Source organism: Somniosus microcephalus, chromosome 18 (assembly GCF_052327205.1).
Source record: "Somniosus microcephalus isolate GS21.2 chromosome 18, FLI_Smic_1.0, whole genome shotgun sequence".
Taxonomy (NCBI): domain Eukaryota; kingdom Metazoa; phylum Chordata; class Chondrichthyes; order Squaliformes; family Somniosidae; genus Somniosus; species Somniosus microcephalus.
This window is the reverse complement of record NC_141004.1, coordinates 26,701,410-26,832,786: the sequence shown is the minus strand read 5'-3', so window position 1 is coordinate 26,832,786 and position 131,377 is coordinate 26,701,410. Positions and strand designations below refer to the sequence as shown.

At 44.4% G+C, this 131,377-nt stretch overlaps 5 protein-coding genes across 5 annotated transcripts; 2 read left to right on the top strand and 3 right to left on the bottom strand.

Annotated features, from left to right (window-relative positions):
- Window positions 1–16,697: 16,697 nt before the first annotated feature.
- Window positions 16,698–39,605, bottom strand: wdr77 (WD repeat domain 77). The gene is made up of 10 exons (XM_086011250.1): window positions 39,425–39,605; window positions 26,494–26,679; window positions 26,043–26,184; window positions 25,409–25,458; window positions 24,080–24,150; window positions 21,481–21,535; window positions 20,291–20,362; window positions 19,147–19,258; window positions 18,351–18,419; window positions 16,698–18,218 (listed from the first exon to the last, which is right to left on the bottom strand). Exons 1-10 carry the CDS (start codon window positions 39,501–39,503, stop codon window positions 18,077–18,079), a joined length of 978 nt encoding a protein of 325 aa, XP_085867376.1. The 5' UTR covers window positions 39,504–39,605; the 3' UTR covers window positions 16,698–18,076.
- Window positions 39,606–39,656: 51 nt separating this feature from the next.
- Window positions 39,657–50,460, top strand: atp5pb (ATP synthase peripheral stalk-membrane subunit b). The gene is made up of 7 exons (XM_086011251.1): window positions 39,657–39,813; window positions 41,776–41,812; window positions 42,258–42,403; window positions 43,039–43,202; window positions 43,577–43,702; window positions 45,943–46,122; window positions 50,232–50,460. The coding sequence occupies exons 1-7, from the start codon at window positions 39,786–39,788 to the stop codon at window positions 50,301–50,303; spliced, it is 753 nt and encodes a 250-aa protein (XP_085867377.1). The 5' UTR covers window positions 39,657–39,785; the 3' UTR covers window positions 50,304–50,460.
- Window positions 50,461–61,528: 11,068 nt separating this feature from the next.
- On the top strand, window positions 61,529–73,256 carry LOC147105157 (CMRF35-like molecule 8). Its single transcript, XM_086011754.1, has 5 exons — window positions 61,529–61,568; window positions 62,075–62,407; window positions 66,457–66,505; window positions 72,658–72,776; window positions 73,234–73,256. The coding sequence occupies exons 1-5, from the start codon at window positions 61,529–61,531 to the stop codon at window positions 73,254–73,256; spliced, it is 564 nt and encodes a 187-aa protein (XP_085867880.1).
- A 30,307-nt stretch (window positions 73,257–103,563) lies between these two features.
- Window positions 103,564–105,700, bottom strand: LOC147105156 (interleukin-20-like). The gene is made up of 5 exons (XM_086011788.1): window positions 105,656–105,700; window positions 105,474–105,536; window positions 104,545–104,697; window positions 104,270–104,389; window positions 103,564–103,647 (listed from the first exon to the last, which is right to left on the bottom strand). Exons 1-5 carry the CDS (start codon window positions 105,698–105,700, stop codon window positions 103,564–103,566), a joined length of 465 nt encoding a protein of 154 aa, XP_085867914.1.
- A 21,400-nt stretch (window positions 105,701–127,100) lies between these two features.
- On the bottom strand, window positions 127,101–131,086 carry LOC147105155 (interleukin-20-like). Its single transcript, XM_086011753.1, has 5 exons — window positions 130,928–131,086; window positions 130,767–130,829; window positions 129,722–129,874; window positions 127,680–127,754; window positions 127,101–127,184 (listed from the first exon to the last, which is right to left on the bottom strand). Exons 1-5 carry the CDS (start codon window positions 131,084–131,086, stop codon window positions 127,101–127,103), a joined length of 534 nt encoding a protein of 177 aa, XP_085867879.1.
- Window positions 131,087–131,377: the final 291 nt, after the last annotated feature.

Genomic DNA, 131,377 nt, shown 5'->3' with positions numbered 1-131,377 from the left:
GCTGATCTTGGGCTCAAAGCCACTTCCCCGCCCGCTCCCCATAACCCTTCACTCCCTTATCTTGCAAAAATCTGTCTATCTCCACCTTTAAATGTATTTAATGACCCAGCCTCCATGGCTCTCTGGAGCAGAGAATTACACAGATTTACGACCCTCTGAGAGAAGAAATTCCTCCTCATCTCCGTTCTAAAAGGGCGACCCTTTATTCTGAAACTATACCCCCGAGTTCTAGATTTCCCCACTTCAAGGCCATATATTTCGTCATGGATATAATTTTGAAGATGTATATTCCACTAATCTGGAGGAAAACCATCTCCTAGCATATGATGACAGGTAACCAATTCTTGTCAGGTAATGTCATTCATTACCTGCTTTATTACTCTGCTTTCCCGCATCATGCTACCTCTACCACGCCCATGACAAGTGTATGTAAACAATATGACTGGATAAGTTAATAGTGTTCGAGCTTTACGCTGTTAGTTCATATGAATTAGATTTTTACGTGTAGTGGTAGCAATTTTTCTGGACCCATTTTGTGACATAAGATGTCTTTGTTAATATAACTTTTACTTCTCTAACGCACAGTGAAAATCATGCCCACAGACTCTTTGAAAGCTGGAATTACATTCCCTGCTGGAGATTACATCAACTTCCACTGGCACTCCTACAAAACTACAGAAGGATCAAAAAGATGACTAGCCCCAAGTTACTCATTTTCTATGTTCCCGGAGATGGCCGTGTAATCCAATCCGTGAAGCACAAGGCTCCCTGTAGATTGTATAAACAAATGCCCTGTTTCTGTTACTTGGCTGTTGCGGCTGATACTGTTTTCACAGCCGCTGCTTTTTTTCGCTGCATTTCAACGTTGCTCACTCTGTCATAGTATTGGTCTGGCTGTGTTTTAATGCTACACCGCTTCATGCTGTGGTTCAATATGACTGCAAAATGCTGCCTTTACCCACCCCATGAACACTTGGCATGTTTGAGCTCACTGTCTAGGAAGACGACCAAACGGCATGTCACGTCCAGCACAGCTGTGCTTTATTAATATTATTATGTCATTGCTGTTTGATTTCCATAGTTCAGTAACTTGCAATTTTTAACTTGTTCCTGCCATCTGATATGCAAGAGGGAGCCTTCTGGTAGTGCAGGTGAAACTAGTTGAGCTTGCAACCAAATTAATAACGTGCACCCGAAATCTTTGGCTTGCACTTTTAACCAGAGTGTAAAACGAAATCCCAGGACTGTCTCCTGACCCAGCTGCTGATAACTCACTTCTTCTAAACTCAATCCTCAAGCACATCAATAACTGCTCCCTCTCAGGCATTGTTCCTCCTTGCCTGCAAAACAGCTCTCTTCATCTCTTTTTTAAAAAGACCTCGAACCTCTTCATAATCTCCAAATGCTGACCCATTTCTAACCTCTCTAAGGTCCTTGAATGTGTGATCACCATCTCTCTTTCTTCAAATACCTTTAATCTGATTTCCATCTTGCCCATAATACCTGGTCAAAGTCAACGATATCCTATGTAGCTTCAATCATAACATATTATCTCTCCTGCTCTGACTTTTGATAGTCAACCACTCCATCTCCTTCACTCCGATTCCTCCATGGCCGAACCCTGTAAGCCCACCTTTTCAGGGTTCCATTCCTACCTATCTCAATGTAGCCTGCACGTCGCCTACAATGGATTTTTCTCCCATGCTCATTTCTGGTGTGCCCAAGGTTCCAACCTTGATTTCTTCCTGTTCCTTGTATACATGCTGCCTTTGAGAAACATTATCCATAAGCGTGTATAATGACACCGCTTTACTTTGCCCACACCACAACTGCTCCCGTGCTGTCAAACTGGTTATTTGACATCAATTTTGTGGATGTGTCATAGCTTCAAACTAAACATTGACAAGACCAAAGCCTTCCTGTTTGGTTCTTACCAGAAACTCCCCTAACCTTGCTACTCACTCAGGCTAAATCAGATGAAGATGACAACAAAAACAACTATGGCCAAGGAGACCAATTTTAAGGAGAGTCTTAAAGCAGGAGGGAGAGGTGGAGGGATTTAGAGAGGAAATTGAAGAGCCTGGGCCAGAAGAGGTGGGCAGCAGTCAGGACAGGCAAATTGGGTGAGAGCAAGTTGTAGCACTGGAGGAAGTTACAGAGATAGGGTGGGGCAAGGCCACAGGAGGATTAAAACACAAGGGTGGGAATTTTGAATTAGAGGACCATGAATTCATAGCAGATTCACATGCATACCCTTCAGAAAGATTCTGTTGAAGCGTATACATCCAAAATGCCATAACGTGCCTTTTCTCTACAGATGCAGAGGGATCGAAAGGTCTATTTGTAAATAAAATACAGGAATTTTCCCAATAAGGAAAAAAGCATTGACTACAGTATTTTTGATTTAGAATTAAATTAAATTTTTCACATGGGTACTTTGTAATTAATGCCATCTTCTTTAGACAAACAGAACATTCCTATGCTAAGAGGAATTTATGTAAAGCACTGTTATGTTACTTTTGCTACAGGTAGTCCATGCAAAAGCCAGTTTTGGACAGAGCTCAACTACTATAGTTCGAAAGTCTATGTAAAACACCTTCCAATGGCAAATGAGTTTAGCACCCCCTGTTCATTTGCCATAGTCTTATATCAAATTTAATATTTTTGGTGCCAAAGTCTATTTAGGGTTTGCATCTGATGTTACGTAACAACAGCGACTACACTTCAAAAGTACTTCATTGGCTGGAAACCACTTTGGAACATCCTGAGGTCGTTAAAGGCGCTTTATAAATGCAAATCTTTTTATGGGTTTTCAGCGTTACAACTTAACATTTGTTTACCACCGTAGAAAATAGGATTTGGTCTGAGAACAAAATGCTGTATGGCTTTTATTTAATTATTAAGGTTATCTTAATATCCATTTATAATGTTTTGTCATGGTTCAAAACATATTTATCATAAACTTAAAAAAAAAGACCTTTACTGGTTTAAATTTCCTGAAACCTACACCTACTTCAGCTTTCTTCCAGTGGCTTGTTGAACACATGTCTGCACAATGTGACAAAACAATCTCAATAATTCTGCCATTTTTCTTGACGTGAAATTATTTTTTTGATACATTTACAAATAATAGCAGCATTATTCTGCACTGATGACATTTCAATGTCTCAATCTTCAATCAAGGTACATAAGAATTAGGAGCAGGAGTAGGCCATACGGCCCCTTGAGCCTGCTTCGCCATTCAATAACATCATGGCTGATCATTCACCTCAACTCCACTTTCCCGCCCTATCCCCATATCCCTTGATTCCCTTAGTGCCCAAAAATATATCTATCTCAGCCTTGAATATACTCAATGACTGAACATCCACAGTCCTCTGGGGTAGATCATTTCAAAGATTCACAACCCTCTGAATGAAGAACTTTCTCCTCATCTCAATCATAAATAGCCACCCCCTTATTCTGAAACTATAACCCCTAGTTCTAGACTCTCCAGCCAGGGGAAACAGCCTCTCAGCATCTACCCTGTCAAGCCCTCTAAGAATTTTAAACATTTCAATGAGATCACCTCTAATTTTTCCAAAATTCAGAGAATAGAAGCTCATTCTACTCAATCTCTCTTCATAGGACAGTCCTCTCATCCCAGGAATCAGTCTAGTGAACCTTTGTTGCACCTCCTCTAAGGCAAGTATATCCTTCCTTAGGTAAGGAGACCTGTATACAGTACTCCAGGTGTGGTCTCACCAAAGCCCTATATGATTGCAGCATACTATTTGCCTTCCTACTTGCTTGCTGTACCTGTATGCAAACTTTCTGTGATTCGTGTACAAGGACACCTGAATACCAACATTTTCTAGTCTCTCACCTTTTAAAAAAATATTCTGCTTTTCCATTCTTCCTACCAAAGTGGATAATTTCACACTTCCCCACATTATACTCCATCTGCCACCTTCTTGCCCAATCACTTAACCGATCTATATCCCTTTGCAGCCTCTTTACAGCTTACTTTCCCACCTAGCCTTGTATCATCAGCAAACTTGGATATATTATACTCGGTCCCTTCATCTAAGTCATTGATATTGATTGTAAATCGCTGAGGCCCAAGCACTGCAGCACTCCATTAGTTATACCCTGCCATCCCAAAAATTACCCATTTATTCCTACTCTCTGTCCATTAACTAATCCTCAATCCATGCTAATAAATCTCATGGGCCCTAATCTTGTGTAACCTCTTGTGTGGAACCTTATCAAATACCTTCTGAAAATCCAAATATACTACATCCACTGGTTCCCCCTTATCCACCCTGCTAGTTACACCCTCAAAAATGAATAGATTTGTCAAACACGATTTCCCTTTCATAAAACCGTGTTGACTTTGCCTAATCATATTATGATTTTCTAAGTGCCCTGTTACCACGTCCGTAATAATAGTTTCTAGCATTTTCCCTACTACTGAAGTCAGGCTAATTGGTCTGTAGTTCCCTGTTTTCTCTCTCCCTCCTTTCTTGAACAGCGGGATTACATTTGCTGCCTTCCAATCCACGGAGACCATGCTAGAATCTAGGGAATTCTGGAAGATCAAAACCAATGCATCCACCAAGGTAAGTTTAGCAATATTAATTATAATTAAGTTTCAATTATTGAGCCTATAATATTTATCCCAAACAATAATTTTGGGAGTTCAGAATATATCCCTACACCATTCAATCTTTGCTCTTGTTTATATCATCCTAGCCTCCTGCCTATATTTAGTCATATGGACCCCAAGCACACATATACATTGCCTAAATGATCTTAAACAGTAGAATTTGTCCTTCATTTACTTCCACTTGGAGAATGCTTTGTCTAAACTCCCTCCTATGCTGAAGAACAGTCAGTTTTGGTGTGAAGCTTGAAGTCACGAGAAGGTAGTCTTAAAGCAGAGGCAGTGAGCAAGGACTATTCTAGTTAAAAGTTGCAGGCGCGCCGGTCACCTTGTTCAATGCCTGCAAGGTCAGCAGTTGCAAGTTAGTGAGAGGATTCGGTAAAGGAGTGGGCACGTGTTATTATTAGGTTGTGACCTTTACAATGTCTGTTCAGGTTTGTCATGGGCTGATCGAGATTTCTTTTGTGGAGCTGCTGTGCTGCAGAAGCAATTTATTTTTGCGCTGCTGGTTCTCCACAATGCTTATGGTCAGGCTGTTGCCACAGTTACAGCTGGCATTCACTGATGGTGAGAGTGAGCACACAGCTGTTTGGTTTATTTTTAAACTGCAGGTCACTTGCAGTTGGTCTACTGTCACATGCATGAAGTGAACTCCATATATTCCACATACACAATGTAAACTTGCATTAATATGTTGTGTACAGGGGATTTTTTTTCCCTTTAAGAAGTCTGTGCTGATGACGCAACAGCTCCCTCACGATGCCATAAATAAATCCAACTGCCTTTACATATTCATGACTTAAACACAGTGGGGGAGAAATTGGGTATAGCCCCGCTTGGGGCGCTAGAATTGGCGGAGCGCAAATTGTATCGCCAGGCGCAACTTATCGCCACCTCCAGCGATATTGGGTTTCATCGCCCCTGAAGGAGATTGCGGCGTAAAATCAGGCACTGCACGGGACTCCTAAGACGCTAACTTGGCGGCACTACTCAATATCTGGGCGGACGTGCGCAGCGCAGGTGCTGTCAATAATCGATGACCACGAGACATGCTGGCGCCGGCCAGCTCTTAAAGGGGCGGGTCATTTAGGTTCAGCAGCCACACTCATCGCCCTGTAGGCCTCAAAATCGGCGCTGTGCATTCTGAGGCGTTACAAACTTTGACCAGATGGAGAGGGTGAGGCAGAGAGCGGAGCGCTTTACCGAGAGGGCATTGGATGCTTTGGTTGGTGCAGTGGAGCGCCGGCGAGCAGTGCTGTACCCTGACAATGGCAGGAGGCCTCATCAGAACGAGTACCGCAGAGCTTGGAGGGAAGTTTGTCAAAGAGTCAACTCCAGCAGCGTGGCACCCAGGACTCCTGTGCAATGCAGGAAGAAGTTCAACGATCTCACTCGGGTCGTTAGGGTGAGTGGCTTGTTGGCAATCTTCTTCATCCCTCCATCTGCACCTGACTTTATGGCCAGAGGGTGCGCGATGCCCCAATGGCCATCTGTCAGCCAGCACCCATGGCCCTTTCTGGGAACGCACACGCACATTCAACTCAGGGCATAATGTAAGGGCTGATCCACCATGGGGGGGCATGAGATGACAACTCAGGGCAGCATGTTTCATAACTTCCCGTCCTTTCTCCTGCAGGGCAAGCTGGCCAGGAACCGGAGGGAACAGATTCGTACTGGAGGGGGCCCTCCTCAGCTGCAGGAACTCACGGACCTGGAGGAAAGAGTCCACCAGATTGTTGGAGGCCGGATGAGTGGTCCTGTCACCACTGGAGCTGCCGACCCCATTGTGCACAGCGATGGTAAGGTCATCACCTTTTTGAACTCTCTCCTTCCACTTGTTCCCCCCACCAGCATGCTTTTTCAGTCTGGACCCATGTCAGAGCATTGCAGCACTCTTGCATCCCTTGCTGCCACCCTGTCCTTTCGTTAAAGCCACTCTTCAACCTCCCTGCTTTCAGATGCTGCATCACCAGCTCGGGAGCCGGGCCATCAAGCTGCCAGGGACACTGACTCCGGAGGCGACGAGCAGGAGGAAGCCGGACCATCCGTCCCACCCTCAGGTGAGCCAGCCCATCTGCAGACTGGGGATAGTGCTTCCCTGGAAGGGAGCGGAGGGGATGGCTCTGAGGAGGAACCAGTTGCAGGAACCAGCGGCCTCCAGCAGCGCAAGGGGGGGTAGGGAAGTTCGGGAGCCGTCTCCCCGGAGGGCGCGTCAGGCCACGATGACTGCTGCACAGAGCGCAGAAGAGGTGCGTTCCCTCACAGAAATGAGCGCCCAGGCTCGACTCAGGCACACTAAGCTGATGGCTGCAGTTGCAAGGATGCCTGAATCCATCGAGACACTGGCAAGGAGTGTGCAAGACTTCGGGGCAGCACAGGAAAGGAGTGCCCAGGGCTTCGGGGCAGCCCTGGAAAGGAGTGCCCAGGGCGTCGGTACATCACTGGAAAGGACTGTCCAGGGCGTCGCTACATCACTGGAAAGGACTGTCCAGGGCTTCACCGAAGCACTGGCACCTGCCACGCAAGTGCTGAGTGCTGCCATGCAGTCCCTCGCTGGCCTCATGCAGAGGCAGATTGAGGCCACACAAGCACTGACTGCTGCCACCCTCGATGGATCAGGCAGGATTACCCGGGGCCCTTGCAGCACCACAGCAGGCCAGCAATCTGTGGACCAGCCGATTGGTCCGCATGCTGCGGTGCTGCCCCGTCAGAGTGCCAGTGTGTCAGCCGACCACGGAGCAGGTGTCCGCTCTCAGGATGTCAGCATTCCTGATGCCAACGTTGGCACGTCTCCACTGCAGCTGCTATCACCTGCAGGACAGACTGCTTCCACCCATGCCCATTTGGAGCAGTCAGCATCCGGCCCCTCCAAACCCAGAGTCCGTCCAGGCCGTCCCTCAGGAGCATCTGCACTTTCGGACAGTCAGCAGGCGTCCCCCAGCCTTCATGCAGCCACTGGGGTCCCATTACGGAGGAGCTGCAGAGAGGGAAGGGGCCGTTCTCGCAAGAGAAGTAGATCACCATCAAAGGGGAAAGAGTAGAAGGTGCTGCTGAAACGTCCTATTTCTAGAAATCAAGGCCGTGGATGCTGGTCTGAATGTTAGTCATGTTTTGGATAGTCTCCCGGGTGTGCGAGTCACTTATGTGTTAGTTTGTTAGTTAAGCTTTCAGTTGCCATTGCTTTGTCATGTTGGAAGGAAGCACAGTTTTCAAAATAAACAAAATTTTTTATTGTCATTGGCCATGTCTGCTATTTACAATCATTGTGGCCTTCATAGGCTTTGGGTTATCCGAATGGTTCCATTCCTGGTCTTCGAATGGCACCAAGCAGTCCATGAGAGGGGCCTAGAACCAACTCCTTATCAGCCTCAGACGGACGGCCCTTCCAGTTTCTCGGACCCTCCCGTCTTGGTCCTCCTCCTTCTCCTCCTGCTCCTCCTCCTCCTCTGCTGGTCCTTCAATGTCTGCTGGCATTGGCTGGGTGCGCAGGGTGGCGAGGTTATGGAGCATGCAGCAGACAACGACGAAGTGGGAGACTCTCTCTGGTGAGTACTGCAAGACTCCTCCCAAATGGTCCAAACAGCGGAGCCGCTGCTTCAGCACGCCGATTGTGTGCTCCACAATGTTCCTCGTTGCCTGATGGCTGACGTTGTAGTGCTCTTCTGCAGGGGTGCTGGGCGTACGGAGTGGGGTCATCAGCCATGGGCACAGTGGATAGCCCTTGTCGCCGAGAAGCCAGCCTTCTGGGTGAGCCGGGGCCTCGAAAAGGTCAGCGACTGAAGTCTGGCGCAGGATGAATGCGTCGTGGCTGCTGCCTGGGAACTGTGCATTGACTGCCAGGATCAGCTGCCGGTGGTCACAGACCAGCTGCACATTCAAGGAGTGGAACCCCTTGTGGTTGCGGAACTCCTCAGGATTCTGTACAGGCGCCCGCAAAGCCATGTGCATGCAGTCAATGGCGCCCTGCACCACGGGGAAGTCCGCTATTGCCGCGAAGCCCTCTGCGTGCTCCCGCTGCTTCTCCGATGTCACATTGAAGGATATGTACTGACGCCGCCTTTTAAACAGGGCATCTGTAACCTGCTGGATGCAGCTATGCACCGCAAACTGGGATATGTTGGCAATGTCCCCAGTTGCTGACTGGAAGGAGCCGGTCGCATAGAAATTCAATGCCACTGTTATCTTCACAGCCACCGACAGAGAGGTCCTGCACCTTATCTGCGGCTGCAGATCTTCCTGAAGCAGCTGGCACAGCTCAGTCACCACATCCTTTTGGAATCGCAGCCTCCTAACACACTGCTCCTCCGACATGTTGAGGTAAGAGAACTGCTGCCTGAATACCCTGGCAGCGTAAGATCTGGTGTGGTGATGTCTGTTGGCCCTCCTCCGTCTGGCCATTCCTGGCCCTCTCTCCCTCCGTCCCTGTGCCCTTTCCAGATGGTCGAGCAGCAGGACGTTCCCCTCCAAAGCAGCCCCCATAATAATAGGTCAGCAGAAATTAAATAGGGTGTAAATGCTCACCAGCAGCAGGGTGATGGTATGAAGGCTGAAGGTCCTCTGGCAGCGCTGGGTCACTAGTGAAATGGCTCAGAGTTCAACTTTGCAACTCTGTGTAAATCTCAAATAAGTTGTGCTCCCAAAATAACTGCCGCTTTTATACCAGTGCAGTCCCCTTTAAAGAGAGCCCCCCTAACCCCGAGAGCGACTGGGGAACGTTCCAGGAAGCTGTCCTTATTAGCGCCGGTCGGAACAGAGGGGGGCGCCACTGAATTTCCGGTCCGGGGCGCCAAAAAGGTGTTGCGCACTGAAATGATGTCATGATCTGCCTGCGCCCGCAAGCGGGCGCTAAGATTTAGCGCCGGCGCTAAAAGCCCACTCAATATGGCAAGAGGCGCTGGGTTCACTGCGCCCGCCCGAAAATTGGGTAATGCCCCAATTCTCGGCCTCTTTAGGCGCTAATCGCTGGCGCTAACAACCAAACTTCTCCCCCAGTGACTCTTAAATCATTTTACCATTAAGCTTGTCTAAATGTGGTCTTCTGCAATAGAAGAGAATTGGTATTAAACGGTTTCCCACTTTAGCAATCAACTTTATACAAAGTTAGTCCAATTTTCAGTTACAGCACATCCTTTTCACGTTGTATAATTAATAATTCAGAAAGATCAATATGCCTTTTAAAATTTTAAACCACTTATTCTCAACTTTCAGTAATATGATTTACATAAACATTTCTAGTCTTCAAACAGAGATCTAATAATACCAATAGCCCAAAGTTCTCAAAATTGTCAGTTTTGTCTTGATAATAGCATTCCTGCTTGGCCAGAGGTAGCAAATAACTAACGTAATGGCCAGCAGTTCAGTAATTAAACTTGGTATTAAATCCTTTGAAATATTACCTGCCACAGCAAAGTTTCTTTACAACATGATGAGTCACCTGAATGATTAATTCAGATGGTCATTTGTTGAATTTCATTATAACATTTTGTCCAATATTGTTTCACTGTAGCAGATAATCTTCAACACTGCAATCATGATCGTTATATTATCAGTGACATATACATTTATTTTTGCATATTTGAATTATAATTACTTTTTTTTCTCTGGTATCCCACATAGAATCATAGAAAGTTACAGCACAGAAGGAGGCCGTTTCGGCCCACTGTGTCCGCACCGGCCAACAAAGAGCTATCCAGCCTAATCCCACTTCTCAGCTCTTGGTCCGTAGCCCTGCAGGTTAGAGCATCCCAAGTGCACATCCAAGTACTTTTTTAATGTGGTTAAGGTTCCTGCCTCCACCACCCTTTCAGGCAGTGAGTTCCAGACCCCCACAATAAATTTTCCCTCAAATCCCCTCTAAACCTTCCACCAATTACTTTAAATCCGTGCCCCCTGGTTTTTGACCCCTCTGCTAAGGGAAATAGCTCCTTTCTATCCACTTTATCTATGCCCCTCATAATTTTATACACCTCAATAAGGTCTCCCCTCAGCCTCCTCTGTTCCAAGGAAAACAGACCCAGCCTATCCAGTCTTTCCTCACAGCTAAGATTCTCTACTCCCGGCAACATCCTTGTAAATCTCCTCTGTACCCTCTCTAGTGCAATCACATCTTTCCTGTAATGTGGTGACCAGAACTGCACGCAGTACTCCAGCTGAGTCCTAACTAGTGTTTTATACAGTTGAAGCATAACCCCCCTGCTCTTGTATTCTATGCCATGGCTAATAAAGGCAAGCATTCTGTATGCCTTCTTAACCACCTTATCTACCTGGCCTGCTACCCTCAGGGATCTGTGGACATGCACTCCAAGGTCCCTTTGTTCCTCTACTCAGTATTGTAGATACAAGTCAGTAAAACAATATGGAGGTCATGATTAAATACAGTGTGTGTGAGATTTGTTTATTGCACCAGATTCTGAAAGCAGAATATGTATCATGCACTGAAAATGTTCTATTATGAGGCTGGGTGACTAAGATGGCACTGTTCAATAGCGCCATCTTATGGTCCTCTGCAGTCTTACCCAACAGCAATATTTTAAAAAGCACATCAGCTAGTCTCTGTACACATAGTATGATTCACAAAGAATGCAAATAAGGCAGAAATAAAATATTGAATCAGCACAGGAGGCTCTCTCATAACTCCTAGCAGCTGGATTTAAAGCTAGCTTCATTGTCAGAGCAGCAATCTCACCTCTTGAGTCCGAAGGTTGTGAGTTCATACCCTGCTCCACAGACTTAAGAAACTCATCTAGGCTGACACTTGAGGGAGTGCTGCAATGATGGACGTGTTGCCTTTTCGATGAAATGTTAAACCAATGCCCCTTTTGCCTGCTCTAGTGGACATAAAAGATCTCATGGCTCTATTCAAAGAGCAGGGGCGTTCTCCTGCTGTCCAAGACAACATTCTATCCCTCAACCAACACCACTAAAACAGATCAACTGGTCATCTGCTGTTTGTGGGACCTTGGGGTGTACAAAATTGGCTGTGACCATACTTCAAAAATATCTCATTGGGCGTGAAGCACTTTGCAATGTCCCGAGGACATGAAATCTGGGATATAAGTGCAAGTTAATTCTTCCCCGTCACCCAGAGAATAGTGCATAGGTGGGATAACCCATTACAAATATAACTGCAAAAGGCAAGGTTAGACATAAATTTGATTTTTAAAACCAATGATTCCATTTTACTGTACTTGGAGGTTTCCTATAGATCTGATTTTCTCAGTGCAATGGCCATTAAAAATTATCTAAAAGAGTTGTATGTACTTTGTCATACAGCTTGTAGTTTCCTGTGCAGCAGGGCTATGCCAGGGCTCCGAATGTAAATGAATCCAATGGACTGATACCCGTTATTTACATAAGCACCAGGGATGCTAGGCAATGTTCCCTCTAGTTTTTTTTGGCCTGTGCAGCCCCTTTAACGGGCCATTCAAAATTCTACGTATGCATAGTTTTTCTATTTAAAAGCCGGCTCACTGATACAAGCAGAAGACATTCCATGCAGTTACTTTTACAAATTACTTTAGACTGTAGACTGCAGGAAGATATCAATGGACTGATCAGGTGGGCAGAAAAGTGGCAAATGGAATTCAATCCGGAGAAGTGTGAGGTAATGCATTTGGGGAGGGCTCACAAGGCAAGGGAATACACAATAAATGGTAGGACGCTGAGACGTATAGAGGAACAGAGGGACCTTGGAGTGCATGTCCTTAGATCCTTGAAGATCGCAGGACAGGTAGATAACAACAACTTGTATGTATATAGCGCCTTTAACGTAGTAAAATGTCCCAAGGCGCTTCACAGGAGTATTATAAGACAAAAAATTTGACACCGAGCCACATATTAGGGCAGGTGACCAAAAGCTTGGTCAAAGAGGTAGGTTTTAAGGAGTGTCTTAAAGGAGGAAAGAGAGGCGGAGAGTTTTAGGGAGGGAATTCCAGAGCTTAGGGCCTAGGCAACAGAAGGCATGACCACCAAAGGTTGAGCGATTATAATCAGAGATGCTCAAGAGGGCAGAATTAGAGGAGCGCTGATATCTCAGGGGTTGTGGGGCTGAAGGAGATTAAAGATAGGGAGGGGCGAGGCCATGGAGGGATTTGAAAACAAGGATGAACATTTTGAAATCGAGGTGTTGCTTAACCAGGAGCCAATGTAGGTCAGCGAGCACAGGGGTGATGGGGGAAATGGGTCTTGGTGCGAGTTAGGACACGGGCAGCCGAGTTTTGGATCACCTCAAGTTTACGTAGGGTAGAAAGTGGGAGGCCAGCCAGGAGTGTGTTGGAATAGTCAAGTCTAGAGGTAACAAAGGCATGGGTGAGGGTTTCAGCAGCGGATGAGGTGAGGCAAGGGAGGAGACGGGTGATGTTACGGAAGTGGAAATAGGCGGTCTTTGTTATGCTGCGGATATGTGGTCGGAAGCTCATTTCAGGGTCAAATATGACACCAAGGTTGCAAACAGTGTGGTTCAGCCTCAGGCAGATGTTAGGGAGAGGGATGGAGTCAGTGGCTAGGGAACGGAGTTTGTGGCGGGGACCGAAAACAATGGCTTCGGTCTTCCCAATATTTAATTGGAGAAAATTTCTGCTCATCCAGAACTGGATGTCGGACAAGCAGTCTGACAATTTAGAGACTGTGGAGGGGTCGAGAGAAGTGGTAGTGAGGTAGAGCTCGGTGTCATCAGCGTACATGTGGAAACTGACACTGTGTTTTCAGATGATGTCGCCAAGGGGCAGCATGTAAATGAGAAATAGGAGGGGGCCAAGGATAGATCCTTAGGGGACACCAGCGGTAACGATACGGGAGCAGGAAGAGAAGCCGTTGCAGGTGATTCTCTGGCTACGATTAGATAGATAAGAATGGAACCATCGAGTGCAGTCCCACCTAGCTGGGCGACGATGGAGTGGTCAACCATGTCAAAGGCTGCAGACAAGTCAAGGAGGAGGAGGGATATTTTACCTTTGTCACAGTCACAAAGGATGTCATTTGTGACTTTGAGGAGAGCTGTTTTGGTACTGTGGCAGGGGCTGAAACTGATTTGACGGATTCAAACATTGAGTTCCTGGAAAGATGGGCACGGATTTGGGAGGCGACAACACGTTCAAGGACTTGAGAGGAAAGGGAGTTTGGAGGTGGGGTGGTAGTTTGCAAGGACGGAGGGGTCAAGGGTTGGTTTTTTTGAGAGGGGTGATGACGGCAGATTTGAGGGAGAGGGGCACAGTACCGGAGAACCGTTAACAATGTCAGCTAACACGGGAGACAGGAAAGGAAGTTGGGTGGTCAGCAGTTTAGCGGAAATAGGGTCGAGGGAGCAGGAATTGGGTCTCAGAAAAATTACAACACAGGAGCCATTCGGCCCACCGTGTCCGTGCCGGTCAGAAAGGAGCTACCCAGCCTAATCGCACCTTCCAGCACTAGGTCCGTAACCCTGTAGGTTACGGCTCTTCAAGTGCACATCCAAATACTTTTAAAAATGTGATGAGGGTTTCTGCCTCTACCACCCTTTCGGGCAGTGAGTTCCAGACCCCCACCACCCTCTGGGTGAAATTTTTTTTCAACTCCTCTAATCCTTCTACGAACTACTTTAAATCTATGCCCCCTCGTTCTTGACCCCTCTGCTAAGGGAAATAGGTCCTTCCTATCCACTCTAGACCCCTCATAATTTTATACATCTCAATTAAATATCCCTTCAGCCTCCTCTGTTCCAAGGAAAACGACCCCAGCCTATCCAATCTTTCCTCATAGCTAAAGTTTTCCAGTCCTGGCAACATCCTCGTAAATCTCCTCTGCACTCTCTCTAGTGCAATCACATCCTTCCTGTAATGTGGCAGTACTCAAGCTGTGGCCTAACCAGTGTTGTATACAGTTCTAGCATAACTTCCCTGCTCTTATATTCTATGCCTCGGCTAATAAAGGAAAGCATTCCGTATGCCTTTTTAACTACTTTATCGACCTGTCCTGCTACCGTTAAGGATCTGTGGACATATACTCCAAGGTTCCTCTGTTCCTCCGCACCTCTCAGTATCCTCCCATTATGTATTCCCTTGCCTTGTTGCCCCTCCCCAAATGCATTACCTCACACTTTTCCAGATTGAATTCCATTTGCCACTTTTCTGCCCAACTGATTAGTTCAGTTATCTTCCTGCAGTCTAAAGCTTTCCTCCTTACTGTGAACCACACGGCCAATTTTTGTATCATCTGCAAATTTCCTTATTATGCCCCCTACATTTAAGTCTAAATCGTTAATATATACTACAAAAAGTAAGGAACCGAGTACTGAGCTCTGTGGAACCCCACTGGAAACAGCCTTCCAGTCGCAAAAACTCCCAACCATTACCCTTTGCTTCCTGCCACGGAGCCAATTTTGGATCCAACTTGCCACTCTCCCTTGGATCTCAAGGGCTTTTACTTTTTTGATCAGCCCACCATGTGGGGCCTTGTCAAAAGCCTTGCTAAAGTCCATGTAGACTATATCAAACGCACTGCCCCCAGTTCACAGAATCACAGAAACCCCACAGTGCAGATAGAGGCCATTTCGGCCCATCGAGCCTGCACCGACACATATCCCACCCAATCCCCGTAACCCCTACACCAACACATATCCCACCCTATCCCTGTAACCCCACGTATTTAATCCCCCTAACACTAAGGGTCAATTTATCATAGCCAATCAACCTAACCCACACATCTTTGGACTGTGGGAGGAAACCGGAGCACCCGGAGAAAACCCACGCAAACACGGGGAGAATGTGCAAACTCCACACAGACAGTCACCCGAGGCCGGATTCGAACCCGGGTCCCTGGCGCTGTGAGGCAACAGTGCTAACCACTATGCCACCGTGCTGCTCTTTGAAGAGGTAACAAGGAGGGTCAATCAAGTTAGTCAGACACGACCTTCCCTTAACAAAACCATGCTGACTGTCCTTGATTAATCTGTGTCTTTCTAAATGAAGGTTTATACTGTCCCTCAGAATTGATTCCAGTAATTTGCCCAGCACCGATGTTAAACTGGCCTGTAATTGCTCAGTTTATTCCTTCCTTCCTTTTTAAACATGGACAAGATGAGCGCGGAGAAGTAATGAGGGGAGCTCGGAGAGAAACTGGAGAAAGGTGAGAGTTCAGGGCTAGGGCAGGGGGGGAACCTTAGAGGAAGTTTGCTAGGGGAAGGAAGGGAAGTGGCAGAGACAGCTGAAGTGATGGTCTCAATCTTAGAGACAAAGAAGTCCATGAGCTCCTCGCACTTGTTGTCGGAGGTGAGGGAGGAGGAGACGGGGAGAGGGGCTTAAGAAGATGGTTAGCAGTGAATAGAAGCCAGGGTTTATCTTTGCATTCCAGAATGGTTGTGGAATAGTAAGCAATTTTGGCAGACGAGAGGACCCGATAATGCTTTATGTGGTCCAGCCAGATCTGGCAGTGAATGGCTAAACCAGTTGTCGGCCATATTCGTTCCAAGTTTGCGTTCCTTGGACTTAAGGGAGCGGAGATGAGGGCCATACCAGGGGGGACGGCCAAGGTGAGAGAAATTGTTTTAATAGGGACTAGAGCATCAAAGGTGGCGGTGAGGGTGTGGTTGAGCAGATCAGTAGCTGCAGAAATGTTGTGGTGAATGGAGGGCCAAAGGCTGGACAGTTGAGATTTCATAAATGCAGTTGTAAGAGTTGGGAGTTTTTTCCAGGGGCAGACATAGAAGGAAGTAGGGTTGGGGGGCGGGTGAAAGGGGGATGTTGGTGGAGAGTAATGCGAGGAAGTGGTCAGAGATGGCCTTACTACGATAGGAGTAGCGAGGCCATGAGAGATGGCAAGGTCGAGGGGGTGGCCGTGAATATGGGTTGGGGAGTTTACATGGAGGGAGAGATTAAGAGAGGATAGGAGGCTAGTGAACTCAGAGGAGAGAGCATGATGAATTGAGATGGAGGTTGAAATTATCAAAGATGAGAACTTGTTTGGTGCAGTGGCTGAGGGAGGAAAACAATGAAAAAATCTCAGTAATAACATTTTTTAGTGGTACTTGTGTGGGCAGTAGAGAACAAGAATTTTAAATGAGAGACGATTAATAAGGCGGTTAAGAAGTCATACGGGATACTTTCCTTTATTAGCCAAGGCATAGAATATAAGAGCAGGGAGGTTATGCTTCAACTGTATAAAACACTAGGTTAGGTCACAGTTAGAATACAGTGTACAGTTCTGGTCACCACATTACAGGAAAGATGTGATTGCACTAGAGAGGGTACAGAGGAGATTTACGAGGATGTTGCCAGGACTGGAGAATTTTATCTATGAGGAAATATTGGAAAGGCTGGGGTTGTTTTCTTTGGAACAGAGGAGACCGAGGGGAGACTTGATCGAGGTGTATAAAATTAAGAGGGGCCTAGATAGGTTGGATATGAAGGACCTATTTCCCCTAGCAGGGGGCATAGATTTAAAGTAATTGGTAGAAGGATTAGAGGGGTGTTGATGAGAACTTTTCTCACCCAGAGAGTGGTGGGGTTCTGGAACTCACTGCCTGAAAGGGTGGTAGACACAGAAACGCTCATCGTATTTAAAAAGTACTTGGGATGTGCACTTGATCCGTAGCCTTGTAGGTTACGGTTCCTCAAGAGCTGGAAAGTGGGATTAAGCTGGATAGCTCTTTTTCGGCCGACACGGGCACAATGGGTCGAATGGAATCCTTCTGTGCTGTAAATTCCTATGATTCTACTTCCACTTCATGCCTATGTCTAACAGAGAAGCCTATTTTTAGATTCTGTCACATTGGTGGACCAGTGCTGTTTGATCCACACTGCTGCTTTTGTTAACGATGTGGTTGTACTGCCCAATAAAACTCTTGCACTACAGCAGAATAGTTTCTTAAACAATCAGAGTATACAGAAAATATATAAAAACTGACAAGCTTAGATCATGTTTTTTTAAATGCGTTTTTTAATCCTTTTCTTGCTCGTCCTAAACATAATGGGAAACATAGTAGCTGGGATCAAAATTCACAGTAATCCGGTAGCTCCAGGCTACCAAAATATTTCTCAAGCCATCAAATTATGAATGTCAGAGGTCCAGTTGGCTACCCATCTCTAATGCACAACATTCTACTGAACATTTATTCCCATTTCTAGAAGTTCCCCCCAAAACAATAAAACATCTTGATTATCTTACTAATACTCTGCTCTCTCAGAGTAGAACTAAGTGGGTGCACACGTGTTCTTGGAGCTTGATGGGGGAGGGGTAGACGTTTGGCGAGGTTAGTAACTTTTACCAGCAGAAATTTGGAGTGTTATGAATGATTTCCATGCTCCCCACCCCTTTTCTCTACCATTACTTTGACATTGGGTTTCCCAATGATACGCCTGTGTGATTACTTCTCAACTCGGAGCATAGTTTCAAAGATGTAACATGGTTATAGAAAAGGTACAAAAGAAGGATTCTGAATACTGCATCTTCTTCTTCTCCTCATGCCGTGTCGATGTCCTTATCTGAGCTGAGCGTGTGATGTAGAACCTGGTGGTCCCAGCCCGCTGTACTGAGTGAATCCGAATTCAGAGGTGACCAGCATACACTACGAACGAAGTCCTTGTGCGATTTATCCCTAAACCTAAAAGTAATTTTAAAAAAGGACCAATGTTTATGTTCTACTTCATTTATGGGCAAACACCAGAAGAATGTTGATTTCTGCCAGTTAAAGTAATAGATTTCTGCACAGATTGCAGGTTCTTCAGTCACTTACACTTCTGAGAGGTTAGCATCAACAACTGCTAGCGTACAGTCCTCACTGACTGAAGCCAAAAGGGGAGAGCTGCAAAGTAAAAAGTGAAACATCACTCACTATCAGACGAATGGGTTTCCCCTGTATCTCGCTCTCAGCCATTAGCTGAAGACTAACCCTATATGCATTTAACATCCACTGCAGGTTTTAATACATATTTCTATCAAAGTTCTGGAACAATAATTTTCGGTGGATTTGTAACGTGAAATATTAAATCTGTCTAATGGCACATTGATTATTTTAGCAGGAGAACACTCACTTTTATTCAGGAGGAAAATTGCAGGCTAAAGGGATATTACTATTTTGATGAACTCACACCTTTCTTTTACTTAGATGAGGAAAAATAAAGCCAAGGGCAGAGTTTTCACCATAACTGGTAGTACAGCAAAACGTGGCAGTATGTTCTGACATCTGCTCCCCCCAAATAAATTGAACAAAAATGAATTCAGCTTTGCTCTTGTGCTGAATCACTGAATCGATAAGTCCCATTGTTTGTTGTGACGCTTTTATTATTCGTTAGACGAAAATGGAAAACCACAGATAAGTGAATTATTACCAGTTATTTTAAGAGCCTGTTATCTTCTAGGTGACCCTTTACAACAGGGATTATTCTCTTCCAAAATAAATAACAATCCGCGCCACTAATCAGTTCTCGCCATCCTTTCACTAACACAGCAGAAGTCACGGGGCAGTAATGTTCATTCGTTAGGAATCTTAACGGGCTATCCAATATTTATCAAGGTAGCTTTCAGGTTACCTGTGCGAGGAAAATTGCAGCCCAGAAACAGGCCGTGAATGCACCGTAGATGTCTGAATGGAATCAGCCTGCTTCTGTAAGCTTTTTACAGCAACAATTCCATTTTCAGTTCCTGTTAAATTAAAATAATCTAGCTTTAGAAGAGCAACTAACACAACTACAGTGTTACTTTCTAATTAGTTCCCACCCAGATTTAAATTAGGAAAAAATCACTCAATCTTGATATATATGCAGCTTAAAACTAAAATAGAGGTATTAAAACATATTAGTCAACGTGTACTTTCTTTCTTTTAGTTGTGAAAAAAGCCATGATTTTTTATAATAATAAAACATATATGGGTACATAAACTATTATAAAGCAGAACAACCTATTACTATTAACTTCCTTTACATATTAAATTATGAGTTCTATTAAATATAGAAGCAAAGTGTTTTATATTAATCAAATATAGGACTACATTCTCATGGAAATCAGATAATTTAAGTACGGGATAATGCAGATTAAAAACTCATGTCTAAAACACTAATGAATCAATGAGATTCTGTAATGGCACATTATTGCAGAAAAAATGTCATTTTATGCAACTTAAAAATCACTTTATTATCTAATATTTCCCCAATTAAATCAAGCTTTAAATGTGATTATTCAACTCTGCTGGGAGGTTAGAGAGAGTCAGGGAGTGCAAATTCTGAAAGGTCGTTGGAAACTACAGGCCCGATTGGGCTGAGTGACCATTTTTTGTTTCACATTTTCTCGTATTCTCAAACTACTAGACTTTTAAAAATAGTTCTGAATAAGGATGTTTCTTCTCACAAATGCAAGAAGAATTCATTCAATGAAATAATTTAGTGAATTGCCACACTCTAAAACAAAATTGGTATGTTATGAAGTGACACAGCAATGGAGAATTAAAATATAAAGTTAACAATTTATACAGAAATGCACATATTCATAAGCGAATAGCAATAATGAATTTAACAGCATGTTCCCAGAGTCTAGCACACCAGGATCAGCCTTTCCCTTTTGTCAAGTCTCACACCAAAAGCCAACTTTTCTAATTGCCTAACTGAGTGTCTTAATATTAACACAGGTTGATGTTGAAAAGAAATAAACAAGCACAAACTAGATTCGGAATCACATTACCAAATGCAATGACTTGGTCATTCTGTGGATGCCACGTAACGGTGGTTGGAGAACAGCACAATAATCCCGTTTCTGAAACCAGATTTAACATTTAGAAAAACATGTCAGGAACTGCGATAACAGTTAAACTTAGAATACGACAGAACTCCTCCTCCGTGTTGCAATTAGCCCATCTTATTCATGTTAGCCGTGGCTCAGTGGGTAGCACTCTCGCCTCCGAGTCAGAAGGTTGTGGGTTCAAGTCCCACTCCCGAGCACAAAAATCTAGGCTAGCACTCCAGTGCTGCACTGTCGGAGATGCCGTCTTTTGGATGAGACGTTAAACCAAGGCCCCGTCTGCTCTCTCAGGTGGGCATATAAGATCTCATGGCACGATTTCGAAGAAGAGCAGGGGACTTCTCCCCGGTGTCCTGGCCAATATTTATCCCTCAATCAACATCACTATAAAGCAGATTATCTGGTCATTGCTGTTTGTGGGAGCTTGCTGCATTTCCTACATTACAACAGTGACTACATTTCAAAAACTAAAATCATTGGCTGTAAAGCGCTTTGGGACGTCCGGTGGTCGTGAAAGACTTTCTTTTATTCTTTCTTTCCTTCGAAGGGCATCAGAACTGTGAAACTCCATACCTTTCACTCTTCCTTTACCTTTAAACCCAAGCTTGGCACTGACTAATCAGCACTTCCCAACTTATCCCTCTGCTATTTTAATTTGCACTATGAACACTGGCCTTTCCCCTAGGATTCTCGATAAAATAACCACCTGTAAATCCAAGAACTGCTTAAATTGGTCTCTCTATATTGTATTTACAATCAAGTCTAGTGCTAATCTATTCATGAAGAAAGATGTATGGATATTGACCAACTAGCTCACAATAGTGTAACAAAATCTGTTATAGTCAATCTCCACTTTAGCTGAGGAAAACAGTCCAGCTATCATTTTACCCAACTATGGAATTTTGCAATATTTTGCTGATATTTGCATTTAGGAAGCCGTTAATGCAAATGGTCAGTAACCAGGGATGGGGCGGGGCGGGACACTCCGGTTTCTACATGTATGACCTAGATACTAGAACATCCCATCTTAGCCTTTAGACAATATGAAGTAACATGAAATGCAGATAGCAAGCCTGGAAGTTGAAATTACTACTGATCAAATACAGACATTACTAAATGTACAAGATACGCACCAATCCGCAATGCTGGTTTTGAATTTCTTCTGTCCCATAGTAAAAGTCTCCTGTCCTGAAAGAGGAAAATCAATCGAAAAAGAGGGGTTGTTTTAATTAAAGTACTTGCTGAGTTATATCTCTATTGGCACACATGGTTCAACCAAGGCAGGGGTACACAAATAGCAGACCAGATTCCAAACCTCCAGTGTTACAGGGTTTATTAGGTGGACATCCAAAAGTTTCAATCCATACCTTTGATAGACTAATTTTAACACAACCCTTTTATTTGTATTTATATATTTTTAATTATTTTATTTATTAAGCATAGCTTCAAGTACGAAGAATCATAATGGACTCTTTGCTTGGTGGAATGTTATTAGATGTCATTACTATATTATTCCAATGTGCACTGTCTATGGATCTCAAATAAAATCTCTTGGTATGCAAACAGACAATTTGATTTTTGATACAAATGGTCAAGAGTTGATGTGCAAACTTAAATCAGAAAATAGTCATAATTCCATTTGTATTACCCCTCACTATATTAGAGCAGAATAACATACTTCTGTCCAGCACTTATACTCTTTGCTGTTACCTCTCAAGAGATATGACAGCATACATCACCAAAATACCAATTAAACTATTATAGCCAGATTACAATTCCCATCCAAAAGCAGTTATGATTCAGATTCTCAACTCATGCTCTATGTTTTAAGCACCAAAGCGGGATTTCAGCAAAATTTAAAATGCTCACATAACCACATAAATAAACGACAACTCTTGCCAAACAGTGGCAAAATGTTTCCCCTTTGAACAGGAATACTCTGTCAGAAATTCTTTTCAAAGCCCTGTTTTATGTATTGCCTCAATATACACAAGTTCTCAGTCCCATGATGCTCCTGTGCCTAGAAGTAATGTCGCTGGAAATTTAAAGCGATTAGTTAGCTTCAGAATTAGGCTCAATGGGTCAATATTCCACGTGATGTGTATAGTACGGTGCTTAGCCAGCTTCAAAGATCCCAAATCTACGTCGAGTTACTGATGTCAGCCAAGATAACAGTGAGTTCACTAACATTGGCCTCAGCTTCCCAGGTTGGAGGATGGAGGAGGGAATAATCCAGGATGCTCACTTCCCATTACTACCGAGCAATCCCTGCTGGCGAGAGTGCACTGATTTGATTTCAGTGTCTGTGAGGAAGCAGGAAGGTTGGACAAGGACAGATTCAGCCTCAGATTTGGTACTCATGATTAAATGAGCTGCAAAAACTCAGTCAGCTTACACACAAACAATGGCCACATGCTTGTGACACCAAAACCATACTACAGTAAGAATTACTGCTTTACAAGGGGGAAAAAAAAAGGAACAGGAGTAGGCCTTCAGCCCTTCCAGCCTGTTCCACCACTTGACTGACCAGTACCTCAACTCCATTCACTCACCTTTGCTCCCTGTCCTTTATACCCTTACTAACAAAAATCGATCTATTTCCATCTTGAAAATTTCAATTGATCCCTCATCCACACCCTTTTGGGGACAAGAGTTCTAGATTTTCACTAGTGCTTCCTGATTTCACTCCTAAACAGCCCAGCTCTAATTTTGAGATTATGCCCCTTTGTTCTGGATTCTCCCACCAGAGGAAATGTTTTCTAAATCCCTATCGAATTTAAAAAAAATCATTTTAAAGACCTTGATTGGATCACCACTCCACTGTCTAAACGCAAGGGAATACAAACCAAGTTTATGCAACCGGTCCTCAAAATGTAACCCCCGGTATCATTTGGGCAAATCCGCACTGTACCCCCTCCAAGGCCAATATATCCGGAGATGTGGTGCCCAAAACTGAACACAGTACTCCAGATGGGGTCTGGCCAAAGCGATGTAAAACTGAAGCATAACTTCCTCACTTTTGTATTCCAATCACCGAGTTTGTACAAGCTGTTTCTTTTAGCTCGATATTGTCTCTTACCTTGTTTTTTTGACCACGATTGCTTAATGACACAAGTTGAACTTTTGCCTTTTTGGGGTATGTACTGGTTTTGTACAGGATTGAATAGTTGTTTGAATATGTCCCACTGTTTCGCTGTAGGTTTACCCATCAATAGTTAAGACCAGTTTATTTTTAATCAATTCATCTCTTTAAAAAGTTTGAATTGTTTAAATTTAAAACCCTGGTTTGTGACTTTCACTTCTCCCTCAAGCCTAGTATCAAATTGAATCACATCATCCCACTATTCGCAAGGGGGGGGTCAATACAATTAACTTGACCATGCGCGTTATTTGTCATCAGCACATTGCTGGCTGCAATTCCTTCTAAGCGATGTACGGAAAATATGATTAAATTTTCCCAGCATCCACGATGAAAGAAAGAAAAATCAAATTTCTCTACACAATTGGAGCCTACATGGACATTTAAACTCCCAAATGTGCCCCTGCAATTGCAGAGGGGAAAGAGTTACAAAGTTTGTTGGTTTTTTCATAGGTTTATACATCGCAACAAAATTTGAATGCTCCGAAAGACATTCCATGCTTAATATGTAGTTCTCGTTTTAAGGGAACATTTCTGCATGACCAGTAGGCAGATTGACTTTACAGTTAATACTTAAATACTTTTCATTTTACCTGAGCACAAGAGAGGAAGAGATTCTCATTGCTGGGGCAGCCAGAGACACACGTCACAGACCCTGAATGAGCTGTATTTGGAAAGTCAACAATCAGTTAATAAGCAATTAACAATTCCTGATCTAAGTAGGTATTTATATATAATTTAAAAGCAATCCCCCATGCTCACATCAAAACTCATTCTACTGCAAAATTCTAACGAATTTAAAGTTTATATTATCATTTCTTTTTCTCATATTTGGCTATCCTGTTTTGTACAGACCTGCGATTGAACCTCTGCGAGCATTCCCTCTCCCCCAACCCGCTAAAAGAAAGCTACCATTAGCAAAAAGAAACAGGCAACATGTGAAAACTAAAATTAATATTGGGTAATGCAAACCATAATTGTCAGAGCCGCATCTCAGCACAGAATAATACATTGTGCATTACATGGTATAACACTCCTGTCAATATAAAACATCCGACTTACCATGAACAATGTCACTGAAGATCTGCTAGTTTAAATGTGAAAATAGAAATGTTGACTGCAATTGATGAGCTACACCAGCAAACTGTTGACTACAAAGCTTTTAGAAGTGACCAACAATATGTTTAAATGCCCAAGTGCTCTATGCCTTTTAACTAAGTGCAATAGTGTACTTTAAGGGACAATATTAACTTTACAGTCCATTGGAATTAAACTGATTTGAATAATGAAGCGAGGAACAAAGTTATGATGAGGTAAAGATTAAAAACATGGGTTCTATACATCCTGACCCCCCAGTGTCAATTAATGATGGGAAAACAATCGATCTGTGTGGGAGCTTATGCTCAATGCATGACAATGTGTCATGCTAAAATACCCCAGCAAACCTTTTCACAGGGTTTATACAAGCTGATTTAGAGCCTGTGTATTGTGGCGTCAAGCTAATATAGTCTCCGTTGTTTCCCTTTCAAGAAAATCAGTGAAGATCACTTTCAAATAATATAAGTTCACACATGCCCTGATCTCATTTCAAAGAATAAATAACATTTTACTAAGTCAATGCAGTACTGATCTTACCTAAATCAGGAAATCCTATTGTGTACATTAACCAGCAAATTATGCTTTTATCATGCAATTCTCTAACAGCTATGCATGATTAATATGTCTTTTGACTGATGGGCTTCTCAGTCTTCTGCTATATAAATTAACATACTCACATTTGTTTCATGCCTTTCATTTATAGTGCCACACAGAACTATTACCCATTATAGAGATACCAGCAGTGCACAAGAATTTTACTCAAATTAAAATACAAGTGCGTGACAGGTTCAAGAATTGCTCATGCCATATCTGCTACTGCTCACCTTGGTAAGAATTCAACACGGTCTTCTGTTCGAGGTCCCAAACCTTCACACTAATAAATCAAAGTGCATGGTTATTACAGGTTAAGCTAAATCTTACCCAGTATATCCAGATTATCTTCAGTGTTTACTGTCAGTCATATTCAAATTTTCATGCTTAAACGGCAGAAATAAAACAATTAATTACAGCAAATTATACAAGGGACCTTTTTTAAAACTTACCAGCTTACCTATTATAGTCTTATTGTGTATTGTGAAATAAAGACTAAAATATTGTGCTGCTTCTAACTCTATTGCAGATTTCTGAATCTACACGTTGATTTGTTATGCATGTGCAGTGGCAAGATTCCACAAGTCAATGTCACCAATGCATATTATATTTATATGAAGACTGATTTCTCTTAAGTAATGCAACATGCAAGACTGTTCCATCATCATCATTTGCTCCAAAAGTGTCAATGGATTTAAGCACTTATTTGGGAAAGGAGCTGGGATCAGTGAACATTTCAAGCCCCAATCATTCTTTATTCATTTGAGACCCACAAGCAAAGTGTGATAAGTGAGGGACGTCTGCACCAGCAACACACATATTGAGAAAAGCAAGCTTAGATGGTGCAAAAAGGGTGAGATTACAAACCTGCAATCTAGACTGCCGCTAACCGCCTGCGTTGCACCAGAGAGCACACTCACTTTAGTAACAATGTCATCGTGTTCATATTTACAGAACTTGCTCACCATCAGTGCTTCACTCTCAGCCACCTCCCACAATTCTACAGCACCTGCAGGAAGAGAAAAAAAAATCAGGGGAAATGAGTGAAGGCTAGACTTCTCCCAACAAAAAGTACAAACAACATGATGTTTGGGGTATTAAACATCACGTAATACCCTAAAGTGGCTTTCTATGTTAAACGCAATAGTGTATATACTCAGTATAAGATAATCCTGAAACAAAACATGATAAGAAATGGGATTACGCTGGATAGCACCAGTTGATGATCTACCACTGGTAGAAGCCTTAAGAGCCAAATGGTCTCTCTCCTATGCTGTAATTTCTGTTACTCAATAAAGTACTTAAAATCCAGCCATACCAGAATCAGATGCTACAAGGATTTCTCTGTCAGAAACCCAACATGTATCCACCACTCCTGCCTGTGTCTGGACGCCAACTGTGCAGAACCCTTCATTAGGGGCCTTGAGTGGGTCTTTGAACAACCAGATAGAGCCCAACCAACTGCGCCCAGATAATGTAGATGCTCCAAGTAACAGAGCGCCATCTGCAATCAGAAACAGCAACTTAATTAGGTCTGAGAATCAAAAACATATCTGGCAATTACTCTGCTGCAACAAACAAATGAATAAATAATGAAACAAAGATATTAAGTACTGTAAATACAAAGATTAGTACACATATGCAAAGCGAAAAAGACATTAATATTTGAGGCGCAACACTTGTTCATAACCGAACACTGAGTAGCAGGGCTGGGGGGCGGGGGGAGAGAGAAGAGGAAGAGAACAGGTGCTACAATCACAGTAAGAAAGTAATGGATTGAACGACCTGCAAACTTCTTAATTGGAAACTGTTTGGTGGAATAAAAGATCAGCTCAGTGAGATAATGGAAAGGTATCAAAAGATGCAAATATTGAAGATGTTAAAAAGACCCGAGAGGCCCATACAAATAAAAATGTATTCCCCTTGCCAGATTTGCGTTCTACACTTGAAATGTCAATCTGCGCCATTGGACACTGACAGGCCCATCTCAAGCAACCAGAACCCTAACCAGTAATTAAAAGGCGGGTGGAAAATAGAGTCCGAAATGCTGAAGCCAGTGATCACAAGACAGATTAGACCAGAAGGCTTCAAGATATAGTTCCTGAAGCTTGCATTGAGCCTGGTTGGTACAGTATAGGAGGCCAAAGATGGAGAAATCAGAATGAGGGAGGGGGAGTGAAAGTGGTAGGTCACTGGGAGTCAGCATCACACTTGAAGAAGTAGTCATCTTTAGCACCCCACTGCTAACTCTAAGGTCAGATAACTTAGCAGACAATGAATGAAACCTGGGACTTTTCTGATTTATATCACTCAGTAAGACAGCACAGAACACATTTAATCACTAAGCCAGGATGTGTACAGGAACTGTACATATATTCATATAAAATGTAAATTAAAAACAGAAAATGCTGAAAAACACAACAGGTCAGGCAGCTTCTGTGGAGAGTGAGAGTTCACGTTTCAGGTCGATGACATTTCATCAGCAATAATATAATGCTCTTTTGAGTTCATAAGCTTATAACGAGACGCTAGTGATTGGTCGTTTCACTTCATAGAGTCATAGTCATAGGGCAGGATTTTCATTGGGTCGTGGAGGCGGGATTGGAGGCGTGTGGGGGGTTAAAATCCCGAAATCGGAGGGCATAAACCCATCCCGCCCCCAAGCCAGTTTCAAAGGAGGCGGGTACCCGCCCCGCACTGGGACCCGCCTCCCCGAGGCGGGAAGGGGATTAGTGCCAATTAACTGCCTGTTAAAAGGTAGTTAACAGGCAGTTTTTAGCCTAATCCCTATTTTTATTGTTGAAATGTGGGATTCCCAACGGCTCCAAAACACGCCAAGTTAGCGAGGTGGGCCGTCGGGATGAAGGGCTTGGAGGGGTCGAGATGTCCGGTGTTCAGGTGAGTGATGGGTGCATGAGTGCAGAGGTAAGTGTGCTTGGTCTGTGTAAAGTGTTTAAAGAAGTTCTACTAACCTTTACTTACCTTTACAGCCTTCCTTCTTTCAGGTCTCGGGAGTCCCTCATCTCACCGGCACAGAAAGCAGAGTGGCCGCGATCTGTCAAAAGTTCCAGCATTCAGCTTTCTGTTCCAGGGAGATCTCTAAATCATCTTGAGAGGAAGGAATTAACTTGCAGTACAGATTGTCAAGTGTTTGACAGACCAGGTAAGGCCTCACAGCGTCGGCGGGAATCTCGAGCGGCAGAGCGGGGCTATAAAAGGCCCCAGAGACCAGGTAAGGCCTCACAACGTCGGCGGGAAACTCGAGCGGCAGAGCGGGGCTATAAAAGTCCCAGAGACCAGGTAAGGGCTCACAGCGTCGGCGGGAATCTCGAGCGGCAGAGCAGGGCTATAAAAGTCCCAGAGACCCAGGTAAGGCGTACCAGTCTCCAGTCTGGAAGGAGAGAGGTAAAAAGTAATCCAAGTGTAACGTCACCAGAAAGCGGGTAAGTGATTGGTTGGTAAGTATTTCTCCCTTTTAAGCTTAAATCTCTTTGGTTTATAGTTTCTAAGGTGTGATATTCACCATCTAGAATCGGGGCAGAGGATATTTAAGAATAATATTAATAAATTTAATTAATTACATAGAATGGGAGATCAGGCGATGTGTTGCTGCTGCAATATGTGGGAGCTGGTGAACACCATTGATGCTCACAGTGATCACATTTGCAGTAAGTGTTGGCTGCTCGAGGAACTCCGGCTCCGTGTTGAAGAGCTGGAGTCCGAGCTTCAAACACTGAGACACATCAGGGAGGGGGAGAGTTACCTGGACTCTGTGTATCACGAGGTAGTCACACCAATTAGATTAATTAATTCAGATGTAGTCCGTGGCCAGGGTCAGGATGGTGTGACTAGAAGTGAGGCAGGTACAGGGATCCAGGAGGTAGTGTTGGAGGAGCCGCAGCCCTTGCACTTGTCCAACAGGTTCGAGGCTCTTACTCCCTGTGGGGACAGGAGCAGGGACTGCAGGGAGGATGAGCAACCTGGCCACAGCACTGTGGAGCAGGGGGCCATTCAAGTGGGGGGAGTTAAAAGAAATGTTGTAGTGGTAGGGGATAGTATCGTTAGGGGGATAGATAGAGTTCTTTGCAGCCGAGAGCGAGAGTCCCGAAGGCTGTGTTGCCTGCCCGGTGCCAGGGTTAAGGACATCTCCTCTGGACTGGAGAGAAACTTGGAGTGGGAGGGGGAGGATCCAGTTGTCGTGGTCCATGTTGGTACCAACGACATAGATAGGACAAGGAAGGAGGTTCTGCTGAGGGAGTTTGAGCAGCTAGGGGCCAAATTAAAAAGCAGAACCACAAGGGTAATAATCTCTGGATTATTACCTGAGCCACGAGCGAATTTGGCTAGGACAAATACAATTAGAGAGTTAAATGCGTGGCTCAAAGACTGGTGTGGGAGAAATGGGTTTTGCTTCCTGGGACACTGGCACCAGTACTGGGGCAGGAGGGAGCTGTTCCGTTGGGACGGGCTTCACTTGGCGAGTGCTGGGACTAGAGTCCTGGCGGATCATATAACTAGGGCTGTAGAGAGGGCTTTAAACTAACTAGTGGGGGGGGAGGTTCCTAGAGAGCAAATAATAAAAATGACAACAGAGAAGGTCATAGACTTAGGTAGCAGTGGGGAAATTAAAAACCAGAGCGTGTCAGGAAGGGGCAGAAGGTATGGAGTAAAAGGTAAAGTAATAAAAAGGGCAAAAGCAGGAACTAAGTTGTCACAAAACATCTTTGAAAGTTCTCTATCTGAATGCACGTAGCATTCGTAACAAAATAGACGAGTTAATGGCACAAATAACTACATATGGGTATGATCTTGTGGCCATTACAGAAACATGGCTGCAGGGTGACAATGCCTGGGAATTAAACATACCAGGTTATTTAACGATCAGGAAGGACAGGCAGGAAGGAAGGGGAGGTGGGGTGGCTATGTTAATAAAGGAAGGAATCACTGTAATACAGAGAAATGATATTGGGTCAAAAGATCAGGATAATGAAACAGTTTGGGTGGAGGTAAGGAATAATAAGGGGAAAAAAACACTAGTGGGCGGAGTCTATAGGCCTCCGAACAGTGGCAACTCTGTTGGACGGAGTATCAATCAGGAAATAGTTGAGGCTTGTAATAAGGGAACAGCTATAATTATGGGGGATTTTAACTATCATATTAATTGGACAAATCAAATTGGGCAGGGCTGCCTTGAGGATGAGTTCGTTGAGTGTATTAGGGATGGGTTTCTTGAGCAGTATGTAACTGAACTGACCAGGGGGCAAGCAACCTTAGATCTGGTCCTGTGTAACGAGATGGGATTAATTAAAAATGTCCTAGTAAAGGATCCCCTTGGAATGAGTGACCATAACATGTTTGAATTCCATATTCAATTAGAGGGTGAGAAGGTTGGATCTCAAACAAGCGTGCTAAGCTTGAATAAAGGAGACTATGAAGGTTTGAGAGCGGAATTGAGTAGAGTGGATTGGGAAAATAGATTAAAGGGTAAGACGATACATGATCAGTGGTGTACATTTAAGGAGTTATTTTACAACTTCCAAAAAATATATATTCCACTAAGAAAAGGGTGTAAAAGAAAAGACAGCCATCCGTGGCTAAGTAAAGAAATTAAGGATAGTATTCGACTAAAAACAAGGGCATATAAGGTAGCCAAATCTAGTGGGAGGATAGAGGATTGGGAAAACTTTAAAAGACAGCAAAAAATAACAAAAAGATTAAGAAAGGGAAGATAGATTATGAAAGTAAATTAGCAAAAAATATAAAAACAGATAGTAAGAGTTTTTATAGTTATATAAAAAGAAAAAGGGTGGCTAAAGTAAATGTTGGTCCCTTAGAGGATGAGACCGGGAAATTAATGGTGGGAAATATGGAGATGGCAAAAACACTGAATGAATATTTTGTATCAGTCTTTACAGTAGAGGAAACTACGAATATCCCAACACTGGACAAACAGGGGGCTAAAGGGGGGGGGGGGGGAGGAGCTAAACACGATCAAAATCACTAAGGAAGTGGTACTCGGTAAAATAATGGGACTCAAGGCAGATAAATCCCCTGGACCTGATGGCTTACATCCTAGGGTCTTGAGGGAAGTGGCGGTAGGGATTGTGGATGCATTGGTAATAATTTTCCAAAACTCCCTGGACTCGGCAAAGGTCCCGGCAGACTGGAAAACTGCTAATGTAACACCCTTATTTAAAAAGGGCAGTAGACAGAAGGCTGGAAGCTATAGACCGGTTAGCCTAACATCTGTGGTAGGTAAAATTTTGGAGTCCATTATTAAGGAGACAGTAACAGGACATTTGGATAATCATAATTTAATAGGACAAAGTCAGCATGGTTTTATGAAGGGGAAGTCATGTTTGACAAATTTGCTGGAGTTCCATGAGGAAGTAACATATAGGGTGGATAAAGGGGAACCAGTGGACGTAGTGTATTTAGACTTCCAAAAGGCATTTGACAAGGTGCCACACAAAAGATTATTGCTTAAGATAAAAAATCACGGGATTGGGGGTAATATTCTGGCATGGATAGAGGATTGGCTATCTAACAGAAGGCAGAGAGTTGGGATAAATGGTTCATTCTCAGACTGGCAATCAGTAACTAGTGGTGTTCCGCAGGGGTCAGTGCTGGGTCCCCAACTCTTTACAATCTATATTAACGATTTGGAGGAGGGGACCGAGTGCAACATATCAAAGTTTGCAGATGCTACTAAGATGGGAGGGAAAGTAGTGAGTGAGGAGGACATAAAAAACCTGCAAGGGGACATCGACAGGCTAAGTAAGTGGACAGAGATTTGGCAGATGGAATACAATACTGGAAAGTGTGAGGTTATGCACTTTGGCAGGAAAAATCGTAGAGCAAGTTATTATCTTAATGGCAAGAAACTGGAAAGTACTGAAGTACAAAGGGATCTGGGGGTCCTGGTGCACGAAACTCAAAAGGTTAGTATGCAGGTGCAGCAAGTGATTAAGGCGGCCAATGGAATGTTGGCTTTCATTGCTAGGGGGATAGAATATAAAAATAGGGAGGTATTGCTTCAGTTGTACAAGGTATTGGTGAGACCGCACCTGGAATACTGCATACAGTTTTGGTGTCCATACTTAAGAAAGGACATACTTGCTCTCGAGTCAGTACAAAGAAGGTTCACTCGGTTAATCCCGGGGATGAGGGGATGGACATATGAGGAGAGGTTGAGTAGATTGGGACTCTACTCATTGGAGTTCAGAAGAATGAGAGGTGATCTTATTGAAACATATAAGATTGTGAAGGGGTTGGATCGGGTGGATGCGGGGAAGGTGTTCCCGATGATGGGTGAAACTAGAACTAGGGGGCATAGTCTTAGAATAAGGGGCTGCTCTTTCAAAACTGAGATGAGGAGGAACTACTTCACTCAGAGGGTGGTAGGTCCATGGAAAATGCTGCCCCAAAAAGCTGTAGAAGCTACATCATTACATAAATTTAAAACAAAAATAGACAGTTTCCTAGAAGTAAAGGGAATTAAGGGTTACAGGGAGCGGGCAGGAATTTGGACATGAGTCTAGGTTCGGATCGGTCATGGCCCTGTGGGTAGCGGAGCGGGCCCAGGGGCCGTGTAGCCTGATCCTGCTCCTATTTCGTGTGTCTAATTCTGTTAGATTCAGGAGATGGTTCTGTGATAGTGGATTGGCGGTTAGGATCAGATCAGCCATGATCTTATTGAATGGCGGAGCAGGCTCGAGGGGCCGATTGGCCTACTCCTGCTCCTATTTCTTATCTTCTTATGTTCTTAAACAGCTGTGAAACGCTGATATTTCATCTGTCAAAAGGTCTTGACAGATGAAATATCAATCTGTGACGTCACCTGTTGCCGGGTGGCCCTTAATTGGCCTGTTGCGCGGGCTCAACAAGGTCAATCAAGTCAAAATCGTGTGGGTTGGCTAGAACTCGATGGAGGCAGGACTACAACCCCAAAAGTTGTAGTCTCGTCTCCTCGACCCCCGAATTCAGGATTTTAGCCCCCCCGCACGCCTAAAAGCCCGCCTCACAGCACACTGAAAATTGACCCAAGTGTCTCCACTTCCATCGGCAGCGAATTCTAGGTCCTCACCACTCGCTGCGTAAAAAAGTTTTCCCTCACATCCCCCCTGTATCTCTTGCCCAAAACCTTTTACCATCAACTAGCGGGAACAGCCTTTCCCATCTAGCCTATCCAGCCCTGTCATAATCTTGTACACCTCTATCAAATCACCCCTCAACCGCCTCTTTGCTCTAATGAAAACAAATCCAGCTTTTCCAGCCTGTCCTTGTAGTTAAGATCCCCCACCCCCGGAACCATTCTGGTAAATCTCCTCTGCACCCGCTCAAGGGCCTTCACATCCTTCCTAAAGTGTGGTGCATTGAGTGTTGTTGGAGTTTTGCTAAGTGGGAGAAAAATCATTTAAGTGTATTTTGTGAATTTTAGTGTGTTAAGAAGTCAATTATTTGAAGTAAGTTTAATTTTTTAAGGGTTTTTTAAACTCTTGGGCAGTTTAAACCGGAAGTAGAATCCGGGTATAAAAGGGGAGGGGCTAGTGCGGTGCACGGAGTGCTTTGTGCATTGAGTGCTGTTGGAGTTTTGCTAAGTGGGAGAGTTCGGATAAGCGGAAGGTGAGGGTGTTTTTTGCTCTGTTTTGTTCCCCACTCCCAGGCTTAGACAGCACTGCGGAGGCGGAGCAGCGAGACGAGTCAACCAAACAGGCCTCACAGACAGTATTCAAGGAGGAGGTTGGTGATCAGCTGGTTGGTTGGTTTTCTTCCTTCTCTTCTCTTTTATACCTTTAAGTTGGTAAGTCCTATTGAATAGTGGTGTGATATTATCGTATATATCCGGGCAGGGTCTTCATAACTAATAATAAGAAATTTAATTAATTATATAGAATGGAGCAGGTGATGTGTTACTGTTGCGAGATGTGGGAGCCGGTGACCCCCATTGAGGCTCACAGTGATTACATCTGCGACAAGTGTTTGCTGCTAGAGGAACTCAAGTTCCATGTTATGGAGCTTGAGACCGAGCTTCAGACACTGCGACACATCAGGGAGGGGGAGAAGTTCCTGGACTCTATGTTTCAGGAGATGGTCACACCTATGAAGTTAATTACTGCAGATGTAGTCCGTGGTCAGGGACAGGACAGTGTGACTACGAGTGAGGAAGGTACAGGGATCCAGGATGTAGTGTTGAAGGAGACGCAGCCCTTGTTCTTGTCCAGCAGGATCGAGGTTCTTACTCCCTGTGAGGGCGGGAGCGGGGACTGCAGGGAGGATGAGCAACCTGGCCACAGCACCGTGGTACAGGGGGCCATTCAAGTGGAGGGAGTAAAAAGAAATGTTGTAGTGGTAGGGGATAGTATCATTAGGGGGATAGATAGGGTTCTCTGCAGTCAAGAGCGGGAGTCCCGAAGGCTGTGTTGCCTGCCTGGTGCCAGGGTTAAGGACATCTCTTCTGGGCTGGAAAGAAACTTGGAGTGGGAGGGGGAGGATCCAGTTGTCGTGGTCCATGTTGGTACAAACGACGTAGATAGGACAAGGAAGACGGTTCTGTTAAAGGAGTATGAGCAGCTAGGGGCCAAATTAAAAAACAGAACCTCAAGGGTAATAATCTCTGGGTTATTACCGGAGCCACGAGCGAATTTGGCTAGGATAAATAAAATTAAAGAGTTAAATGCGTGGCTCAAAGACTGGTGTAGGAGAAATGGGTTTTGCTTCTTGGGACACTGGCACCAGTACTGGGACAAGAGGGAGCTGTTCTGTTGGGACGGACTCCACTTGGCCAGTGCTGGGACTAGAGTCCTGGCGAATCATATAACTAGGGCTGTAGAGAGGGCTTTAAACTAATTAGTGGGGGGGAGGTTTCTAGAGAGCAAATAATAGAAATGACAACAGAGAAGGTCATAGACTTAGGTAGCAGTGGGGGAATTAAAAAACAGAATGTGTCAGGAAGGGACAGAAGGTATGGAGTAAAAAGTAAAGTACTAAAAAGGGAAAAACAGGAACTAAGTGTTACAAAACATATTTGAAAGTTCTTTATCTGAATGCACGTAGCATTCGTAACAAAATGAATGAGTTAACGGCACAAATAATGACATATGGGTATGATCTTGTGGCCATTACAGAAACATGGCTGCAGGGTGACCATGACTGGGAATTAAACATACCAGGTTATTTAACAATCAGGAAGGACAGGCAGGAAGGGAGAGGAGGTGGGGTGGCTATGTTAATAAAGGAAGGAATCACTATAATAGAGAAATGATATTGGGTCAAAGGAGCAGGATAGTGAAACAGTTTGGGTGGAGATAAGGAATAATAAGGGGAAAAAAACACTAGTGGGCGTAGTCTATAGGCCTCCGAACAGTTGCAACTCTGTTGGACGGAGTATTAATCAGGAAATAGTTGAGGCTTGTAATAAGGGAACAGCTATAATTATGGGGGATTTTAATTATCATATTAACTGGACAAATCAAATTGGACAGAGCAGCCTTGAGGATGAGTTCATTGAGTGTATTAGGGATGGGTTTCTTGAGCAGTATGTAACTGAACCGACCAGGGGGCAAGCAACCTTAGATTTGGTCCTGTGTAATGAGACAGGATTAATTAAAAATGTCCTAGTAAAGGATCCCCTTGGAATGAGTGACCATAACATGGTTGAGTTCCATATTCAATTAGAGGGTGAGAAGGTTGGATCTCAAACAAGCGTGCTGAGCTTGAATAAAGGAGACTATGAAGGTATGAGAGCGGAATTAATTGGAGTGGACTGGGAAAATAGATTAAAGGGTAAGACAGTACATGATCAGTGGTGTACATTTAAGGAGTTATTTTACAACTTCCAAAAAAATATATTCCACTGAGGAAAAAAGGGTGTAAAAGAAAAGATAGCCATCCGTGGCTAAGTAAAGTAATTAAGGATAGTATCCGACTAAAAACAAGGGCATATAAGGTAGCTAAATCTAGTGGGAGGATGGAAGATTGGGAAGTCTTTAAAAGACAGCAAAAAATAACTAAAAGATTGATTAAGAAAGGGAAGATAGATTATGAAAGTAAATTAGCAAAAAATATAAAAACAGACAGTAAAAGTTTCTATAGTTATATAAAAAGAAAAAGGGTGGCTAAAGTAAACGTTGGTCCCTTAGAGGATGAGACCGGGAAATTAATGGTGGGAAACATGGAGATGGCAAAAACACTGAACAATTATTTTGCATCAGTCTTTACAGTAGAGGACACTAAGAATATCCCAACACTGGACAAACAGGGGGCTCTAGGGGGGGGGAGGAACTAAATACGATTAAAATCACTAAGGAAGTGGTACTTGGTAAAATAATGGGACTCAAGGCGGATAAATCCCCTGGACCCGATGGCTTGCATCCTAGGGTCTTGAGGGAAGTAGCGGTAGGGATTGTGGATGCATTGGTAATAATTTTCCAAAACTCACTGGACTCAGCAAAGGTCCCGGCAGATTGGAAAACTGCTAATGTAACACCCTTATTTAAAAAGGGTAGTAGGCAGAAGGCTGGAAACTATAGACCTGTTAGTCTAACATCTGTGGTTGGTAAAATGTTAGAGTCCATTATTAAGGAGACAGTAACAGGACATTTGGATAAACATAATTTAATAGGACAAACTCAGCATGGTTTCATGAAGGGGAAGTCATGTTTGACAAATTTGCTTGAGTTTTTTGAGGAAGTAACATACAGGGTGGATAAAGGGGAACCAGTGGACGTAGTGTATTTAGACTTCCAAAAGGCATTTGACAAGGTGCCACACAAGATTATTGCTCAAGATAAAAAATCACGGGATTGGGGGTAATATTCTGGCGTGGGTGGAGGATTGGCTCTCTAACAGAAAGCAGAGAGTTGGGATAAATGGTTCGTTCTCAGATTGGCAACCAGTAACTAGTGGTGTTCCGCAGGGGTCAGTGCTGGGTCCCCAACTCTTTACAATCTATATTAACGATTTGGAGGAGGGGACCGAGTGTAACATATGAAAGTTTGCAGATGATACAAAGATGGGACGGAAAGTAGTGAGTGAGGAGGACATAAAAAACCTGCAAAGGGACATAGACAGGCTAAGTAAGTGGGCAGAGATTTGGCAGATGGAATACAATACTGGAAAGTGTGAGGTTATGCACTTTGGCAGGAAAAATCGTAGAGCAAGTTATTATCTTAATGGCAAGAAACTGGAAAGTACTGTAGTACAAAGGGATCTGGGGGTCCTGGTGCACGAAACTCAAAGTTAGTATGCAGGTGCAGCAAGTGATTAAGAAGGCCAATGGAATGTTGGCTTTTATTGCTAGGGGGATGGAATATAAAAACAGGGAGGTATTGCTGCAGTTGTACAAGGTATTGGTGAGACCGCACCTGGAATACTGCATACAGTTTTGGTGTCCATACTTAAGAAAAGACATACTTGCTCTCGAGTCAGTACAAAGAAGGTTCACTCGGTTAATCCCGGGGATGAGGGGGTGGTCATATGAGGAGAGGTTGAGTAGATTGGGACTCTACTCATTGGAGTTCAGAAGAATGAGAGGCGATCTTATTGAAACATATAAGATTGTGAAGGGGCTTGATCGGGTGGATGCGGTGAGGATGTTCCCAATGATGGGTGAAACTAGAACTAGGGGGCATAATCTTAAAATAAGGGGCTGCTCATTCAAAACTGAGATGAGGAGAAACTTCTTCACTCAGAGGGTGGTAGGTTTGTGGAATTTGCTGCCCCAGAAAGCTGTGGAAGCTACATCATTAAATAAATTTAAAACAGAAATAGGTAGTTTCCTATAAGTAAAGGGAATTAAGGGTTATGGGGAGCGGGCAGGAAATTGGACATGAGCCTAGGTTCGGAATGGTCATGGCCCTGTGGGTAGTGGAGTGGGCCCAGGGGCTGTGTAGCCTTGTTCTGCACCTACTGTGTTCTAATTCTGTGTTAGATTTCAGGAGATGGTTTTATTCCTGTTCCTGGCTGGGGTGGAGATTGCCTTTGCAGAAGGTAAGTACTGTAGAAAATATAGCGACAGAGTGATCTCCTGGAAGAATTTCGATCGCCTAGATGGGTCGGAGAGGAATTTCCCAGATTTTTTTCTCCCAAATTGGCCATTGGGTCTTTATCTGGTTTTTCGCCTCTCCCGGGAGATCACATGGGTTCGGGTGGATGCAGAGTGATAGAAGATTTGAGGTTAGGATCAGATCAGCCATGATCTTATTGAATGGTGGAGCAGGCTCGAGGGGCCGATTGGCCTACTCCTGCTCCTATTTCTTATGTTCTTATACTCCAGTTGTGGCCTAACCAGCGCTTTGTAAAGGTTCAGCATAACTTCTCTACTTTTGCACTCAATACCTCCATTTATGAATGTCAAACAATTACAAGCATGGTAAATTCCTTTCATTTATCACTGCATAAATGCTGCATAAATAATATCATAGCTTGTAAAGCAGTTTTAATTAACTTTACTAAGCATTTTTAATGAGTTACCCAATCACTACACATACTCAGCATTTCAAAGGTTAACTTAAATAACACGATGTCAGGAAGTGCATTTAGAAAGAAATCATCACATTCCCTTATTAAACAGGGAATAGGTGGAGGCAATTTCAGATCAGCATCGAGTCAGGGGGAAAAAATAGTGTGTGGGATTTCTGTGCGGTCCCTGAACGTTCACTCGGTTTTCCAGCATCCCAAAATGAATGCTTAGACCCCGGTTAAAACCCGCCATAGAACGTCCAAAAAGCCTATCACTGATGAAGATCACCCTCACTGAGTGCTCCACAAACAAAGCAACCATTTTCTCCACAGACACTGGGGTTGAAACACTTCCATCTGAAGCCGGGCAGCATAAACCCCTGAAATAAGAGCCAGTGAGAGTTTAGCGGGCGCCAAGAAACAAAAGGAATCCAGACGGGGCTGAACGATCTGGGCGCATTTGCAGATTTACAGAAATGCAACTTCAGAGTGAATCACATTTAAATGACCTGAAAAGCGAGGAGTCAAAAAGAGTTTTCACAAAAAAAGTGAAACATTAAAGCTAATAAACGGTATATATATATAGATATATATTTACTGTGGAAAGATGAACAGCCGAGGTTTTAATCTTGGTGCAGGCGAGAGCCGGGAATTTAAAATGAGAACACTCCAGCCACCCCTCCCCCTTGAGGCCGGCGCAGTGGTCGCTTGAAGCTCGCCGCGCTAAATACACTTGGAAACGCGTTTATCGAGGGCTCGGAGCAGCGGCAGTCCCGCTCCCCGGTTACCTTTCCGGTAGTGAAGCGCGTCCAGCTGCCTCTCCATGCAGGCGGGCGCGTTGGGCGGGATGTGCCAGCGATTGTCCATCCTTCCCCTCACCCGGCGGCAAGCGACAGCACTTCTTCCCTCAGTCCGTCCAACGCCGCGCCGTACCAGCCCCGCGTGCTTCCCCTCTGACCCCGCCCGCCTCTCGCGAGATTACGTCCGCGATACCCGGCGCGCTTTGCGCTCTTTCTGGCCGATGGTCGCCATTTTGGGCTAGAGGTCGGCGGCGGAGAGAGACGAACACCGCCGCCGCCGGGGAATCTCTATATTTCCACCGCGTTACACGACCGGACAATTATTTATCTATACACAGGAGCTGCGAACATGCTGTCCCGCGTCGCGCTGGTCTCGGGTAAGGGAGAAAGCTGTGTGTGTGTGTCAGATGCTGCTGGGGACGGACAAGGACGCGGGGAGAGGGCGAGCTCCATCTCTCCCGTTCACTAGCTGCCGGCTCGCCCACCTCTGGCCCGGCTGCTGCAACGCTGGCCGGCATTACCCTGCTTCTTAACCCGGGCGGCTGAAAGGTCCTTCGCGCCGAGGCCTGAGTGCTCATTTCTCCTCCAGGCAAAGTTAGTCGCGTTAATAGTGCAGCGCCGAGCCGGAGGTCACAAGGCGGCCGCCTTCTGCATCAAATACAGTGAAGTGAATAGTTTTTGTACCCGAGTAGAAATCAGGTTGACCACATTTTCAGCACTTAACGAAATAGAATCTCAATTTTACAGCACGGAAGAAAGTGCTAACCACTTAGCATTCCTCTGCCCTTCCCTCATACTCGCTTGAGTTGATTTTTCTTACTATCCAGTTTCCTTTTAAAGTTATTTTCTGGTCAGGCAGTCCATGTGCTAACGATATAAAGATGTCTGGAGGGAATTGCATAGATTAGGGAGTTTGATTGCTTGTTGGTGAGTGTATGCAGGAGCTGGGGAAGTGCTATATGCATCATAGACTTCAAAGGCAAAACAAGGGAGCAAGATTAGATACTTGTCGGATTGTACTCTTGATATTGTATAGTGTCGTTATTGTATGGTAATTAAACAAAATTTCATATACTCGAGGCGACAGTTAGATCCTGAATATAGTATGAAAATAATGGTTAAAAGCCACCCAATCCTACCCGGGAAACCTGGATTTGTGAGATGGAGTCCTGGAATTAGAATAGGGACCCAGAAGCGCAAACAATGTCCGAGTTGAAGTGTATTTTACAGGGAATTCCACTTTACTCAAATGAATAGCAGTTGATAGTAAATGCTTTATTATTTTACTACATTTAGATGTGCTGTTCCATAAAACATAATGGTTGTGATATTTTCTAGAAACACCTCCTGTACTGTGCTGTGATGATTCTAAGTATCTTGCCATCGTTTGGGTTTTAATTGTAAAATCTTTTGTATTCTCCATACTGTCTTGAATATTGTGGAGTATTATGATACATTTAAATACTTTATTATAGTTAAATTTGGATGACAGCTTCAATAGTTTGTGCTTCTGAATACTGAAGTTACTGTCTTTAATTATTTCAGAGGTAGTAACTATTTTGATACTTTTACATAATCTTACAGTGGAAGATAGTGTAGGATAGTCATATGGGATGAGGTCTGGCAACATTTGGAAGTTATTTTGGATATTGAATTGGGGATTAAAAAACGCTTACAGCTTTGAATACATGTTTGGGTTCTAATGTCAAATTATTAAAGGTTTATTCATAATCTCCAATGTCCTCTGAACTCTGCTTATCTTAAGTATTGTAGTGTTTCCATTTTAAATTAGGGACTGGATAGACCATAGGTATGTTTCTGCTACCCTTCCTGAGCAGTACATTTAACCAATGATAAGCCCAAGCACTGAGGAAATATTTTACTGTTTTAAAAAAATAAAAAATACTTGCATTAACATTCTACCTTTGCACTCCTGGGACATGGTCTTGAATCCAGCTTGCACAGGGGTTCGCATCTGCTGACTCTGAGGGTCCCATGTGAAATGAGTTTAGGCAACGTTGGCACAGTTTCTAGTGGGTGCGAGCTCACCAAAAAATCTTCATTTGGTATATTTGAATTGGCGATCTCATTGACTCCACAAGGATAGTTGGTGTGGGAAATGGAAATAGCAGACTGAATCTGTAAGTGTTCTTTAGATTTTGCGAGTACGGGATACTGCCACTGGGTGCCTGAAATGGGGAGGTTGCATTTTCTGATGTCCATCACTTTGAACCATATTAAATGTATCTTTTAACCAAAAAAGTATATCTTCTTTGTTAATGCGTTTACTGACTAATTTGTTCAAGTCTTGTGCAATTATGTATAATTCTTTTCTTCAGCTTCTGCTCTGAAGACATCGGCACCTGTCAGTGCTAGGTTAGTAACAGGAGTTTCTTGTATGTAAATTGTATATTATTGTTGAGGTTTATCAAAATGGCATCGGTTTTAAGAGACAATGCAATCAATTGGACATGACCATGCAAAAAGTTGCAGCACTATAATTGGTGAATTTCCTTGTATTTCTCATTTTAATGTACCAGTTTTCACACTTCTTATTTTACCATCAAAATCCATATTGTGGCAGTACTATTCTAATTTGGAAAACAGATCAAATATTGGGCTTGCTGTTTTTTTCCTGAGGAGCAAGGTTTATATAAATCAAAAGTATTATGTGTCATTGTACCCAGGGAGCTATCTCAATATCTCAGACAAAAAGTGTAAAAGTACAACTGTTATTAAATGTTTCTACACTGTGGTAATTTGCTAATATCTGTTTGAAATCTGCAAACTATTCAACATTGTTGCATGATTCTTTTTCCAGTTTGTTGCCAGTATCCAGGACTTTTCATACTAGCCGGCAAGCTCAGGCACCAGTGCCACCCCTTCCTGAGGAGGGAGGCAAAGTGCGGCATGGTCTGTTTCCAGAAGAATTCTTCCAGTTTTTGTATCCCAAGACTGGGGTAACGGGTCAGTACAAAATATCTTGGCAAATTGTATAGTAAGTTCCTCTGTTTTCAAGATTGCTTTATTTATCCTTTGTATGATGCATTGAAATACAACCTGTTAGTTTCCATTGCTTTGCATTTGTAAAAAAAAAGTCTTTGTGAATATTTTACTCTTAGATCATAACTATAAAATCAGTAGTCTAAAATTATATTATTACATAAATGAGCAACAGAGGTTTTTTAAGTGTGTTAATATAGCAGGTATACTTTCAAATTCAGTAATCACTTGCAGTTTTGACAGAACTTTATCCAAAGTGTAAATTAACACTAAAGTGTTGGCTGTGAAGGTAATATTTAATGTTGTGGATTTGAAAATGTTCCAACTATTATTATTGGTGCAAGCTAGCACTAGATGTGTTTTGGACTTCATGTTTTATGAGCAACTTTGTATAGAAACAGGATTCGTGTACCATTTTAAGCTTCAAACAGGAGTCTGTCAAGCATTCAATCTGAATTAACTTCTACAGATAAATTGTATTCTAGTTATTGTAGAATATTTATGACCAGAAGGAAATTTTCTAACTTTGGTCACTTTTAACATAATGATTTTAGGACAATCTTTGTACATACTCATTTGTTTGTTTTTTCCTCTCATAGGCCCTTATCTGTTCGGTACTGGCATGTTGACTTACCTTCTATCAAAGGAAATTTACGTCATTAACCATGAAACATTTGCCGCTATATCCATTGGCATTGTTATCCTCTATGGTATCAAAAAATTTGGCAAGGACGTGGGAAAATTTGCTGACAAATTGAATGAGGTAAGAAAGAGTAATATAAGAGTTAATGTCTGGGCTTGGTACAAAAGCTGGGTGTCTTTCCAAGGGTGAATTCTGTTCAGTTGTGATGCTTTAATCCAGAAACGCATTTCAAATATATTGTCAGGACATTTTTTTTGTGTTCTGGAATTCTATAAGCGCATTTGCAATAGTGGTTAAAGATAAGCTAGTGACCACTGCAGTCACTGGTTAAATGTTGCTACTTTCAAAATCATTTTCTTGCACATAATCCTTTTCTAAAGTTCTTCTAAGAAATCTGTGCAAATTCCGATCATATGTAATCGTGCACAAGGTACCAGTGATGTATTTATGATTCGGCTGCATTCCATATAGCCTATTTTGTTTGACAATAACAGGACAAAGTTGAAAAAGCACAAGAAGTAAAAGACATAGCCATGAACAGCCTGGCAGAAGCTATTGAAGCGGAGAAAAAAGAACAGTGGAGAATAGAAGGGCGTCAGCACCTTTTTGATGCAAAGCGGGTATGAATGCATTTTCATTTCTGTGGCCCTTTTTCTGCTCCAATTTTAATTATTGGTATTAATTTAATTGGCATAAAGTTCTTATGGTAATAGTCTTGTCACTTGCAGTGGTTTTGAATTTGGTAAATGAATGATATTAATTAGTTCTCCTATTTCACTAAAGTTCTGTCTTCGTTTGTTACGTGAGTCATGCTGCAGGTTAGATCAGCTCTGAAATTGCCAAAATGCATTCTCTGTACTGTAAATCGCTGAACTCAAGGAATCCTGAGAGCAATTTGACAAACTTCCTGCTGTTCTCATCTAATGTAATTTCATACACATGTGAAACCCACTTTAGTTTGTCTGGTAGATGCAGAATAAGTCCAGATACTCGAAACTGGATTTTCTTTTTAGTAACCAAAAGTATCTCCTGCTGGTTCCATTGATCTTCCAGTGCCAGCATTGCTGAAATCTAAATGGAAATAACCGTGACACTCCTCCCCATGAGCACAGATAAGTGGAAACAAACCCCAATTACATGCAATTTCTCTCTCTCTGCCGTCCCTCCCCCAACCCCAATCGCTTCCTTTGAGCAGAAATATAATGATTATCCTCCACCCCTACTGAGCAGTACTTAAATGTTTGGAGCCAACATCCTCCCTCACTGACCATCGCTTTTTGGTGATCGGAGGCTACACACCTCCGAGTACATCTCCCTTCATACTCACCAGCTGACCAACCCTCACCTATTGACCATTGTTTGAGACTGGAGCCCAGCTTCTTGCATATATATTTCCTTCAGCATAAGGTTCCTATTAAGGGTGCTGTTTAAAGCAGTAGAATTAACTGCAAAAGTTATGAACTACTCTGTGATCATAATTCATATGAAGTCTTAGCACCTGAATTTATTACAGAGGTAACATTTCCTGTCAAAATTAATAGTTCTCTTGCTGTGGAATTGAAATGAGTTTTATTTACTTAATCAGGTTCAAATTGTACATGTATCTACAGAATAAATCATCCTAAACATTCCACGCAGTTGAGCCTTGTTCAAGATGGAGGCACAGCATGAAATATGTAAAGCTTATATTGGGGTAATGAGGTGTTTTTATGATGTTTGAGTTACAAGGAAGTGATGACTATTGCAACTGGCTTGTGGTATTTTAGATGAAGGAAATCTTAAAAGTTTTGCTTGGCCTACTGACATAATGCAGAAAAAGGTTGGTGTTATTTTGTCATCGTGGCTCAATTAATATCAGGGCCCCAAGAATTTTGCAGCACGCCAATGCCAGTTTCTGCAGCAAGCACAAGCAACCAAATATAGAATCTGTGGCAAATCTATTATTTTCTAAGACTGTATTAAGAACATTGCTAAACTGATTCCTTCTGTTTACACTGACTGAGCACTTTAAACTGTTTAAATGTAGCATACAGTTTTACCTTCTGAGTATCCATGTTCCATTTACGAGTTTACAGTAATAACTACCGCTTAACAGCCAGCTGTCTCGTCTGCTTGTCCCTTAACCAGGTGAGACAAAAAAGCATTAAAGTGGTAAGTAATCGGTAGCGGATATTCTAAAAATAAAACGACTGGAATGTGAAGAGAAAGGCCATGTGATATTTCAGTTGCGACCCTTTGTAAGAACTACAGCTGCATGTGAAATGCAAGGAGGTTAATGAATTGCAGATGAATAGAAAATTGATGTTAATGGGGCACTATTCTGATTCAGAACACCAAAGTGTTTTGTGCTTCCGTTTATTAACCACCTCCAAAGATATTCCTGCGTTCTGTGTCTCGTAAATGTCTTTCATTTCTTTGACTTCTCTCCTTTTGTCTTGTACTATCAGTTCTGCCATTTAACCATCTCGTGAGTTCCACGTAAGCAGTTTACAGGTTATTCTGTTTTTCCTTCCTACTTCCCTTTTTGCTCTGTAATATCTTCCAGTTATGATGAAGGGTCCACACCTGAAATGTTCTCTTGTCTCAGATGCTGACTGACCTGCTGAGTGTTTACAGCATTTGTTTTTTGTACCAAGTTATCGGTATTGGTGCAACAGACATTCATTCCAATACGAAATAATACAGGAAACTGAGATGAAAAACATAAGGGGCAGGTGGAAAATTCTGTAGTAATTTATGAAGAATGGCGCACTAGGTATATTTCAAATTATGAATTTCTAACGTTGACTGCAGCATTGTTATAAATGTGATAAAAAGGAACATGCCTGCAGGCATTTGAACAGTTTTTGTTTGTTTGTAGAATAATGTTGCAATGATGCTAGAAACCAACTACCGTGAACGTCTGCACATGGTGTACAATGCAGTGAAGAAACGCCTGGATTACCAAGTCGGTCTCCAGCATCTACAGCGAAGGCTTGCACAAGAACATATGGTTAACTGGGTGGAGAAGAGTGTAATCCAGAGCATCACACCACAACAGGTAGGTAGAGAAATGAGATGAAAGAGACACAGGTTTTTGTACAAACCAACTTCTGATAATACGTTAGAATACCATCGTGTTACAAATGTGATCACAAGGAACATGTCTGCAGGCATTTGAACAGTTACAAAATTACCAACTTCACTGTTGGCATTAAAAAACGTGCATTGCTGCAAGTGTACATTTCTACTGGACAACTGTAGAGTCTATGGGAGAGCTGTACATCAATTATAGAGTTGCCAAACCTATCTGAGGTACAAGAGGACTATACATTTTTTTATTCATTCATGGGATTTGGGCGTCGCTGGCAAGGCCAGCATTTATTGCCTATCCCTAGTTGCCCTTAAGAAGGTGGTGGTGAGCTGCCTTCTTGAACCGCTGCAGTCCGTGTGGTGAAGGTACTCCCACAGTGCTGTTAGGGAAAGTGTCCCAGGATTTTGACCCAGCGACGATAAAGGAATGGCGATATGCTTCCGTCCGGACTTGGAGGGGAACTTGGAGGTGGTGGTGTTCCCATGTGCCTGCTGCCCTTGTCCTTCCAGGTGGTAGTGGTCGCGGGTTTGGGAGGTGCTGTCTAAGAAGCCTTGGCGAGCTGCTGCAGTGCGTCTTGTAGATGGTACACACTGTAGACACAGTGTACCAGTGGTGGAGGGAGTGAATGTTTAAGGTGGTGTATGGGGTGCCAATCAAGCGGGCTGCTTTGTCTTGGATGGTGTTGAGCTTCTTGAGTGTTGTTGGAGCTGCACTCATCCAGGCAAGTGGAGAGTATTCCATCACATTCCTGACTTGTGCCTTGTAGATGGTGGAAAGGCTTTGGGGAGTCAGGAGATGAGACACTCATCGCAGAATACCCAGCCTCTGACCTGCTCTTGTTGCCACAGTATTTATGTGGCTGGTCCAGTTAAGTTTCTGGTCAATGGTGATCCCCAGGATATTGATGGTGGGGGATTCGGTGATGGTAATGCCGTTGAATGTTAAGGGGTGGTGGTTAGACGCTCACTTGTTGGAGATAGTCATTGCCTGGCACTTCTGTGGCGCGAATGTTACCTGCCACTTATCAGCCCAAGCCTGAAAGTCGTCCAGGTCTTGTTGCATGCGGGCATGGACTGCTTCATTATCTGTGGAGTTGTGAATAGATGTGAACACTGCAGTCATCAGCGAACATCCCCACTTCTGACCTTATGATGGAGGGAAGGTCATTGATGAAGCAGCTGAAGATGGTCGGGCCTAGGACACTGCCCTGAGGAACTCCTGCAGCAATGTCCTGGGGCTGTGATGATTGACCTCCAACCACCACAACCATCCTCCTTTGTGCTAGGTATGACTCCAGCCAGTGGAGAGCTTTCCCCCCGATTCCCATTTACTTCAGTTTTACTCGGGCTCCTTGATGCCACACTTGGTCAAATGCTGCCTTGATGTCAAGGGCAGTCACTCTTGCATCACCTCTGTAATTCAGCTTTTTTGTCCATGTTTGGACCAAGGCTGTAATGAGGTCTGGAGCCAAACTGGGCATCAGTGAGTAAGTGCCGCTTGATGGCACTGTCTGACACCTTCCATCACTGCTGATGATTGAGAGTAGACTGATGGGGTGGTAATTGGCCGGATTGGATTTATCCTTTTTGTGGACAGGACATACCTGAGCTGTTTTCCACATTGTCGGATAGATGCCAGTGCTATAGCAGTACTGGAACAGCTTGGTTAGAGGCACGGCTAGTTCTGGAGCACAAGTCTTTAGCACAACAGCTGGGATGTTGTCGGGGCCCACAGCCTTTGCTGTATCCTGTGCGCTCAACTGTTTCTTGATACCACGTGGAGTGAATCGAATTGGCTGAAGACTGGCTTCTGTGATGGTGGGGACCTCAGGAGGAGGCCAATGTGGATCATCCACTCGGCACTTCTAGCTGAAGATGGTTGCAAATGCCTCAGCTTTGTCTTTTGCACTCACGTGCTAGGCTCCACCATCATTGAGGATGGGGACATTCATGGAGCCTCCTCCTCCCGTTAGTTGTTTAATGGTCCGCCACCATTCACGACTGGATGTGGCAGGACTGCAGAGCTTTGATCTGATCCATTGATTGTGGGATCACTTAGCCCTGTCTAGAGCATGCTGCTTCTGCTTTTTACCATGCATGTAGTCCTGTGTTGCAGCTTCCCCATGTTGGCACCTCATTTTTAGGTACGCCTGCTGCTGCTCCTGACATGCTCTTCTACACTCCTTATTGAACCAGGGTTGGTCCCCTGGCTTGATGGTAATGGTAGAGTGAGGGATATGCCGGGCCATGAGGTTACAGATTGTGGTGGAATACAATTCTGCTGCTGCTGATGGCCCACAGCACCTCATGGATGCCCAGTTTTGAGCTGCTAGATCTGTTCTGAACCTATCTCATTTAGCACGGTGGTAGTGCCACACAACACAATGGAGGGTGTCCTCAGTGTGAAGATGGGACTTCGTTTCCACAATGACTGTGCGGTGGTCACTGCTACCAATGCTGTCATGGACAGATGCATCTGCGACAGATAGATTGGTGAGGACGAGGCCAAGTAGGTTTCTCTCTCATCTTGGTTTTCCCACCACCTGTCGCAGGCCCAGACTGGCAGTTATGTCCTTCAGGATTCAGCCAGCTCAGTCAGTAGTGGTGCTACCAAGTCACTCTTGGTGATGGACATTGAATTCCCCAACCAGAGTACATTCTGTGCCCTTGCTACTCTCAGTGCTTCTTCCAAGTGGAGGAGTACTGATTCATCAGCTGAGGGAGGGCGGTAGGTGGTAATTAACAGGAGGTTTCCTTGCCCATGCTTGACCCGAAACCATGAAACATCATAGGGTCCAGAGTCAGTGTTGAGGACTCCCAGGACCACTCCTACCACTGTGCCACCACCCCTGGTGGGTGTCTCCTGCCTGTGGGACAGGCCATTCCCAGGGATGGTGATGGAGGAGTCTGGGACATTGGCTGAATGGTATGATTCTGTGAGTATGACTGTGTCAGGCTGTTGCTTGACTCGTCTGTGGGACAGCTCTCCCAATTTTGGCACAAGACCCCAGATGTTGGTGAGGAGGACTTTGCAGGGTTGACTGGGCTGGGTGTGCCATATCCGAGGTCAATGCCGGGTGGTCCATCTGGTTTTATTCTTACTGTTTTTCACAACTGAAAGACTTGCTAGGCAGTTAAGAGTCAACCGCATTGCTGTGGGTCTGGAGTCACAGACCGGGTAGGGATGGCAGATTTCCTTCCCTAAAGGACATTCGTGAATCAGATGGGTTTTTACAACAATCCGATAGTTTCATGGTCACCATTACTGATGCTAGCTTTTTATTCCAGATTTATTTAATTAACAATACCCTGGCTGCCGTGATGGGATTTGAACTCCCGTCTCCAGATCATTAGTCCAAGCCTCTGGATTACTAGTCCAGTAACATAACCACTACACCACCGTTCCCAATGTGCCCGGTTCTTGATATTTACTCTCTCGTAGGGGTGCTACAATTTAAAGCATGCATGTACATGAGTTGCTAAGTCACAGCACCCAACACAATTGAAATTGACAGCTTTTATTTAGTGTTTACCAGGTGCAACTAAATAATGTTTGAGAGAGACTATGCTCTAGTCGACTATTAGTCTGGTTACAATATTTTGCTAGTTTTTAATTTTTACAAATTTCAAAAATAGTGTACTTTTTTTTCCATTCCTCGTATCTTCCTTCTGATTTTTCTTCCCTGCCCCATCTCTCCTCAAGAGGACACTCGTGTTAGGCTACAGTTCTACAGCACCTCTGGTACATGCACAACTCTTCACATGGGAAATTGCACCGTGGGCATCAGATGAAACATGGGAGCCATTATTATGTTCCTCTGGCATGCAGATGTCCAGAATTTGTTACTAGATGAGTGGGAGCTCTGACTGTTTTTATCCCTTTCCCTAGGCACTCCCACCTCCCCCTTGCCACCTGGCTGGGATTGACTGACTCAAAATAGACAGATCTTTCTAATCACCATTATGCCACACATTTTGTCTTTGCTTCATCGATTCCTAAGTTGATTTTTTGAATTTTGTTCATACAGTGGCTTAAAGGGATGTGATTCTGCTAATATTTTACTTTTCTCTTCATAGGAGAAAGAGAGCATTGCCAAATGTATCTCCGACCTCAAAGTACTGGCCAAGGCAGCTCAAGCGAAGGTTTAACCTGGATCCAGAACTACTATCCAGATACAGCCCATATACAGACAAAATATGTATGCGTAACTTTGAAAAGAATAATCTAATTTCCCAATAAACTGCACTGACTGAAATGTTCTTGTAAACTGAAAGAAAAACATTAAATGCAGTGTTGATAAATATACACTTGATATCTCTCCTTTCACGTATTTTTCATAACTGCCTGTTTCCTGAGTTCAAAAATGCTATCTAGAATATTTGCAATTATCCTTTTTCAAACCTGCATTGTTTTTCATGCCAAGAGCACTTAGAAACATAGAAAAATAGAAGCAGGAGTTGGCCATTCGGCCCTTCGAGCCTGCTCCACCATTCAATATGATCATGGCTGATCCTCTATCTCAATACCATATTCCCGCTCTCTCCCCATAGCCCTTGATGCCTTTTGTGTCAAGATCAACTTATTGACAGAAGTGCAATATCAGGCTTAATTACGAGTAGTGGCAACTGTTTTGTGATTTTAAAGTCCCGTCACTGAACCCATCTATAATGCTATTCAAATCTTGGTTTACCTTTTTTTGATATTGGCTCCTCTGCTCTGTTGATTCAAAAGCTTGCCACATGCAGGACATGTTACTGAGCCACAGCATGGCAGCAGTTGGACAGTGTCATGAAACTTCAACTGACAAGAAATGTATTAGAAATATAGAGTAGATCATGGCACAGTACAGAGGGATTTCTCCAGTAAAATCCAGACAAAAATATCTACCAAAACTGGTCTGCCTGCCTGAACTAAATGGGTAAAAAAAAAAGATTGAGGATATGGTTAAATTCATGATTATTACTTGCTATTTCTGGCAATATATGGCTAATAATTCAACCTTCCGAGTGTTCTTCAGTACAATTCCAAATTTTCCAGTTTGACTAATAAAATTTAATAACATTGGTCTGTATTTTCCGATGCCTACAGGTGTGTACACACCCGTAGGGACATTGGAAATGCCGGTTTCAGGCATGTGAAGCGCATGCGCTGAAAACTGGCATTTCCGATCTCCGACGCCTGCTCTGGAGAAGGGCCTTTGCGGGAGGGAGAGTTCTGCTTTCTGCAGAACCTCCGCCCGCTGAAAACCCTTAGAAATCTTATGCCTGGTAAAAGCAGACGTAAGGCCTTTTACCAGCATAAGAGTTTAAAAAAAAAAAATCACTCATAGTTTAAAAATACTTTTTTTTTAAAAAGTCAGTTTATTTTTAGCCCTGTAAAAAAACTTAATTTTTTTCAAAAAATTACATTTTGATTAGAATATTTAATGTAATTTTAACTCAATTTTAAAAACGTGACGGTTTAAAAAAAAAATGTATTTAATGTTTTAGTGTCTTTTTGGAGTGATCCCCATTCATACTTTTGACAAGTCTATCTGTCAAAAGTATGAAGGGGGATTCCCTCTTTCATTGACTCGCCTGGCCCACATGATCCCAGGGACGCTTGCGAACCGCCTGCGCCCCTGGGATACGTGGGCCCTGCGCATTTCAACTGTGGAGAGGCCCAGGAGTGGAAGTCCGGACTTCGGGAGCCCTCAGGTAAGTGCGTAGATTTTTTTCCGATAGGTGGCCTCCACACGCAGGAAGCCTCCTTTTAAAAATTACGGGCCAATGTCTTTGTTAAATGCCAACCTAGCTCAATGGTACCATTCTCTCATCTGAGGCAGAAGGTTGTGTGTTCAAGCTCCACTCCAGGACTTAAGTCTAAGCTGATATTTCAGTGCAATATTGAGACACTGCTGTATTGGAGGTGCTGCCGTCTTTCAGATGAGCCATTAACCCAAGGTCCTATATGCCTGTTCAGGTGGGCATAAAAGCTTTGAAGAATACACAGGTTGCGTAATGTTTTTTAAACCCATGTAAAAGATCGCGGAAGCTCGGTTTGCGCTGGGCGGAACTTGCGCTTGGATTTCCTCAATCTTTTATGCTGGTTTGGCCAATTTCGGGTCAACAGCGCAACCTAGTGGAATCTCTAGCCCGGATTAAAGTTCTATATGAACCAGGCCAATCTGGTTCTGAATATAAATTTGCACAAATATGTTGAGGGATTTTCACAAGTGTATCAAACAACTTGAGCTTTAATCAGTCTCGTGAATTGTAAGCTTATGTCTACTTACAATTATCAAGCTTGTACACTAATGTGTTCTGCATCTTGGCGATTAAATTGGCTAAAGAAAGAAGGCTTGTAAAATCAGATTTTTTTTGATGTAATGAAAACAGCTAGAGTGGGATCAATGGAAAAATGAGTGGATTTTTTGATGAGCTGCAAACTTGATCAAAAGCCAGGAATGTAGTCTGTCTCTGCACTAATATTCAGAACCGACTACAAGAAAGAGCATAAGAAATAAGAGCAGGAGTAGGCCATAAGGCCCCTCGAGCCTGCTCTGCCGTTCAATAAGATCATGGCTGATCATTGACCTTGACTCCACTTTTCCGCCCAATCTCTATGTACCTTGATTCCCCTAGAGTCCAATAATCTTATCTATCTCAGCCTTGAATATACTCTCAACAACTCAGCATCTACAGCCCTCTGGGGCAGAGAATTCCAAAGATTCACAACCCTCCGAGTGAAGAAATTCCTCCTTATCTCAGTCTTAAATGGCCTACCCCTTATCCAGAGACTGTGCCCCCTAGTTCTAGACACTCCAGCCAGGGGAAACAACCTCTCAGCATCTACCCTGTCAATCCCCCTCAGAATCTTGTATGCTTCAATGAGATCGCCTCTCATTCTTCTAAACTCTAGTTGGCTCATTGTATCTGAAGAACGATCAGTGGAGCAGTGTATAAAATGGTTGAGAATTTTGTTAAAATTTTTGTGTCCTGATCCCCTGTCAAAATTCCAAATGTGGCGATTTCATTTTGCATTTGTCAAGTACTGTAACTCAAGACACTTGATTAAACATTATAAGTGTGTCAGTTGTAGAACTTGGAGTCTCCAGTAGAAGTGTAAGAGTTTAAAATACAATTTTAAAAAACTTGTGCACAAATTACATAAGAGCAAAATAGGTCTGGAATAACTTTCTACAATTTGTTGTAATATAAAGTATAAGGAGGTTGTTGGTCTAAATTATAGTATGGTGTAAGGAAAATTTGCATTTGATATACAGTTTATGCAGTTTTTTGGCCAGGTGTTGCAAATAGCTGAAGACAAATAGACGCCCAATGATTGGAGCACTAAAATAGCTTTTGTCACTAATCATGTGTAGCTGGAGCAAGAAGCAGACTTACCGTGGATGATTGGGAGAAGCTGACTTTTTTTCCCCTGGTAGGGAGGGCGATGGTTTGTTGTGATCCACAGTTTTTTAATGTCATAATTTGAAAAGCAGCTGGAGGAGGAGCTGGTACAGAAATGAGGCTACATATGTACAAAGGTTTAGATCAGAGACGTCCAGCCTGCAGCCTCTGACCCCTGGCAACTCTGTCTTATTTGTGCTTATATTTCTTTGCTGGTTTGGCCCTGGGATTTGATGAGAGCTGCTGTTAGTACTGTCGCTTCAGCAGTGAATCAAAATGCAGAGGTCTGTTCGTATTGGCATATGTAAATTAATGGGAACATGAGCGGGAATTTAAAAAGTCAATGAGAAAACAATAGAGCAGGATAGAGATGGGGAAATAATAACCAGAGTGTGACAGGAAGGGACAGAATGTTTAAAAATAAGAGTGCAACAGAAAATGGGGCCAAAACAAGGAGAAATGGTAAAAAGGCAAAGTTAAAAGCTCTATATCTAAATGCACACAGCATTCGTAACAAGATAGATGAGTTGACGGCACAAATAGATACGAATGGGTATGATCTGATCGCCATTACAGAGACGTGGTTGCAAGGTGACCAGGGCTGGGAACTGAATATTCCAGCGTATTTGACAATACAATGGTAATAATCATGGGTGATTTTAATCTCCATATTGATTGGACAATTCAAGTTGGCCATGGTAGCCTTGAGGAGGAGTTCATAGAGTGCAGCCGGGATGGTTTCCTAGAACAGTATGTAATGGAACCGACCAGGGAGCAGGCTATCTTGGATCTGGTACTGTGTAATGAGACAGAATTAATAAATGATCTCATAATAAAGGATCCTCTAGGAAAGAGTGATCATAGCATGGTTGAATTTCAAATTCAGTTGGAGGGTGAGAAAGTTGTATCTCAAACCAGTGTCCTGATCTTAAATAAAGGCAATTACAATGGCATGAGGGCAGAACTGGCTAAAGTGGACTGGAGAAATAAATTAAAGGGTAAGACAGTTGAAATGCAGTGGCGGATATTTAAGGAAATATTTCATAACTCTCAAAATCTTTCTTAATGGAATATATTTTTGTTAAGAGAAGGGAGCACTGTCCGTGGCTAACTAAGGAAGTAAAGGATGGTATTAAATTGAAAATGAAGGCATACAATTTTGCCAAGATTTGTGGGAGGTCAGAGGATTGGGAAATTTTAAAAACCAGTAAAGGATGACCAGAAAAATAATAGTGTAAGATTTGCAAAATTTGTGCATCTCCCCGAAGGTTATTATCGATAAAAGGGGCCCTGCGTGGACATTTTTGAATTAAAAAGGTACCCAAGATGGCGTCCGTGCCTCGTGGCAGCAAGCCTACGGGTCTCCAAAATGGATTCTGCAGCACAGACAGTTTGGGGAAATCGAAACTAAGGCTGCAGGTTTCCTGTGAAAAGAACTTTGTGTTTTGGGACCCAGACAAAACTGTGAATTATGTATTAGGCTGAATTGGAGGCAGATCTAAATTCAATGAGGCCTACAGTTAAAACCATCAAACAGTCTGCCTACACAATCGGAAACAGATTAAACACATCCATCGAGGCTGGACCAGCCCATCAAGGACTTTCAGGACAATACGAGTCAATTATCGGGCCGCTAAATGCAATTGCCGGCCATCTAAAAAACCGTCAGTATAGATTGCTACCATTATTTTAACTAGCCCGCCAAAATTAAAACAAAGAACTAACCTGATTTGGTGCGCAGATAAGGGTTTTTCGACGAAGGTATAACTGAAGGCCCGCAGGAATCAAAAAAAAATGGAACGAACTCCTGCTCTGCTCTCCTGCTGCTCTGCTGCTGTCGGTACCGCCGCTCTTCGGCCCCTCACCCTCGTGGCTGCCACTCTTCCCCCGTCCCGCGCTTACCCCCTGGCCTTTGCCCGTGCCCTCTCCCACTCCATCCGGACTCACCCTGACACCGGGTTGGGCGAACACGGGCAATTCAGGCCAGGTGAAGTGGGATGTGACGAGGGGAGGAGGAGAGAAGATTACCCGGGGAAGGCCAACTGAGGGTGGGCTTCGAATCATCGGGCCTTCAGCCACAGCTTGCCTGCGAGTATCTTCATGCAAACTCAAGCTGCCGGCGAAGAACCATCCCTGCAAGGTAAAGTACCCAAGCAGAGACTGTAACTTTGGGGTACTCGAACCTGGACAACGCCCTTGCAGCACCCGGAGCCCACGTGATGACGGCAGGCTCCAGAGAGCACCAAGAGCGAACCCAACCGCTGTTTTGAGTCTAACAAACCCTTTTGATTGGTGAGCATGAATTCTGACCCCTCATAGATTAACCTAGTTAGGTATAGGGGGTGGGATAAGGATTAGGAGATTGTTAAGGTAATTGTTTTCCCTCAATGTGCCATGTGTTCCCCATTCCCTGTATAAGTATATAGTATTATCATAACTCTCTTGTAATTTTTGCCTGTCGAAGTGTACACTAGCGATTTTCCATAGGATTGTATTAAGTTTTCCTCTTCAATAAAAATCTTGGTTTTGTTGCATCCAACCACCTGTCTACTCGAGTCTTCTCTATCGCTGCCTGTATCTAAGTCCGGTGTCCAGAACCCAGGGGGCGAGCGATTCGAACCGCTCAAGGAAGGTAGTCAGAGGCAAAGCTGACTGACCCGAGCACGCCTGTGCAAAACCCCCTACAATAGAGACAAGATGAATTATGAGTAAACTGGCAAGAAACATTAAAACAGATAGTAAGAGCTTCTACAGGTATATAAAAAGGAAAAGAGTAGCTAAAGTAAACATTGGTCCCTTAGAAGATGAGACTGGGGAATTAATAATAGGGAACGGGGAAATGGCAGAGACTCTGAACAAATATTTTGTATTTGTCTTCACGGTAGAAGACACTAACAACATCCCAATAATGGATAATCAAGGGGCCACAGGGAGGGAGGACTAAAGACAATCACTATCACTAAGGAAATAGCACTTGGTAAAATAATGGGACTAAAAGCTGACAAGTCCCCTGGACCAGATGGCCTGCATCCTAGGGTCTTAAAAGAAGTGGCTGCAGAGATAGCAGATGCATTGGTTGCAATATACCAAAATTCCCTGGACTCTGGAGAGGTCCCAGTGGATTGGAAAACCGCAAATGTAACACCCCTATTTAAGAAAGGAGGGAGACAGAAAGCAGGAAACTATAGACCAGTTAGCCTAACATCTGTCGTTGGGAAAATGCTGGAGTCCTTCATTAAGGAAGCAGTAGCAGGGCATTTGGAAAATCATAATGCAGTCAAGCAGAGTCAGCATAGTTTTATGAAAGGGAAATCATGTTTAACAAGTTTGCTGGAGTTCTTTGAGGAGGCAACGAGCAGGGTGGACAAAGGTGAACCAGTGGATGTGGTGTATTTGTATTTCCAGAAGGCATTCGTTAAGGTGCCACATAAAAGGTTACTGCATAAGATAAGAGCTCACGCAATTGGGGGTAATATATTAGCATGGATAGAGAATTGGCTAATTAACAGAAAGCAGAGAGCCGGGATAATGGGCAGCATGGTGGCATAGTGGTTAGCACTGTTGCCTCACAGCGCCAGGGACCCGGGTTCGAATCCGGCCTCGGGTGACTGTCTGTGTGGAGTTTGCACATTCTCCCCGTGTTTGCGTGGGTTTCCTCCGGGTGCTCCGGTTTCCTCCCACAGTCCAAAGATGTGCGGGTTAGGTTGATTGGCTGTGATAAATTGACCCTTAGTGTTAGGGGGATTAAATACATGGGGTTACGGGGATCGGGTGGGATATGTGTCGGTGCAGGCTCGATGGGCCGAAATGGCCTCTATCTGCACTGTGGGGTTTCTGTGATTTCTGTGATAAATGGGTCATTTTCCAGTTGGCAAAAGGTAACTAGTGGGGTGCAACAGGGATCGGTGCTGGGGCCTCAACTATTTACAATCTATATTAATGACCTGGATGAAGGGACCGAGTGTAATGTAGCCAAGTTTGCGGATGATACAAAGATGGGTGGGAAAGCAAGTTGTGCAGAGGACTCAAAGAATCTGCAAAGGGATATCGACAGGCTAAGTGAGTGGGCAAACATTTGGCAGATGGAGTATAATGTGGGAAAGTGCGAGGTTATCCACTTTGGCAGGAAAAATAAAAAAGCAAATTATTATTTAAATGGAGAGAGATTACAAAATGCTACAGTTCAGAGGGACCTGGGGGTCCTTGTGCATGAAACAAAAAAAGTTAACATGCAGGTACAGCAAGTAATCAAAAAGGCAAATGGAATGTTGGCCTTTATTGCAAGGGGGTTGGAGTATAAAAGCTGGGAAGTCCTGCTACAACTGTACAGGGTATTGGTGAGACCACACCTTGAGTACTGCGTACAGTTTTGGTCTCCTTATTTAAGGAAGGATATACTTGCATTGGAGGCAGTTCAGAGACGATTCACTCGGTTGATTCCTGAGATGAGGGGGTTGACTTATGAGGAAAGGTTGAGCAGGTTGGGCCTATACTCAATGGAATTTAGAAGAATGAGAGGTGATTTTATTGAAACATATAAGATACTGAGGGGGCATGACAAGGTAGATGCAGAGAGGATGTTTCTCGGGGGCATAGTTTCAGAATAAAGGGTCGCCCTTTTAGAACTGAGATGAGGAGGAATTTCTTCTTTCAGAGGGTCGTAAATCTGTGGAATTCTCTGCCCCAGAGAGCTGTGGAGGCTGGGTCATTAAATACTTTTAAGGTGGAGATAGACAGATTTTTGCGAGATAAGGGAGCGAAGGGTTATGGGGGGCGAGCAGGGAAGTGGCTTTGAGCCCAAGATCAGCCATGATCTTATTGAATAGCAGAGCAGGCTCGAGGGGTCAAGTGGCCTATTCCTGCTCCTATTTCTTTTGTTCTTATGCACCCCTCTGCAGTCCATAATGGGGATCAATTTTGCTCGCAAAGACAAAAGCTTGGACACCCTGGCTTAAAATACATTGGCCCACATTTTGCGGTAATAATAATGGTGAGGCTACCAGCACTCACCATTATTACGGGGTAAATCAGACTGCAACTTCTGGCATCTGCACATGTGCAGTTAATCGTGGGAATCTATAAGTTGCTGTCAGAGATACCCTGCTCCTCCACAGGAGACGCTGTTGCAGTCCTCGCCACTAGACTTGGCATTGAAATGACGTGAAGTTGCTCTACTTGCCCATTAGTTCCGCACTAAAAATGGCTGAAAAAGATAGGGCTGGTGCATTTAGGAGTAAGAGAGTTTTTAATGGCGTGATAATTATTGCTGAACAACCTCTCTGGCCCTGAAAAATTAATTTTAAAAGTGGAGTCTCATTCCCTCGGAAGAAAATTAATGTTGGAGATTTTAAAAAATATATATTTTTCTTACTTTTTCTGTCTTTTATCTCTCTCCCGTAATCCGAGCTGTATTTCCCAATCTTTATTTTGCTTTCTGTACATCATTTAAATCTAATTTATATTTCCTGCTTTATACTCCCTGGTTTGGACTCTGCAAGTCTGTGAGGATGCATTAATCTTCGGTTGAAGAGCCTCGCTGTTTCTTTCCCTGCTCATAGGTGCCCTGTAGAGGGTGTCGCACTGGAAAAGACGCCATATTAGAGGAAATCTACACTGACAAGCCTGCGAAAACTCTGTGGGCCGCTGTCAGCGCGGTGAACAATGAGTGCCATTTCTTCACCGCTGACAGCAAAATCTGGGCCATTGTTTCCTCCTTAGCAGTGCAACATAATCTACCCAAAGTAAGTTGCCGTGGGCTGGCTATGCTCCCTGCATTAGCTATTTTTATTCCGAAATTCTTTATCTTAGTGTAGAATCTACCAGACTGACTGCATATTTTGGCATTGTATCCCACATCTTTGAGAATAGAAATTCAAACTGATTTGCAACCGTATCTATTTCCTCTTTTTTTTAAAAAAAGGAAGGAAGACATTTTAGTTTTAAAATATTTGTTTAACTCTTGTGAACTAAATGCCTGTTAACATATTGAAGTACAGCCATGACATTTGCAAAAGTGATTGCTTCTCAAGCTGGACTGTAGTATGTTCCATGCTGTTGGCACGGAATACTATAGTATTGTTACTTTGTATATAAAGTGATACCCACAGGCATTGTGGATAGAGCCAGAAGCACAGATATTGTCATGGAGTGCATCTGATTTCTAGGTAACATGAACAGAAATTATAATTGGAGTAAAGAGACAACCAAATTAGTTTACAGTTGATTACAAGGTAGTTATGGATGAGAAAGGCTTTTTGGGCCACCTTAGTTTATCTATCTATAAGGATTCTAATGTCTATGTCCTCCCCCACCCCCTCCCAGCCCCATTGCAGCATCCATTTCTTCCTTTAAAGATTCCAGGGTATTTGGCTCCACTATTCTTCCTGAGAAGTCTGTTTCATAGGTTGACCACTCTGTAAAGAAGAACGTCCTCACATCAGCCCTAAATTTACTTTTTACTATTTCCCGCACTTCTGCTCTCACCCCTTCCCCTCCCTCCCGGAACCAGGATAGGGTTCCCCTTATCCTCACCTTTCACCCCGCCAGCCTCCACATTCAACGGATCATCCTCCACTATTTCCGCCATCTCCAGCGTGATCCCACCACCAAACACATCTTCCCCTCACCTCCCCTTTCAGCAATCTGAAGGGACCGCTCCCTCTGTGACGCCCTGGTCCACTCCTCTATCACCCCCAACACCCCCTCCCCTTCGCCCACTGTCCAGGGCCCCAAACTCTCCTCCCAGGTGAAACAGCAATTTACTTGTACTTCTTGCAATTTAGTATACTGTATTTGCTGCTCACGATATGGTCTCCTCTACACTGGGGAGACCAAACGCAGATTGGGTGACCGCTTTGCGGAACACGTCCGTTCAGTCCGTAAGGGTGACCCCGAGCTTCTGGTTGCCTATCACTTTAATTCTCCGCTCCACTCCCACTCTAACCTCTCCGTCCTCGGCCTCTTGCACTGTTCCAATGAAGCTCAACGTAAGCTCGAGGAACAGCACCTCATCTTTCGATTAAGCACTTTACAGCCTTCTGGACTCAACATTGAGTTCAACAATTTCAGACCATAACCTCTGCCCTATCATCATTTTTTTCCCTCTCTCACATGGTAGCTGTCGATCACTCTGCCATTGCCATTTACACTTCATCTAGAGTCATCTTTTGTTTCTTAACTTGTCCCATTACCATCTCCTTTTGCCTTGCACCGTCATCCCTTTTGTCTCTTAATCACTCCTGCCTTCCACCCTATCACAGACCTTCCCTTTTGTTCTTTCCTCCCCTCCCCCCTCTCCCTGCCCCTACACTTGCTTAAAAACTTGTTCCATCTCCAACTTTTTCCAGTTCTGACGAAGGGCCATCGACCTGAAACGTTAACTCTGTTTCTCTCTCCACAGATGCTGCCTGACCTGCTGAGTGTTTCCAGCATTTTCTGTTTTTATTTGACCCTGTGTCATTTTGTTCTGCTCTCACAATTTAACTTGAGTTATCTTAAATATTTACCTTTTTCATTCCCTTAACTTAGGCTGAAAAGCCTAAGTTTCTTCAGATCTTCCTCATAACTCACATTTGACTCTAATCTGCCTCCTGGCTCTGCACTGTTTCCATCGTTTGACTGTCTCCCTGCGACTCTGGGACCAGAACTGGACATTGTACTTAAGGTACAATCTGACCAGAACGCAATACAGTTTGATTAGGACTTTGACTTGGATTCTACTGCTTTGGCTATATATTTCAGCATAGTATTGGTTTTTGTTGATTGTTGCTCTGTAATCAGTTGGACCTGCTCAAGAGACCAACTCTGATTAAGCCTCGCAATGTGTTAACTTATGGGAGTTGCAACCTACTGAGCAATAGTTGAGAAACTTTGCCATGATAAACTTCCCCAAACCGGAAGATTGTGAAATGCAAACTCAAGTAACTGATCAAAATCCAGAACTGAGAAGTGTGAGAATGCTGGTCTTTACTTATGGGCAGAATATGGTTTTTAAGGCTCTATTGCTATTGACGTTTATATCAGGTAAGGCAATAAAGATTGTGGTGTTCTATGTAAATATAAATAAGCATTAAAGCAAATGGCCTACCACTTTGAAAACTTAAAGGAGAAAGTTTTCCTCATTGTTCAGCTTATAGTTTGTCTGTGTACGATTTGGTTGCCAATGAGAAAATCGGGAGGTTTTTTCCAAATTCACTTTTTTTTGTTTTTATAACTCAATATAAGCCAAGATGGCAAAATTAACTCTAGTGCTCTCTGTAAGAATACAATCTATACTTTGCCTAAAGATAGGGGATAACACCTCAGAAGACAGGAAAAGAACTAAAGAAACCCACTATTTGAGAGAAAATAATCCATATGTTTAATTTCTCTGAAGAGGTCTAGAGGACTGAAATGATCTTGGATTGGGATTGGAACTTATGACAGGGGTTCAATGTTTATCATACTAAGTAACACTTGTCAAAAATTCACTGACACATCTTTCTCTCTGTTGATTTGTGCTGTAATCCTGTCTTCAATCCACACACCAGCAGGTTCATGTACACTAAGAGGACCACCGGTGATCAATGGAACTCTGGCAGAATCAGTCACTGTGCAGTTACAATATGACCAAAAAGATGAAAGTTATACAAAAAGCTGGTGTAAAGTGATAGCCGGCTTGTGTATTAATATCACGGATACGGCTGGATACGTGAATAAGCTGTACGTGGGAAGAGTATCGATCACTGATGATAAAATTACCAGAATGATTTCTATAACTCTGCACCAACTAAAAAAGGAAGATGCAGGACAATACATCTGTGGAATACTTTTGTCTCGGCTGCAGTACGCAACATTCGTGGTAGAACTAAAAGTTTTAGAAGGTAAGGTGATATGTAAATGGCAACAGCAATCTGATCAAAAACATCAGACACGATCAAAGCCCATAAGGATTTATCTACTGTAAAGGATTTATCTACTCGCCATACAAATGCTTCATGCTGGCATGTAAATCTGGAGTAGGCAAAGGGCTCACTTTTTCTGTTCCTCTGAGCCCCCGTTTCAGCATAAAACCTGTCCTTGGTTTTGCCATATTAGTATCAGCTATGGGAAGGGGCGGGCGGGATAGATAGAGAGGGTGCCAAGCCATGAAGAGATTTAAACACAATGAGGATCATTTTAAATTTGAGGCAAAGCAATAGGATACAGTTCTCACACTACAGGTACAGCAGTTAAATCTGATTTAACCTAATTTTTACTGATCTGGGTTAACTCCACAGATACCAAGATTCAGTTGACATCTTTGCACCAATTAAAATAGTTAGAAATACCCAGCTATGGCCTGCATCTTAAATCTGGACCCGCACATAAAATGTTATATTGCTATTAATTTTAACTTAGATCTTATGGTTCCTTTGTAATTTGCCATAAAATATCTCTGAAAATCCACTTATCACAAGAAACAACAATGACTGGGACAAAAATAATTCAATCATATTAAATTTGAAATGGAAACCTGGTTGAATCCAATGGCATAAGTAGAAACTGCATTTTGAGTGGAGCGGTAGCAGTATTCATCAAAGATTACATTACAATACTACAACAACTACTTCCATTTATATAGCACTTTAAATGTAATAAAACATCCCAAGATGCTTCACAGAAGCGGCATGGAAACTTGAGCCAGGAAAGAAGAGATTAGGTGGGATGACCAAAAGCTTGTTGAAGAGATGGAGTTTGAGGGGATTTTAAAGAAGGATAGAAAGGCAGAGGGATCTAAGGATGGAATTCCAGAGAAAAGAACTCCTGCACTGTCACCTTAGCAATGCCCTAAGGATCCATCTTTTGCCCCTTTCTTTTCCTCATCTACATCCTGCCCCTTGGTGACTTCATCTGAATACATGGCATCAACTTCCACATGTATGATGATAATACTCAGCTATTCCTCGCCATCACCTCTCGCAGCTCCTCCACTGCCTCTGGCTGCTTGTCTGACATCTGATTGTTGATGAACTGCAATTTCATGCAGCTAAACATTGGAACGACAGAAGCCTTTGTCTTTGCCCCACCCTCACCCTGCCAACAATCATTGGCTCCCAGTCCCCCAGCACTTCAAATTTAAAATTCATACCCCTCTGTTTAAAGCTTGCACCCCCTACCTATCTCGGGAAAAGTTAGGAGACTTTTTTTACATAGAGGGCTGTTACGACATAAAATATCTCATCAGAAACAGCAATGGAAGCAGATTTCGTAATAGCTTTTAAAGAGGAAGTGATTAAGCACAGGATGAAACATGACACAGAAGGAGGCCATTTAGCCCACCCTACCTGTGCCAGTTAAATACGTGAAACCAAAAAAATCTAAAGGGCAGATAAGGAGGAAGGAATTGGGACCAAGTGGACGCCTCTTTCAGCAAGCAAGCATAGGCAGAATGGGTCAACCAGTCCCCGTCTAGACCATTGGCAGCCGTGCTTTCAGCTGCCGAGGCCCTAAGCTCTGAAATTCCCTCCCTAAACCTCTCCGCCCCTCTACCTCTCTCTCTCCCCCCTCCTTTAAGATGCTCCTTAAAACCTACCTCTTTGACCAAGCTTTTGGTCATCTGTCCTGATATCTCCTTCTGTGGCTCAATGTCAATTTGTTTTTACTGATGACGCTCCTGTGAGGCGCCTTGGGATGTTTTACTACATTAAAGGTGCTATATAAATGCAAGGTGTTGTTGCAAAACTCTATGATTCACACACAGTTGAGTGGACTCAGTGTCCAGTTTTTCATTCACTGATGCTGGTGCTGTTAAGTTAGAACCATAGGAGCAGGAGTCGGCCCTTCGAGCCTGCTCTGCCATTCAATATGATCATGGCTGATCCTCTATCTCAATACCATATTCCCGCTCTCTCCCCAAACCCCTTGACGCCTTTTGTGTCTATAAATCTATCTATCTCCTTCTTAAATATATTCAGTGACTTGGCCTCCACAGCCCTCTGGGGTAGAGAATTCCACAGGTTCACCACCCTCTGAGTGAAGAAATTTCTCCTCATCTCAGTCCTAAATGCCCTACCCCGTATCCTGAGACTGTGACCCCTCGTTCTAGACCCCCCAGCCAGGGGAAAACATCCTCCCTGCATCCAGTCTGTCCAGCCCTGTCAGAATTTTATACATTTCAATGAGAAAAGTTGAACCTAGCCATACTGTGGAGCTGATTAGGGGCTGTCCGCAGAGCTTGACATTTGTGGGGCTGCCAGAAATACAGAAAATGCATTAATAATTCTGCAAGACAGTTTTTAAGCAAAAGCTGTGATTACAAATGCAACATCGTTTTGCTAAACATTACATGGTTTTCTTGTGAAATGTATGGAGATAGCCTCACTCCAGTTTGAATGAGTAGTTGGAGTAACCAATCAGAATTCATGAGTTTTTAATGGTGCGTTTAGCATTTACATTGTAGCTACTACAGGAAACTTTCTGGTATCCGGCACGGACGGGACCGACGTGGTGCCGGTTCAGCAACAATTCCGGATAACCGAACGCTATAGTGAAAGATATGGACCTTAGAGCTCTGTATGAAGCAACAAACCCTGTTGCTTAGCAACAGCTTCAGAACAACATCCAGAAGTTGCAAGCGTCTCTGTAGCTTCGCAACAGCTGCAGCCAAACCCTTGCCTTCCTCAATTTGTTGCTGTGCAAGTAATAAAAGTTATAAAAGTCAGCTGAAACCGACTCCTGAATTTTGCTGGTTAACCGACATTTCCGGTTATTTAAGGGCTGGTTAATCGAAAGTTTCCTGTAGTATGAAACTGACAGGTGCGGTTTAGGATCCAGCCAGGCAGACTGGAGTCACATTGTCTAGCTCGTGCCTGGCTAGAATTGTAGCAATGGCGCTCGGAGAGAGTTCTGGTCATGTCTGGACTCAGCTAAACTTTAAGGCCTGGAGTTTACTCCGCATTTGCACCCAGGTACACCCGTAATCTGGACGCCAACAGATTCCGTGGCTTAAAAGATTGCTGAATTTTGGGCGCAAGTGCGTTACGTGCGTAACTACAATACGCCCCAAGCTCCTCGATCAAATCCTTCGTCCGAATGAAACTTTGCCAACAAAACTGGCCGCACCCCCAACTCTCATATAGTATCCACCAATTGCACTGGTCCGGGGTGTCTCTAAATATTGTGACAGGTTTTCAGGCACAGCAGGAAACTGTCATTTTTATAGTCTTTTTAATTGCTTTTAAAAAAAATTATCCTCACTGACACCTGCTCTGTATTTTCTGTTTCTTTTAATGCTTCTAAAAATTGAAAAGCTGCCCCGATTGCAGGTTTTCAAGCACGCTGTGCCCGATGTGTATGATTGATGGTTAAATGAATTGAAACTGGAATTTTAAGGCTCAAAGAAGAAATATACTGGTGTGGGGTTCAGCGTTCCCTTGACCCCGATTGTTTACGCTGATTTACACCCATTTTAAGTTCGGGCGTATTTTAATGAGATTGGGAGGATACTTGGGTGTAACTTGACATTGGAAAAATGGGCGTGAGATTGACCACATTTTCAGGTCTAACTTCCAGGTTGTGCCCAAGGAGAGAACTCCAAGCCTAAACGTTTAGAAAGAGGAGGATTTACCACTCTCTAAATACTTGGTCTGTTTACAAAGTGCTTGGGGGGTGGGGGGGGCAAATGGAGGGGGGATGTCAAACACTAAATTTGCAGTGAATAATGAAACTGGAAAATTACATAATTACCTTCACAACTGGATAGTTGAATGATTGAATGTCACTTTATCAATGAAGTATAGAGAAACAACATTCTTCAAATTGGACAGTTCTGGTAGTGAGCGGGATTGGAAATCTAATTGAATTTTTCAGTGATCATAGTTTCAAATGTATCATATAAGTGAATCATCAGTTACATGACATTCCGCGTTGATGACTGTATTTACTTCAACAGCTTCGCCGACAGTAGCACCAATGGGAACAAATCTTCCATCTGCACCAAGGTAGGCTTTGTGTGAGTTTAAATCGGCAGGTAAATTAACAACAAATAAAATAATACTAAGTCAACTTAGCCTTGTTACTACAATGTAAGAGAACAGAATTCCTGTTGCTTGAATCACATACAGTAACATATAAATTTCATTGTTTATTTGGTAAGTACTTACAATGTATCTAACAGGAGTAAAATAAACTGCACTCGTCATTACATTAGGCACTAAGTGATATCAGTGAGCTATAATGTAAAGGGTATTTTTCCAGTGTAGTATAAGAGCAGGAAATAAACAAAAAACTGCAGATGCTGAAACAAAAGCAGTAAATGTGGAAACAGCACCGTGGTCAGGCAGAATCTGTGGAGAGAACGGATAAAGTGATGTTTCAAATGACAGAACGGAAGGTTATTACAGATGAACAGCATTTTAAAAGAAACAGAACAAAGGGAAGCGAGTGCAGTCTCCTCTGCATTGGGGAGACCAAATGTGGATTAGGTTACCGTTCTGTCTGCAGGTGTGACCACAATGTTCCTGTTACTAATCCCATTCTGACTGCTGTCTTTGGCATTCTACAGTCTAGCAATGAAGCTCAATGCAAGTGCAAGGAACAACATCTCATATTTCTATGCAGCCCCCTGGCTGTAATATTGACTTTAATAACTGCAGGCGTTAACCATAACTTAAACTTTCTCTTTGGCAGAAAGTGCTGGCAATGGGGGGTGGATGTCCCTGTGTTTTGGCGTGGGGGGGGGAGGGGGAATGGGTAAGTGCTTGACGTGTGAACCCTCCATCAGAACACCGTGCTGGCGGGAAATCTGCTTTATTCTTCTCCTGAAGCCTACTCTGCTTTGTCAGTTTTTCGTACTTCCATTTCTACCTGTCTCATCCTCACCTCCTCAGTTATTCACATGTTTGTAGGAGTCTACGTACTCCTAGCAAAAAATACTGAACTCGGAGAGGTTCAACAGAAAAGGTTTAATTGTTGAGGCTGCATGCTGAACACAAAATGGAGTCAGAGACTACACAAAAGTACAACTCTCCTTCATCAGTGCACAGCTTCGACTGCTCCTCCCCCGCTCTGGGCTTAACTATGTTGCAGATCGAGTTTCTTAAAGGTGTGATCCTTCTTAAAGGCATGACGCCTGATTTATAGTCTACGGACCGGAAAGCGGATTGTGTCCGTTCTGTGATCGGTACGCCACACAGCTCCCCCCAGAATCCGCTAGTAGGGAGTGTACAAACCGGTGTGGCGGCTTGATGGCACGGCCGGAACAGCTCTTGGCGGTTGGTGTCGGGAGCGGGGCGGTCGGACGCGTCAGGCTCTTAGGCGGTCTGCCCCGCGGTGGGGGTTGGCCCACTTGAACGGGTTCATCGGGCTCTAGGTGCACCAGCTTGAGCCGGTCAACCGACACCTTGTCAGTTCTGCCGCCCACTTCGAGGAGGAAGAACTTGTTCCCCGTCTGGAGTACCTTGTAGGGTCTGTCGTATGGGGGCCGTAGAAGTCCTCGGTGGGCGTCATGGTGCACGAAAACAAATTTGGCCATGTGCAGGCTAGGTGGTACGCGGGTTGCTGGTTCGTCGTGCCGGCCGGTGGGTACCGGAGCGAACTATTGTGCTCGGTTGGCGAAAGCGCGGCGTTGCTGGTCAGCCGACCAGGGGGTCGTGGCGGTGGGCAGGAACTCTCCGGGTATGCGCGGCGGCTGGCCGTACACGAGTTCTGCCGCTGAGGCTTGCAGGTCTTCCTTGACCGTGGAGCGTAGGCCGAGTAGCACCCACGGGAGGCGGTCGATCCAAGCCTCGTCCTCGAGGCTGGCGCGGAGGGACGCCTTCATGGACCTGTGGAATCGCTCGCACAGTCCGTTGGCTTGGGGGTGGTAAGCCGTGGTGCGGTGAACGGCCACCCCGAGGTTTCGGGCGATGGCGGCCCACAGATCAGAGGTGAACTGCGAGCCTCTATCCGACGTCATGTCGGAGGGGACGCCGAACCGAGTGACCCAGGTACCGATGAACGCCCTCGCGATGTCGGCGGTGGTGGTGGACGTCAGTGGAATGGCCTCGGGCCAGCGGGTGGTACGGTCCACGATTGTCAGCAGGTGCGTGTGACCTTGTGATGGCGGCAGGGGGCCGACGAGGTCGATGTGGACGTGGTCGAACCTTCTTTCTGGCACGGTGAACTCCTCGAGTGGGGCTTTGACGTGTTGGTGGATTTTGGCACGCTGGCAAGCTATGCAGGATCTGGACCAGACGCGCACATCTTTGCGCAGGCCGCGCCAGACAAATCGGTTGGCCACCAGTCTAATGGACGTGCGGGTGCCGGGGTGTGAGAGGCCGTGGACGATGTCGAACACCCGTTTTCGTCAGGACGCCGGGACTACAGGGCGGGGTTGCGCCAAGGCGGTGTCGCATTTGACTGTGACGGCGGACGGGCCGCAGGCGACGTCGGTCAGTCGCAGCCCTGGGAGGGTTGTGGGCGCGGAGAGCAGATCGGGGTCGGTGCGTTGCTCCGCTGCCAGTTGAGCATAGTCCACTGCCAGGTGGGCGCCGTGGATGGCGGGGCGGGATAGGCAGTCAGCCACCATGTTGTCTCGACCGGAGACGTGCCGGATGTCCGTGGTGAATTCGGACGCCACGGCGAGCTGGCGTTGTTGCCTGGCTGACCACGGGTCCGCAGATTTCGCCATCGCGAATGTCAGGGGTTTGTGGTCGACAAACGCGGTGAAGGGGCGGCCCTCCAGAAGAAATCTAAAATGGAGGACTGCCAGGTACAGTGCGAGGAGCTCGCGGTCAAAGGCGCTGTATTTGGCCTCCGGGGGGCGCAGTTGGTGGCTGAAAAAGGCCAGCGGTTGCCAGGCCCCGTCGACCCACTGTTCATACACGGCGCCGACCACGTGGTCGGAGGCGTCCGTGGTGAGGGCCACCCTGGCGTTGGGCTGTGGGTGAGCGAGCATGGTGGCGTCGGCGAGCGCCTTTTTGGTCGAGTCGAAAGCGGTCAACATGTCCGCCGACCACTCGATCGCCATTCTGTCTTCCTTACCCCGGAGGGCTTCGTATAGGGGCCGCATGAGGGAGGCCGCTCCGGGAATGAAGCGGTTGTAAAAGTTGATCATCCCCAAGAACTCCTGGAGGCCTTTGATGGTGGTAGGCCGGGGGAACTGCTGGACGGCTTGTACCTTGGCGGGCAGGGGAGTGGCTCCGTCCTGCGTGATGTGGTGGCCGAGGAATTCGATCCTGCTGAGGCCGAATTGGCACTTGGCTGGGCTGATGATGAGCCCGTGCTCACTGAGCCGCTGGAACAGGGTGCGGAGGTGCTCGATGTGTTCATGCTTGGAGGAACTAGCTACCAGGATGTCATCCAGGTAGACAAAGAGGAACTTCAGGTCCCGGAGGACTGAGTCCATGAGCCGCTGGAAGGCCTGGGCCGCGTTTTTGAGGTCGAAGGGCATTCGGAGGAACTCGAATAGCCCAAAAGGGGTGATTATGGCCGTCTTGGGAACGTCCGTGGGGTGGACTGGCACCTGATGGTAACCGCGCACCAGGTCGACTTTGGAGAAGACTGAGCGGCCGGCCAGTCTAGCCGAGAAGTCTTGAATGTGCGGTATGGGGTACCGATCCGGCGTGGTGGCGTTGTTTAGGCGCCGGTAGTCCCCGCAGGGGCGTCATCCCCCATCGGGTTTGGTGACGATGTGGCGTGGGAAGGCCCAGGGGCTGTTGGAGCAGCGGATGATGCCGAGCTGTTCCACTGTGGTGAACTCGGCCCGCGCGATCTCCAGCTTGGCCGGGTCCAGCCTGCGGGCGTGGGCATACACCAGTGGGCCTGTGGTGGGGATGAAGTGTTCTACCCCGTGCTTACCAACCTTCGCGGAGAAGGTCGGGTTGGTGAGGGCTGGGAACTCAGCCAGGAGTGCTGAGTAGTCATCCGTTGAGCGGGCGCGGCACTGCCACGTCATTTCGGCGGGTTGAGGGGGGGGCCATGGCGCCCGGGACAGGTGACATGGTGTTCATGTCCACGAGGCGGCGCCGAGGCATGTCAACCAACAGGCCGTGGGCGCACAGGAAATCCGCACCGAGGAGCGGGGAGAGCACCTTGGCGGTGATAAACGCCCAGTGGTAGCGGCGGCCTGCGAGGTCGATGGTGACGGTGCGGGTGCTGTACGTCCGGATGTCGGTGCCGTTGGCGGCAGCCAGCGCAGGGCCGCGGCCGCCTTGCTGGATCTCGAGGGCGGACGCGGGGATGATGCTGCGCTGCGCGCCCGTGTCGCATAGGAAACGGCGTCCGGAGGTGCTGTCCGTAACGTACAGCAGCGCACCTGCTTGCCCCACGGCCATCGTGTAGGCCGGTGTGGGGGCGGTTGGAAACGTGCAGGGATGGCTGCAGCGGCGTGCCCGTGCGCCGAACCGGGTATGGAAGTAGCAGTAGCCCTGGGTCGGAGGGCTTGGGGGACGTGGGGGCCTGGGGGGCCTCGTGGCCGAGCTGTGTGGCCGCGCGATAGAGGGTGGAGCGCACGCCGACGCTGCGGAGGCCAGGTCGGGGGTGACGGTGTGGTTGGAGCTGGCGGACAGGAGCTTATCGGCTTCGTCGGCCAGGGCCTCGAGGTCCGTGAGGCTGGACGCCACGATCGCCGGGCGGATGCTGGGAGGTAGTTGGCGGATAAAGAGCGTGCGGAAGAGGGAGCCGGGCGGTTTCTCGTCGGTCAGAGCAAGCATGTGTGAGAGCAAGTCTGACGGCGTGGAGTCACCGAGGCCTGGGAGGTCGAGGAGGTGGCAGTTGCGCACGAATTGGGAGGCTGTGAATTTTTTAATGAGCGCGGCCTTGAGATGTGCGTACTTGCCTTCCTCCGGAGGGTTTTGTAGTGTTGTCCAGACTTTCGTGATTGTGGAGCTGCCCAGGGAGGCAAGGAGGTAGTCGTACATTGTTGCGTCGGCGGTGATGCCGCGGAGTCGGAATTGCAATTTGGCTTGAAGGAACCAGGCGGTGGCCAGGTTCTCCCAGAACTCCGACAGCTTCACAGAAACTGCGTTTGTGTCAGCCATGGTTATGCTTAGGAGTCGTCCTGAGCGTCGGGGTCACCAATGTAGGAGTCTACGTACGCCTAGCAAAAAATACTGAACTCGGAGAGGTTCAACAGAAAAGGTTTAATTGTTGAGGCTGCATGCTGAACACAAAATGGAGTCAGAGACTACACAAAAGTACAACTCTCCTTCATCAGTGCACAGCTTCGACTGCTCCTCCCCCGCTCTGGGCTTAACTATGTTGCAGATCGAGTTTCTTAAAGGTGTGATCCTTCTTAAAGGCATGACGCCTGATTTATAGTCTACGGACCGGAAAGCGGATTGTGTCCGTTCTGTGATCGGTACGCCACATGTTCTCTGTATCTTGTAAATATCTTTAGCTTCTTTGATTTCTCTCTTTGTGCCTCCTATTGCCTCATGCTAATATCACTCCTCTTTTTTAATTATCATCTGTTTTCTACTTAAGCACTTTACAGCTCATTCTGTCATGTGCATGCATGTATGTGTGTTTTTTTCCTTCCCCTTTGTTTGGTTCTTCTTTAAATGCCGTTCATTTGTAATATCCTCCAATGCTGATGTAGGGTCCACACCTGCAACATTGGCTTGAGCAGGAAGTAAATCCTCGAGAAAAAGCTTCTTAGTGACGAAGAAAATCTCGACTGCAACATTTTTTGCAGAATTTGCCGTATCTTCTGATAATATCACCAAGAATATTTCATTACAATAGCATGTGTTATTAACTGCCAAAGTAATTTTATTTCACCTGGCACTTCAAGGCCATCCCCCAAAATGGTACTCGCAAAGTCTGCTCTAATCTTCGTAAGTCTTTTGGAACAGTTTCAAAATATGATCTAGATTTTGAAACTGTTCAAGCATATTCTGATAAACTTCATGAATGTTTGAATACTGGATGTAACTCAAGACCAAACTGGTCCATGGAGTTTCTTCAAAGAAGGTTTTGTCCTTGACACCAATTGGTAGAAAGGTGCAACCTTCACAGTGTTGTTTAAGATCAATTTTTTTTACTCTTGCTTGTTTTCACACTGCAGTCTCAAGTTTATTTTTAGTGAAACTAAGTTTGTGCCGTATTTATATACTGTAATTTGGAAATGCCTTTTATAAATAAACCATCAATCTTACTTTTTAATTTGCAGTCCTCCTAAGCCAATGGAATGGAACTTTGTCTTCTCAGTTGTGGTCCTGTATCTGTCCTTGAAACTTCTTGCTGCTATCATTATGTTCGGGGTGTTATTGAACAAACACAGAGGCAATGGTGAGTAACAGTCACTGGATAGCAAATATGCAATCATTTACTGATTTTAAAACATGCAATAGAAGTATATTAACATAAACGGCTGAATGAAGTGCTTCTGCAAAGTGCAAGCTGAAGTATATCATAAACAGTCAAGCAATGTGAAATTTCAGATGGTTTAGTGCAATTTTGTTTTCAATTTTCTCTCCTTTTCTCCGAAAGGCACTGACTCTTGCTGTGTATAGTCCATGGAAGCTGTTCACTACCTCGCCCAAGTGGCCAATTTTAGCATCCCATGTTGCGATCTGCCAACTCAACACTGACTTAGGACTTCCTAGTCCTTATGACTTAGTACTACTCTGGCCAGTGTCTCTACCCACCATCAGAGAGCTACGCAAATTAGTTTAAAACTGCTGAGATTAATAAAAGCGAATCTGCTTTTACTTTGTAACTCATTTAACTGCTTAATTCCTTTAAGGGGAAACTGCAAAAAGTGATTGAAAAAAATTGGCCCATATCTATCAGGTAAGAATATAAATCAATAGATTACCTTCTGCGAGTAAGTGCCCATTTATTGTGTTTGAAATCTTATATTACAAATTCTCCCCACAAGTGTAATAAATTGTGAATGAGAGATGATCAATTGCATTGCCGCAGAGTCACTGCTCTTCAGGTGCAATTCTGACAAAAGGTCATCGACCTGAAACGTTAACTCTGTTTCTCTCTCCACAGATGCTGCCTGACCTGCTGAGTGGTTCCAGCATTTTCTGTTGTTATTTAAGCATTGTTCTACACTAGTTTTGCAGCATTCCTGATTTTTCAAATTACCCTGGATCCATTTCATCCTTTGACTCATCCGACGCTTCAACAAAAAACTTTTTTTCTTCCTTTCTGATGTCAAGGATCGCAAGCTTCATCAACTCTTGGACACCAACGCCCCTCCAGAACCTTCTTCCCCGTTACTTTCCTCTGATCCCATCCCTTCTTCCAATCTCACCCCCTGCCGTGTTTTCACTACCCCCTCTGACCTTCCCCTCTCTGACCCCGAACGATCAGTCCTCAGCAAAAGCCTGAGCTTCATCCCCTTACGCCCCCATCTGAATGAATTTCGAGCTCGGCACGACGCTGAGCTCTTCTTCCGTCACCTTCGTCTCCGTGCCCACTTCTCTGGCCAGGAGTCTTCCACCCGCACGGCTGACCCTTTCTCCCGCTTTCTAAATTCTCGCTCTAATTGGACCCCTCCCTCTGGCCTCTTACCCTCTCTAGGTCTTTTCATTACTAACTGCCGACGTGACATCGGCCGTCTCCATTTCTCTGCTCCCCTCTCTCACTCCAACCTACCTCCCTCTGAACTTGCAGCACTCCGTTCTCTCCGATCCAACCCTAACATTATCATTAAACCTGCTGATAAGGGTGGTGCTGTTGTTGTTTGGTGAACCGACCTCTACCGTGCGGAAGCTGAATGCCAACTCTCCAACACCTCCTCCTACCTCCGCCTGGACCATGACCCCACTAGCAAACATCAAGCCATTGTTTCCAAGTGTGTCACTGACCTCATCTCCTCTGGAGATCTTCCCTCCATGGCCGCCAACCTCATAGTCCCCCAACCCTGCACAGCCCGCTTCTACCTCCTTCCCAAGAGCCACAAACAGGACTGCCCTGGTAGACCCATCGTTTCAGCCTGTTCTTGCCCCACGGAACTTATCTCTTCCTATCTCGACTCTATTTTTTCTCCCCTTGTCCAGTCTCTTCCCACCTACATTCGCGACTCTTCCGATGCCCTCCGTCACTTTAACAGTTTCCAGTTTCCTGGCCCCAACCGTCTCCTTTTCACCATGGACGTCCAATCCCTCCACACCTCCACCCCCCACCAGGACGGCCTTCGGGCGCTCTGTTTCTTCCTTGAACAGAGGCCCAACCAGTCCCCATCCACCACCACCCTCCTCCGCCTGGCTGAACTTGTTCTCACATTGAACAACTTCTCCTTTGACTCCATTCACTTCCTCCAAATTAAAGGTGTTGCTATGGGAAACCGCATGTGCCCTAGCTATGCCTGCCTGTTCATGGGATATGTGGAACATTCTTTGTTCCAGTCCTACTCAGGTCCCCTCCCTCACCTCTTTTTCCGGTACATCGATGACTGTATTGGTGCTGTTTCCTGCTCTCGCCCTGAACTAGATAAGTTCATTCACTTTACTTCCAATTTCCACCCTTCCCTCACCTTCACATGGTCCAACTCCGACTCTTCCCTTCCCTTCCTTGACTTCTCCGTCTCCATTTCTGGCGATCGGCTTTCGACAAACATCCACTACAAGCCCACCGACGTCCACAGCTACCTGGACTACACTTCCTCCCACCCCGCTTCCTGTAAGGACTCTATTCCATTCTCCCAGTTTCTCTGTCTCCGCCGCGTCTGTTCTGACGATGCCACCTTCCATACCAGTGCTTCCGACATGTCTTCCTTTTCCCTCAACCGAGGATTCCCCTCTACTGTGGTTGACATGGCCCTTGACCGTGTCCGTTCTATTTCCCGCACTTCTGCTCTCACCCCTTCCCCTCCCTCCCAGAACCATGATAGGGTTCCCCTTGTCCTCACCTTTCACCCCACCAGCCTCCACATTCAACGGATCATCCTCCGCCATTTCCGCCACCTCCAACGTGATCCCACCACCAAACACATCTCCCCTCGCCTCTCCTTTCAGCATTCCGAAGGGACCGCTCCCTCCGCGACACCCTGGTCCACTCCTCAATCACCCCCAACAGCCCTTCTCCTTCACCTGGCTCCTTCCCGTGCAAACGCAGGAGATGCAACACATGCCCTTTTACCTCCTCCCTTCCCACTGTCCAGGGCCCCAAACACCCCTTCCAGGTGAAACAGCGATTTACTTGTACTTCTTGCAATTTAATATACTGTATTCGCTGCTCACGATGCGGTCTCCTCTACATTGGGGAGACCAAACGCAGATTGGGCGACCGCTTTGCGGAACACCTCCGTTCAGTCCGTAAGGGTGATCCTGAGCTTCCGGTCGCCTGTCACTTTAATTCACCGCTTCACTCCCACTCTGATCTCTCTGTCCTCGGCCTATTACATTGTTCTAATGAAGCTCAACGTAAGCTCGAGGAACAGCACCTCATCTTTCGATTAGGCACTTTGCAGTCTGCCGGACTCAACGTAGAGTTCAACAATTTCAGATAATTATCCCTGCCCCCATTTTTCATGCAGTATGATTTTGCCATTCCCATTTGCAACATTTTCACAGTATGTTCTTTCAATTCCTTCCTCCCCTCCTAAACCTCCCCCCCCCCCCCCCCCCCTGTCTCTGCACCTGCTTAATATCTGTTACATTTCCGGCTTTTTCCAGTTCTGATGAAGGGTCCCAGACCTGAAACGTTAACTGTTTCTCTCTCCACGGATGCTGCCTGGCCTGCTGAGTATTTCCAGCATTGTCTGTTGTTATTGCTATAATAACATATGCTTAGGGTTTATAAGCTTGTAATCAACTGTTTAAAAGAAATCCTGGTCCTCTTGTGTAATGCTCTGCACTTTCAATTGCAATATCATAATCAGTAAAATTAGCTTTGGGCCTATTCAGAATTTTTTTAAACATTTGTTCATGGGATGTAGACGTCGCTGGCAAGGCCAGCATTTATTGCTCATCCCTAATTGCCCTTGAGAAGGTGGTGGTGAGCCGCCTTCTTGAACCACTGCGGTCCGTGTGGTGAAGGTACTCCCACAGTGCTGTTAGGGAGTGAGTTCCAGGATTTTGACCCAGTGACGATGAAGGAACGGCGATAGGTTTCCAAGTCAGGTTGGTGTGTGACCTGGAGGTGATGGTGCTCCCATGCGCTTGCTGCCCTTGTCCTTCTAGGTGGCAGAGGTCATGGGTTTGGGAGGTGCTGTCGAATAAACCTTGGCGAGTTGCTGCAGTGCATCTTGTAGATGGTACATACTGCAGTCACGGTACGCCGGTGGTGGAGGGAGTGAATATTTAAGGTGGTGGATGGGGTGCCAATCAAGCGGGTTGCTTTGCCCTGGATGGTTTTGAGCTTGTTGAGTGTTGTTGGAGCTGCACTCATCCAGGCAAGTGGAGAGTATTTCATCACACTTCTTACTTGTGCCTTGTAGATGGTGGAAAGGCTTTGGGGAGTCAGGAGGTGAGACACTTGCTGCAGAATACCTCGCCTCTGACCTGCTCTTGTTGTCACAGTATTCAGAAATTACAATTAATTGTATTCCAAGGCTGACGGTCTTTAGTTCGGCTATCATTTTTACAATGCCTTGCTGCCCAACTGGACATATTAATAGTTCAAAAATAGACTACAGCCCAAACACAAATGATTACCTTACATCAGCACTGTTTGTGGAAAAAAAGTGTGTTAATTTTACAACCCAATATCCCTCTGTTCAGTTGGATCAACTTCAGTGTGTGAATCGCACCTGAACTCAGGGCTGTGGCACTGATGCAATGCAATTGATCATTTGGAGATCGATATGTGTGTCGATACTGTCCTCGGTTTCTGTTACATCTGGGTTAGAGTTTTTTCCAAAGGCTTTCTGAACAGAACAGTATGCATGGAAAGTTCTGACAGGGCTCCTTAACTCACTGGTAAAGATTGTAATATTTGCTCAAGCAGCTAACGTTTTTAATCAACTGCTAAATGAGGGCAATGTATCCAGAAAGCAGAGTTTAGTGAACCACGTGATCCTCTGTCCTGCATTTTAAAGAGATTTCTCTCCTTTTCGATACTCCTTTCGTTGCTAACTGACTCTTGTTGGGCTACAGTTTAGTGCCTCCATACTTTCCAACTCTTAGCTTTTCAATCCATTTATCAGATTGTCAGTGTTTCACAAGAAAAGTCCGTATTGCTCGTGGAACTTGGAGCGTGTCAATATTAACAATAGGAACAGTTGGAAAGCCTGTCTGGTTTCCAATCAGATCATGCCAGAAGAACCAATGACTCTGATATTACTTTCTCTCACTGTTGGTTGTGCAGGAAGTTTAGGTGTCAGCTGTGGCTCAGTGGTAGCACTCTCGCCTCTGAGTCAGAAGGTCACGAGTTCGTTGTCCCACTCCAGAGACTTGATGACATAATCCAGGCTGACACTCCAATGCTAGAAATTAACGTTGACATTAATAGCAGCTCAATGCATTCATACCACATTATTTTAGCAGAGTGTTAATTTGTTAAGAGGAGATTTGATAGAGGTGTAAATTGGATGCAATATTTCCAAATTCGCTGACGACACTAAACTAGGAGGAGGGGTGGGCTCTGATGAGGATGTCAGGAGGCTACAGTGCGATTTGGACAGGTTGGGGGAATGGGCGGATACGTGGCAGATGCACTATAATGTGGATAAATGCGAGGTTATCCACTTTGGGGGTAAAAACAGGAGGGTAGATTATTATCTAAATGGCAATAGATTGGGAGATGGGGAAGTGCAGAGGGACCTGGGTGTTCTTGTGCACCAGTCACTGAAGGAGAGCATGCAGGTGCAACAGGCGATTAAGAAGGCAAATGGTATGTTGGCCTTCATATCAAGGGGGTTCGAGTATAGGAATAGGGATACCTTACTACAGCTGTACAAGGTGCTGGTGAGACCGCATCTGGAGTATTGTGTACAGTTTTGGTCGCCCCATCTGCGGAAGGATGTTCTTGCCATGGAAAGAGTGCAACGGCGATTCACCAGGCTGATACCTGGAATGGCGGGAATGACCTACGAAGAGAGATTAAATAGTTTGGGCTTGTACTCACTGGAGTTTAGAAGATTGAGAGGGGATCTCATCGAAACATATAAAATTATGGCAGGCCTGGACAGGCTGAATTCAGAGAGAATGTTTCCAATGGCCGGGGAGCACAGAACCAGGGGCCACAGTCTAAAAATAGCGGGCAAATCATTTAAAACAGAGATGAGGAAGAATTTCTTCACTCAAAGAGTGGTGAGCCTGTGGAATTCCCTGCCACAGAGGGCTGTGAAGGCTAATTCAATAAATATTTTCAAGAGAGAATTGGATATATTTCTGAAGGCTAAGGGGATTAAGGGTTACGGAGAAAAGGCGGGGACGGGGTACTGAACTGGTAAGATCAGCTATGATCTCAGACGAAGATCAGCCATGATCTCATTGAATGGCGGAGCAGGCTCGAAGGGCCGAATGGCCTACTCCTGTTCCTATCTCTATGTTTCTATGTTTAAACGGTTTAGATAGAGTAAATAAATAGAAACTGTTTTGAATGGCTGAAGGGTCAATAACCAGAGGGCACAGATTTAAGGTGATTGGCAAAAGGACCAGAGGCAACATGAGGAAAAATGTCTCTACGCAACGAGTGGTTAGGATTGGGAATGCACTGCCTGATAGAGTGGTGGATACAGATTCAACAGTAGCCTTCAAAAGGGAATTGGATAAATACTTGAAGAAGAAAAAATTGCAGGGATATGGAGAAAGAGCAGGGGAGTGGGACTAACTGGATTGCTCCTCGAAAGAGCTGGCGCAGACTCGATGGGCCGAATGGCCTCCATCTGAGCTGTATTATTCTATGATTCTGTGGTTTATTTTACCGTTACTATGCAACCAGTGGTTTAGTGCACTTTAGTCTTTTTGCCCTGTAAATGAGAATGATGGAATGTTGAGAAAACCGGCAGCTTAGGTTCTGACGAGCCTGTGTTGCACTTTCAGTCCAACATGTTGCCTTCATGTGTCATAAGGCCCATATTCTGGACTGTTTCTGAGCTATCGGCTCTTTTGAAGATGTTGGTCAGCATTTTCTAGTTTTCTAGATTGGCATGAATGTTACCCCCATCCAGCAGACTGTTCATATCATACATTTCTTATGATCCATTTGCTTGCGATGTGTGGAAGAGTCAGTCTTTGACTGCTGTATGACAAGGAACAGTTCCTAATTTAAAATGGACCGATGATTAAAAACACCAATGGCGGAAAATATTTCACCTTCAGGGAGAAAATAACCTGGAGGATTTAAAAAGTCCGCTCCTACCTACTCCCTGTGTTTAGACTTCAGTACTCGAGACCTGTTGTGTGAGTAGAAGCTCTCGACCCATTCTAGAAAACAAATTATCGTCATTGTTCTACTAGGAAGGGAGGCGATAACTATTGGTTCCCTGAACACACAATACAAGTTGTTCAGGTAGTGATAGCCATGAGGGATAACAACTTTTGCTGCTCTATTATCTGAATCACCTTTTCTAAAATGCTCCCTTTCTGCTGCCGCCTCACATTACTACATTTCTGCTTCCTCTGGGTGGGGTGGGTAAGAATCCCTGGATCACAGGCCTTTGCTACAGCCGGCATCAGTGCTGATCCCTGATTATCCGGTGAAAGGGGCATCAGATTTGCTTCCCTTGAAATTTACACCCACACGAGCAGTAAATAACGGCAGCTGTGATTGGTTGGTTGTAAATATTCAAAATCAGAAATTAGCAAACACTTTTGGGTGCCGTGTGATTCTTAACATCACAACGTATAAAGAAAACAAACGTTATAGCTTTAACATTGATTGTGAATTGCTGCTATCCCGATTGTAAATTGTGGCAATACATCACCAGCGAATTTTTTTTTTCCAGAGGGACTGAAGTGCCTGCTATAAACATCGCTGTGCGACACTTTAATCAAAGCTGAAATGGCAAACACCTTGTATTCTTGTGCAGCATGTTTCCAAATATCACTCCCCATCTTATCCATGGACCTTTTGATTCAGAAGCAGTAGACTATTGTACAGTTGAATGCATTGGTTTTCTAATCCAGGAGTGTTCCACCAGCATCTTGTGAGCCACATGCGACTCTGTGGGCTGAAATGCAATTCTAGCTGTGCTGTCCATTTACACAGTCCGATGTGAGGGGCATCCGAAAAAAACCAAGCTGTTCTTTTTACCGTCAACTGAAATAGATTTTACGTGAGTATTTTAAGCGCCTCAATTTTAAAATTTTCATCCTTGTTTTCAAATCCGTCCATTGCCTCGCCCCTCCCAATCTCTGTAACCTCCTCCAGCCCTACAACCCTCCGAGATCTCTGTTCTCCTCCAATTCTGGCCTCTTGCGTGTCCACAATTTCAATCGCTCCGCCATTGGCGGCCGCGCCTTCAGCTGCTGAGGACCTAAGCTCTGGAATTCCCTCCCTAAACCTCTCCGCCCCTCTCTCCTCCTTTAAGACGCTCCTTAAAACCTACCTCTTCAACCAAGCTGTTGGTTACCTGCCCTAATCTCTCTTCATGTAGCTCAGTGTCAAATTTTATTTGATAATACTCCTGTGAAGCACCTTGGGACGTTTTACTACGTTAAAGGCGCTATATAAATGTAAGTTGTATGTATCCCCCATGTTGACGTTCGATTAGGTAGCTTTTTAAATAGAGTTTACTGTTGTGTTATTTGCAATATTTTTACTCCAGAGGGCCATCTCCCTGGTTGCAGTAAGTGTGCGTGAACTGTTTGTAGGTTGTAGCAAAGCAAACCTTTTGCTTCATGGGTGTCTGGGGAACACCATCAATTGAAAATTACATTTTTTTTTTTAGGAGAAGGAATGGATGAGAAACTAAAAAAAGTAGAAGTTCTGAAATATGATGAGAGTAACCAAAATATGCATTGGCTTTCTTTCAGCAAAATTAAGTGTCTGCTTGGAATAATCAGACTTAACTGATCCCAGTCCATTCTCATGACAATAGGTCGATCATGAGTGAGGGTAAAGTTTGGTAACTGGAGTTCTTGCATTAGAAATGTTTTAGTTCATATTTATGCTGTAAGATAAAGTATGCTTGTGGACTCAACTTTTATTTATCTAATTATAGCCTGAATGCATCACCACATGAGGGAGGGGCTTGGGCTGCCGCACACACTTAGCTCTGAAGCAATCAGTTGGCCTGGAGCTTGGTAAAGGATTATATGTGGAGCAGTATCGCTCCTCCTGATACAAGCACAGACCTTTGGTGCAAATTACATAGGATATACAGCACAGAAACAGGCCATTCGTCCCAACCAGTCCATGCCGGCGTTTATGCTCCACTCGAGCCTCTTCCCGTCTTTCCTCATCTAACTCTATCAGCGTAACCCTCTATCCCCTTCTCCCGCATATGCTTGTCCAGCCTCCCCTTAAATGCATCCATACTATTCGCTTCAACCACTCCCTGTGGTAGCGAGTTCCACATTCTCACCACTCTTTGGGTAAAGAAGTTCCTTCTGAATTCCCTATTGGATTTCTGGGTGACTATCTTATATTGGTGTGGAGATGCCGGAGTTGGACTGGGGTGGACAAATGTAAGAAGTCACACAACACCAGGTTATAGTCCAACAGCTTTATTTGAAATCACAAGCTTTCGGAGCGCTGTTCCTTCTTCAGGTGAAGTGGAGAAATGCATAAATTCTCTACACAGATGCGGCCGGACCTGCTGTGATTTCCAGCCAAAAAAAATGTTTTTTGTCTGTTTTTTTGTTTTTCATACAGACCCCAGCATCTGCAATATTTGACCCCTTGTGACCCCACCTCATTGTTCTTTGATGTAATGTTTCCCTGACTGACCTGTTTGGACACCATTCACACCTTTGACTGCTGTGATTATCTCTCTGCCGAGGTGTGATAAATGGCAGTTGGAAAGGTTACCTGTAAACATCTGACATGATTCTCTGACTATATAAGCTGTGTCTTTATGCATTTCTCCACTTCACCTGAAGAAGGAGCAGCGCTCCGAAAGCTTGTGATTTCAAATAAAGCTGTTGGACTATAACCTGGTGTTGTGTGACTTCTTACATTTATCTTATATTGATGGCCTCTAGTTATGCTCTTCCCCACAAGTGGAAACATTCTCTCTGTATCCACTCTATCAAAACCTTTCATAATTTCAAATGCAGCAGAAAGAAAACCGTTCCCTACAGGGTAGGTGCCACTCAGCTTTAGGAGACTAGGCTTTAAGGGGACAGACCCACTGTTGGTAATTGTGTGAAACAGAAGGAATATAGGAGAGTGGATTGGAGAAAGAAGGAAGAAAAGGACCAATGAGAAAGAGGAGAAAATGAAAATTAGGGAACGAGAGAAACAAGGCAAGAGGAAGAAAAAGGAACTAGTGGACAGGGAATGAGGGAAAGAAGGGGAAAAAGAGAATGGGAGAGAAGAAAGAAAGACTTGCATTTATATAGCACCTTTCACAAACTCAAGATGTTCCAAAGTGTTTTACAGCCAATGAAGTACTTTTGAAGTGTAGTCACTGTTGTAATCAGGAGGAAAACTCTCCACTGGCTGGAATCTAGCGCAAAGGAAGATAGTTGTAGTTGTTGGAGGTCAATCACCTCAGCCCCAGGACATCGCTGCAGGAGTTCCTCAGGGCAGTGTCCTAGGCCCAACCATCTTCAGCTGCTTCATCAATGACCTTCCCTCCATCATAAGGCCAGAAGTGGGGATGTTGGCTGATGACTGCACAGTGTTCAGTTCCATTCGCAACTCCTCAGATAATGAAGCAGTCCGTGCCCACATGCAGCAAGATCTGGACAACATTCAAGCTTGGGCTGATAGGTGGCAAGTAACATTCGCGCCACACTAGTGCCAGGCAATGACCATCTCCAACAAGAGAAAGTCTAACCACCTCCTCTTCACATTCAATGGCATTACCATCATCATATCCCCCACTATCAACATCCTGGGGTCACCATTGACCAGAAACTTAACTGGACCAGCCACATAAATACTGTGGCAACAAGAGCAGGTCAGAGGCTGGGTATTCTGCAGCGAGTGACTCACCTCCTGACTCCCCAAAGCCTTTCCACATGACACAAGTCAGGAGTGTGATGGAATACTTTCCACTTGCCTGGATGAGTGCAGCTCGAACAACACTCAAGAAGCTCGACACCATCCAGGACAAAGCAGCCCGCTTGATTGGCACCCAATCCACCACCTTAAACATTCACTCCCTCCACCACTGGTGCACTGTGTCTGCAGTGTGTACCATCTACAAGACGCACTGCAGCAGCTCGCCAAGGCTTCTTAGACAGCACCTCCCAAACCCGCGACCGCTTCCACCTAGAAGGACAAGGACAGCAGGTGCATGGGAACTCCACCATAAGAACATAAGAAATAGAAGCAGGAGTAGGCCATTCGGCCTCATGACACTTCAAAGCCATCCTGTTTATCTTGGAAAGCCTGTTGCTCCAAGATACAAAGAAGGTTGACTGTTAACCTTTAATTCCCCAAGATGTCCAACATGCAACTCTCCCGGATGCCCAACAGGTATGAGCAGCAATAAAACAGAATGAGAGGGGTGAGGTACCAGACAAGGGACAGAGCATAGGAGAGAGAAAAAGAGAATGAGAGAGACACGTAGTGGGCTAATGAGAGAAACATAGATGGATTGTGAGAGAGAGGTGAAAGCTAGGAATAAGATAGGGAGAGAAGGAATGTGCATATATGTGTGTGAGAGAGAACGAATGAGAGTGCAAACCAGCGCATAGTTAGAAACAAACCATCTCAAAGTTCATAAGTTCTGAGTTTCAAAGTTCCCTGCATGATATAGATGTATTCACAGTGAGAATATGAGTAAGCACACAAGTGTGTATATTTAAACTGCATGGCTCTTTGCTGGTTTACATTTTCCCAGCTCTCGGACTATGAAGGTTGGCCACCCCTGGCTCTAGCTTGTCGACAGTGGATGTTACAGACATTATATTGTAGATGCGATGAATATACAAATGTTAACTGTGGAAGAACTTGTCCTTGTTCTTTATATATTTCTTTGTAAACCTGTGTGCTCTGTTAATTTGACTGCTTGTAAATTGTGTTAAATGATGCAGCTACCTATCCAGTATTAAACCTGCAACATCTCCCATCAATGGTTGACTTTTCATTTTCACCTTGATTTTAGTTGTTCAGAATCAGCAAACTAGTGATCGCAGTTGGGCATTTTTTTTACAAATGAGACCATCACTGAATACTCCCTGAAATAAAGCCGAGTATCCAAATATTTGGGATTAAATAATTGAGTCATTACACGCATCCTTGCTCGATTATTTAATCCCAATTGCTATTCAACAAGACCGTCACCATGTTAAAGCTGCTGAGGGAAGGACACCGTTACCAGTTTTGAGACTATAATTTTAGAATTACGTAGAATCTACAGCACAGAAACAGGCTATTTGGCCCAACTGGTCTGTGCCAGAGTTTATGCTCCACACGAGCCTCCTCCAACTCTATTTCATCTCACCCTATCAGCATATCCTTCTATTCCTTTCTCCCTCATGTGCTTAGAATGATACAGCTCAGAAGGAGGCCACTCAGCCCATCGTATCTGTGCCATACTTACCTAGTTTTTAAAATGTATGTTCTCTCGATACGGGCAACACTAACAAGGCTGCATTTATTGCCCACCCCTAGGTGCCCTGAGAAGGTGCTGGTGGGCCTTCTCTTTGAACTGCTGCAGTCCTTGTGGTGAGATGAATGTGTTAAGCAAAAAGTAAAACAAGCACATCCCTACATCCCGGGTATTCCCATTAACACTTTTGTTTGGTGTCCCTCTTCATTATTAACCCTGGTTATTCCTCCTGATTATCAATATCCTACAATAAAAAGTAACATTGCTGTTGGACACTGATTTTAGTGTGAGCTCCCTCTCGTGACTGTATGTCACATTTCCATCTAGTCAATGAAAGCAAAATCTTCACCTACATGTGATGACATAATTTGTCACTAGATGGGGCTACAGTGTAAGCTATCAAATACAGCTCAGTTCCTCAGACACCTATTTGCCTCTGAATTAATTTTATTTAGAGAATTCGTTGATGCAACAGGCAGATTATACTGATTATGAAGACAGTGAAAACATTCTCGACTTTCATATCACTGCACCACCAGTCAATCTAGATGCAGAACATAGAGACGGTACAGGCACGATGGGCTGAATGGCCTGTGCTGTATGATTCTATGAACTCAAACTCAATCTAAATATGGAGCACTGGTTAAGCTATGTAGAGCACCAGTCAATTTAGATGTTCAGTATAATTTACTTTAGAGTCAAGTAGGATTTACGTAAAGAGATCATAGACAATTAAACAGAAGATAAACAGTAATGCTTGGAAACTTAAATGCAATATTTTCTGTCCATTGACTATGAGTGGGTGGAAAATCTAGCCCAAATTAGCCATAACAAGGTAAAGCTTAACTCATCTGTTACTGTATATCCGCACACCGATGTATAGCAGTGGCAGAATTCATTCACGAATCAGATTGAAGAAATTGTTGCATATATCTAGATCATGCCGGAAGGCTTGTATCTATTTTCAGACCTGCATCCAAGAGCTGTGACTGCTCGAAAGCCAGCACTGCTGCTTATAGTGGGGCTAGCTTGCTTATTAGCTGTTGCCAGTACCTACCTTGCACAGCCAGTGCATGCTTCTGAAGGAAAGGGGAATAATGGGATATGGAAACGAGGGGATGGACGTATGATTAGGACTACTGCTCATGTGATCATGTGGGTGATGAACACCAATGCAGACTGCTTGGGCCGAATGGCCTGTTTCCGTGTTGTAATTTCTATGTAACGGTACGTAATCTGGCAATCAGGAGGCAAGTCCCACGCCTCTTTCTCAAAGCTTCACATCCTTTTGGTCATCTAGTGGCCTTGTCACTGTCTGTGAGTCTTGGGTTCAACACCGAGGTCTCTCATTAGGTATTCAAACCTCTAGATTGACACTGGATGGTTCCACCATTAGATGCACTCAAGGCTCCTGTAGGATTATATGACAGTGTGGCCTACCAGCAACAGGTGTCAGTGCCACCACTGTTTGTATGATTCATGCCATTGTTGTGTGATAATATTAAACAAGTCATTTAAGGATTATAATCTTACTGAAAACTTATCAAAACGAACGCAGTGACCTCTTTGACCAAGCTTTTGATCATCTGTCCTAATATCTTCTTATGTGGCTCGGGATCAAATTTTGTTTGATAACGTTCCTGTGAAGCCCTTGGGATGTTTTATTACGTTAAAGGCGCTATATAAAGACAAGTTGTGTTGTTATTGATTACAGGGCAATCTGGGGCCATTGTTTGTTGCTATCATGTTGCTCACAGATATTGAAAGTGAGCCCTTAGAATGTAATTCAGAAATTCCTCCAACTGTTGGGGTGGAACTTGATTCCCGAGGACATCAATAGGCTCCACCACCTTTCCCACTTTGTCATGCCCAGTGACTCTTTACAAAACATATTAGACCTTGAGGGTTTTATTATATAAGGCTTTGGTGAGACCACACCTGGAGTAGTGTGAACAGTTTTGGTCTCCTTACCTAAGGAAAGATATACTTGCCTTAGAGGGAGTTCAACAAAGGTTCACCAGATTGATTCCTGGGATGAGGGGATTGTACTATGAGGAGAGATTGAGGAGACTAGGCCCATGAGAGGTGATCTCATTGAAACATATAACATTCTTACAGGGATTGACAGGGTAGATGCAGGGAGGATGTTTCCCCTGGCTGGGGAGTCTAGATCTAGGGGTTACAGTCTAAGAATAAGAGGTCGGCCATTTAGGACTGAGATGAGGAGAAATTTCTTCACTCGGAGGGTGGTGAATCTTTGGAATTCTCTACCCCAGAGGGCTGTGGAGGCTCAGTCGTTGAGTATATTCAAGACAGAGATTGATAGATTTTTGGATATTGAGGAAATCAAGGGATATGGGGATAGTGCGGGAAGGTGGAGTTGAGGTAGAAGATCAGCCATGATCTTATTGAATGGAGAAGCAGGCTCGAAGGGCCGAATGGCCTACTCCTGCTCCTAGTTCTTATGGTGGCATTTGTAATTGAAATATTAAAATTCAAAATTTTTGCCCTTGCCCCAGATACTGGGGGAAAATCTCTGGGATGTGAAGATGCTGGAATCCTTTATAATTTTACTTACTTTAGGCAGGAAATTAGTTTTCCTTCACTTTCTGTCTTCTATACACATGACAAGCATGGGTTGCTATGGGTGGTTTTAAGGAGCGGCTGATGGGGACACCAGGTTGTGGAGCAGGAGTGGGCAGATATCTACGTGACAGTCTCCACTGTCATTATTTGTAGCTATCCGGGGGAGGGACAGCTGAAAATGCTACCCTATGCTCGTTAAACGCTGGTACGGCTCCAGAACTGGAATCTGATGTAAATTGGAGGAGTTGTCGAGAAGCTGGGATTGTTTTTTTTAACCCGCTCCCAGGTTCAGTCATAACAGACCACATAATACTGATGGGAGATTAAATCCATCAGCAGATTCACCAGTGGCCCCCAAATCACTTCAGTGCTTGCTGAGGATCACAAACTATGGACTTGCTGACATGACATCTTGTTAATTTCGCTCTTGTAAGGACACATGAAAAGTCAGGGATGAGAATAGGCCATTTGGTATCTAAATGTTCATCTCTCTGGTACCCTAACTATGCTATCTTAGTATCTAACTTAGTCTGAACATCTTAATATTTTTGTTCTTACTACCTTGCCTGGCAGATTATTCCTAATGTTAAGCATTTAATCTTGATATTTGTTTAAATTTAATTTTCAGATACATACGGTCAGTTGCTGTTGCCAACAAGGCCTGTCAGGATCTGATTCTCTGGGACTGTTGGCTCAGAAGGAGGCATTCTGCATATGTCTGTGCTAGCTCCCCCACGAGAGTGACCTAATCAAACTATTCTTTACACTATAGTGCTAATCCTGAGTTTATATCCTTTTGGTACTGACTCATTTAACCAGTGGAAATATCTTTACACTCAAACATCTCATAATTTGGAAAATTTCAACAAGATCTCCCTTAATCAACCATCAACTTGATCACATTCAGTTTCTTCAACTTTGATCTTTTTTAGATTGCTGTACATTGGAATTAGAAAATTGGTCCAACATTGAGTTTTTTACTGGGGCATTGGCGCCCTCTCTTCAGTGCGACCAGCGTGACTTTAATCGTCCATGATTTAGAGAGGCTTATGATAACACACATCAGAAAAGGGTTGAGAGGTAGTCATTTTCATTGGGTGACAAGACCCTGATCTAGTTGAATAAAGGCCCCTGAAATATCAATGCAATGGGCTTAGCACAAAATTAAGTGTCAGCTGTGGCTCAGTGGGTAGCCCTCTCGCCTGAGTCAGAAGGTTGTGTGTTCAAGTCCCATTCCAGAGACTTGAGCACAAAATCTAGTTTGCCACTTCAGTGCCGTACTGAGGGAGTGCTGCACTGTCGGAGGTGCCGCCTTTCAGATGAGACATTAAACCAAAGCCCCGTCTGCCCTCTCAGTCAGACATAAAGGGCTGGATTTTGTCAATGGAGGCGACTTGGAGGCGGGACTGCTGCTTGTCGTGTCAATGTCCCACCTCCATCCTCGCCTGACCATTCAGAGGGATTTTCCTCTAATTGAGCTTGTTAAGCCTGCCCGGCGGGCTCAGCAGGCCCATTAGGGAAGAAGTCACTGACAGGTCACATCAACGTCAGACGTGCTGTCAAGACTTCTTGAAAGAAGAAATGACAGCGTCGCCGGCAGCAGCCTAAAATTCAAATGGTCTTTGCCGGCGAGCTGCCCGGGGATGCCCAGTAGGCGTCTGCAGCTCTGTAGGTCAGATGTAAATGAGATCCAAGGCCCAATATCAGGTGGGCCTTGGGCTTACCCATTCCGGGGCATGGACTAGATTTCTAGGCCGCTGTGCACAAATTGGCTGCTGTGTTGCCCTACATTACCACAGTGACCACATTTCTGAAGTACTTCACTGGCGATCAAGAGCTTTGGAACATCCTGAGGTCATGGAAGACGTGATATAAATGCAAGTTCTTTCTTTCAAGACATTACACATCAGAAGTTTGCGATATACTTCAGATAAATTATACTTGGGTGTTGATACTTGCTGCCAGTTTGTCCCACTTTTATCTAATTTCCACTGCAGCACTAGCTAGAGATTTGGACTTGGGTTACTTCTGGAAAGTGACAGATGTCAAATTCTTGCTTCATGGGACGAATTTGCAAAAAATCTAAAAAGGTAGAAACGTTCCAAATATTACCTCATTGACAGCCTGGACCTGAAAATGACAGCACCAAAGGCAATAGCAAATGGGCTTAACCGTAAAAAGCAAAAGAGGAAGTACCACACCTCGGTTCCTGAAAACAACAAGAAAGATTAGAAGATGCCAGCACTGTCGCCTAGGAAATCACAAAACAAAAGTACAGTACATCCTACTAGATGAAATTATTGTGGGGCAATTGCGAAACTACGTCAGAAGTGATTGGAATGCTGCGGAACAAATCAGTTTACATGTCCTCTGGCAAAATGTAAAACACAGTAAAAACACTATCGTCTACCATAAGAAATATTGGCCAATAACCTGCTGCAGAAAATAAAGGGATGATGCTGCAGTTACCGGTCATGTGACCAAAATCATTTTCCTGCAGGGTCATTGTCATCAGAAGAGATATTTTATATTTTTTAGTCTTCCATCATTACCAGTAAGCAGTCTACTTCATCTCTGGTTCCTTGAGGACATTTTGAATAACCATTCAGGACTTCCTGTCCTCTTTCAGAAGATTGCAAGCTTACCTCCTTATTAGGGCAAGTGATTTGGAGTGGTGTGTTTTCCATGAAAAGCCCACAAATTTCTACGCTTATTGACCCAGATATTCTGATCGCAGGCCTCCCGCGGGCGGAGGACTGCGATCTGGAAAAATCTGCGCCCTTACCTGAGGGATCCCGGGAGGCGCACAATTCCGCTCCTGGGCCTCTCCAAACTGCCGGTGCGCAGGGCCCACGTCCCACGTATCCCAGAGGCGCAGCATCCCTGGGATCACGTGGACCATGGGGAACCAATCAAAGAAGGGAATCTTCCTTCATACACTTGACAGGAAGACCTGTCAAATATATGAATGGAGATCACCCCCAAAACATAGTAAAACTTTAAATACATTTTTTTTTTAAACCGCATTTTTTAAATGACTTGAAATAACAATAAATTAACTATTTTAAACAAAAATTTAAATCTTTGAAAAAAATAAAGGTTTTTACGGGGCTAAAAATAAACGTACCTTTTTTTAAAGTATTTTTAAATGATAAATCAGTGAAACATTTTTTAAAAACTTTTTTTCAACTCTTATCCTGGTAAAAGCCTTATGCCTGCTTTTACTAGAGGCAAGAATTGTAAATGTTTTCTGCGGGCGGAGGGTCTCCAAAAAACGGAACTATCCGCCCGCAGAGGCCCTGCTCCAGGACAGCCAGAGGACCTGTCAAGTGCTTTCTTGACAGATCGGAAATGCCGGTTTCCAGCGCATGCCTGAAACCGGCTTTTCCGATGTCTCTACGGGTGGGTACACAGCGCATACCCACCCGTAGGGATTGGAATATCCGGCCCATTGTGTCCATTGCAATTTGTAGCTTGCCTACCAGATTTTAGGCATAGAAAGACTTGCATTTATATAGCACCACTCATGGCCTCAGGATGTCCCAAAGCTCTTTACAGCCAATGAAGTACTTTTGGCGTGTAGTCACTGTTGTAATATAGGAAACACGGCACCCAATTTACACACAGCAAGGTCCCACAAACAGCAATGTGATAATGACCAGATAATCTGTTTTTAGTGATGTCGGCTGAGAGATAATTATTGGCCAGGACACCGGGGATAACTCCACTGCTCTTCTTCGAAATAGTGCCATGGGATCTTTTACGTCCACCTGAGAGAGCAGACGGGGCCTTGGTCTAACAGCTCAGTGCAAGATGGCTCCTCCAACAGTGCAGCACTCCCTCAGTACTGCACTGTAGTGTCAGCCTAGATTTTAAAGTCCCAAAGGGTGTGAAAATGCCAAGTCCAGAGCATTAACAAATCATTTACTTAAACAAATCACTTGTCCGCAATCTCAAAAGTTGAACATCTGTCTAAACTGCTCGCACTTTACTGCTGCAGTTTATGCCATCAGGAGTTCCTTGACTCAATTACAACAATGGGCCAGGAAGGCAAAGTTATAACAAAAAAATAATCTCAACAAAGAGGGCAAAGTCATAAACCACCGTTTATTGTCAACTAAAACTGGAGATGAGGTTTTTTTTCTATTTTAGTTACTCCCACGTGCCTATTTTTTTTACAATGTAATATGATAATATTATCTTTAACTATGAAAGCTAAATTGAATTAAAAACTGGTTAGAAAGGAGGAAATAGAGAGTAGAAGTTAAGGGCAGTTTCTCAGAGTAGTTGGAAGTGGGTAGCAGTGTCCCACAGGGTTCTATTCAGGGGCTGCTTTTCTTCACTGTGTACATCAATGATTTAGATACAGAGAAGGAGCTGTCCAAATTTGAAGATGATGCTAAAATAGGAGGCATAGTCAATAATTTCGAGAACCAAAGGAAGCTGCAAGGGGATATTAATGCGATGGTGGAATGGGCAAAAAAAATGGCAACTCAATATCAGTAAATGTGAGGTGGTACATTTTGGTTAAAAAATAAAAATAATGTTATACTTTGAATGGGGGCTGGGGGAGGTGGGTGATATGGAAGAAGGATGTGGGGATTCAAGTTCACAAGATCTTAAAAGCAGCACCTCAAGTGGATAAGGCCATAAAAAATTGAATGGAATACTAAGATTTATGGCAAGAGTTATATGTAAAGTTGAGTCATAATGGCGAATCTATATAAAACATTAGTAAGACCATAGTTAAAGTAATGTGTGCGGTTTTGGACTCCGCACTGTAGGAAGGATGTTGAGGCAATAGAGAGGGTACAGCCCTGATATGCTAGGATGCTGCCTTCAAGACAAGTTATGTATTATTCCATTCAACTTGATCTCCTCCTTAACCGTCCCTTTGGAACCTGGAATATATGGATTAACAGGCAGACATAACCTTAGCTTTTTACACAAATCAAGATAAAATGAAAAGAGTAGAATATTTCACAAATCACAAATGCACAGAGAAAATTGCATTGAGTACAATAGTTTCTAACCTGTCGCCCTTTATTTGAAACTGAATTGGAACAGTTTAATGTTTTCACAATGGGTGGGAAGTATTCAGGGTCACAAAATGGAAATGATAGTATCATCAAATTACTATCACATGTTCAGCTCCATATATCCTAATTTGCCATCATATAAATTGGGTTTAAATTTATGTATTCATGTGCTTTCTCTTCCTTATTTCCAATACTCAAATCAATACTCAAAAAATTAAACTAATTGATCTCCCTTTTTTCCTCACTTTTACACTTTTCTATTAGACTCCCACTGCTGCCCATGGATGTAAGCATAATTCCTCCTGTAACCAGGTTGTTATAAGGCATAGACTAATTCATATGATCCAGTTATGTCACTCAAAGGCTATCAGTTGGGAGGGAGGCAGTGGGTGCAGGAGCATGACTTCAGTTGAGATCTGGTGCTGCTACTTTTCTAACCTCCCCTCAGCTGAAGTGCTTTCTTCACATGCAGAGCCTCATCCGACAATCCAACTTAGGACAGTACAAACTCAGTCCACAAATCTCTCCAAGTTCCAATGTCAATTGGTGCTCAGACAGCAAACTCGAGCCATTTTTACAAAAAAATTTCGAATTTTCGTAATGCTCAGGGACAAGTTGTGGAGGGTTATAGTTTTATTTTGGGTGTTTATCAACTCTCCTCCCTCCTCTGATTGGGGTCCACCATCGCTAGTTTGGGGGGAGACAATCCTCTGGACATTCAAAGTGGTGTACTGTTAAAGGTGGGCTGCAGAAAGTTAGGTGTTTGCCCAACTGCTGAGGCAGTCTATGCATTAACCTCTCAGATTGGCAAATGTCCCACTAGGCACTTTGCTGACTTTGTCTTGCAGGTCAGTTCAGATGCCTGCATCCTAGGAGAGGGATGCAGTTTCTCTCTATGGGCACGATCTTGCCAGCCCTGGAGAGGTGAGTTTGGAGGCGGGACTGCCGGGAAAATGGCAGAATCTGGGGGCGGGTGCCCAACCCGCCTCCGTGCCATCTTGCCAGGAGGCGGGTAGCCGACCTGCGCCGGGCCCCATCTCCTTGGAGGCGGGAAGGGATTAGTGTCACTTATCTGCTTGTTAACAGGTAGTTAACAGGCAGATAAGAGGATTATCCCCATTTTATCCACGCAAGTGCGGGCTTCCCAAAGGCTGCGAACCCCGCCAGGGTCACCGAGGCGAGCAGTATGTCTGCGGGGGTCGGAGGGGTGCAAAACTGTGCTGTGAAGGTAAGTGATGGGTGCAAGTGTGGAGAGGTGAGTATGTGAGCTAAGTGGAAAGTGTTAGTAAAAGTTTACTTACCTTTGTTTCTTCCTGCAGGCTTCAATCATTGGGGATGCGGAGAGTCTCGCACCTCCGCGGCAGAGATGACAGATGGCCGCTGCATTCTCCAATGCAGCAACCATCTAATTTCTGCTAAATAAAGAGGTTTCATGAGTCTTGAATTCAAGAACTCATCAAACTACAGAGAATGTCAGTGTTTGACAGCTTCACAGAGCTGTCAAACGATGACAATACATCTGTCAAAAATTTTTGACAGATGAAACGTCATACATTGACGTTCTCAGTAACCGGCTTTCCCTTAATTGGCCTGCTGAGCTCGCTGGGCGGGCTTAACAAGGTCAGTCAAGGGAAAATAGCGTGGGTTGGCCAGAAGTTGATGGAGGCGGGACTGAAACCCGACAAGTGAGAGTCTCGCCTCCAAAAGCTCCCCATTGGCAAAACCCAGCCCTTTGTGTATCAAAAACTGGGCTAGCCTCCTGCCTTTGTCCCTGAGTGCAAGGTTAAGCAGCATGGATCAGAGTTCAGGAGGGTACTTAAGATTCCCAGTACCCCCGTCCAAAACAGCTGGAGGCCAATTCCAGCTCTCCCTTTCAGAAAAGTATAACAGGACTTGTTGGCCTCAAGATCACAATGTTACTCTGGCGCTGCCACCACTTCCAGAAACAAAATTTCCATTTGCAAAATACACCTAAGTTCTCACATTGTTCTCTCACTTGTGTTATATTTCTCATGCCTGTTACTTTGTGAGATGTCTGCTTTATTCAGACTCGGATTCATTACTGTAAAGTGTTGTGTTCAATATTGCAAAGTTTTAAGGCAGACTCAGTTCCTCCAGCAGACAAGGGCAGCCTGCTTCAAAATATTTCTCACAATATTGGCTACCACAGAAGCTTTGTCTGTGGTAAAACAAACTTTTTCCTTCTGGGTTTTAACATTTTTACCTGAGCCTTTAGTGAACATGTCATAGAAGCAATTCAATGGAATTGCAGAATACGACCCAAAGGTCTTGCATTTCTATAGCGCCTTTCACAACCTCAGGATGTCCCAAAGCACTTCATAGCCAATGAAGTAATTTTTGATGTGTTGTTACTGTTGTAATGTAGGAAACGTAGCAGCCAATTTGTGCACAGCAAGCTCCCACAAACATCAATGTGTTAATGACCAGATAATTTGTTTTTGTTATGTTGATTGAGGGATAAATATTGGCCAGGACGTCGGGGATAACTCCCCTGCTCTTCTACAAAATAGTGCCATGGGATCTTTTACGTCCACCCGAGAGAGCAGAAGGGGCCTCTTTTTAAAGTCTTATCTGAGCAACGGCACACTCCAACAGTGCAGCACTCCCTCAGTACCGGTACTGGAGTGTCAGCCTAGAGTTTTTTGTGTTCAAGTCTCTGGAGAGGGACTTGAACCCACAGCCTTCTGACTCAGAGGTGAGAGTGCTACCCACTGAGCCATGGCTGACACCTGATGACACCATCTACAAAGGCACAAGTCAGGAGTGTGAGGGAATACTCTCCACTTGCCTGGATGAGTGCAGCTCCAACAACACTCAAGAGGCTCGACACCATCCAGGACAAAGCAGCCCGCTTGATTGGCACCCCATCCACCACCTTAAACATTCACTCCCTCCACCACCAGCGTACCGTGGCTGCAGTGTGTACCATCTACAAGATGTACTGCAGCAACTCGCTAAGGCTTCTCCGGCAGCACTCCCCAAACCCGCAACCTCTTCCACCTAGAAGGACAAGGGCAGCAGGTGCATGGGAACACCACCACCTCCAAGTTCCCCTCCAAGTCACACACCATCCTGACTTAGAAGTATATCGTCGATCCTTCATCATCGCTGGGTCAAAATCCTGGAACTCCCTACCTAACAGCACTGTGGGAGTACCATCACCACACGGACTGCAGCAGTTCAAGAAGGCCAAATCATGCTGGTAATTGGACATCTTGCCCATTGTGGGGGGGGGGGGGATTTTAGATGGGTCTGACGTTGGTTACTGTGGCCTACAAATCTTAAAGGGGAGGTAGAGTCCTCATTGTGGAGCTTAACTGAAGGCTGCTTATGTACAGGAAGGCAAAAAGTGTTAACTGGAAGAACACTCAGATTCTCCAGAAATGCTATGGAGGTTTTAGTGGAGGAAGCAAGGAGAAGGAAGAATAATTTTTCCATCAGATAGAAGAAGGATGTGCCACCACAATGTCACGGAAGGATGGTTTGAGGTGGCATATCACATAAATGCTAGAAATTTAGCCACGTGGACCTGAAAGCAGAGTAAATAGAAGTTCAATGATCTGACCCAGACTGCTAAGGTAAGACTAAGGGTAGCTAATGTTACCCCACTATTCAAAAAAGGTGGTAGAGAAAAAGCGGGGAATTATAGACCGGTAAGCCTGACATCGGTAGTGGGGAAAATGCTAGAGTCCATTATAAAAGATGTAATAGCAGAGCACTTGGAAAACAGTGACAGGATCGGACAAAGTCAACATGGATCAACATGGATTTACAAAAGGTAAATCATGCTTGACTAATCTACTGGAATTTTTTGAGGATGTAACTGGTAAAATAGATAAGGGAGAACCAGTGGATGTGGTGTATTTGGACTTTCAGAAGGCTTTCGATAAGGTCCCGCATAAGAGATTAGCGTGCAAAATTAAGGCACATGGGATTGGGGGCAAGGTATTGACTTGGATAGAGAACTGGTTGGCAGATAGAAAACAAAGAGTTGGAATAAACGGGTCGTTTTCCGAGTGGCAGGCAGTGACTAGTGGGGTACCGCAATGATCGGTCCTAGGACCTCAGCTGTTCACAATATATATTAATGATCTGGATGAGGGAATTGGATGTAATATCTCCAAATTTGCAGACGACACAAAGCTGGGTGGGAGGGTATGCTGTGAGGAAGATGTCATGAAACTCCAGTACGATTTGGACAGGTTGGGCGATTGGGCAGAAACATGGCAAATGCACGATAATGTGGATAAATGTGAGGTTATCCACTTTGGTGGCAAAAACAGGAAGGCAGATTATTATTTGAATGGCAATAGATTGAGAGAAGGGGAAGTGCAAAGAGACCTGGGTGTTCTTGTGCACCATTCGCTGAAGGTAAGCATGCAGGTGCAGCAGACGGTTAAGAAGGCAAATGGTATGTTGGCCTTCGTAGCAAGAGGGTTCGAGTACAGGAACAAGGATGTCTTGCTGCAGTTGTACAGGGCCTTGGTGAGACCGCACCTTGAGTATTCTGTGCAGTTTTGATCGCCTTATCTGAGGAAGGATGTTCTTGCCATGGAAGGAGTGCAGCGAAGATTCACCAGGCTGATGCCTGGGATGGCAGGAATGACGTATGAGGAGAGATTGTGTCGATTGGGCTTATACTCACTGGAGTTTAGAAGATTGAGAGGGGATCTCATCGAAACCTATAAAATTCTGTCAGGCCTGGACAGACTAGATGCAGGAAGGATGTTTCCGATGGCCGGGGAGTCCAGAACCAGGGGTCATAGTCTAAGGATAAGGGGTAAGCCATTTAGGATTGAGATGAAGAGGAATTTCTTCACCCAGAGAGTGGTGAACCTGTGGAATTCTCTGCCACAGAGGGCAGTGGAGGCCAGTTCATTAACTATATTCAAGAAGGAGTTGGATATATTTCTTAAGGCTAAAGGGATCAAGGGATATGGGGAGAAGGCAGGGACAGGGTACTGAATTTGGATGATCAGCCATGATCTCATTGAATGGCGGAGCAGGCTCGAGGGGCCGAATGGCCTACTCCTGCTCCTATCTTCTATGTTTCTATGTTTACTCCCATTCACAGTCTTGTTGTCATTGCCAGCACAGCCTGGCACCACTTTAACAACATCAAAGAAAATGTTGACCTACCCCGCTTCACATTCCTCTTATCTAATCATTGCAACACCCTTCAGTGGCTCTCCTCCTGCAGCCACTTCCAAACTCTGTCACTGCTCTCAGACTGGAGAAGCTGGGATTCTTCTCCTTAGAGCAGAGAAAGTTGAGAGGAGATTTGATAGAGGTGTTCAAGATCATGAGTACTCTAGACAGAGTAGATAGAGAGAAACTGTTCTCATTGGCGGAAGGGTCGAGAACCAGGGGACACAGATTTAAGGTGATTGGCAGAAGATCCAAAGGCGACATGAGGAAAAACCTTTTTACGCAGCGAGTGGTTAGGATCTGGAATGCACTGCCTGAAAGGGTGGTGGAGGCAGACTCGATCACTGCTTTCCAAAGGGAATTGGATAAGTATCTGAGGGAAAAAAAATTGCAGGGCTATGGGGAAAGGGTGGGGTAGTGGAACTAGCTGAAATGCTCTTGCAGAGAGCCGGCGCGGGCTCGACAGGCTGAATGGCCTCCTTCTGTGCTGTAACCATTCTATGATTCTAATTAATACCCTCTCCCCATGCACACCTGATGTTTCTTCTTCATATTTGGACTTTCAAATAATGAAATTCTTTCCTATGCATGTAGACTCCAGGCTCTTCCACACACAAGGCCACATGTATAGTTGATGATATTCTGCACCTGGAAGATGTCTGCAACCCAGGCAAAGCCCAGAGCAACTGTCTTCCTGCTTTATGGCATCTATGAAATCATTGGCTTTGGCAAAAAGCGTATCCATCACCTGCACAGCTGATTGGCTGATGTTACAGACCTGCTGCTGCCTGGAGTAACCCTGAGGCATAGAAGTTCAGGGCACAGTGACTTTGACAGACACAGGCATGGATGTACGTCAACTTGTACTGGGCTGCAGCAGCTGACAGAGCTCTGTGACAGCTTCCCTGGTAAAGCAGGGCCTCCTCACACACTGCTCCTCGGTGAACTGCAGGGAAGAAGATCTGGGCCTGTACACGCATGTGAGGTAAGGCCTTCGCAAGCTAACATTTTTCTGTCTTTTCTCCCTGCAGTTCTTGCTCCTCCTCATCTTCAAGCCACAATGGCAGTGCAGGCACCAAACCCATTGAAACCCATCAGAGGTTTGCCAGAAGCCCCTGGTCAAAAACCCTCGGTTGATTCAACAAATAACTTTCACAGCCAATTACTGTCAGTTCCAGCAGCCAAAATGCCCCAAAAACTCAAAAGCAGCATACTAGCAGTCCAAGTAAATTAACCAGTGATTTCCCTGAGAGCAGCTGATGATCCCTTTAAATATTGCAAGAAATGGCGCCATCCAAGCTATTCACGCCCATGATTTCTGTGACTGGCGGAATAGACCAATAGGTATTTTCCTGTCTGTCATTTTCGTATGTGCGCATAGAACACCTCCAAAATAGAATGCCAGACATGTTGAAAAGGGCATTTGGGTCTTAAAACAAGGGCAGGACCCTAATTAGCATGCTTAAATAGGTGCCTGCCGATTTCAGATGGGCGGACTGGACGCCTAAATGAAGCCCCAACTCAAAATGGCGACGGGCGAATTTTGTGAACAAAATGGCCGTGCGCGATTGTGAACTGACTTTCAACGCCTTAGCGATTATTTCTTGGAGGTAAAACAGGCATTCCCAAGTTGAAAGTCTCCCCCACCCCCACTATTGTTCCTGAAGTTTGCTTTGTGCTTCTTTCAAACAGTGTAAGAGGCCAAAGACACAGAGGTCAGAGTGGGAATAGAACAGAGTTAAAGTAGCAAGCCATAGGGAGCTGTTGTGGACAGAATGGAGGTGTTCTATGTGCACATACAAAAATGACAGACAAGAAAATACCTATTGGTCTATTCAGCCTGTCCCACACAGTTGTGATGCCTTCATACACTCCCCACCCACCCCGGGGCCATGTAATCTCCTGGGAGAGGTGAAAAAACAGATAAAAACCCAAGCCAATTTGGGGGGAAAAATGGGAAATTCCTCTCCAACTCCCTTAAACGATTGAAACTAATCCAGGAGATAACATTGGTCCTGCTCCATGTCGCTGTCCAGAATGTTTGTTCTCTCCTAACTCCCTCTCTTCTGACCCGCCACCCATCGGAACATCTCTGTCACTGTTGCATAATTGCATCCTAACCTCTACTTTTGATGCTCCCGTTCCTATCAAATCACTCACCGTCTCCCACCTAGGCCAATCCTCCAATGCAGTCTCCATCTTCAGTACCATAAAGTCTGAAAGTTGCAACCTTCAGCATACCTGGCACACAACATGGTCTAGTCTAGCCAGCTCTGGTTTAACCATATTTAGCACTGCCACGTATCGCTTTCATCAGCCATATTCTTCTACTGAAGGGTAAGAACAACCCACAGACATCTTTTCTCTATGACAAATCATCTCCTCATACCATCTTCCCCCCAATACCATGTGCAAAGATTTCCTGGATTTCTTTATCTCTAGTTGCCTCTGTTTCTACTTCCTTCTCCTCTTCCTGCTGCTCTTGACTTCCCTTTAGTCTCCCACCCACCCTACTCTTGTTCCTGTATCACTCTGCAGTTTCTCTCCCATCTCCCCTCCCCCACTCTTTCCAAGCTCATTTCTTCTGAGACCCACCCTGTTTTCCTTTGATCTCCTCCCCACTCAGCTCCTGACCATTCTTGGCCCTCTTGGCCCCCAGGCTTTCTGACTTTGTAAATGACTTAAGCACCGTTCTCCTCAATTTCAAAACTGCAGTTATCATCTGCTGATAAAGCCTGCAGTCATTCTATCCTATTGCTCTAACTACTCATCCATCTGACTTTCCTTTCTAAGGTCCTCGAACATGTGATGGCTTTTCAATTTAGTGGCCGTCTCTCTGGTTCTATTTAAGTCCACCTTCCTACTTGCTCAGTGTACTAAGACCACCACGTCCAAAGACACAAATTAATTCTTCTGTGATTGTGACCACAGTGCTTTATCCCTCCTGGTTCTCTTCAACCTCTCTGGCAGCTTTCTCTTCCATTCACCGTTCTCCGTTTTCCAGCTCTAGGGACTGCTCTGATGTGGTTCAATTTCTACCTGTCTGAATGCAACCTCTAGCAATGCATTCTCTTCCCACCCCCAGTCACCTATAGATGCCTTGATCTTCCTCATTTCCATGCTTCCCCTTGCTAAGATCATCTATAGGTATCAGATCAGCTTCCAAAGGTATGCCTTACTGTTCCATGACTTCACTTGATCCCATGACCACCTCTATGTTGTCATGAGATCTGAAACCAAGACATGGATGATCCAAAATTTCATCCAACTGAATATTGGGAATACTGAATCTGTAATTTTTGCCACTGGCTTGATTCCCTTATCACTGCCAGTTACCACTGGCTCCAGTCGTTTGCCACTGGCTCCAGTCCCTTGCCACTGGCTCCAGTCCCTTGCCACTGGCTCCAGTCCCTTACCACTGGCTCCAGTCCCTTGCCACTGGCTCCAGTCCCTTGCCACCGGCTCCAGTCCCTTACCACTGGCTCCAGTCCCTAGCCACTGGCTCCAGTCCCTTACCACTGGCTCCAGTCCCTAGCCACTGGCTCCAGTCCCTTACCACTGGCTCCAGTCCCTTGCCACTGGCTCCAGTCCCTTGCCACTGGCTCCAGTCCCTTACCACTGGCTCCAGTCCCTTGCCACCGGCTCCAGTCCCTTGCCACCGGCTCCAGTCCCTAGCCACCGGCTCCAGTCCCTAGCCACCGGCTCCAGTCCCTAGCCACTGGCTCCAGTCCGTAGCCACTGGCTCCAGTCCCTTGCCACTGGCTCCAGTCCCTTACCACTGGCTCCAGTCCCTTACCACTGGCTCCAGTCCCTTGCCACTGGCTCCAGTCCCTTGCCACTGGCTCCAGTCCCTTACCACTGGCTCCAGTCCCTTGCCACTGGCTCCAGTCCCTTGCCACTGGCTCCAGTCCCTTGCCACTGGCTCCAGTCTCTTGCCACTGGCTCCAGTCGTTTGCCACTGGCTCCAGTCGTTTGCCACTGGCTCCAGTCCCTTGCCACTGGCTCCAGTTGTTTGCCACTGGCTCCAGTCGTTTGCCACTGGCTCCAGTCCCTTGCCACTGGCTCCAGTCCCTAGCCACTGGCTCCATTCCCCTCTCCAACCACTTGCTCAGACTAAGCCAAATATTGAAAAGCCTTGATGTTTTGTTCAACCTACATCATACCCATAACCAAAAATGCTTAATCCACTTATGTAAGATTACATGCCTTTGTTGGACTGATACCATGTAGGGCTTCCAGTCCATTCGTAAGAAAGGCTCAGACTCTAGAGACAAATGAACTTTTAAGATTTATTGAACATATATGTAATTACAAGCAAGCAAATATGTCTATTATACTAACAATCAGGGGACAAGAGCATCACCAATCCAGGCCAGTTTTTGATCCCAAAGATACACTGCATTTTACATTTATACTTTTACTATAACACGCCTACTTTGGTCACAGGATATGATGTAACCCTAGCACTATGTTTTATCCCTTTGTCTGAAACTACCGTAAACTGTTAGACATGAGGCCATAGCTCTTATCTCTTCTCAAGGTCCCTATATCTTGTTTTCCTTAGTGTTCTGCTTGAACTTATCCTAATACTTTCCCATTACATTTAGACTTGTCTGTTCCATGGTAGTCCCCTCCCCACTTGACTATTTTGACTTATACACTACTAAAGTCATGTGATATTTAAGTTCCATCTAAGTTAAGCACCCTACTTATCTATAACCAGCTTTAGCCGATATTGCAGTTAGTTACATCAATGCCAGTTGCTTTTAGTTCTGTTTTTATATATATTCTTGCTCAAGAAACCTGTTCTGCATATTTAGTAGAATTCAGCTAGTCTCTCTTGCTAGTCTGTATATTCTCTCTCTCTGTGCCTTTCCAGTAGCCCCCTGTACTTGCTAACTCATGATGCTCTTTAACTATACCAAGCTGTTAACCTATTATATTATACATTATCCTACAGCCTCCACCACTTACCTCACCCCACTGCTGCTGAAACTCTCATCCATACTTTTTCAAAATGTTAGATGCTATTTATTACTGGTGCCTGTACACCAGAGCAATTCTACATCTGTGAATTAATGGGTGATGCTTTTCCCATTGATTGTAATATCTCTCCTTTAACTTACACTCATAAAAACACAGTGCTTTTATAACTTCATAGCATGATATTTCAATAAGCACACTACAAAGAATATAGGAAGACTTGAAAACAATGTGTTTATACTGATATTCATTGACCTCAATAAGCATAACTAACAATAAGCAGTACAATATGTACTTACTAGATCTCTTTTCATGTATCAACATGAAATACAGCATTTTAAACATGGTCTAACAAAATGAATGTCTTCCGAAATCGTAATGCATTCTGTTCTTATCCACATGACAAATGTGTCATATTAAGAATTCAACAAACACAAGTTTATCTGATAATTAAAAGTACACACATCCCTCATTATACTCACTATTCAGAGGGCTAGCACTTAGCACCATATGTATGTACTGTTGGTAATATACCAAAACTCAGCATGAAGTGAAACAACAAAAAATAAGACAGCTTTAGCGTTCTCATGAGGGTAGGGTATCAAAGACTTAACAAAAGCATTATTTGACAATTAAACATAAAAATTCAATTCTCAGGTGTTCTTTATCTAGGAGTTTCTTGGTGTTTAGTATCTTCTATTCCTCCATGCTGTACATTGCGAGGCAGTGCTTAGTTCTGGTGAGATCGTTCCATCCATTCTAGGAGAATATCTATTTCACCAATGGCTTTAACAGCAGCTGCATTTAGATCCAACTGAAAATGTACAGAAATGTATTAAATAATATGAGACACAAACTCCAGGCATCATAACAACTCAAGGGAGACAACTTGACGTTTTCTCCTCTCTAAGTTTCCCACTGCTGCTGTTTCTCTGTCAGTGTGGAAGATCAGATAGTATTGGCCATGGATTCTCTCTGTCCATGGCTACTACCAGGCCGACTGTCAACCCCGCTGTCGATTGCTCAACAGGAGCTGTAGATTATGGATCTATGGATTCTGACACTTCTTCTCCAACTTCCCAAAGTGGCCGTTCTCCTAGAGTGGAGTGTTCTGTGTGGGCACTGAGAGGAGGACAAGTGAAACATGAACATTGGTAGCAGGTGGGTTCTGTTTAGGGTTTCAATATTTGGAATTCAACCACATCTTTCAGCGTCATATAAGTCAAGGCCGAATCCATGTCTGAGCATTGTCCTGTGCTAAATGAATGTTAAGGAGTTATATAGGGTGCGATATTTACAGTCTGCTTATTTTGCATGAATTTCCCAGTCATTATATATATTTGAAGTATTGCACATACAGTGATCAGTGTGACACCATGGAAACCAAATATTCTCTTTGTTACAGGAATAAAATGAAAGAGGTGTTATCACTATACCTTTTCAAAGATACTTTGAATCTTCTTCATCTTAACTCTGGATTCTTCTCCACAATGGCACTTCATCTCTGCATGCTGTCCAATAAAGAAAGTAAGAGTGAGAGGAGGACTTGCTGCATACTGTAGTGTTTAATTAAAGAACCATTCAGAGTGCAATAGTTGACACAGAATGATGTTACAACGTTACAAATAATCTTGAAACTACATTTAAAATTGTCGTTATGTACAATAAACAATTAAAAGCAAATGAGATTGCTTCTGACCAGGTCACTTACACATTGCCGGAGATCTCGCTTGATGCTGAGGAAGGAGTTGGCCAAACTGTGGGTCCTCCTCTCGATAAGGGAGCTGGATGGGGTGTGGTGTCTGAAGACAGTCTCCACGTAGAATCTCAACATATGGCGCAGAAAACAGCAGCTCTCCTCTGCCTGGAAGTGAGAGCACAGACAGTTTGGTGAGGGGATTAGGGAAGAAAAGCAGCTCGCCTTCTATTTACAGCTCTCTCATTCTATAGGCAAGGATCTAATTTAGATAGCAATTTAAATATGTGCTGGAGGCGCCTTAAGTAACCACTCAGTAATTCTAACAAAATGAATGTCACAAAACAGACCGGTTAATAAAATACACAAGCCCATTCACCTATGTAACAAATGGATAAAGTGTGTGTTTTAATTAGTAGAATTATTAAGCAGAATATACTCGCAATTACAGTGTTAGCTGTGGCTCAGTGGGCAGCACTCTTGCCTCTGAGTCAGAAGGTTGTGGATTGAAAGTCCCACTCCAGAGACTTGAGCACCTAATCTAGGCTGACACTCCAGTGCAGTGCTGAGTGCTGCACTGTCTGAGGTGCCCACTTTTGGATGAGACGTTAAACCGTCTGCTCTCTCAGATCCCAAGAGATCCCATGGCACTATTTCGAAGAACAGGGGCGTTATCCCCGGTGTCCTGGCCAATATTTATCCCTCAATCAACATCACTAAAGCAGATTATCTGGTCATTATCACACTGTTGTTTGTGGGAGCTTGCTGAGTGCAAATTTCCTAGATTATAACAGTGACTACACTTCAAAAGTACTTCATTGGCTGTGAAGTGCTTTGGAACATCTGGTGGTCCTGAAAGGCGCTATAGAAAGGCAAGTCTTTCTTTACAGGGATAAAAACGGCAGCTTCATTGGTGAAATAGGTGGAGCCAGAAGGTGCTGTACCTGAATGCCATGGAATGTAGATTTGGTTAGAAGCCTCACATCATCAGCTGCATCTTCCGCTTGCTGCCGAGACAAAATTGGAGCAAACATGTTTTAATACCTTTTTCCCAATGTTTCCTAACTGCTAATCACGCAGCAACAGATCTGAACGGAGCGATGGAGATAGGTCACTCTCTACTTACGATTGCCTGTCTGATATCTGAGAATGCCTGTTGGATTGCGGCCATGTTCACGGTCACTGAGCACTGTCCAAAGTGCAACATCTTGGTTTGAGCAGCGATTGGCTGACAGGTGATCAGAACCGCTAGGAAGAAGCAAGCCCCAGGACCTTCCATCGCAGCAAGAAACCTGCAACATACACAATAAATAACAACCAGAAGGTTCTGTGTTTGGATAGTAAACATACCACCAGATGCAAAAACAGACTTTATTTAACAAGAATGCATAGACAGTACAACGACAGTAAATCATTTGAAACAGGAGGAACTCTTTAGAGTGGGGTTGTTCAATGTTTCATTTATTATAATTATTACAATGACATTAATATCCGATACTTAATTAAAGTCTCTTTATTTATAATTATATCGTCCAGAATCGAATGCTCTACCTTTATATCATGGACTTTTTAAAATTAATGTCGGTGAATATTAAGAGCTCATTAGTTCATCCATGAAATGCTTATAAAATTGGGAATAATCCCCCGTGTGAATGTTGAGTTTTAACATTCGTTGATTCCCTGCACTGTCAATGAACAATTAATGGATTATAATCCGGGCACTCAATCAGCGTGTCAATGTTGTTTCCATTCTGCAGTAACTCGGTGTTCCACAATAAAGACAAGTTGCAACACGGAATTATAACAGAAACGGTATTAATACATAACATTGTATTTATGAAGCTTCTTTCATATTCTCGCGGCGTCCCAGAGCACTTTGCAACCAAAAGCCTACTTTTTGACGTTGTTATTAAGGCAAATCATTAATATATCAAATAATTTCATATTTGCTTCCAGCCTGAAGCTGTCGATTCTCTGCACATTCTCGCTCTATTCAACCGAAGCCTTTTATTGCAGTGTATCTCACTAGTTAAACACACAACATTTAGCCGAAAATCCTATCTTAAAATTGCTTGATATCTTCCACTTTGAAATAATCCGATAGAAGAATCAGATTTGTATTCTCCAGCAGTTACAGGAGCCTTCCTACCAGAGGAGCGGAGCACTAACATCTGGATAGCGTGGAGCTTACCTGAGTGTGTTGGAGCTGGTTGTTTCCTCCCCTTCTTCAGGTGTGCTGCTCTCTGCATCGTTGGTCCCCCTTAAATACACTGCACAGCTGAGTGGGGAAATTCTCCTGGTCCTCACACACAGGTAAGGACTTCCTGGGGCGTACAAATTTTATTTCCTCAGTAATTTGCATAATATTTCACCTGCTGTGGATTACCGGGCGCCTGAAACTGAAATCACTATCTTGAATTTACAGCAACTCAGCTTTGAAGCATTTTCACTTCCCTCTTAAGAGAAGAACAATTTCTTCAAAATGTGTTAACAGGGTTAGAAATAAACCAACTAGAAACCGGGAGGAGAGGCTTGAATATTTTCTGCACAACTCCAACAACTTACACTTATATAGCACATTTACGTAGGAATATAGGAAAATATGGGGACTGGAAAAGATTCTACACCTCATCTGGCCAATTCCAAAAATGTATCTCTCTCAATCTCGCAATCACCCATTCCCTCAAATATCTATAAACGCCTCCCTTCAATTTCTCTGCACCATCTCCCTTCGCTGCATCTCTGGTAGTTTGTTCTACACAATCACCAACCTCAGCAAGACGCAATTCATTCATTGGCCTAGAAATTGCTGGCCTGGCGCATTTCGCAGCGAGCGACATTAATTAAACTTTTTAACCTCACCCTTCAGATCGCACTATATTTGCGCCGCAAATTGCTGGAAATTCAAATTGACAACGGTCTTCTTCTTCTTAGGCAGTCCCTCGGGAACCGAGGATGACTTGCTTCCACATTAAAAATGAGTTCTCAGATGACTGATGAGTCCAATGCGGGACCTACAGTCTCTGTCACAGGTGGGGCAGACGGTGGTTGAAGGGGCGGGTGGGTGGGATGCTTGGGTTGACGTGCACTCCTTGCACTGCCTGCGCTTGGCTTCCGCTTGCTCCCGGCGAAGAGACTCGAGGTGTTCGGCGCCTTCCCGGATGCTTCTCCTCCACTTTGTGCGGTCTTGGGCCAGGAATTCCCAGGTGTCGGTGGGGACGTTACACTTTTTCAAGGAGGCTTTGAGGGTGTCCTTGAAGTGTTTCCTCTGCCCACCTGGGGCTCTCTTGCCGTGTCGGAGCTCCGAATAGAATGCTTGTTTTGGGAGTCTCGTATCAGGCATGCGGACGATGTGACCCATCCATCGGAGCTGATCGAGCGTGGTCAAAGCTTCGATGCTGGGGATGTTGGGCTGAGCGAGAACACTGACATTGGTGCGCCTATCCTGCCAGTCGATTTGCAGGATCGTGCGGAGGCAGCGGTGGTGGTACCTCTCCATTGCTTTGAGGTGCCTGCTGTACATGGTCCATGTCTCTGAGGCATACAGCAGGGTGGGTATCACTGCTGCTCTGTAGACCATGAGCTTAGTGCCGGGTTTGAGGTCCTGGTCTTCAAACACTCTCTTCCTCAGGTGACCGAAGGCTGCACTGGCACACTGAAGGTGGTGTTGGACTTCGTCGTCGACGTCTGCCCTTTTTGACAGTAGGCTCCCAAGGTATGGAAAGTGGTCCACATTGTCCAAGGCCTTGTCATGGATTTTGATAATCGGGGGGCAGTACTGTGTGGCAGGGGCAGGTTGGTAGAGGACATTTGTCTTACGGATGTTTAGTGTAAGGCCCAAATTCAAATTGACAACGGTGCAGTGATGTCAACATCGCATCTGGGACCTTATGAACGTCGTGCCCAATGACTTATCTCCTTAACGAATGAAACAAAAGGATAGAGAATGGTGGAGAAGAAAATAGGGCACATTAGAGTCAAATTAGAGACCGAAAGAGAAATAAAGAGAGGGAAGTGAAAGAGTGGATTAAAAGAGCAAGAAAAAAGAGATAGGAAAAGTAGGGGAGTGTGAGTTACATTCAGATTAATCTTTTTTTGTCTATGTATTTTATACTCATCAAATTGAGTGGGGAAATGGAATATTTTTCCTTTTTCCTCTCATTTTCAGTATCAAAAATTCCCAGGGTAGATATTAGCATGGCCTGATACAAAGTGAAGCCCCATCCCAAGAAAGGAATAGAAGGATATGCTGATAGGGTTAGATGAAGTAGGGTGGGAGGAGGCTCTTGTGGAGCATAAATGGCATATGCCTGTTTGGCAGAATGACCTGTTTCTATGCTGTAAATTCTATGTAATCTATGTAAACAACGTAAGAAAAAAATTCAAAAGAATAAGCAGAAGAAGAGGACATTGTAACTCAGTTGTGTTTGGGAATTAGTGTATTGGTTTTGAGAAGTTATGAGTGAATGGCAGGGTAGGTGTGTGAAATATACAAACATTCTTGAGCCATGAAGTATTGAATCAACTGGGGCGATTTTCTCAGCCCGAGGAGGCGGATTTGGAGGCGGGTAAGGCAGGAAAAACGGAAAAAATAAGAGCAGGTTTGGAACCTGCCTCCAACCTGCCTCCGCGGGATTTTGCCAGTGCCGGTTTTGCAAGGCGGGAAACGGTCCCACCTCCAGCTGGCCAGAGAGCTTGTTAAGGGCCTTAAATGATCGCTAAGGGCCTCTCTAATCCTATTTTGAGAGGCCCTCGTCATTTTTCAACATTTCTAGCATGTTTCACGCCCCTCTTAAACCACGTCAGCTAAACCTGGCGGGTTCATAAGTGGGTGGCCCCCTCACCACTGCAGCTCCACCATTAAAACAGAGCTTGCATCAGGGATTAGTTGCAGGTGCCAGAACTTTGCTTAAAAAGGTCTTTCCGCACTTTTAGCAGGCCTTCCGAAGTCGGAGGTGCTGCAGGTTCTCTCTATCTGTGGGACCTCCTTGGAAGACCCTCTCCCCGCTTGGAATGAACGCTTCCCCAACGGACCCATCTGCAAGCAGCATGGGAACCATTCATTTCCTTTCACCATGGACCTCAGATTCGGATGAGGAGCATCCACGGCAGCAGCAGAACCAGGCAGCTCAGCAGCAACAGCAGCAGGAGCCCCAACCTCCTGCTCAGCCACCTGATGCTGCACAGGGCAGAAGGCGGCAGCGCATCGAGGCACCTCGCTGCAGGAGATACCCCCGACAGAGGATTTACAGACAGAGGATGAGCTACCTCAACATGAGTGAACAGCAGTGCCAAAGGAGTCTGAGACTTTCGCAAGAGCTTGTCCGAGAAATCTGCGGACTGCTGCAGTAAGACCTGGTGCCCGGAGGAAGGGGTGGGCACCCCTTACCAGTGGCTGTCAAAGTCACCACCGCACTCAACTTTTTTGCCTCAGGCTCCTTCCAGGGATCATCAGCAGGCATCAGCGGCATCTCCCAGTCGGCCGCCCACAGTTGCATCATGCAGGTTACCGATGCCCTTTTAGCAAAGGCCCACAATTTCATCCAGTTCTCAAGGGATCAAGCAAGTATAACCGCATGTGCGGCTGGCTTTGCAAATATGGCAGGCATGCCAATGGTGCAGGGCGTCATAGACTGCACACATGTGGCCCTTAGGGCACCCCATCACAACCCAGCTATCTTTGTCAACCGCAAGGGCTTCCACTCCCTCAACGTACAGCTGCTGTGTAACCACAAGAAGGAGTTTTTGCATGTTTGTGCAAAGGCCTGTGGTAGTTGCCATGAATCTTTCATCCTGCGGAACTCTAGTGTTCCTCTGCTTTTCAATCCACCAAACCAACTTAACGGATGGCTCCTTGGTGACAAAGGCTACCCCCTGAAGAAGTGGCTAATGATGCCGATGAGGAGGCCAACTAACGAGGCTGAAGAGCGCTACAACGCCAGCCACACATCGACCAGGTCCATCATCGAGCAAACCATTGGGTTGTTGGAGATGCGCTTCTGATGCCTTGACCGATCAGGTGGAGCCCTGCAGTATATACCATTAAGGGTCTCCAGAATGGTCGTGGTCTGCTGTGCACTGCACAACATGGCACAGCGTCTTGGCTTGCAGCTTCCTGATGAGCAAGAGGCTCAGTTCCAGGCCTCCTCAGATGAGGATTAAGATGAGGAAGAGGAGAATGAGGAGGCTGAGGAGGAGGAGGACCTGGAGGAGGAGCAGGAGGAGGAGAGAGCGCCGGTCTTTTGACCAGCAGCAGCGGCAGCTTGCGAGCACATGGCTGCCCAAGGTGCAAGGGATGAACTTATCCTGGCCAGATTTGCATAGGTTGCCCATGTTGGCACATGTCCATGGCTCCATCTTGAGACATCATTGACAATGGACATGACTCTCTGGCCTCCTTTCCCTCAAGCCACCACCCTCACAACACAAATGTCGCGATGCCCGCAATGTGGAGCTGCCTAAGGCGAAAGAACAGATGCCATGACACCAACATTTTGCCATCAAATCATTGTAATGCTTTCCAACATGGATGGCATTTCATCAATACACATAAACATTCTCCCAATCTGCACACAGATCTGGAGATTATATCCCTTGCCAGCTGCATCCACACAGCCTTGGTTTCTTTGGGAGGCCTCTTCCTCCCAGATGAGTGGAAGAGCACCTCCCTGCTAGCTGTCACCCCCTCAAACAAGATTTGCAGTGCCTCATCCGAGAGCATCGGGGAGGCCCTTGCCTTGGAATTGGACATAGTGGTTTTTCATAAGATGTTGTAGGTGGTGCAGCATTGACAGAAATCCAGTAGAGTGATCCAAGGCAGCAAGCAACCCTTAAAATATGCTGGAAAAGTGACGTCAGCAGAGGCGAAACACTAATTGACCAAGGGCAACCCACACCTCTGAAATCAACTGGCCAATTTGGCGAAAATCGCAATTTTTTGAAACCTATCAGTGGAGGCGGATTTGGAACCCACCCAAACTGAAACCCGCCTCCAACCCGCCTCCAGTGGGAAAATCGCCCCCAACATGATCATAATGGTGAACAGTGGAACTGCTTTCATAGTAACATAGTAATGACCTGTTGGACCGAATGGCCTGTTTCTGTGATGTAAATACTTTGTAATACAAATTGCTAGATGATAAAAGACTAAGATCTATCTAGTTTGCCTTGTACCATCCTAATAGTTACATGATACAACTAACAGGTGTGTGGATTGCTTGGCTGGCACAAAAATACTGCCAAGATAGATTTAAAATGTTTTTACAAAGCCTCTAGCAACAATTTACTACCTGTAGGAGTGAGACTCCACAGACTTATTGTTCCCTTTCTGGGCTTCCGGTGATATATCAGAACCATAAATCACATCATTAACTGAGTCCATGACATGAATTACCAGCTCTAAATGGCTGTGACAAGATTAATTTGCATTAACGACGTAAATCCAACAATTACAAGACACGCAATGAACTTCCATTCATATTTCAAACCAAAAAGCAACAGTATAAGTAAGTTGAATAATTTTCTTATGAAATTTGCAATTTTTAAAATCTCTCTGTTATGTTAGAAACCTTATTCTCAACACTAAGTGCTGACTGTACTAAATACTTTTACTATCTCAGGTGTTGGCTGAAAAGACGTTTCAAAAAGTATTTTGCGCGATTTCATTGGATCCTGTTCTTCTATTTGTTGCTGACATTGATTGGTAGTTTTCATACATCTCTCAGTAGTGCCTCACTGGCAGTTTTCATTCCTATTTTTGATTGGTAAGTTCCCTACCTATTTGTTTATGATTTGTTACAATTTTATGCATATGAAATTTTAACCATTCCGTAGGGTTGCCTATGCTCTAGGATTGTTCTGGAGTCTCCAGGAATGAAACATTAATCTCCTGGACACAGCTGCAAGCAACTCAGGAGAAAAATCACACGGCATTAAACAAATGGTCTTTTTTTTCCATTTTCTTTGAACACTTTTGTTTATTAGTTAATGAAATATTGGAGATTGGGATAAGAGGTTGTTTGACTGTGCGGGGCGGTTGGAGGTCATGTGATGAGGCCTCCAAGTATATATCCAACCGAAGTTGGTAACCCTGTCAATCAAGTGTAGGTGTGAACCCAGCAATTTGTATGTGTACGAATGTGACACCTGAAGTGTGATGGACAAATGATGAACTAGATTCAAAATATGTATGTAGAGTTACTGGACAATGCTATTATGATATCAAGCTTTTCCCCAACGCTTACTCTACTGTTCACAGCTAGAGTGCAGTTTTTATTAGCAGAATAAGCCTGTTATGAAGTAAAATAACTTATTCAGTTCCGTGTCTGCCCATGCTTAACAATTAGCACCTAATGATGGTGCACCCTTTAACTGGAGAACATGTGGGATTCCCATTACATTCTCTCATCACCTGTCATTCCACGAATGTTGTTTCTGCCCCCTCCTCCACTCCAGCCTTGGTAAAGACTGAGAAATATGTCAAATTCATTTTTAAAACTTGACAAAGGCCGAAATAAATATTTGTCCTCCTATGCAACCACTTGCCTTTAAATCCCTTTTGGCTAGATTTTCTGTTTTTCTCCATTAGAGTTGCACCCTGCACAAGGCCAAAGCTGCATCGACAACAATGAATTTTTTAATTTTTTTATTTGTTCATGGGATGTGGGCATCACTGGCAAGGGCAGCATTTATTGCCAATCCCTAATTGCCCTCAAGAAGGTGGTGGTGAGCCACCTTCCTGAACCACAGAGGGCAGTTAAGAGTCAACCACATTGCTGTAGGTCTGCTGGAGTCACATATAGGCCAGACCAGGTAAGGACAGTAGATTTCCTTTCACTGAAGGACATTAGTGAACCAACAATCTGGTAGTTTCATGATACTAGTTTTAAATTCCAAATTTATTTAATTGAATTTAAATTCCCCAGCTGCCTGTGGTGGGATTTGAATTCCCAGTTTTACTGGATCATTAGTCCAGGCCTCTGAGATTACTAGCCCAGTGACATTACCACTATGCTATCATACCTAATTGTTTAAATAGGCTGAAGCTGAAGCTGAAGCAGAAAATTGGGGACAGTCATTTCACTGTGCTGCTTGCTGACTAGCTTTGCTCCAAGAATGTGGCACAGCCTCAAATGTGTTGCTAACAGAACATTGGCCCTTAATGATGTTGCTTCAGCCCCATAAACCCAGTGCCTACTGAGCTTCACTGTCAAACCTAGTGCCCACTGAGCCACCCCACCTCCTGCTTTATTTAAACCACCAGCCTAAGAAAAATCTGACTCTTGTAATATATACTGCTATTTAAATGTGCATAAGAACAAGCACGCATTCATATAGCACCAGGACATCCCAAAACACTTTGTAGCCAAATAAATACTTTTGAAGTGTATTCACTATTGTAACGTAGGGAAATGTGGCACACAGCAGGGTCCCAGAAACAACAAAGCGATAAATGATTAGATAATCATTTGGTCGAGGAATAAATGTTGGACAGGACAACTGTCTAAGAATCTCTATTTGCAAGTGCCATGTGATCTATAATATATAGCTTGATCCAACCAAGCATGTAAACTTCACACAATTCAACAAACACCTAAACAAAATAAGGACAAGTCAGACTTAATATTAATGCCTGTGCGCATCACATCTTCTGTCTGCATAAATACAACTCTGATGTCACAGAGGCTGTGACGGGTACATACTAACCTATACATTTTCTTAACATGAGCAAAAGTCCCATCCTACTTTCAAAGTATGTTGCACAAAATAGAAGAAAATGGCCCTGTACATAATGTAACCTACCCAACTTACTGTCTCCTGGGCCCCTTCCCCTTTGTAGCTACACAATGACACATCATATTGAAGTGCCCACAGGCAGCCCCCTCCCCAACTCTCACAACATCTCATTACTTTGGGTTGAATTACAATCATCCCCAAATCAAGTCATCGTGGAGGTTAGTCCAAGAGCAAATCTCCAAAAACATATGATTATAAGTTACCTAAGTGTAGAACGGGGTTAGATTTCAAGAGCTACATCTTGTTGCAGTGTTGGCTACCTCTGGAACAGGTTGCCAGCACGTGCAATGAGTGAAGACATGCTGCAACCATTCAACAGAGAGCTGGACGACTTCCTGAGCATAACCAATACAGCTACATATAGAAGGCAGGTGGGTGTTGGGGGATGTGTTTTCAGTCACCGTGGTCTCCTGGAACTTGTTTGATTGCTTCAGGGGGACGCAGAGGAATTTCTAAGCTTTTTCTCCCCAGATTGACCTACGGTTTTGTATCTGTTTGTTTTGCCTCTCCTAGGAGATTGCATGGTGAGGGGAGAGTGGCTGGGGGTTATGACGTGTAGAAGTTACACCATGAGAGTATAAGATAGTCTCGATGGGCCAGCTGATCCTTTCCTGCCCTTCATTTTTGTATCTTCATAAATTACAGTTCAGCCAAATCAACACCAGGCAAGAGAATTGTGGGTAAGTTTCTCTTGAGGACACACTCGCTGCCATAGTGTTTTTTTATTATTCGCTTATGGGATGTAGGCATCGCTGGCAAGGCCAGCATTTATTGCCCATCCCTAGTTGCCCTTGAGAAGGTGGAGGTGAGCTGCCTTCTTGAACCGCTGCAGTCCGTGTGGTGAGGGTACTCCCACAGTGCTGTTAGGGAGGGAGTTCCAGGATTTTGACTCAGTGACGATGAAGGATCGGCGATATACTTCTAAGTCAGGATGGTGTGTGACTTGGAGGGGAACTTGGAGGTGGTGGTGTTCCCATGTGCCTGCTGCCCTTGTCCTTCTGTAACATGAATGCTGTATATCTTAAAATAAATAATTGGAACGGTAGCATAGTGGTTAATTAAATACATTTGGAATGAAAAAGCTAGTATCAGTAATGGTGGCCATGAAAGCAAAGGTACACCCAGCCCAGTCAACCCTGCCAAGTCCTCCTCACTAACATCTAACAAACTGGGAGAGCTGTCCCACAGACTTGTCAAGCAACAGCCTGACATAGTCATATTCACAGAATGATACCTTTCAGCCAATGTCCTAGACTCCTCCATCACCATCCCTGGGTATGTCCTGTCCCACCGGCAGGACAGACCCACCAGAGGTGGCGGCACAGTGGTATACAGTTGGGAAGGAGTGGCCCTGGGAGTCCTCAACATTGAATCTGGATCCCATGAAGTCTCATGGCATTAGGTTAAACATGGACAAGGAAACATCCTACTAATTACCACCGACCGCCCTCCCTCAGCTGATGAATCAGTACTCCTCCATGTTCAACATCACTTACAAGAAGCACTCTGAGGGTAGCAAGGGCACAGAATGTACTCTGGGTGGGGGACTTTAATGTCCATCACCAAGAGTGGCTCCGTAGCACCACTACTGACCAAACTGACCGAGTCCTGAAGGACAAAGCTGCCAGACTGGGCCAGCGGCAGATGGTAAGAGAACCAACACAAGGGAAAAACCTACTTGTCGCAGATGCATCTTTCCATGACAGTATCGGTAGGAGTGATCACCGCACAGTCCTTGTGGAGATGAAGTCCCTTGGCACTACTACCCTGATAAATGGGATAGATTCAGAACAGATGTAACGGCTCAAAACTGGGCTACATGCATGCTAACCAGTAGAAGCAGCATACTATAGACAGAGCTAAAGCAATCACACAACCAACGGATCAGATCAAAGCTCTGCAGCCCTGCCAGGTCCAGTCATGAATGGTGGTGGACAATTTAACAACTAACTCCATGAACATCCCCATCCTCAATGATGGCGGAGCCCGGCATGTGAGTGCAAAAGACAAGGCTGAAGCGTTTGCAACCACCTTCAGCTAAAAGTGCCGAGTGGATGATGCATCTCAGCCTCCTCCTGAGGTCCTGAGCCAGTCTTCAGCCAATTCGATTCACTCCATGTGATATCAAGAAACGGCTGAGCGCACTGGATACAGCAAAGACTATGGGCCCCGACAACATCCTGGCTGTCGTGCTGAAGACTTGTGCTCCAGAACTAGCCGCGCCTCTAGCCAATCTGTTCCAGTACAGCTACAACACTGGCACCTACCCGACAAAGTGGAAAATTGCCCAGGTATGTCCTGTCCACAAAATGCAGGACAAATCCAATCCGGCCAATTACCGCCCCATCAGTCTACTCTCAATCGTCAGCAAAGTGATGGAAGCAACGTTCCCACTAAGCTGCGCGGCTGCACTACTGCGCAGTGGTCTGAAGGTCCCGCACAGGCCACTCACACGCTTTTCACTGTAAATAACCATGCATGTGCGAAAAACTAAATGGGCCGCGCAGCCAGGTAAAGGGCCCGTGCACCAAAAAAGAATTACATGGAAGATTAAATGGAAGGTGTCGTCGCCATGCTATTAAATGGCACTTACTCACCAATAACCTGCTCACCAATGCCCAGTTTGTGTTGCCAGGACTACTCAGCTCCAGACCCCATTACAGCATTTGTCCAAACATGGACAAAAGAGCTGAAATCTAGAGATGAGGGGAGAGTGACTGCCCTTGACATCAAGGCAGCATTTGACCGAGTTTGGCATCAAGGAGCCCTAGTAAAAGTCAATGGGAATCAGGGGGAAAACTCTCCACTGGCTGGAGTCATACCTAGCACAAAGAAGGATGGTTGTGGTTGCTGAAGGTCAATCATCTCAGCCCCAGGACATCAATGCAGGAGTTCCTCAGGGCAGTGTCCTAGGCCCAACCATCTTCAGCTGCTTCATCAATGACCTTCCCTCCATCATAAGGTCAGAAGTGGGGAAGTTCGCTGATGATTGCACAGTGTTCAGTTCCATTTGCAACTCCTCAGATAATGAAGCAGTTCATGCCTGCATGCAGCAAGACCTGTACAACATTCAGGCTTGTGCTGATAAGTGGCAAGTAACATTCGCGCCACGCAAGTTCCAGGCAATGACCATCTCCAACAAGAGATAGTCTAGCCACCTCCCCTTGACATTCAATGGCATTACCATCATTGAATCACCCACCATCAACACCTGGGGCTCACCATTGACCAGAAACTTAACTGGACCAGCCAGATAAATAATATGGTTACAAGAGCAGGTCAGAGGCTGGGTATTCTGCGGCGACTCACCTCCTGACTCCCCAAAGCCTTTCCACCATCTACAAGGCACAAGTCAGGAGTGTGATGGGATATTCTCCATTTGCCTGGATGAGTGCAGCTCCAACAACACTCAAGAAGCTCGACACCATCCAGGACAAAGCAGCCCACTTGATTGGCACCCCATCCATCACCTTAAACATTCACTCCCTCCACCACCGGTGCACTGTGGCTGTAGTGTGTACCATCTACAATATGCACTGCAGCAACTCACCAAGGCTTCTTCGACAGCACCTCCCAAACCCGCGACCTCTACCACCTAGAAGGACAAGGGCAGCAGGCACTTAGGAACACCACCACCTGCAAGTTCCCCTCCAAGTCACACACCATCCTGACTTGGAAATATATCACCGTTCCTTCATCGTCGCTGGGTCAAAATCCTGGAACTCCCTCCCTAACAGCACTGTGGTAGTACCTTCACCACAAGGACTGCGGTTCAAGAAGGCAGCTCACCACCACCTTCTCAAGGGCAATTAGGGATGGGCAATAAATGTTGGCCTTGCCAGCGACACCCACATCCCATGAACGAATAAAAAAAAATCCTTGAATATTAACTTTGCACGATGGTTCACTTCTGACCTTTCTTGGAGTCTCTCTGTCCTGTCTATAATCTCTGATCACTACCCAATGGATCAAGATTGGCTGAAGAATACTTCAAAAATTGCTTGTGTCAGACAAAGTTTAAGCATGTATCTCTTAAACTCAATTAGAACTGCGAATGAAACATGTAATCAAACAAAACCAATTGATGTCTGTATTAGAATTGAATGTCTTGGGCCCTCCCTTGGGTACCTGTCATGGATATACCATCTATATAATGGGAAATTGTGGGGCAGAAATTGGTAGGCATTGCATCCATTTTAGGGCGTAAAAAGGGGCACAAAGCATACCAATTTAGCAGTGAGACTGCCTATGCCCAATCTGCGTAGGCGATGTTCCCACTGCTAAATTCATGGGGCCTTTTCTTTGACTCCCAGGTGAATGCCTAAAACAGGCATTAGTCTCCTTAACTATGTTAATTAGGGTTAAATTAGTCACCGATTTCCATCGATCATCAGGCCCTCTCGGTTCGGGTGCGTGCTTACCGTGGAGACCCAGACCAAAATCTGCCCCGTGACTCAAACAAGTTGGATCATTTTCTGTGAGTGAACCTTATTTTTAAATCTCATATAAGAACATAGAACATAAGAAATAGGAGCAGGAGTAGGCCATACGTCCCCTCGAGCCTGCTCCGCCATTCAATAAGATCATGGCTGATCTTCGACCTCAACTCCACATTCCCGCCCGATCCCCATGTCCCCATTTGTATCATGACAGAAAGAAAGAAACCAATGCCATCACAGAACAGTTCTTTAAAGTGGATAATGATTGTTATAGGAATGTAGGAAAGATTCTCTTTGAAAGATGGGTCTGCACTAAAAATTAAATTACTTTTTTTTTAATGTGCTGATATTGGAGGAGTCTGTTCTGTATCAGAAAATTAGTGGTTTGTTGACTGAAACTTTTCTCTGTGTGGCAGCAAATGTACAATTATTGATAAACATCTACCATCATACTTCACGTCTGAAAGTAGAATTCTCTACCTTTATACCTAGAACATCGAGTTATATCGAGTCTACAGCACAGAAACAGGCCATTCGGACCAACTGGTCTATGCCAGCATTTATGCTCCACACGAGCCTCCTCCCACCCATCTTCATCTCACCCTATCAGCATACTCTTCTATTCCTTTCTCCCTCATGTGCTTATCTAGCTTTCCCTTCTACGCTTTTTGCCTCAACTACACTTTGTGGTAGCGCATTACACAGTCTTACCACTTTCTGGGTAAAGAAGTTTCTCTTGAATTCCCTGTTGGATTTATTAGTGACTGTCTTATAATTATGGCCTATGCTCCCTGTAATTTTTTTGGCCTTGCGCGGCCCCTTTAAGGGACTGTGAGGGATATTCAAAATACTGCGCATGCGCGCTTTTTACATTAAAATACTGGCAAGCCAGCTGCGCAGGTTCCCTGGAGCAGTGGGCCTTACAGGGAACACTGTTTATGACCCCTAGTTTTTGACTCCCCCCGCAAGTGGAAACATCGGGCTGGATTTTCACTGAGGAGTCAGATAGGAGGCGGGACTACAACTTTCGGGGTTGTAGTCCCGCCTCCATCGAGTTCTAGCCAACCCACGCGATTTTGACTTGATTGACCTTGTTGAGCCCGCCCAGCAGGCCAATTAAGGGCCACCCGGCAACAGGTGACGTCACAGATTGATATTTCATCTGTCAAGACCTTTTGACAGATTAAATATCAGCGTTTCACAGCTGTTTGAAGCTGTCAAACACTGCCAATCTGTATTCTAAGTTAATTCCTTCCTCTCAGGATGATTTAGAGATCTCCCCGGAACAGAAAGCTGAATGCTGCAATTTTTGACAGCTGGTGGCCATTCTGCTTTCTGTGCTGGTGAGATGAGGGACTCCAGAGACCTGAAGGGAGGAAGGCTGTAAAGGTAAGTAAAGATATGTAAAACTTCTTTAAACACTTTACACACACCAAACACACTTACCTTTGCACTCATGCACCCATCACTCACCTGAACACCGGACATCTCGACCCCTCCAAGTCCTTCATCCCGACGGTCCACCTCTTCTAACTTGGCGTGGTTTGGAGCCATTGGGAATCCCACACTTCAACATTAAAAATAGAGATTAGGCTAAAAACTGCCTGTTAACTACCTGTTAACAGGCAGTTAATTGGCACTAATCCCCTTCCTGCCTCGGGGAGGCGGGTCCCAGTGCGGGGCGGGTACCCTCCTCCTTTGAAGCTGGCATGGAGGCGGGTTGGGGGCGGGATGGGTCAGGACCCCCGATTTCGGGATTTTAACCCCCCACACGCCTCCAATGAAAATCCAGCCCATCTTCTCTATGTCTACCCTATCGAACCCCTTCATCATTTTAAAGACCTCTATCAGGTCACCTTTCAGCCTTCTCTTTTCTAGAGAAAAGAGCCCCAGCCTGTTCGGGCTTTCCCGATAGTTATAACCTCTCAGTTCTGGTATCATCCTTGTAAATCTTTTTTGCACCTTCCCCTTCCACAAAGTCTCTATATCATTTTTATAATATGGAGACCAAAACTGTGCACAGTACTGCAAGTGTGATCTAACCAAGGTTCTATACAAGTTTAACATAACTTCTCTGCTTTTCAATTCTATCCCCCTAGAAATGAACCCCAGTGCTTAATAGCCTTATTAACCTACGTTGCTACTTTTAGTGATTTGTGCATCTGTACCCCCAGGTTCCTTTGTTCCTCTATAGATATGTGAAGAGAAAAAGATTGGTGAAGTCAAGCATAGGTCCCTTGCAGTCAGAATCAGGGGAATTTATAATGGGGAACAAAGAAATGGCAGACCAATTAAATACATATTTTGGTTCTGTCTTCACAAAGGAGGACACAAGTAACCTCCCAGAGATGCCGGGGAACATAGGGTCTGATGAAAGGAAGGAACTGAAAGAAATCAGTATTTGTAGGGAAATGGTGATAGGGAAATTGATGGGATTGAAGGCCGATAAATCCCCAGGGTACTTAAGGAAGTGGCCCTAGAAATAGTAGATGCATTGTTGGTCATCTTCCAAAATTCTATAGACTCTGGAACAGTTCCCATGGATTGGAGGGTAGTTAATGTAACCCCACTATTTAAAAAAGGTGGTAGAGAGAAAACGGGGAATTATAGACCGGTAAGTCTGACATCGGTAGTGGGGAAAATGCTAGAGTCCATTATAAAAGATGTAATAGCAGAGAACTTGGAAAACAGTGACAGGATCGGACAAAGTCAACATGGATTTACAAAAGGTAAATCGTGCTTGACTAATCTACTGGAATTTTTTGAGGATGTAACTGGTAGAATAGATAAGGGAGAACCAGTGGATGTGGTGTATTTGGACTTTCAGAAGGCTTTCGATAAGGCCCCGCATAAGAGATTAGCGTGTAAAGTTAAAGCACATGGGATTGGGGGTAAGGTACTGACTTGGATAGAGAACTGGTTGGCAGACAGGAAGCAAAGAGTTGGAATAAATGGGTCTTTTTCTGAGAGGCAGGCAGTGACTAGTGGGGTACCGCAGGGATCGGTGCTAGGACCCCAGCTATTCACAATATATATTAATTATCTAGATGAGGGAACTAGATGTAATATCTCCAAGTTTGCAGACGACACAAAGCTGGGTGGACGTGTGTGCTGTGAGGAGGATGCCGAGAAACTCCAGTATGATTTGGACAGGTTGGGTGATTGGGCAGATGCATGGCAGATGCAGTATAATGTGGATAAATGCGAGGTTATCCACTTTGGTGGCAAAAAAAGGAAGGCAGATTATTATCTGAACGGCAATAGATTGGGAAAAGGGGAAGTGCAACGAGACCTGGGTGTCCTTGTGCACCAGTCGCTGAAGGTAAGCATGCAGGTGTAGCAGGCGGTTAAGAAGACAAATGGTATGTTGGCCTTCATAGCGAGAGGATTCAAGTACAGGAGCAAGGATGTCTTGCTGCAGTTGTACAGGGCCTTGATGAGACCACATCTTGAGTATTGTGTGCAGTTTTGGTCGCCTTATCTGAGGAAGGATGTTCTTGCCATGGAGGGAGTGCAGCAAAGATTCACCAGACTGATACCTGGGATGGCAGGAATGACGTATGATTATGGCAGGCCTGGACAGGCTGAATTCAGAGAGAATGTTTCCAATGGCCGGGGAGCACAGAACCAGGGGCCACAGTCTAAAAATAGCGGGCAAATCATTTAAAACAGAGATGAGGAAGAACTTCTTCACTCAAAGAGTGGTGAGCCTGTGGAATTCCCTGCCACAGAGGGCTGTGAAGGCTAATTCAATAAATATTTTCAAGAGAGAATTGGATATATTTCTGAAGGCTAAGGGGATTAAGGGTTACGGAGAAAAGGCGGGGACGGGGTACTGAACTGGTAAGATCAGCTATGATCTCAGACGAAGATCAGCCATGATCTCATTGAATGGCGGAGCAGGCTCGAAGGGCCGAATGGCCTACTCCTGTTCCTATCTCTATGTAGGAGAGATTGGGTCGATTGGGCTTATATTCGCTGGAGTTCAGAAGAATGAGAAGGGATCTCATTGAAATTTATAAAATTCTAACAGGACTAGACAGACTAGATGCAGGAAGGATGTTCCCGATGGCGGGGGAGTCCAGAACCAGGGGTCACAGTCTAAGGATAAGGGGTAAGCCATTTAGGACTGAGATGAGGAGGAATTTCTTCACCCAGAGAGTGGTGAACCTGTGGAATTCTCTACCACAGAAGGCAGTGGAGGCCAATTCATTAAATATATTCAAGAAGGAGTTAGATATATTTCTTAAGGCTAAAGGGATCAAGGGATATGGGGGGAAAGCAGGGACAGGGTACTGAATTTGGATGATCAGCCATGATCTCATTGAATGGCGGAACAGGCTCGAGGGGCCGAATGGCCTACTCCTGCTCCTATCTTCTATGTTCCTATGTTTCTATGATCAGCATCTGAAAGGGAAATATACGTTAATGTTTTGGGTATTCATCAGAACTGGTCAGTTCTGATGATGGTCAGTTCATCCAAAGCACTGACCTATATTTTCCTTATAGATGCCGAGCGGTTTGCTATACATTTTGGTTTCTTACTCCATATGTATCAACGGCTTTGCAATAGGATTACCACCTTTTGCCAGGTCCAAAAACCAGCCAGGGACAGAATAGGGATGGGTACAGGGTGTAATCATGGGCCATGGCTTGATATCTGCAGTCTTCTTTGCAGGTGACGAAAATCCATTAGAAAGGCCTCCACATTAGAAGAGAAAAAAATGGAAAATTTGGACTTCTATTTTAAGAAGCATAATTTTGGTATCCAGTTTATACTTGAGAAATTTCTTGTTAGTCCATTCAAAAACCTGCCCAGTCAAAACCACACAGGTGGCAATTCTAGTATCATAAAGATCTCACTCACTCACTCCTAATATTTCCCCAATGTTGCAGGTCTATTGATCCAGAATGAATATTGCCCAAGCTTATGCTTAGCAAAATGTAGAATAGCAAACAGGCTGCTTTTCAGATACAATTGAAAGGCAAAAAACATAAAGCGTGAATATTCATACCCTAAGTTCAGAACAAAGTTTTAAATACTGGTACTAACCCACTGTTCAGGGAGATTGCTAACAGCTCGGTAACACTGGACAGCAGATAATCTAAAGACAAAGGAAAAGGCTTCCTCACTGTAAACATAAGAATCAATAAACTCTAATAGCTGTCAGCAGCACATTATCTAAGAATCAGAGGTTGGACTAGGAAGCCATCTCTTCTCTGGTTGGAGGACATAAGAACATAAGAATTAGGAGCAAGAGTAGGCCCTTCGAGCCTGCTCCGCCATTCAATAAGATCAAGGCTGTTCTTCGACCTCAACTCCACTTTCCCACCTGATCCCCGTGTCCCTTAATTCCCCTAGAGTCCAAAATCTATCTCTCTCAGCCTTGACTACACTCAACGACTCAGCCCTATCGGGCAGAGAATTCCAAAGATTCACAACCCTCTGAGTGAAGAAATTCCTCCTCATCTCAGTCTTAAATGGCCGACCCCTTATCCTGAGACTATGCCCCCTAGTTCGAGACACTCCAGCCAGGGGAAACAACCACTCAGCATCTAGCCTGTCAATTCCCCATAGAATCATAAATGTTTCAATTAGATCACCTCTCATTTTTCTAAACTCCAGAGAGTAGAGGCCCAATCTACTCAATCTCTCCTCATAGGACAGCCCTCTCATCCCAGGGATCAATCTAGTGAACCTTCGTTGCACTATCACTAAGGCATGTATGTCCTATCTCAGATAAGGAGACCAAAACTGTGCACAGTACTCCAGGTGTGGTCTCACCAAAGCCCTGTACAATTGTAGTAAGACTTCCTTAACCTTGTACTCCAACCCCCTTGTAATATAGACCAACATGCCATTTGCCTTCCTAATTGCTTGCTACAGCTCTGAAGTATTCTTCCCTGAGGCAGCTAAGAAAGAAAAAGAAATGAAAGATGAAAGCAAAAATTTGTTATCTTTGCCATCTCTCTCCTCCCTCCCTCCCTGTCATGGTCATGGGAGGTGTGCCTACCCAAGACTTCCTCGAGCCATAATACCAATATCATCACCTTAGGTGACTGCTGTTATATTTATGTTACATATGCCATAACTATAATTACTTTATTAAGTTCATTCAATGATGCAGGATATTCCATTGTGAGCTGGTTCCAGTTACATTGCTTGTCTACTGCCTCGTGATGTACGTTTGAGTATATAAATATTTGCAAGTCTTTTACATTAGTCCATTTGTGAAATTAAAAATGAGCTTTTATAACAACTGTTTTAATGTGCTTATTAAAGGAATTATTAAAAGAAAAAAATTCCAGTGATGTGATGACATAATTTCCATGAAGCATAAAAGTTATTTCCTGGCGATGACAGCAAGGTGTGTGGCATAATAACTTGTCTCAACATCTCATTTCCCAATGAAAATCAATCAGGTGCCATACTGCACTAGAGTATTTATCTCAGTTCTTCTATTGAAAATTCAATAGTTCATACAGGTGAGAGAACAGATGTCTTTGTGTATCACTGAATATAACCAAATTCAAAAGTATTAGTCTCCTCTCACACACACTTGCGTAGAAAGCTGCATAGCTCATGAGCATGGCTCTTTGTAATGAATTATATTTTTTGTTATGGCTGAATTTATTTCTAACATTATTCTAATTCTAGTGATGGCTTTATGATACAAGTGGCAGAATGGTAAGGGATAAACATAGAGAGCTGTATGGAAGGAGCTAATGATGTAGCACATGCAAAAGACACTAGCCAGGAACAATAAGGAAATCCTCCCAGCCAAGATGTTAATTAACCAGTGCTTATCATTGCCATACATACACATAACAGCGTTTTACAATCATTCAATTAGTTGTATTTTTCCCCTTTAACCAGAACTCATGGAGTAAAAACATTATATATTTCACAAGTATTTTATTTCAATAAGTAGACCACAAAGGATAATTTAGTAATATCAAATAAATATTTCACAAACTGTGTTTATGCTGATATTTACTGATCTTAATATTCATGACTACTAAACAGTAAGCTGTACAAAATATGTTTACTAGACTTCTTCATAGATACACATGAAATTCAGGTTTTAAACGGTCTAACAAAATGAATTACAAATGTCTTCAGAAAGAAAAGAATGAACTTGCACTTATATAGCACCTTTCATGATCTCGGGACATCCCAAAAAGCTTCACAGCCAACAAACTACTCTTGAAGTGTAATCACTGCCATGATGTAGGGAAACACAGCAACCAAATTGCACACACGGTCTCACAAGCAGCAATGAGATAAATAACCAGATAATCTGTTTTTTAGTGGTAATGGTTGAGGGATAAATGTTGGCCAGGACACAAGGAGAACTCCCCTGCTCCTCTCCAACAGTGCCATGGAATCTTTTATGTCCATGATGTAAGAAAACTACTAGGCACTTGGTATTAAACAAAGCTTTAATCAACTGTTTTTCAACATGGAGATCTAGTTATGTCCTTCACTAGTTCCTGTAAAAGAATGTCCTGAGCAAGCTGGGCCCATGCCCGAGTATTTATACTCTCCCTGGACAGCGCCACCAGCAGGCCGCCCAGTATCATTTCATAAGTCATTTCCACATGAATGACAAGATTCATGTCAGTCCATTTAAGAGGGCAGACTGTAAAGAAAGCACCTAGCAACAGTGTAGCACTCCTTCACTGCTGTATTGAAGTGCTAGCCTAGATTTTGCACTTAAATCTCTGGCTTGAGCCCACAACCTTCTGACTTGGAGGCGAGGACATTACCCCTGCGCCATGACTGATACTACTATTGTCAATTCTTTATGCTGTGCACTGTGAGACAGGTGCTCCATTCACCAATAGCTTTAACAGCAGATGCATTTAGGTCCAACTGAAGAAGGACAGAGATTTATTCATTAATAATACTTGGCAAGTGCCCCAGAGATAATAATAGTCAGAATGGGATAACTATTTGCTTCAGAAATAACATGTAATATATATTAAGATATTTAAAAATACAAATTAATTTATTAAATAAAAGTAAACACCAGCCTCATTATAATAGTCCTCAGAGGCTAACCAATCCTCGCTCTATAACAATGTGCATACCGTTGACAATGTATGCGAACTCAGCACAAAATCTAACAGAATAAAGTACAGTGGTATAACAGGTAAAGTGCTATAACTGAGAGCTTTATAATGAGGGTGGAAGTCTGAAGAACTCAACAAATGCATTAATTTAATATGTAAATATAAAAATGAAATATTAGGTGTTCATTCCTTATCCAACTATTTCTTGGTCCTCGGCATCTTCTATTGTCACATTCTTCCTGCTGCACACTGAGACAGCGCTCAGTTCTGGTGAGACTGGGCCATCCAATGGATGAGAAAATCCACTTCACCAATGGCTTTAACTGCAGCTGCGTTAAGATCCAGCTGAAGAAGAGAAGAAATGTATTAATTAATAATAGCTGGCAAGAGCCCCATGGATAATAGTCAGAGAGAGATAACTATTTTCTTTCTATGTCTTTTGTTCTATCAAGACCTAGCCACCCTCCTCCGCAGGGAGTACCAGATAGCATTGGCCGTAGACCATGGTCCAATAAGTGTTGCTTTCTGATTGGTTGTGGGGTACTCTGACAGCCCTTTCTCCCATCCCCACTGAAGTGCACACTCATATGCAGTCTAGCTCGCCATCTAGTGGCTCGGAGGAGAACAGGTGCATCATGGCTGGGGAGGGCAAATAACTTTCAGTTTGGGTTTAGCATTTAGAATTTGTCGTTGCCCACATGCTCTCTATTGAAGTCAAAGCTGACTTAAACTTCAGGCTATGGTGGATTGAAGAATGCTAGATGCAAGTATAGCTGTAACACTATATAAAGGGAATATTTTCATTCTTACAGAAGTGAATTGGAAAGTGTGTCAGCTTACATTTTCAAAGGCATTCTGAATCTCCTCCATCCTGACTTTGGATTCTCCTCCACAATGGCACTTCAGCTGTGCGTTCTGTCCAATAGAAAAAAAAAGTGAGACAGGGACTCACACCCTACAGTGTTCAAAGAACCATTCTGAACACGCAAATAGTCATTGTTAAATCAACACACATGCTAATCACTTTTAATTCTGGCATGTGACTGATAAATGGCATACTACTTAACCTATTTGCTGATTATTTCAAAAATAGTTACTGCAGAACAGACATTTAACTTAAAAATACACTATATCGCAAGCATGACATACACATAAATACATTTTTACACTGTAATTGTTAAAAAGCTCTTCAGAGCCATCTAGAACATAAAATGAAAACTTGCATTTATATAGCATCTTATCAACTCTCAGAAACATCTCACAGGACTTTGCATCTAATATATTTGATTGTTGTATGTAGGCAAATCAATAATTACTACTCTAATAATTATATTTATTATATTGTTAGATAAAGGTGACTATAATATTGGTGATTTATAGCTTGACATTATGAACTAATGTGGTCTACTCATACTTTCATCCTGTGCTATAGGCTGCCACTATCCTGTATTTACTGCTCTCAGACCAGTGTCTGTATAATGCAGTGCACAGCCAGCACACTGAATTAAACTTCTGGTTGTACCTCACTGCAGTTCACACCGAGCTCAGTGACAAAGAAACTCTTCATCATATATATAACTGGACATGTCCACTGAACTCTGCATCCCTGACAGCTAAAGTTATGAGAGAGCAGCCAAGAGTGACAATTCTCTATTAACATTAAAAAGACTCCATATTAAGTTTATAATGTTCCCAAGTGATATAATGCATTGACTGGGAACTTTAAAAATGTGATTTGAACTACACCCAGTGCAAAGCTGGAGCACAGTGAAACTATCTAATAGAGGAAGTCTCACAACTCCCAGCTTCAGTGTACTCAGGTGTCAGATTAGAGCACAATGCTTGAGTTACAATGGCCCAGAAATTCGGGTCGGGGACTTCCCGCGGGTGCAAGCCTCCGACCTGCACTTACCTAGCACGCCGGCCGTTGTGCTGTGGGCCTGCGTGGGATTCCGATCCTGGGCCTCCTCCAACTGCCGGCGCGCAGTGTTTGCGTATCCCAGGGGCGCAGTTAGTTCGAAGCGTCCCCTGGGATCACGTGGGCCATGGGGAGCCAATGGTAGCAGGGAATCTGTATTCATAGATTTAACAGGAAGAGCTGTCAAATCTATGAATACAATTCAGCCCCAAAACATAACTAAAACTTCAAATACATTTTTTTTAAATCACATTTTAAAAATAACTATAAATTACATTAAATAACTATTTTAAACAACAATTTAAATTTTTGAAAAAATTAATTACAGTTTCTAACGGGGCTAAAAATAAACTTACCTTTCTTTAAAGTATTTAAAAATAATAAACCTGTGGAAAAAATGTTTTAATTTTACTTAATTCACCACTTACCTTGTTAAAAGCAGGCCTTGCGACTGCTTTTTAAAAGCGTAGCTGCTGGAGACTTACCCTCCCGGAAAAACCTGGAAAAAAAACGGAAGTTCCAGGCGTACGCGCTGCTTCTCCAGCGCACGCGTTCGACCTGTGAACCCCTTCCCTAAAGGGAGCGGAAGTTCCGGTTTCCTGCGCATGCGCAGTGCATGCACGAAACCGGCATTTTCGTTGGGCCTACACATGAGTACACAGCGCGTACTCACCCATGGGGACCTGACATTCTGGCCCAATGTCTCTTTTGCAGCAACATGTGTCCGAAAGTGTTTTGGATTGACACAAAAATAGTAGTAAAAAGGGAGCTGTAATCAACTGGCACAGCAATGTAAATATTAAAGCACTGGCACCCCCATTCAAAGGATCCAGTAACACAAGCAATGTTGGTAGAGCAATGATCCTGGAAACGGGTGCAAATCTAGCAGTGGGCAAAGTTTGGCAACAGTCTATTGCAAAGGCAGCATCTCAAATAGTCAAAGACTCCAATCCTTGTCACTTACACATTGCCGGAGATCTCTCTTGATGCTGAGAAAGGAGTTGGCCAAACTACTGGTCCTCCTCTCGATAAGGGAGCTGGATGGGGTGTGGTGTTTGAAGACAGTCTCCACGTAGAATCTCAACATATGGCGCAGAAAACAGCAGCTCTCCTCTGCCTGGAAATGAGAGCACAGACAGTCTGGGGAACGGATTAGGTGAAAAAGTGGGTTCATTTACAACATTGCCTTTCTAGAGGAACTAAATTTTACATAGAAATATAGAAAAATAGGAGCAGGAGTAGGCCATTCGGCCCTTTGAGCCTGCTCCGCCATTCAATGTGATCATGGCTGATCCTCTATCTCAATACCATATTCCCGCTCTCTCCCCATATCCCTTGATGCCTTTTGTGTTGAGAAATCTATCTATCTCCTCCTTAAATATATTCAGTGACTTGGCCTCTACAGCCTTCTGTGGTAGAGAATTCCACAGGTTCACCACCCTCTGAGTGAAGAAATTTCTCCTCATCTCAGTCCTAAATGTCCTACCCCGTATCCTGAGATTGTGACCCCTCGTTCTAGACCCCCCAGCCAGGGGAACATCCTCCCTGCATCCAGTCTGTCTAGCCCTGTCAGAATTTTATACGTTTCAATGAGATCCCCTCTCATTCTTCTAAACTCTAGTGAATACAGGCCTAGTCGACCCAATCTCTCCTCATACGACAGCCCTGCCATCCCAGCAGGAAATTACTTATTAATTTAAATGTATAAGTTCCTTAAATAACTCCTTAGCAGCTCCAGCATCATAAAAACAGTGATTTTACTACCTGTTTTCTTAATCAAATTATTCAACAAGCAGATACAAAAACCTAGTTGGCTACAGAAATATTTATTGATAAGGTAAGAAGCAGGATTATATTGATGCCCACAAACTATCTGAGGACCAATGTTATTTTTTCAAAAGCATCAATTAAATTACATTTATAATACAACTATTGTGAGATTATCAAATGGAAAACATGCAACTTTGCATCAAAAAGCACACAATAAATCCTCTGACACAATGGAGTACCTGAATGCCATGAAATATAGCTTCAGTCAGAAGCCTGATGTCGGTGATGGCATCTTCCGCTTGCTGTCAAAACAAAACATTGTTTTATTACATATACACACATCAAATAATTTTTCATTCAAAAGCCAAGAATAAAAGGGGTGTCTGAGCGTTTTCCTTACTATAATCTGCTTGATTTCTGAGAAGTATTCTCTGATTTCTTGTAAGTTCGCCATCAGGGAGCATCGCCCAAAATGCAGCCTTCTAGTTTCAGCAGCGAGAGGCTGGCAGACGCTAACTGAAATAGCCAGGCAGAAAAAAGCACCGAAACCTTTCATCATTGCAGGCAGCACCTTCTAAAATAACCTGGAATGGGAAAAAAAAACCTGTGGTGTCTTTAGATATTAAACATTTCATCAAAATAAAATCAATCTTATTCAGTTTGTAGAAAATGCATTCAACTCATTGAAAATAGTAACCTAGTAATGCTTTGAGCAGGAGAATACCAATGGTCCATTTAACCTACCATGCCAAACCGTCCATCAGTTACCTTACTGTGCTCATTGCTACTTTTCTTCAGAGGGATCAGCCAATTCTTTTGAAAAACCTGCCCTGGTTTTCTATTGTACAAT

Coding starts and splice junctions, on each gene's coding strand:
- wdr77 (XM_086011250.1), bottom strand. CDS start 39,503: ATGGACAATCGCTGGCACATCCCGCCCAACGCGCCCGCCTGCATGGAG. Junction 19,259..20,290: donor TGACCAAGTCATTGCATTTG/GTAATGTGATTC, acceptor TTAATTTAACAG/GAACTGAAAATGGAATTGTT. Junction 18,219..18,350: donor GATGCTAACCTCTCAGAAGT/GTAAGTGACTGA, acceptor AATTACTTTTAG/GTTTAGGGATAAATCGCACA.
- atp5pb (XM_086011251.1), top strand. CDS start 39,786: ATGCTGTCCCGCGTCGCGCTGGTCTCGG. Junction 42,404..43,038: donor TCCCAAGACTGGGGTAACGG/GTCAGTACAAAA, acceptor TTCCTCTCATAG/GCCCTTATCTGTTCGGTACT. Junction 43,703..45,942: donor ACCTTTTTGATGCAAAGCGG/GTATGAATGCAT, acceptor GTTTGTTTGTAG/AATAATGTTGCAATGATGCT.
- LOC147105157 (XM_086011754.1), top strand. CDS start 61,529: ATGGTTTTTAAGGCTCTATTGCTATTGACGTTTATATCAG. Junction 61,569..62,074: donor GCTATTGACGTTTATATCAG/GTAAGGCAATAA, acceptor TCCACACACCAG/CAGGTTCATGTACACTAAGA. Junction 72,777..73,233: donor GAACAAACACAGAGGCAATG/GTGAGTAACAGT, acceptor AATTCCTTTAAG/GGGAAACTGCAAAAAGTGAT.
- LOC147105156 (XM_086011788.1), bottom strand. CDS start 105,700: ATGGCCGCAATCCAACAGGCATTCTCAGATATCAGACAGGCAATC. Junction 105,537..105,655: donor CAGATATCAGACAGGCAATC/GTAAGTAGAGAG, acceptor TTGTCTCGGCAG/CAAGCGGAAGATGCAGCTGA. Junction 104,698..105,473: donor CTACATTCCATGGCATTCAG/GTACAGCACCTT, acceptor TCTCACTTCCAG/GCAGAGGAGAGCTGCTGTTT.
- LOC147105155 (XM_086011753.1), bottom strand. CDS start 131,086: ATGATGAAAGGTTTCGGTGCTTTTTTCTGCCTGGCTATTTCAGTTAGC. Junction 130,830..130,927: donor CAGAAATCAAGCAGATTATA/GTAAGGAAAACG, acceptor TTGTTTTGACAG/CAAGCGGAAGATGCCATCAC. Junction 129,875..130,766: donor CTATATTTCATGGCATTCAG/GTACTCCATTGT, acceptor TCTCATTTCCAG/GCAGAGGAGAGCTGCTGTTT.